Consider the following 144,179-nt stretch of genomic DNA (forward strand, 5'->3'; position numbering starts at 1 on the left):
CCTGTATCCTAGTGTGGTAAGAGATCAGTCAGTGAACTAATTTTAACACATAGACACATTTACTATGCAACAATAACCTACATACACAATTTCAGCGATTAGTAAACATTTCATGCCAGATGACTTCTTTAAAATGTTGGCAAATGATGCTCAAAGTTTCTTGCAAATCATTTACTTAATTAACACAGACGATAACAGCGAGATTACCAAAGACTAATTACGACCATTAGTCTTTCCTTACATTGAAACGCAAGATAAGAAATATAATGAATAAAGATCGAGAGCTAATCGCTTAGTGTCATAAGGTACTGGAATATAGCAAAGATAAGCGATCAATAGGTTCTGCAGATGTCGAAGAAACTTTAAATACACTCCTGGAAATTGAAATAAGAACACCGTGAATTCATTGTCCCAGGAAGGGGAAACTTTATTGACACATTCCTGGGGTCAGATACATCACATGATCACACTGACAGAACCACAGGCACATAGACACAGGCAACAGAGCATGCACAATGTCGGCACTAGTACAGTGTATATCCACCTTTCGCAGCAATGCAGGCTGCTATTCTCCCATGGAGACGATCGTAGAGATGCTGGATGTAGTCCTGTGGAACGGCTTGCCATGCCATTTCCACCTGGCGCCTCAGTTGGACCAGCGTTCGTGCTGGACGTGCAGACCGCGTGAGACGACGCTTCATCCAGTCCCAAACATGCTCAATGGGGGACAGATCAGGTGATCTTGCTGGCCAGGGTAGTTGACTTACACCTTCTAGAGCACGTTGGGTGGCATGGGATACATGCGGACGTGCATTGTCCTGTTGGAACAGCAAGTTCCCTTGCCGGTCTAGGAATGGTAGAACGATGGGTTCGATGACGGTTTGGATGTACCGTGCACTATTCAGTGTCCCCTCGACGATCACCAGTGGTGTACGGCCAGTGTAGGAGATCGCTCCCCACACCATGATGCCGGGTGTTGGCCCTGTGTGCCTCGGTCGTATGCAGTCCTGATTGTGGCGCTCACCTGCACGGCGCCAAACACGCATACGACCATCATTGGCACCAAGGCAGAAGCGACTCTCATCGCTGAAGACGACACGTCTCCATTCGTCCCTCCATTCACGCCTGTCGCGACGCCACTGGAGGCGGGCTGCGCGATGTTGGGGCATGAGCGGAAGACGGCCTAACGGTGTGCGGGACCGTAGCCCAGCTTCATGGAGACGGTTGCGAATGGTCCTCGCCGATACCCCAGGAGCAACAGTGTCCCTAATTTGCTGGGAAGTGGCGGTGCGGTCCCCTACGGCACTGCGTAGGATCCTACGGTCTTGGCGTGCATCCGTGCGTCGCTGCGGTCCGGTCCCAGGTCGACGGGCACGTGCACCTTCCGCCGACCACTGGCGACAACATCGATGTACTGTGGAGACCTCACGCCCCACGTGTTGAGCAATTCGGCGGTACGTCCACCCGGCCTCCCGCATGCCCACTATACGCCCTCGCTCAAAGTCCGTCAACTGCACATACGGTTCACGTCCACACTGTCGCGGCATGCTACCAGTGTTAAAGACTGCGATGGAGCTCCGTATGCCACGGCAAACTGGCTGACACTGACGGTGGCGGTGCACAAATGCTGCGCAGCTAGCGCCATTCGACGGCCAACACCGCGGTTCCTGGTATGTCCGCTGTGCCGTGCGTGTGATCATTGCTTGTACAGCCCTCTCGCAGTGTCCGGAGCAAGTATGGTGGGTCTGACACACCGGTGTCAATGTGTTCTTTTTTCCATTTCCAGGAGTGTATAAATATTGTACAAAGCTAAATGTAAAAAGATAAAGTAGGCACTAGCCCCTTTCAAATATTATACGAATATCACCATGTGAAAAATAAAGTGAGCATAAGCCTCTTCGCCGGCCGCGGTGGTCTCGCGGTTCTAGGCGCTCAGTCCGGAACCGCGCGACTGCTTCGGTCGCAGGTTCGAATCCTGCCTCGGGCATGGATGTGTGTGATGTCCTTAGGTTAGTTAGGTTTAAGTAGTTCTAAGTTCTAGGGGACTGATGACCACAGATGTTAAGTCCCATTGTGCTCAGAGCCATTTGAACCATTTTTAAGCCTCTTCGACGATAAAAAATACAAATGCAGAAAAATAAGTAAACTGATGTCGGTCACCAATCCCTTCAAAAATTAAACGAATTCGAATATAGGAAACATAAGGCGTACGCTCGCCATAAACTTATCGCACATGATTTTAGAACAATTACATGGTGTCTAGACTATCACTCGCAACAAACCACCCGAAGACCGTCTGAAATCTACATCAGTTTCACCTTACTGCGTCTGGTGGACTATACTCAACAAAACGTACAGTCAGTTTGTGGCTGCCACAAGTGCAACATTGAAATTGTCAAGCTAGTTAACAGTCGTCCAAAACATTGGGTCCGTGCCCGACACTAGAACGGTCACTGCTGCCTGCAGCAAAATACCACACAGATACAGCTTGCCAAACATTTAACTGCCAACTACACATAACTTAAGGGGGGTAGGACGTCAAACGGGCCGACTTGGAGCAGGACAGGCATCTCAGAACGTTTTAATTTCCAGTATCTATACTTTTACAAATTTGTCAGCATCACCAGGAAGGATTCAGGAATCACACTCATTGCAGTGTAAGTTCGAAAATACAGCAAAATAATTTTTTTTACGTGCGAAATTTCATCGTTTTTGCACTTACTAATGGCTGCATTTGTTGCTATAGGTACACTTTTCTTCATAAGTTAGGGAGATTCTTCGAAGAATTTTGCGCAGCATACATCCGATACTCACAGGTGTATGAAACTCTAGAATTAATATAATTTATGAAAAAACGAGTGAACTGTTATATTTTAAACTTCATGTTCAGAAAAAACACAAATTTTATAGTTAATTACCTCAATTTTTACCCCAGTTTTTAATAGATTGGGAACATTGTAGAGTTTCATACACCTTTAAGTATGGTTTGTATGCTGTGCAAAATTCATCGCAGAATCTCTATAACTTATGATGAAATGTGTACTTATAACAACAAATGCTGCCATCATTAAGTGAAAAAAATTATGAAATTTCACAGTTAAAAAAAATTACTTCGTTATGTTTTAGAACTTCCACTGCTATGATTGTGAATTCTTACTCCTTCCTGGTCATGCTGACTAAGTTTAATGAATTTATTTGTAAAAGTATAGACTGTGGAAATTAAAATGTCCTGTGGTGCTTCTCCTGCTCCAAGTCGGCCCGTTTGACTCCTACCCCCCTTAAGCAACCAGTTTGAGCTCTAAAACAGAGGAATTATATAAAATTACAAATTTCAAAGAAAAAATTGTGCATAAAGCCTCCATAGTGAATAATGATTTAAAAAACGGTTAATCGCTTGGTACAGTTCATCGCAGGCACGAGTGTATACAGGAACAGTGGCCAGGCAACCAGAATGGGGAGCGCTGGGACACATGGAAGTCCGAAAATAATAGCACATGTCAAACAGCACTTGCTTTCTCGAGCATAGCTTCAAGGACTGCACTATCAATGATTATGCATTCTCAGTTAAAAATGACCGAGCACAGGAGATTATCACTGGGATAACCTTGCCGAGTAATATAATGGTCCTCATTCCAATTTCTCCCATCGCAGTCACTGACCAATTCCTTGGGCCACAACTAACTGCTACATGCTATATCTTGCTGCGTCCTCTCGCGGGCCAGTAGACACTTAGGCTACATTATCGTCTCCCTCTCCCCTCTCCCCCTTCCCCCCCCCCCTCGCCCGGCTCACCCGTTTGTGAACTCTCTCTGGCCATGGCTTCCTCGAGCGAGTGCCGTCATCAACCATAGGTGAACCACCTCCGTTCCACTAAGTGCTATTGTCTTCAAAAGTTATGTCACACATTCCTATTTTGTTTGAAGAGAACCTCGACAAAAGCCTACTCATCCAGAAAAGCTCTCAGTTGTTTTATCATCTTCAGGAATGGGCACTTAACACCTGCCACACATTGTGCTTAGTTTGGTTGAACACCAACTAGTTGCAAAATATCCCAAGAAATTTAATCTTACATGATCTAAACTACCCTATGTCAGCTCAACAGAGATTTTATTTTCTACAGATCATTTAAGCACAAAATCCAGAGCACTGATGTGATCTTCCCATGTGTTAGTTGCAGCTTATAAGTTATTCACATGTAACACTATTTTTGCATAGTCTGCCCCAATTGCTTTGCTTAGATATAGTATCGACTCTGAGTTCCTTTAAGTAATAGGGTAGAATCTTAAAGTTATGATTTTTCCGTCAAATAAATAGGCAGTGTGCATTCCTGATTCATCTATTAAGGGCACTTGACAGTAACTCAGTGGGATCCATCATAGAAAGGTGTCTCAAGCCCCGTAAATTTTGAGAATATCTCCTCAGTATTTAATGGTCGCTCTGTCTCTACTTCACTAATTTGGTTTAGTGTTCTCGTATCTAGTACTAGCCAAATCTCACGATTGGCCTTCTTCACTGCTATCTAACACTGAAAGATATAGGATGTGGAGATTTCTAGAACATTGCATCGAGATCAACCTTCCGCTAATACTTCACTGGATACATCATCGTCGCTAGTTCTCACACTTTCTGCAGCAACTGGTTCCTTCCAAGATCTATTAGTGTCTCTTGGTTTTTGCCACATCCCTTGAGTGCTCCGAAATGGATCGATTCTTTTATATCCCCTCCCGTTACTGCTGTCACCATTGTTACTGTTATTTTTGTGCCCCACATTTCTGTTACGGCAGCACCTGTTTTTTCCAAGCTGATTCTTGTTAGCAGACTGTTGGTTGCGTATGACCCATCCATAACTAGCTTGGTAGGCACTGCCCTCCTTCATCACCAGGGATTCATTTGCTGATCAGACTGTTCTCCTTTAGTATTCCAAATGCCTTGTACATACTGGAAAAAATAAGTTGACCTAGAAATCTTGGTAGTTGCTACTCACTATTCCAAGCTCTTCCAATCATTGTTTCTCTCGCGGCTGTAAGTAAATTGCTGATTACCACTTCAGTCAGATGCGGTTCATAAAGACCATCCTCTAAATAGTTTGCCTGAATGAGATGAAATTCCTAGAACTGTCTCATGTCTTTCTGTACACACCTGAACCCAGAAACAACAACTTTTGTCTTTTATGCATACTCTAAGGCCAATATTTCGACCTAAAATCCCTTTCAAACCTCTCATAGGACTAGGACTCATACGACTGTCTACATTCAATAATTCCCTCTGCAAAGCACTTCCCTGCGAATACAAAATGCATCGTTCTTATGTAGTCCCAAGCCACAGGTAAGGTTCCACGAAAACCCTTCAGAAACATTCGTGGGTTGGTTCTTCTTTCTTGGTGAAAGGTCGGAAAATTCAGATTTTAAATTCGGCCCATCTCAAAGCTAAATTTTTCCCAAAATTGATTTCTACTAGTAGTTTACAAAGGGACTTCATGTGATACGGGATGGTGCGTAAAATGTCTCACGCTGAAAATTGTTTATGTAGCATTTCATACGCGAAACACGTCATTTTTTAAAAGTGTGTTCCATGAGGACGAGCTCCATCTTGCATGAGCCATTGTCTCACCATGGTAAACCTACAGCTTAAAGCTGTGGAAGAAAGTAGTTACGCACCATGTCCATATAGCATGCTCTATTAGTGGTGATCATGAAAAAGGTTGCCCCAATGATTCCATGAAGGAAATGACGCCCTATACACTCACCTGTTCTGCATAATTTTCAGTCTCATAAACAATATCAGCAGCTTCTCGTGCCCAAAATCTGATATTTGGCCTGGTGATGCTACCTCATTGGAGAACAATGTGTTATGAATGACGGCAACATCATTTGCTAGAACCGAAGCTGAAAACTGTAATCACTGTACCTTGTCATTTTCCGTCAGTTTGTGCAATACTGTCATTTTGTATGAGAATAATTTCACGTCAGCATGAAATATTCTCTAAAGAGAAACATGTGGGATGTCCAATTCAGCTGAAACTCACCTCATGGATTTCCTACGACTTCGTGTCAAAGCTACACTTGCAGCCTCCAACATTCTGTCCAGTATGGATATTGTTGGCACGAGGTTGTTTTTGCTGCTAGATACTGCCATCAGCATGTAGCCTGTGTACGGGGCCCACTTCATACGAAAATGAGCACTAAAATGTCGCTGAGTATCTGCGACACTCATCATTTCCCAACAAAACGACACAGTCTTCACTCTCTGTTCTAGTTTCAACCGACCTTTTTACGCCATTTTACCAACTTAAAGTGGTGGCGACACACATGCATGATAGTGACTAGTGCTGCCTCTTGGGAAACTGTGCACGAACTGTGACTACTCGGCACAACATTCCAACGTGACCATTTGCAAATGAAATGTGTCTTAGACAGTGTCACTGTATGATCTATGTGTGCCTCGGTATAGCTGGAATCCACCACCTAGAGCAGTGGTTCCGAATCTGGGGATAATTACCTCTTGAGGGGTAAAACGAAATTTCAATTAGTAGCATTAATGCGGTGGAGGCTATAGATTCCTCATATAGTCCACCCACTACACACATATTTGGTGCTTCGTCCAGTACGGGCGTTCAGTAAGTAACTATGCGGTTCATATCTTGTTATATTAAAGTCATGGAACTCGTAAGATTCTTAAAGTGATCCCCTTGAACGTGGATACACAGTTTCACACGTTTCTGCATGTTCTTGAAGAATTTGTGCAGAACATCGCGAATGATGTTCCGAATGTGACGTGTCAGTGCAGCTTGGAGTTCTTGTATGGCGTGTGGATTGCCTTCATAGGCCTTTCCCTTCAACGTATCCCATAGAAATTAGTCCGGTGGAGCCAAGTCAAGTGAACGCGGAGGCCCAAGTCTTCGAGAGGTGATGCCGTCACCAAAGATGTCCTTTAAAAAGTTCATCGTCTTGTGGGCGGTATGTACAGTTGCTCCATCCTGTTGGAACCAGGCATTCTCACTCACGTCACGTAGGGAGGGCTCCAGGATACAGGTGCGTTACCGTTCTGCATTAACGATGCCCAGAATAAAGATTGGCTCAATGATGCGTTTACGAGTCACGGCGCTCCGGACTCAACCTTTTGATCAAGCTATGGGGACACCTTAGATTCATTCGGATTCTCCGTAGTCCGCACTCGAATATTCTAGCTATTCACGTAACCGGAGAGATGAAACATTTGTCATACATGGAAAACGTTGTCTCAAGAATTCTGTCACCATTTTCCTGCAGGAAGGACAGAAACCAGTAGCAGAAGTTCACACGCGCCGGGTGATCGGTGTGTCTCAGTTCACGCACGACCGACATTTTTTACTGATACATGGACGGAGAACTCCGGAGAATTTTGCGAGCGGAACCCACGGATACGTGGGCTTGCTGAGCTAGTCGTATGATCGACTTCTTTGGACTTGGCAGCATCATGTCTTGCAGCTCAGCCACCTTCTCTTCATATGTGGATGTGGACGACCTGCCTGATTTTGGAGCATTATGAACGCTTCCGGTCCTTCGAAACTTGGTGGTGAGGCCCCGCACAGCATTGCGGTTAGGCATCTTCACTCCAGGGAATCTTGTTGCAAATTCAGCTTCTAGTTATGAGATAAATTGTCACCATTGCGGGACAAATGGTCCGAAAGAAACACTCTTTGTTCAATCGTCAGCATAATGACCTGGATCACAATGATGTTAGACAAGTCATTGGTCTTCAATCAAAGTGGACCTGCGAACAAATACAAATACCTCGTCAAATATGGTTAAGTATGTTAAAGAATGGCAAACGTTGTATTGTTAATTGACAATCTTATCAGTCATTACTAAGCAGACCGCAACAAGGCACTGCATAGTTACTTTATGAACACCCAGTAGGTAACAAATAGTAAATATCTGAGGAAAATGTCTTTTCCAAGTTGCAAATAGTCCCTCTAGTAGTCCAGAAATTGCTTCCTTACTCGCTTCGAAACCGATAAATGAATTAACTTACAGCACGACAGAGCAGTGACTACATAAGGGCTACTAGAGTGCTGCACACAGTATTATTATTATTGGTATTACTAGTAGTAGCTGTGCTGAGGCACAAAGTATTAACAGCCTGAAGTATCCCAATTTCTGCCATTTCAGAAGTAAGGAGTGCAGCCATCAAGTGATTTACAAACAGTAAGTATAGTACACACATTTTAAATGAGGTTGCAGTGTGCAGGTCAAGCAAGTGGCGCAATTGAGAGGAGTAATACGGGGGAAGAACGTTTTGTAGCAGCTGTCTTCCCTCACTTTTGATAGTTATCCGTCTTATCTGAGGAGTTGTGGGTAGCATTTGCGATTCCTTAGTCATTAATTCTAACAGCCCACTCCGTCACCCAGACACACACACACACACACACACACACACACACACACACACACACACACACACACACACTCACGCACACACACATACAAACCAAATGCTAGTTGGTGATAATGTGGACGAGAAAAGGGGGCGGGGAGAGGGGGGAGTACTAGCTAATGTCTGACTGCGCACAGGGATAATGGTCTAAGAAAGGTTGGGAACCGCTGATGCGGAGTACACCGTTTGAGGTATTCAGAATTTTCGTGATGCACTTCAGTGGGCGAATCAGAAAAAAAGGAAAATAAATGATCATGTGGCACTGCTGGCCAGGACGACCATTACACGAAGTTCGGCCGCAGCGTTGCAAGTCTTCCTTCAGGTGACGCCACACTGGACGACTTGAGTGGCAGTGCTGATGATGAGGACAACACAACACCCTGTCCACGAGCAGAGAAAATGTCCAACCGGGAATCAAACCCAAGCCTACTGCATAGTAGGCAAACACGTTACCACTCGGTTACGGCGGTGGATGGGCGAATCGGACATGTGACCACTGAGATGATGATGTGGAGAACACAGCACCCCGTCCACGACCAGAAGAAATCTCCAACTCAACCGGGAATCGAATCCAAACCCGCTGCGTGATAGGCAAACGTGTTACCACTCGGCTAAGCTGGGGTATCGGCGAATCACAAGTGTGACCATTCTCATTTACCTTCTTAGTAGATGTTCAAAATTCTTATGTGATATGGGCTCCAAACATTTGACCGATGTTCTAAAATGGTTGCTATGTTTTGTAAGCAACATAGCAAATGCGTGTTGAGTGGAATACAGTGAATTCTGCCAGCTTTCTACCTATGGAGCCAACAGCTTGCCGCATTGGTGACATCCGTTCCCGTCAGTCACCGAAGTTACGAGCTGTCGGGCTGCACTAGCACTTGGATGTGTGAACATCCTATCTGCCAAGCTCTGTCGGCATATGGGGTGCACTCAGTCCTTGTTAGGGATACTGAGGAGCCACTTGGTCGAGAAGCAGTGGCTCTGGTCTCCTAAACTGACATACGGCCAGGAGACCTGTGTGATGACCGCATGCCCCTCCATATCTGCACCCAGTTAGGTCTGTGGCCTGTGATAGCATGGCGGTAGTGGGGCAACAAAGACGTCGCCCCAAAGTAGGTCACCCTCGGGCCAGCGTCGTCCCAAGGCTGGCATCACCCCAAATCCAAGATGGCGTCCGTCAAGCGAGTACGCGATGTCACGTGACTTATGTCTAGTTCCTAGGATGAGGTTAGTGGAGGTAGCCCTTTCTTTCCCGCCATTTTCTTAGGTTAGTATAGGCAGCCCAATTGACCTATCTTCCCGCCAAAAATTCAAACTTGTCGCGAGTTCGTAGGATAGGGTGAGTTAGTTTAGTGGAGGTACCCCAATTTACCTATTTTCCCGCCATTTTAGGATATTGTTTCTCGCATCATCAGCTGACGTCAATCGCATCATCAGCTGATGTCACGTGACGTCACGTACCTGCGTCACGGCCGCCATCTTGGATTTGGGGTGACGCCTGCCTTGGGGCAACACCGGCCCTGGAATGACCCACTTTGGGGCGACGTCCTTGTTGCTCCACTACTCACAGCAACCAGTCAGTATCGTTGGGCCTCCATGGCCTGTTCAGGCAGAGCATAGTTCAGTCGCGTCCGGCCATCCTGATTTAGGTTTTCCGTGATTTCCCTAAATCGCTCCAGGCAAATGCCGGGATGGTTCCTTTGAAAGGGCACGGCCGACTTCCTTCCCCGTCCTTCCCTAAACCGATGAGTCCGATGACCTCGCAGTTTGGTCTCTTCCCCCAAAACAACCCAACCCCATAGTTTAGTTTTACCTACGGACATTTGTCGACGGCCCGCAGGACGGTGGCGCTGGCCGGCGGCGGGCCCGCGCGCGGCGACGGCAGCGAGTGCAGCGAGTGCGGCGGCGCGCTGCGCGAGGCGCTGCTGGTGTACCGGCGCGCACACGGCTACTGTGCGCTGCTGGTGTGCGCGCTCGGCACGGCGGCCAACGCGCTCAACGTGGCGGTGCTGACGCGGCGCGAGCTGGCCGCCGCGCCCATCAACCGCCTGCTGACGGCGCTCGCCGTCGCCGACATGCTGCTGATGCTCGAGTACGTGCCCGTCGCCGCCTACCTGTACGTCGTGCTGCCCGAGCAGCGAGACTACCCGTACGGCTGGGCCGCCATGCTGCTGGTGCACGCCCACCTCTCGCTCATGCTGCACTCCGTCAACGTCTGCCTCACGCTCACCCTCGCTGTCTGGAGGTACATCTCCATCAGGTGAGCCCACCACTATCCGCCACATCTCTCGCTTCTTAGAGATCTGCCCAGAGATAGTGTGCTTAAAAGAAGTGTCCATTGTCACTGTGTTAAAACATAACGATACTATTAGTTTTCAACATACGCTGCTAAGCCAAAGCATCATGACCACTGCCCTCCACGACTTGGAAGGTGCCCAGTGGTCACGTGATTCCACAGTACTGCGAGAACATTAATATCTGAGCTACCTGTATCTCAGAGTGCATAATTGCATTGATAGGTCTTTCTGGGCAGATACGATGCGATGCTTAGCACAGTGATCTGGCAGCTCTGGGGGTAACAGCGGATCACCTCGAGCTGCGAATCGATTCTAACTGGGTGTGGATAAGAGGTATGGGTGCGTCATTCCATGTTGTTTTGAATCTGTGACAAGAGTCCGTGAATCTAATTGTTTGCTTTCAAATCTCGGTACTCCATGATCAGATGCTTCCAGTGGGTCAGGGACTGGTAGAACACGCTGGCTAGAGAATACCCTCTGTCTAAGTTCAAAATGGAATGGGACTTATATGGTTCTACTATCTTGGGTTGTATTGTTGAAAGTTAACGTCATGGAGATCTCGAAGGCAGGACGCAGACCACTAGCCTTAAAACGTCATAGGTTTAATTCACGCTGTCAAAATTGCCACCTATGGGAACAAGGAGTGATCGTATTCAGTGACAACTGGCAGTCCACACCATCACTCGAGGTGTTCAACCTGTATGACAATGACAAGCATGATGCGGCAACGTTCATTGCCCTCGGATCCTCCAGTCAAGGATTCGTCCATTCTGATGCTGTACGCAGGCCCAGGTCTCGTCTCTGTTGCAGCCTTCTGGGAATCCATAAAAACTGTTACCTTTCTGACAGTCCTTTGTTCTCCAGACATCTGTAGCCTAGATTTAAAATTATAACATTCACATCACAAGTTTCAGCCTTTGATTGGAATCTTCAGATGTAATAAATTCTCCAACAACTTCGTGCGGATACATAACAATTCCAATTAAGCATTTTGAACACCGTTCGTCTTACAATGTCTGACAATGAGGTACGCATCATACGATCACACAATACAAGAGAAGTAGGCAATGAATTACTGTAGGCAGTAATGTGAGCATTGCCATTTTTGAGCGATCTTGGGTATAATAAATTATTCTCTAAACTTTATCTTCGCTAAGGACAGAGGCTAAAGAAATGAATTAAAATTTGTAACACAGCTGAGACTTGAACCAGTATCTCCTGCTTCCTAGGCAGATGCGCTAACTGCTACTATACTGACGATTTAAGAAGGGAAAATGGGCTGAAGACATGAATTGAAGTTCCTGTTAGTGAGGGCACTGACAAAGCTAGTCAGTGCAGCTGTGTTATCCCCACATCTGCTTAGTACACAAGTCTCGTTTGCGTCCCGCCAGCGGAGCTTGGCACAGGCAGTTGTTTACCTGTTGACAGTTGGTAGTCGTTCTAAATATGGCGCACTACTATAGAAATGCAACGATGGAAATCACTTTTCAACCACATAACGCCAAACCACGTGTGTATGTGGTTGAACTATTCCTACGAGACGATTTATGTTTGGATTCCCTGGGCACTGTGGGCATGCACTTCTCAATTACGGCCACCTTCATTTACGTCGAGGAAATAAATTCCGAGGTGTGCACAACTGTGGTGAAAAAATTCGCGATTCGCTTAAGTTCGAACACCCTGATGATCACATTGGGGCGATACAGAGGACCGTGTGTTGTGGCGTAACACGCTAGCTACGCCACACTGAGAAGGGAGCCGAAAGAAAGGCACGCGTACACACACGCCGACTGGCGTCAAGTCTGGAACAGGATACGTTATGACTGCTATAAAGAAAATACGTAGCCTTGGAATATACTTAACTTTTAATCACTCCTTGTGATACATCTCTCTTGACTATACAAATGAGACTCGTAAGATACATGCACTGTTACAATTGGCGCCTTGCTACGTCGTAGCCATGGACTTAGCAGAAGGCTATTCTAACTGTCTCTCGGCAAATGAGAGGAAAGCTTCGTCCGTATTGTCGCTAGCAATGTCGTCCGTACAACTGGGGCGAGTGCTCGTCCGTATCTCGAGACCTGCCTTGTGGTGGCGCTCGGTCTGCGATCACACAGTGGCGACACCCGGGTCCGACATGTACTAAATGGACCGCGGCCGATTTAAGCTACCACCTAGCAAGTGTGGTGTCTGGCGGTGACACCACATTCCTCTCCCGCAAATCGGCGAACGGTCGTGAGATAAGGCTTCCGCCCGCCGTGGGGAGGACCCCATGTTGATGTATGCGATGAGGTGGGGAGCCTAACAACAGGCGAGGCTGTGCCACCCGCACCCGGCCATTCGGTCCGAGGGGAGCTAGGAAACGCCTGAAAACCTAGTCCAGGGTGCACGTCAACATGCGGTGTATGCGCCCGTAAAGAGACAGGAGGGGCCGAAGGGTCGACCTCCATTGCGTCAGGGAATCCGACGCGCGATGACGTCATGTGGTCCGGAGCGGGAAAGAGTTCCATGGCGGAGGACGGCTGGTCACGGGAAGCGATCGGCGGCGCGTGACCCAGGGAGGCGCATGGCGGCTGCAGCGAAGCGTCCACTGCGGGCGGCGCCGGCGGGAGAACAGGCGGCGGCGGCGGCGGCGGCGGCTGCGGCGGCGCGTCGCCATGGGGCAAAATGGAAGGCAGCGTCGGTAACACCTGGGGATGAGGCGAGCCAGTAGATGGGTCCCCAGGGCGCTGACCGGACGGCACCGTCGCTGAAAGCAGACGGGGAGCGGCAGAACCCGTGCGACGACAGAGGCGCAGCTGATTGAGATGCCGACGCACCTCACCAGAGGCCCCCAAAACCAAATACATCGCGCGGCCGAGGCAGCGAAGAATGCGCCCTGCGAGCCAACGCCGTGAACCGCGATAGTTGCGATTGAATACAACGTCGCCTGGAGCAAAAGCAGGAGTCTGCCGCTGCACAGGAACCTGATGCGGCGGATGCAGCAAAGACATCAAGGTTCGATGAGGACGACCGTGGAGCAACTCTCGGGGCTGAGAGCGATACGAGGACAAAAAGAGCAACAACGTGTCCTCCCGAGAATGCGACTCTTTCGACATCTGTGACTTGAAAGTCCGGACCAATCGTTCAGCGGCACCGTTTGACTGAGGCGAAAACGGCGCGGATGTCAGATGTTGAATACCATTGGCCTGGCAGAATGACTGAAATTCTGCGGACATGAATTGTGGGCCATTGTCGGAAACAATAGTCTGCGGAAGACCTTCAATGCAAAAGATAGCAGACAACGCTTGGATGGTGGCGGAGGACGTCGTGGAAGACATCCAGACAACAAAAGGAAAATTACTGAAGGCATCGACCAGAACCAACCATTGAGCATTCCAGAATGGACCAGCAAAATCAATGTGCAAGCGTTGCCAAGGGGAAGTGACTTTGGCCGTGCAAAGACTTTCCGCGGCAGCACGGATTGTTGTTCGGCACACGTCATGCAAGAAGAACACATATTCGTAATCGCAGCATCGATTCCGAACCAAGTACAGTGCTTACGAGCAAGTTGTTTCGTTCGCACTATACCCCAATGTCCTTGGTGAAGAAGCCGTAGAACAGAGGACTGTAACGAACGTGGGACCACTACTCTGGACTGATCATTATCAGAACGCAACAAAAAAACACCACATCGAACAAAAGGTGTGTCCTTGTGAGCAAAAAATCGGCGAACCAACGGATCCTCGATCCGAGACTTTGACAAAGGCCATTGCGTAGCAACAAAACGCAAAACAGTAGCAAGGACAGGGTCAGCAGCTGTGGCTGTAGCTACACGACGAAAATTAATCGGAAACGATTCGACCACTTCATCGGTTTCCGAATCAATGAACAGGCAAGCAAGTTCGGAAGAATCGAATGCTTTATCCTCAGCAACAGGTAAACGGGACAACGCATCGGCGTTTCCATGCTTAGCAGTGGACCGATACAAGATATCGTAGCGGTACTGCGAGAGGAAAATAGACCAGCGAATGAATTTCTGTGCTGTACGCGGAGGTACAGGCTTGTTCGGATGAAAAAGTGACGTCAAAGGTTTGTGGTCTGTGATGATGGTAAAGTGACGACCATACAAGAAATCATGGAACTTAGTAACACCAAACACGAGAGCCAAAGCTTCTTTCTCTATCTGGGACTAATTTCTTTGCGCAGACGAGAGCAATTTTGACGCAAAGGAAATAGGGCGATCATGCGAGCCAACTTTGTGCGCAAGCACAGCACCGATCCCGAAATCCGATGCATCTACCATCAACAAAAGGGGTTTCTGGGGATCGAATGGCGTAAGGCAAGTATTAGAAAGCAACGCCGATTTCAACTGGCGAAAGGCGCGTTCGCATTCCGTCGTCCAGACGAACGGAACACCTGTACGGCGTAAGCGATGAAGCGGAGCTGAAAGGAAAGAGGCATTGCGCACATCCACTCACACCTTGTGATTCTAGATCGTTTAATGTTCTTGCGACCTCATCACGCAATGCGTGGGGAACATTGCGCGCTCTGAAAAATTTCGGTTGCGCGTTGACTTTCAGTTCCAAATGTGCTTCATAGTTTTTAGCACAACCTAAGCCCGGTGCAAAAATGTCTGCAAATTCGTCACATAGCCGAGGAACACTGTCTGCAGGCACAGTCTGATTCACTGATAGGACCTGATTTACAATAGACATGTTAAACAATTGAAATAAATCTAAACCAAACAAGTTCACTGCAGAAGAAGAACGAAGAATGTAAAATGACACAAGTTTTGTTTGTCCCTTGTATGTGGCAAGAAGGCTGCACTGTCCTAACACAGGTATATTCTGTCCTGAATAACTATGTAACTTAACATTTGCGGCACGCAACGGAGGTGTGCCCAGTTGTTTGTACGTGTCGTGATTGAGCAATGAAACTGCAGCTCCGGTATCGAGCTGGAATGGTATGACCTTGCCATTAAAGTCCAAATCTACAAAAAGTTTATTGTTCTGCTGACGACAAGAGCGACTGTTTTGTGCAATTTGAACTGATACAGGCACAGCATCACTTGCTAATTGACGTGATTTCTGGCGACGTCGACGCACAGTTTTTGTGGGATGAACACAGTCACTGTTAGAGAAAGTGGCACTGGACGAAGCGGAATTAACGACATGAATATCCATGGGCGAAGGTCCATGAGCCTGAGTGTCCTTGGTTCGATTCCGGCGCGAAGCAAAGGGCCTGGAATGGTTGTGATTGTCTGATCTGAGCTTTTTCTGGCAAACACTTTGAACATGTCCTTTCCTATTACAGAAAAAGCAAATAGCTTGGCGTGACGGGCAATGTTCACGCGAATGTCTAGTAGCACACCGCGGGCATGATTTCATTGCATTTGCATGCTGGCGCGGCACACCCGGTTTAGAGCGCGGCGGCAGCTGCGTCGAAGTGCGCGAGGGCAGGTTACCGGGCCGCGCGGTGCGTCCAGTGGGCCCGTTAATGTTACACACGGCTGGCGAAGTTTCAAAAGATTCCTGAGCACAGTCAAGTGTGTCTTGTCTATCCAATATGTCTATCACTTGTTGAAGGGAGGGATTAACTAGTTTCAAAATTTGCTCCCGTATGCGAACATCAGAAACGTTCTGTGCAATTGCATCACGTACCATGGTATCTGAATAAGAAAGGCCACAGTCACAATCAAAGGCACAGTCCCTTGTAAGGCCTTGCAAAGTTGCAACCCACTCCATATTAGTTTGACCGGCTGTACGTTTTGTACGAAAAAACGTATACCTTTTTGCAACCACATTAACTGTTTCTTTAAAATAGGCATCTAAAGCAGACAAAATTTCCTCGTAGGACAGAGTTGCTACGTCGCGTCGGGGAAACAATTTCACTATCACACGGTAGGTGGACACACCGACACAAGAAAGCAAAAATGGCTGCCGCTCATTACCTTGAACTCTGTAGGCGGCTAGATGAAAGCCAAACTGTCGGGACCATTCTGGCCACGATTCTTGCGCTGGATCGTAGTGCCTAAAAGGCGGTGCAACTGCGAGTTGTGGCTGCGGTAGCGGTGAAGCGGCGGCTGCCGAATCGGTTTGAATGGCACGTTGACCCTGGACGAGCTGTCCAAGGGCATCCAATAACGCCTGCGTCTGCTGATTCTGCAAGCGATAAAATTCGGACAGTACATCTGGCGAAGCCATGACGCAAGTAAATGTAAGCAATCAGAAAGAACACTTCTCTCGTCGCCAATCTGTTGTGGCGTAACACGCTAGCTACGCCACACTGAGAAGGGAGCCGAAAGAAAGGCACGTGTACACACACGCCGACTGGCATCAAGTCTGGAACAGGAAACGTTATGACTGCTATAAAGAAAATACGTAGCTTTGGAATATACTTAACTTTTAATCACTCCTTGTGATACATCTCTCTTGACTATACAAATGAGACTCGTAAGATACATGCACTGTTACAATTGGCGCCTTGCTTCGTCGTAGCCATGGACTTAGCAGAAGGCTATTCTAACTGTCTCTCGGCAAATGAGAGGAAAGCTTCGTCCGTATTGTCGCTAGCAATGTCGTCCGTACAACTGGGGCGAGTGCTCGTCCGTATCTCGAGACCTGCCTTGTGGTGGCGCTCGGTCTGCGATCACACAGTGGCGACACGCGGGTCCGACATGTACTAAATGGACCGCGGCCGATTTAAGCTACCACCTAGCAAGTGTGGTGTCTGGCGGTGACACCACACCGTGCACGCCTCTACTTGCGCACACTTAGCGTCTGTTAACTCCCCTTTAATGTGCAAGGTGACGTCGTAAATGCAGCTTTCTGTCCGTACTAAAACGTGATCGGATATGTGGTCGACAAATGTCGTCGATATATGAGACTTATGAGGTGTACAATGGTGTCCGCCAAATAAAAATCGAACTGACAAAACATGTTCCATCGTAACGCAGCCTCAGCAGTTGCTGTGCGATAGTGATGTACATTGGCCAGCTATGCATGTGTTGTGGCTGCAGCCAGGAAAGTCATGACATGTCAATGTCGGCTGTCACAGGCACTGACTGGAGAATTGGTGCCACCTTTGGGGTCGATAGTCCTCCTCCTCAACCACTTCAAAGTAGTGATGACATCTCCAACGGATGAAGAAACCACCCAATAGAACAGGGATGTCACAGGGTTGTGCATGGCATAGTCGATGCGCCCGCCATGGCGGCGGGCCGACAAGACATCTTCTACACTCAAGACGAGGTCTATTCTTCTCCTCCAGACCTGCTGACTATGATATCAAAGAAAGCTGACCCTCCATGAGGTGCCCGTAGGAAAGAGATATGGAATCCGACATTTGGAACTTCTGCACAACAGCAGCTAACTACTTATGGTCCAAGGGCAAAAGACGTTGAATGTGACTTGGCGACAAAATTGAGGAAGCAAGATAAGGACGATACAGAATGTGCACTTACTGCCCCAGCGACCAAGTGAATGGCAGTGAGTCAGTGGCGCTTAGGCGAAGGTATCCCTTTCTATCGTCGTCCATGACGACACCACCAGAGGTAGAGACAAGGCAACAAACTTTTTGATTGGCAAAAATCAACCTCAACACTGTCAGAACGTGTCATAAATTCTTCATGTTGCAAGAAATGCCTGATGCTGTGGACATCGACATGTCTCTCCTGCAACAGGTCCACGTAGCCCGTTTTCCTGACCTCTTCAATTACACAACTCATGTCTCCCATGCTTCGCCCAACGGTAGCGGAGTCGCCGTCCTAATTAGACAGGTCTTGGTAGCCAAGGACGTTCGATATCTCCCCAGTTCACACGCATGGCCGCCACAGTGAACTTACTCAGTAATGTCTATCTTCCTTCCGTTACAGGCTGACGGCCGAAACTCTCCAGATTTTTTGCAGAGGATATTGTGCTGCTCTGCCACTGTCAGCTAGACGATCTGGTGATTGACATGCACTACATTTGCACACAAGCGCCTTCGGAATGGCTCCTGCAATATTCCCCAAGAGCTGAGTTTGACATTCTCATTCGTAATCTTCAACTGATGGAAACATGGCGCCACATCCACAGGGATAGACATGGCTATGCTAAATTCACCATATCATTCGTCCAGCAGACACCACCGGATTTATGTTACTCGCTCACTACAGATTGTGATACCTGATGGGGAACTATGGCCAACAGCTTTTTTTCGGATCTGTTGCCCTACGTCTGCATCATAGCCCCCGTCCCCGTCAGAGTACAGTGCAGTAGGAGCCCAAGGGAGCTCACCACCATCCACTTGTCCTCTGTAGTCTGTCATGTAGCTGTGGAAAATGTATGGAATAAGTGCGTCCACTGTTATGGACTTTACCCCGCAGCCCTAAGATGAGGGACTCACTGCATAAAACCAACCCACGGGCGATGATGTATGGTAGAGAAGCATCTGCGTGGCGCAGACACATAATCGACTTTTATTTTGTGCTGTTTAAGACTTTTCCGACGTAGTAACTGCTTCATTCGTTCACGGATGTCCTTTCGGAAAATGCTGAGGAAGCTGCACAGTATTTCGACGGGGCAGCTTCTCGTCATATTCAGGCGTTTACTGACGTATTTCTGCAATTACTAGCCAATACACACTACTTGGTATCACTTATTACATTCCTCACATAAATAATATTATCCAACTTTTTGGTGTTTATTCTTGTAATAATCTTCAACATTTTTTATTTCCATAACGTGACTACAGGGCTCGGTGTCACATTCTACACTGGTGTTACCCATTTAAAGAACATAAATCTTAACAAGAAAAATTAACTCTTATGGGTCAGACTACTACTTTACTTTATTCTCAGCAATGTACACTGCTGGCCATTACAATTGCTACACCAAGAAGAAATGCAGATGATAAACGGGTATTCATTGGACAAATATATTATACTAGAACTGACATGTGATTACATTCACCGCAATTTGGGTGCATAGATCATGAGAAATCAGTTCCCAGAACAACCACCTCTGGCCGTAATGACGGCCTTGATACACCTGGGCATTGAGTCAACACGATACCACAGTTCATCAAGAGTAGTGATTGGCATATTGTCATGTGCCAGTTTCTCGGCCACCACTGACCAGACGTTTCCAATTGGTGAGAGATCTCGAGAATGTGCTGGCCAGGGCAGTAGTCGAACATTTTCTGTATCCAGAAAGGTCCATACACCACCTGCAACTTGCGGTCGTGCATTATCCTGCTGAAATGATGGGTTTCGCAGGGATCATGAAGGGTAGAGCCACGGTCGTAACACATCTGGAATGTAACGTCCACTGTTCAGAGTGGCGTCAATGCGAATAAGAGGTGACCAAGACGTGTAACCAATGGCACCCCATACCATCACGCTGGGCGATACACTACTATCGCGATGACGAATACAAGCTTCCAATGCGCGTTCACCATGATGTCGCCAAACACGGATGCGACCATCATGATGCTGTAAACAGAACCTGGCTTCATCCGAAAAAATGACGTTTTGCCATTCGTGCACCCAGGTTCGTCGTTGAGTACACCATCGCAGGCGCTCCTGTCTGTGGTGCAGCGTCAAGGATAACCGCAACCATGGCCTCCGAGCTGATAGTCCATACTTCTGCAAACGTCGTCGAACTGTTCGTGCAGATGGTTGTTGCCTTGCAAAGGACCACTTCTGTTGACTCAGGGATCGAGACGTGGCTGCACTATTCATTACAGCAATGTGGATAAGATTCCTGTCATCTCGATTGCTAGTGATACGAGCCCTTTGGGATCCAGCGCACCGTTCCATATTACCCTCCTGAACCCACCTATTCCATATTCTGCTAACAGTCACTGGATCTCGACCAACACGAGCAGCAGTGTCGCGATACGATAAACCGCAATCGTGATAGGCTACAATCTTATGGTACGCATTTCTCCTCCTTACACGAGGCATCACAACAACGTTTCACCAGGCAACGCCGGTCAAGTGCTGTTTGTGTATGAGAAATCGATTGGAAACTTTCCTCATGTCAGCACGTTGTAGGTGTCGCCACCGGTGCCAACCTTGTGTGAATGTTCTGAAAAGCTAATCATCTGCATATCACAGCATCTTCGCGTCTGTAGCACGTCACCTTGGTGGTGTAGCAATTTTAATGGCCAGTAGTGTATACGCTGACTCGCTTGAAAAGCGCAGATGCCAAGGGTTGAGGCTCAATCGTAGACGACTCATACAGCACGGCGACATCCAGTGCTACCTTCCTGGCCTGTTAGTCCGTCAGGAACACTGGGTGTCGCATTGTTCTGTGATTCGTTTACAATAACATTGTAGGCTCAACCTTTGGCGCCAGCCCTTTTGTAGCGAGTCAGAGCCATTGTAACACTTCATGACGACGAGTAACTGTCTCGTCTAAATATTGTGTACCTTCCACAACATTATCAGACGCAACGCCCGTGAACCAGTGAAGCGACTTTTGTTTTACCATCCTCTGAGAATGTTCACAATGACTTCCGTCGCTGGACAGACAGGCTTCAGTAAAACATGCCTAATGAAAGATGGTTTCTCTCGCACGCCTCCGTTTGGAAGAAGCCACAGCACATGAACATGAGCATGTGCAAGACCGATTGCTCACAGAACAGCTTTTAATGTATCACATAATCACGTCTCAACAAACAATGGGATACAGCCAAAGGTTGTCATGAGCATTATGCTCGACTGTATTCAGTGCAGCAACTGGATCCGGCGCTGATTACCGAAGTCTCGAGGTTGATCAAGCCCTCATAACACAATCATTGGAGGCGGTCTTGACAGGGGAGATTTCAGAGGACGAAGTGTCTGATGCCGTCAACAGACGTTTGGCCATCAAGAACCCATTGCCATATGGCCTACATTTGAAGTTTTATCGAGCCTTCAAGCAGCTGTTGATGCTGTGTTAGATTGAGATATGCCAAGAACTGATGTCTCCAAAAGTACTACTTCCTGTTAGCTTCCTGAAGGACTGATAGTGCCTATTCATAAACCGAATGGTGGGTCCTGTATCCATCGTTACCAGTTCTTGAAGATGCTGAAGAGTGAAATGAAAATTTTCACTATATTAATAACACAAAGGTTCAGCTCATACAAGGTGTGCTGGTTTTCATAGACTTAAGTCAAGCATTTGACTAAGTTGACCTCTCATTCTTGACAGAAGTTCTCTGGAGCATCAGATACCCAGAACGCTTTATAGAAGTGATGATGTGCCTACTAATTGATGCATTACCGAGTATCCTCATTAACAATCCAGTCATTAAATAGCGGCCATCCATATTCACCGCTCAGTGTGCCAAGGCTGCCCTTTGATATATTATGTGTTGGCCTTGGAGCGCTTGTTACTGGCCTATGCCCTCGACTCACTAGGATACTGCTCGACACTGCCACCTTCATATGTACCACATGTGCAGGAGACTTTATGCTGGTACTCCATGGTGGTGATGATTTGAGAACCTCCACAGAATGGATCAAGACGTACGAGTCCGTCTCGGTTAGCCGCATTAACCTCGAAAAGTCAGCAGTCGTACAAATGGGGAAGGGATCATTATCTGACAGTGTCACCTTCTTACGCGTCTGCAACCAGATGAGATGCGATATACATCTTACACCATACACCATATGACGACGCATAATTATAGGCGCCTTCTGCACCAAATTAGAGAAGGGTTAGCAGATCACGACACTTCGAACATCCTCCAGGTACGCTAGGCCAATATCTGCCTAGTGTCGCACGTCCTGACGGTTCATAGCCTCTTTTATTTACAAACCCAAGGGCCTGTTGCATTATGGCGATTCTTGGCTGCTTCGTTAGCACAGTTATCTTCTTCAAAGTTCGACGTGAATCGGACATGGGAGGACTAAGTCTAGTAAACGCTTATGACAGAGCGATGGCCCTCTCCCTTAGGCCAAATTTACGGTTAAGGCATTGCTGCCCCACAGCCTCAAGGACTTGCTGCTTTAGTGACAGCCTCTCTCAAGTTCCCGGTGTCACTGCAAACAATCATGGCACTATTTTTCTACCTTGGGCGTTTTCGCTTGGAACTCAGATATACACTTCCTTCCTGCTTCCACCTTTGTCGAGGGCAAGCAGATCTATCTCGTCCTACAATGGAAACAACAACAGTATGTGGTTAAATCAAAATACCCCAACACGCAACGGTGTGTCGTATGCCGGACAGTCTACGCAGCTAAATTCGACTCCAGTCCACTTGATATATGACAGTCAATGGTGGGATCCCCCAACTGCTTGCAGTGTAGTGACATTGGACGAACTCCAGCTTAACTGTGGAGATGTCCGAATAGCCGTGCGTGTTGGCGCACCGCTTCCCAGATGGGGTGGTGCACCAGAAGTGGACTGAATCCACCCGTTGGAGGGGCAAGAAGGCTGGTGCGCAAGCCAACCTGGAAACGGTTTTTAGGCGGTTTCCTACATCCCACTAGATGCCTAATGGACAGGTATCCAAGAGCCACCTGAGTTACACGATTTGAAAAATAATTAGAAAAATTTCGGTCACTTCCATACATTCCGTCCGAGGTAATGGTGTGGCGACAGGAAGGGCAACCAGCGACCCGTTAAACTAACCTTGCCAAAAGCGTTAATAACCATGTCGACTGCGCACCAGTGTGGGACGAAGACAAAAGAAAATGAAGAAGAACATAAACAGTTAGGAGGCCACATATTTCCCTTTAGCAGTACAGCAATGTTTAAAAGCTCCTGCTTGTTCTTGCTGCGAATCAGCTTAATTCTTGGTTCATCGTATGTAGACTTACGGTCCTGCATGGCCCAGTGGAAAACCTGTCTGTCCTCTTGTGCGCTAATCATGTGGAACAACTGGGATACTGTATGACATTGAAATTAGTTTTCCTGAGGTTATCCACTTCTTATATTCCTGATAGTCGTTAGACCCCCACCGTCGTGGACATCAGCATTGCGAAATGATACGTCTCTTTCAAGATAAGCGAAGATTCTGTCACAGTCGAATTTCGGCACTTGCTGGTGGTCTTCTCGCCCTCTAACATGAGACCTAACTCTTTCTTCTCACTAATAAACAACAAATTCCAACTCGATTTCTCAATGAGATATCCGCTGTGTCATTTATACAGGGTGTTACAAAAAGGTACGGCCAAACTTTCAGGGAACATTCCTCACACACAAATAAAGAAAAGATGTTATGTGGACATGTCTCCGGAAACGCTTGATTTCCATGTTAGAGCTCATTTTAGTTTCGTCAGTATGTACTGTACTTCCTCGATTCACCGCCATGATTTCATACGGGATACTCTACCTGTGCTGCTAGAACATGTGCCTTTACAAGTACGACACAACATGTGGTTCATGCACGATGGAGCTCCTGCAGTGTTCGTACGCTTCTCAACAACAGATTCGGTGACCTATGGATTGGTAGAGACGGACCAATTCCTTGAAAGCTCTCCTGACCTCAACCCTCTTGACTTTCATTTATGGGGGCCTTTGAAAGCTCTCGTCTACGCAACCCCGGTACCAAATGTAGAGACTCTTCGTGCTCGTATTGTGAACGGCTGTGATACAATACGCCATTCTCCAGGGCTGCATCAGCGTATCAGGGATTCCATGCGACGGTGGATGCATGTATCCTCGCTAACGGAGGACATTTTGAACATTTCCTGTAACAAAGTGTTTGAAGTCACACTGATACATTCTGTTGCTGTGTGTTTCCATTCCATGATTTATGCGATTTGAAGAGAAGTAATAAAATGAGCTCTAACATGGAAAGTAAGCGTTTCCGGACACATGTCCACATAACATATTTTCTTTCTTTGTATGTGAGGAATGTTTCCTGAAAGTTTGGCCGTACCTTTTTGTAACACCCTGTATATAGAGCGTTGCAGCTGCCACTACCGATGTCGTGTTACATCCGACCTTCAGTAACCACAGGCCAGATCTCCATATTCTATCGCTCGCTACGCGAAAACTATTAGTCGTACAGAAAAAATAAACATGACCTTTCTGTAGAAATTTAATGTTGTTAAATTTTGTGCTTGGATAAGTTTTCGCTAAAGGCGGTAGTTTTAAAGTTATTCAAGAAAAACGTAAAAAAGTGACCTCCAGACGCAGCCATACTCACACACTCATTGCACGGTGCTGCTTCCTATTACTATACAAAAATTTGCACCTGCGCGAACTACTTCCACATTCGACCTTTTTTGGTCTTCGTTGGCCGGCGTAATTATGACATTGCCTTAGTCGATCACTTACAAATTGTATAAGTGACATTTGTGGAAATTCTACCTAACAACATCGTGGAATTTAATAGCACAAAATAAAAAATTTCTTCGTTGTGTTTGTCACGACTACGAAGCTATTGTGATTGTAAGGGTTACGCTACGAAAAAGGACGCACTGTAGATCCTGACTGGTGACGGTTGAATGTGGGGGTGGAGATTCGTTTGGAGATCAATGTTCGTTTTGCTTAAATACCTCGAAAACCGTGGTCGATACAGCTCGCTTACGTAGTCGAGTTCACAGCCGGCACGGTAGCTCAGCGCGTTCAGACAGAGGGATAGCTGTAGTCTGTAATAAAAAAAAGAAACAGAGTGACGGTATCGACAATGAACGGGTGCCACGCGTGATTCGCCCCGAACAGATGCAACGAGCAAAATGAGATCAACAACAACAATATGAAAGTTTACTGACGGAAGCTTGTTCAGGAGGTTAGCCGGTTCGAATGCTAGTGATTAAAAAAAAAAAAAAATTCGGTACTAGTATTGGGCCTGTAAGTGGAGAAGAGATGGTGGTGTAAAGTTCCTGATCGCCGGCTTTTGCGCCACTGCCGTGGTTTAAAAACCAAACCTCTCCCTAGTGTCTGAAGGAGTGAGGGGATGTGACATTGTTGATGGTGACTTCTCTGTCGGATGGGGGCACTAATATTGGCTGCATCGTTGCTATTCGCGACAACTAGGCTATGAGCCAGCAATGGGTTTCACCCTCTCCATTCTCTCATCATCATCATAATCATAATCATCATCATCATCATCATACAACACAGAGAGAGTACAAGGGCATTTCCTTAGTGTGGGCTAAATACATTCCTGGCAAACTTGAATGATTTATGACCCTTTCCCCCTCCCCGTCAAATGTCGTTATGCTAATTGGTTTATGACCCCCTAGGGGGTTGATTTATGAGTCCCCTGGGGAGAATATGTTCTTCTGAAAAATCCACACCCCCTTCCCTGACCCCCACTTCTCTGTGAAATCCCCCATCCCCCTGCCCCTCGCCAATCCAAGCTCACTTATGCCTGCAAATAATTTGAAAAATTAATTAAGTTGATCAATTAATTAACCCTCTCCCCCATGGGAAATTCCCAAGCCTTCCTCTCCTCCCACTTCCCACTCCCCATCGAAAAGAAATTTGCAGGAAAATCGCTGTCTGTGCTGAGCTGTTGGTGTGGAAGGTGCAACTATTACCCTGTCCAGCAACTACATGCCCTAGTTACTCAATTACACCACTGCAGATTCGAAGTATTGTCTTGTTGGAAAATTTTTGCGTGTGTGCTCGCCTTGATGTGCCGAGATCTACTGAGCTAGCGCACAATGCCACCACCACAGGACGTCCTACCCATCACCCCCTCCTCCCTACCAGTCGGGAGAAAATTAGTGGGAACGGAAGAGCAGCAGCGCTTACTCTCGTGTGTGGGAGGCACATTGTTGTTGATCTGTTGCTGGAAAGAACACACAAATCGTTCGGCTTCTCCATTCAATTGAGGATAAAACGGAGCACTGGTAAGGTGAGTGATACCATTGGCTGACAAAACTGTTCAAATTCCAGAGCCGTAAACTGTGGCCAATGTCTGCAACCGAAACTTCTGGCAAACCCTCCAAGCAAAAAATAGATGACAAAGCCCGATTGGTACTAGGCGATATAGCCGAGTTCACGGCCACTTCAAAGGGATATTTGATAAAAGAATCTGCAACAATAAACGAACGAGTGTTCCAAAAGGGACCAGCAAAGTGAATATGCACTCGCCGCCTCGGCGATTGAGACTTTGGCCAATCTGAAATCATTTCCGGATGGGTCAACAGATTCTCAGCACAAGCTCGACACTGTGACGTCATTTGTTCAATGTGTGCGTCTATGGCCGATCAAATACTGTGACCACGCACTAACTGTTTATGCGTACATTTCCCTAATGTCCTTGGTGGAGCAATCACAAAACATCTTTTTGGAACACTTTAGGAATAAGCACACGCGATTCTCCAGAGTCGGTTTGCAACAAAATCACGCCGTGCTGGATGGAGAGCCCATGCCGACGATCTAAACATCGGTGCTCGAAAGAATTCACTGAAGGAGGTAAGCAGTGCAGATGTAGTACAATAAAAGGTTCAAGGTTTGCTTCTGCGACCAGTGAAATTTTCCTGTAGTGCAGTGGAAAAGACTGTAGAAGTTCAGTGTCCTACACATAGATCTGTCAACATGACGCCGCAGTAGCATCTAATTCAGAATCAGGACCAACAGGAAGGCGAAAAAGGGCGTCAGCATTTGCATGCTTCGACATGTGCCAGTATAGAATTTCGTACTCATACTGTCACAATAACAAAGCCTACCGTTGCAGGTTCTGAGCTGTACCTGGCGGAACACATTTGGACGGACGAAACAAAGACTTCAAATTGTTCAAATGGCTCTAAGCAGTATGGGACTTCAGCATCTGAGGTCATCAGTCCCCTACACTTAGAATTACTTAAACCTAACTAACCTAAGGACATCATGCCAATCCATGCCCGAAGCACGACACGAATCTGCGACCGTAGCAACAGGGCGTTTCCAAACTGAAGCGCCTATAACTGCTCGGCCACAGCGGCTGGCAAACCAAGACTGAAGTGATATATGGTACGTCACTAGGTAAAACTTCCGACCAAGCAGATAATGGTGAAACTTGGTAGCGCCATAGATAATAACGAGCGCCTCTTCTAGATTTGCGAATAGTAACATTGTGTCTTGGTCAATAATTTGGAAGTGAAAGCAATCGGCCTGTCCGGCGAACCAAATCTGTGCGACAGGACAGCTCCAATTCTGTAAGAAGAGACGTCCACCTCGAAAACCACAGGCTTAGCGGGATCGAAATGAACAAGACATTTGTCACTCAACAAGACATTTTTAAGTTTCTAGAATGCATTCCGGCACTCTTTGGACCAAAATGCACATTCTTCTGGCGCAAATGATATTGCAGAGCTGCCCTGAATATAAACAGGATATAATATGTCAATTTCCCGAGAATGGAGATATAATTTGTCAATTTCCCGAGAATGGACTATGTTACGTTCCGCGGGCAGAGAGGTCCCCGATGACCAGAAAATGTGACTGAAGAGGATGAATATCTTCACTATTAAGAATATGTACCGAATTTCTGTCTGAAACAAGGCACATTTGTCCAGGCGACACTACGAACCTGCAGCTCAAAGCCCTTGAAAAATCATACGAAGGTTACTAATATGTTTCTTCGGTATAGTTTCCGACTCCACAAAAGCGTCCAAATAATTTGACCAGACGGGAACTTTCGCAGTAAGCTGTTGTATGCAGCGTTCGAATATGGCACGTGTGGCTACGCTGCCGAAGGGTAAGTGCAAAAATGTGAACAGCCTTAAATGTGTGTTGACCAGAAACAATTTTTGACACTCCTCATCTAGCAGAATTACAGATACACATCTCTTAAGTCAGTTGTTGAAAAATAGCGGCCTGCACAAAGCCTGTCATTAATTCCTCACGGTGAGGCTACGGATATGTATCGATTATGGTTTGTGAGTTCACACTGTGGATTTAAAGTCATCGCAAAGATGAAATTGTCCAGAAGTCTTTGGTAAAGTGACTAAGAGAGAAGCCCACTGACTAGCCCGGATAGGAGTAATAACTCCACTGTCTTGCCTTTCTTTAAGTTCCCTTGCAACATCATCTCTAAATGCATGAGAGACGGAACACACCCGAAAAATCTTACGTTGCGCATTGTACATCATTGTAACGCACGCTACAACGTTATGTGCTCTGCCAAGTCCGTCAGACAATAAATCAGGAAACTCTACATTCAGTTGACTAATGCTGTCTGTTGGGTTGAAAGCATAAACAAAAAGTACGCTGTCCTGAATACGAAGATCAAACAAATCAAGAGACCTTAACCCAAAAATATTTTCACGGTCTCTCTAGCGCAAAATTGTAAAAGTTACTGTTCTGGTGTGAGACTGGAATGTGGCAGTCAAACTAACATGTAACAAGCACTAGCATGATCTGACTGTTACACTCAGTAAAATGCGTGCTCAACTTTGTCAATTGTGGCGAGTCCAACTCTATATACGGAAGGGCCAGTGTGTAACTTAAATGGCACACACGGTCCAGCAACTACTAAGTTAACAAACAGTTTGCCTGACTGTCGTTCTACAACACTTCGGCGGGGTAAAGACATATTGTGAATTTGGTAATTACTAGTACCAGTAGCCAGTTTAGAAACAACTACACTGAAGAGTCAAAGAAACTGGTACACCTGCCTAATATAGTGTAGGGCACCTCGAGCAAGCAGAAGTGCCGCAATACGTTGTGGCATGGACTCGACTGATGTCTAAAGCAGTCCTGGAAGGAATTGACACCATGAATCCTGCAGTGCTGTCCATAGATCCGTAAGAGTACGCGGGGGTGGAGATCTCTTCTGAACAGCACGTTGCAAGGCGTCCCAAATATGCACAATAATGTTCATGTCTTGGGAGTTTGGTGGCCAGTGGAAGTGTTTAATCTCAAACGGGTGTTCCTGGAGCCACTCTGTAGCATTTATGTACGTTTAGGGTAGGGTAGTGTCCTGCTGCAATTGTCGAAGTGCCTCGGAATGCACAATGGACATTAATGGATGCAGGTGATGAGACAGGGTGCGTACCTACGTGTCACCTATCAGAGTCGTATCTAGACGTATCAGGGGTCCCATATCACTCCAACAGCACACACCCCACACCATTACAGAGCATCCACCATCTTAAACAGTCCCCTGCTCGCATTCATGGCATATGGGTTCATGCAGTTGTCTCCATAGCCGTACACGTACATCCGCTCAATACAATTTGAAACGAGACTCGCCTGACCAACCAACATGTCTCCAGTCATCAACAACGTCGGTGTTGAGGGGCCCAGGCGAGGCGTACTGCTTTGCGTCGTGCAATTATCAAGGATACACAAATGGGCTTTGGATCGCAAAGCCTGTATCGATAATGTTTCGTTGAATTGTTTTCACGCTGACACAACATTGAAATCTGCAGCAATTTTCAGAGAATGGCACTTCTGTCACGTCAAACGATTCTCTTCAGTCGTCGTTGGACCCGTTCTTGCAGGATCTTTTTCCGGCTGCAGCGATGTCGGAGATACGATGTTTTACCCAATTCCTAATATTCACGGTACACTCGTAAACGGCCGTACGGGAAACTCCCCACTTCATTGGTACCTCGGAGATCCTGTGTCCCATCGCTCGTGCGCCGACTGTAATACACGTTCAGAGTAACATAAATCTTGATAACCTGCCGTTGCAGCAGCAATAACCGATCTAACAACTGCGCCAGACACTTATTAGTGCATATAGGCATTGCTGGCTGCGGCACCGATTCTACCTGTTTACATATCTCTTTATTTGAATACACATGCCTACACCAGTGTCGTTGACGCTTCAGTGTACATTCACTGATTAAGAAGTTGCTGTGTGCTTACGAATGTGAGCATGGGTAAATTTCTTTTTATGTTCCAAACACGCGGTGTGTACGTAACCTGGTTTCCCACATGCAAAGAAAGTGAAGTTCCGCGAATGGCACTTTTATCTTTTATATGTGGAAAAGCAGCAGCGACATGATTTCACAGCAGACACATGCGTGCACACTAATTGTTTACTCTGACAAGGCGCGGTGGCCTGTTTGCGCACAGTCGTCAGTCGCAAGGCCGTAGCTGTTTCTCTCTTTGTGTTACACTGCAAATGAGAGCTACCTCGAAGCTTTCCACGCCTCTATCACGTGAGTCCTGATGTTGAATAATTTGCAACACTTGTTTCAGAGTTGGATCAGAATGTTTAAGAACTTGTTCACGAAACCTATTATGTGGCACTTTGTACGTAATGGCACCATGAATAACTGCGTCACTTTAGGACAGTCTACAGGTACAATGTAAACAACCTTGTCGTTTCAAATCCTGAAGTTCAGTGAACCACTGACGTTATATCTGTTCTTTCCGTTACAATAATCCAAAGAACTTGTAACGAGCAACCTCTAACTGATCCTCGTAATACGTAGAGAGGACGGGAACTGAATTCTCAAAAACTAGCAAGGAATAACTTCCGAGCAAAGGGGTAAACTCCTGTGATGGCCGTTGACAGGAAGTAACAAAGTTTGACCGCACCTTGCCCTTGATGTGTAGCACAGTGAGCGTCGAACTGAGCGTAGTACTCGTTCCATTCGTATTGTTGGTCATCGAAAGCGTGGAACTATGGAGTGCACGAAGGCAGTGCCATGGTTGTAGCTTGCTGTAGAGGCGGTGTTTCTGCTGCACCGGCTTGTGTGTTAATAAGGGACTGCCGTCGTCAACATTTCGTGGTTCTGAAACTCAATAAACTTCATTATATCAAAGCCAGCAGCATCCGGAGGATTAGGCGCCGCTGGTGTAGCAAGCGGGTTCATTTGAATGAGGAGAGCACCGCAGCAATGTTATAGATACAGTTATACGCAAACAGTAGAAATGCGCTTCCGAAACAAAAGAGAGACATAGTGACGCACTGTCACGGAGCGGCGTAGAGCAAAGGTAGCGTTGGTTCTGGAATTATCGTTGCCAATTGTTGTGTCCGCTACTGTGGGAGTCAGCACCGAAACAAACAAGGAAGGAGAGAAACTGCTATAGATGGTATCAGGAAGCTGAAAAGGGTTTGTATATTAAACTTACAGATTAATTTTTTTTGGGTCATCAGTCTTCTGGCTGGTTTGATGCGGTCAGCCACGAATATCTCTCCTGCGCCAACCTCTTTACCTCAGAGCCGCACTTGCAACATTCGTCTTCAACTATTTGCTGAATGTATTCCTATCTCTGCCTTTCTCTACAGTTTTTGGTCTCTACAGCTCCCTCTATTACCAATGAAGTCATTCCCTGATCTCTTAACAGGTCCTATCATCCTGCCTCTTCCCATGTCAGTGTTTTCCACATATTCCTTTCCTCTCCGATCCGAACCCTATCAGTCCATCTAATTTTCAACATTATTGTGTAGCACCACATCTCAAATGCTTTGATTCTCTTCTGTTCCGATGTTCCCGCAGTCCACGATTCGCTACCATGCAATGCTCTGCTCCAAATGTACATTCTCAGAAATATCTTCCTCAAATAATAACAGCAAACTTCTCTTGGCCAGGAATGCCATTTTTGCCAGTGTTAGTCTGTTTTTGATGTCCTCCTTGCTCTGTCGGTCATTGGTTATTTTGCTGCCTAGTAACAGAATTCCGCAACTTCATTTAAATCGTGACTATCAATACTGATGTCAAGTTTCTCGCTGTCCTCATTACTGTTACTTCTCATTACTTTCGTCTTTCTTCGATTTACTCTCAGCCCATATTCTGAACTCATTTGACTGTTTATTCCATTCAGCAGCTAATGTAATTCTTCTTCACTTTCACTCAGAATAACAATGCCATCAGTGAATCGTATCATTGATATCATTTCACCTTGAATTTTAATTCCACTCCAGAACCTTTCTTTTATTTCCATCACTGCTTCTTTGATGTACAAATTGAACAATAGGGGTGAAAGACTACATCCATGTCTTAGATCTGTTTTAATCCGAGCACTTTGTTCTTGGTCGTCCACTCCTATTAGTCTCTCTTGACTCTTGTATATTTTGTATACTGCTTTGCGCCCTACAACCATAATCTAATATATAGCATATTTCTCGTGTCTCCCCATAGCTTACCTCTATTTTTCTCAGAATTTCGAACATCTTGCACCATTTTATATTGTCAAACGCTTCTTCCAGGTCCACAAATCCTGATTGTTCTTTAGCTTTTCTTCCATTATGAACCGCAATGTCAGACATGCCTCTCTGGTGCCTTTACCTTTCCTAAAACCAAACTGATCGTCATCTTACACTACCTTAATTTTCTTTTCCATTCTTCTGTATCTTATTCTTGCCAGCAACTTGTCTAGCAGGAAAGAGGGGATTAGGTTGTGGAAAGGGGCCAAATAAGGGTTACTGTCAGTTGCATTCAACATACAAACTTTATTCATCAACACACAACATTACAACAAGGATGCAAAACATTTAAAACTTTAATCGACCTCCTTTGATTAGATCGGCTGGAGGCCACACTCAAAATCCAAGACACGAGCTCCAAGCAAGAAATTGAAATACAGGGTTCTTCAGGAGGCTTCACCAAAGAATATTTTCTAAATCTTCAATCTAAACAGGGTGAAGGCCTTAGCAATTTAATTTTAGTGAAACTTGGCTGGAGGCCGCATATTTAGGAATAAGAAGAATTTCAATCAAAGGCAGGAGACCTTATCTTAAAACATCTCATATGAAATTCGGCTGAAGGCCCCACATAAATTAATAACAATCTCATGCCCTAAGGGCAAGACAAGTACATTAATTTAAGCGATATTGATACTCGGCTGAAGGCCACACAACAACCAAATAACTAAATCCTAAAGGAACTTACTATGTAACACACAAGGAACAGCGCTCAAAAGTTTCCAAGGGTCGGCATGGGATTGTAACACAAACGCCCGTTAAGCTGATTGTCCGATAATTCTCGCACCTGTTTTTTGCTGTCTTCGGAATTGTGTGGTTGATATTTTTCCGAAAGTCAAATGGTATGTCGCCAGACTCATACATTCTACACACCATCGTGAATAGCCGTTTTGTTGCCAGTTCCCCACCCCCCACCCCCCACCCCCTCCCCATGACCTTGGAAGTTCTGATGGAATGTTATCTATCCTTTCTGTCTTATTTGATCCTACGTGCCCCAAACCGTTCTTAAATTGTGATTCTAATACTGGATCCTCATCTATTCTAAATCGATTCATGTTTCTTCTTCTGCCACATGAGACAAATCTTCCCCTCCTACAGCCCTTCAATGTACTCTTTACACCTATCAGGTCTCTCCTCTGCATTTAACAGTGGAACTCCTGTTGCTCTCTCAGTGTTATCAGACTTGCTTTTAATTTCACCGAAAGTTGTTTTGACTTTCCTACATGCTGACTCAGTCCTTCCGACAATCATTTCTTGTTCGATCTCTTCATATTTTTCACGCAGCCATTTCGTCTTAGCTTCCCTGCACTTCCTAATCATTTCATTTCTCAGAGACTTGTATTTCTGTAATCCTGAATTTCCCTGAACTTTTTTGTACTTCCTTCTTTCATCGATCAACTGAAGTATTTCTTCTGCTACCCATGGTTTCTTAGCAGCTACCTTCTTTGTACCAATGTTTTTCTTTCCATCTGCTTTGATTGCTCTATCTAGAGATGTCCATTCCTCTTCAACTGTACTGCTTACTGAAATATTCCTTATTATAGTATCTACATCGTTAGAGAACTTCAACCGTATCTCGTCATTCCTTAGTACATCTGTATCCAGCTTCCTTGCATACTGATTCTTCCTGACTAATCTCTTAAACTTCAGCCTATTCTTCATCACTATTACATTGTGATCTAAGTATACATCTGCTCCTGGGTACGCCTTAAAATCCTGTATCTGATTTCATAATCTCTGTCTGACCATGATGTAATCTAAGTGAAATATTCCTGTATGACCCCGCATTTTCCAAGTATATCTCCTCCTCTTGTGATTTTTGAGCAGAGTATTCCCTATTACTTGCTGAAATTGATTACAGAATTCAATTATTCTTTCTTCTCTCTAATACCTTGCCCCAAGCCTATATTTTCCTGGAACTTTTTCTTCTACTCCTTCTCGTACAAGTGCATTCCAGTTTCCAATTACTATTAGAGTTTCGTTTCCCTTTAGGTACTGTATCACTCATTCAATATCCTCATATACTTTTCTGTCTCTTCATCTTCAGCTTGGGACGTCGTCATACATACCTGAAGTATCGTTATCGGTATTGCTTTGCTGTCGATTCTAATAAGAACTGCCCTAGCACTGGACTGTTCACAATAACACACTTTCTGCCCTATCTTCCTATTCATAACGAATCTTACTCCTGTTATACCATTTTCTGCTTCTGTTGATATTACCCTATACTCATCTGATCAGAAATCCTTGTCTTCTTTCCATATCTCCTCACTGACTTATACTATACCTAGATTGAGCCTATGCACTTCCCTTTTCAGATTTTCAAGCTTCCCTACCAAGTTCAAGCTTCTGACATTCCACGCCCCGACTCGTAGAACGTTATCCTTCCGTTGATTATCCAATCTTTTTCTCATGGTAACCTCCCCCTTGGCAGTCCCCTCCCGGAGATCCGAACGGGGGACTATTCCGGAATCTTTTGCCAACGGAGAAATCTCCATGACACTTTTTCAATTCCAGGTCACACGTCCTGTGAATAACTTAATGTGTCTTTAATGCAGTGGTTTCCATTGCCTTCTGCATCCTCATGCCGTTGATCATTGGTGATTCTTCCACCTTTAGGGTCAGTTTCCCATTCCAAGTACAAGACTGTGTCCTGAACCTCTGTCCGCTCCTCCGCCCTCTTTGAGAAAGGCGTTGGCAGAATAGGGGTGACTTCTTATGCCTTCTTATGCCGGAAATCTTCGGCCGCAAATGCTGATTATTAATAAAAAATGTAAAGGGTGGGTGGTTTCGAACCCGTGACCGATGACGTTTTGATTAATAACCGAATATGGTAGCCCGAGTCCACGGGTGCTGATCGGCAGAAGCCTTTCTTTCTACTAAGGAAATAAGTAGCACGTAAATTCCTTTGGCTCCTACATGTATTGGCTATTACTGCTCGCAGAACGCAAGCTGAGTAACGTCTTCCTATTACTGAGAAATAATGCTCTCGAAGACTGCGGTTAACTAGGCCCCCCTGCGATGGGCGGCTGGTTAAGTCAGTGTTGACAGGGGGCGGTGAACCCTGTCTTGCTGGAAGTGTGGCGCTGACCGTGATTTGCTTTGGCTCTCTGCTCAGCGCCTTCTTGATGCCGTTTCGAGGTTCTGGGATGGTCGGTGTCCAGTAGGTGCTTTGGAACTCCGGACCTGGGATGTTACAAGTAGTGTAATGGAGCACGTTGTAAATAAACAAGCCGGCCGGTGTGGCCGAGCGGTGCTAGGCGCTACAGTCTGGAACCGCGCGACCGCTGCGGTCGCAGGTTCGAATCCTGCCTCGGGCATGGATGTGTGTGATGTCCTTAGGTTAGTTAGGTTTAAGTAGTTCTAAGTTATAGGGACTGATGACCTCAGATGTTAAGTCCCATAGTACTCAGAGCCATTTGAGCCATTTTGTAAATAAACAAACAACTGTGGCCACCAGAGTAAACGTATCCCAGTACAAAATTCAACTACATCAAATTTCCTACAGATAGGTCCTGCTCATTTTTTTCTGTAGGACGAATATTTTTCGCGTAGAGAGCAAGAGAATATGAACATCACGCACGTGGTTTATGAGAACCAGATATCTACAGTGGCAGCTGAAACACACTGCATATAATGTAGATGGCTCTAATCCCACCTGCTCTTTTGTAGTCGCTCTGAAATCCTGACCATTTGCATATCCAAACCTTTACTACACTTAAAGTCTGTTTGAAGCTTTCGGAATGCTGCCTGTATGGCGTTGCCATTTCAGTAGCTTTCAGTGTACCTACACTAGAAAGGCTAAACGAAAGTAGGTGTAGTCCAATGTGCTGTCCCACGCTATGTGACAGTAAACCACACGGACCTCATTTACTTGATCAAGCCTCAGGTCGTGGCATTGACATTTGCGGTGCATCTGCGCCCTGAACGCCACACTGAGCTTCTGGGTGCCGAATGCAGGGAATGTAATCATGGCGTGCACGGAAGGTGTAACGTATCTCTCCGGAATGGGCGAACGCCCCGCCATTCCCGGTTGCAGCTGCTCTGTTTGGTGCCTGTTGCGCTAATGGATACGGCCACCTGGAGGCCGTGGTGCAGCTGGCAAATAGCGAGCCGCACATACGGACAGCAGCACACGTGTCTGCACAGTGCAGTGTTTTGGGGTACCCACTGTACGTTCTTAGCTGCAAATGCTCGCTACGCGTAGCCTTCATTTGTATGCGCTCTGAAGTTGACTACCTCCGTTTGTGGCTAATCTGGGTCACTCTTCCGGTCAACATGGCCAGTACCGATTACATTAAGGAAGACAGGGGTCATAATGGGGAGATGCGATAAGTACCACTTAATAAATATATTTGTACAATTAATTATGAAACAAATGTATGCAAATGGTTTTTCGTTTGTCACATTTGCAAAATAAACCTTTTTGCTATTAGGTAGTAAAAGCAGTGGCTCGTTTTTTTCAGGTTACTGTCTCTTGCTGTAGGGGCCGTAATTTAGATTTTTTTTTAACTAGCAAGGTAAAACAGAGGCCACTACTACCACCACATCAAGTGGATTTAGTGCTGACGTACTCATACTGAGCCGTGAACACTTCCCAATTTATCGAAGGGGGACAATTGAAAATTATTAATACTATTATCAGTACCAAGCATGCAATGGTCGTGCCAAGCGCGCAATATTGAATCTTTATCCTATCATTAAAGACGCGAGACCTGCACGACCTTATTGCAACTGTTATCATGAGAAAAGTTCTGCATTATTCTACTGTTACGCTAAGGGTGTTTTCACGTAATGAAAGGGAGAATGTAAAGATGAAAGGACTCATTTATTTAACAGTTGAATATTGAACAATTATACAATGAAATGGGCACAAGTTTTCAAGCTAGGGAGACCTAAATTCTGAGCCAAATTTTGCACGGGAGAACTGAAAGAGCTACTGCCGGACGAAGTGGAAAAGTGACCATGAAATTATACACTTTAGTGTCGCACTGCAAGCTACTGTGACTAACACATCGCGCACATTATGTCCAACTGTACACGAAAAACCCACAGTCATATAACCCGAGGAAATGGCGTAAACCGTAATTTAAGGAACGCACATAAGTAAAATGACCTATAAGGTTCCCTCAGGGCCGCAGGGCGCGAATCTACAGTGCACGTCGGCGCTCATGCTTATCGAAACTTCATCTTCTGGAACCAGCACCTCCAGCATCAGGCACGGTCACACTAGAACTGCCCACAGCCCCCTTGTCCACTATCCCTCCGCGGAGGGCGGTTGGCGCCCACCGGCGAAAAACGGGCGCGCACCTGAACCGGCCAATCAGAGGGCCAGAATGTCACAGGGAGGCGACCTCGCGACGTTAAAATCGAGCAGAAACAGTAGTTCCAAGGTCGGTAAGGCAGGTCGGGGAACGGAGGACAGGAGAAACCTTGGCCACTACTGAACTTTCAAACGACACCACGGGTTACCCTGGCGATCAGAAAAAGAATGGGAAACGGGAAGTCATCGTGGCTGCTAGGAAGACTGCTGCTCTCGCCCATAAATGAAGAAAATTCCTGGCGCCAAGCTCCTCTCACAGATTAGTGTCAGACAAACTGCAAACATCGTCAAATAAATTAGGCTACCCATAGAAATTATTAACAGGGTCTGAATTATTATATTACCGAATACCAGAATGCTGGGATTAGAAATATGAAATACGAGCACTGAATGGTGAATGAAGTTCACGTCTTTCAGTCGGGCTGCTATCTTTGAATTAATTGATAGAGTTTCATCAGAGGAACTTGAGACATTACGGAGAATTACATTTAAGAGCCAAAAAAACCGGTACACCTGCCTAATACCGTTTAGGGGCCCGACGAGTACACAGAAATGCCGCAACACGACGTGGCATGGACATTGTCTGAAGTAGTACTGAAATGCCCTGCATAACCCGCAGGACAGGACAGATTGAATAAATTGTGGAAAGGGGCCAAAATAACGGTCTGTCAGTTACACTTGAACATGTAACTTTAATTATTTGATCAAACATTAAAAGAGACCGAAAAAAATTTTTTAAACACATAGCTTTAATCTTTGGCACTTAATTACCGGCTGAAAGCCACTTTAATTTAAAAACGGCTGGAGGCAAATAACTTAAAACGCATGCATAATCCGAATTTTAAAAGGCAAGCCTTATCTTAAAAAAGTTCTTTACTTAGGCTGAAGTGAACAAGTTAAATTCAAAACGGCTGAAGGCCGAACACTCAAGACTCCAAAACATTATTTATTTTTTAAATACCAAAGTCCTTCCGTGAAACAGTTCTTTAATTTAGGCTGGAGGCCTTAAGAGCAAACAACTGAAAGTCAAACCGGCCGAAGGTCAAAGACTTAAAAATTCAATAGGTTGAAGAAACAATACAAATCGACTGAAGGCCGAAGACTTCAAAATTAATTTTTTTAACGCCAAAGAGCTTACGTGAAACACTACCTTAAACTAGGCTGAAGGCCTTAAGAGTAAAGCAACTCTAATTTAAAACACAAAACCGGCTAGAACCCATACAACAAATTTAAAAAAATAAGGCAGTACACACGAGGGCGCCCACATGTTCGAGGGTCGGCCTGTAATTCAAACAATAACCGTCCCTTAGGTGAGACAGGCAGTCGGGCCAACCATTCACGTTCCCACAATCCAACCGACCGACAGTCTGAAGACCCACCGACAATATAACTTCCACTTCACCCGACCAGGGCACAACAGGGAGTTCAACGGAACAACATGGAAGATATTGGCGCCCACAACTAATCATACACGGAGCTGTCAAACTACACACCGTGCTCGGCAGCAACAACACGGTAAGGAAACTACACTGCCTGAAATTTACATCAACGCCCAGGCCAGGTAACCGGAACAAGACAGAAGATTCCGCTGGTGCACTTCAATTCAAATAACAAAATACAGTGAAACTCCACCGGAGGGTGGCTCGGACCACTTGAAAACCACGTTGTTGCTCGCAGGAATATCCCAACAGCCGACAACGAACTCCGAACGGTACACTGTGAACAGCGTTGACTTGCTGGTAGGTTAAATCAGAACTCAACTTACATGTCCAGGGTCGGTGAGCAACACAATTCGTAGCAATGGGAACAGCGCCACACTCTCCGAAACCGCGTAGAGACCGCCAACAGGCCGCGGCCAAATTACGCCCCGCCGAGAATTCCTCAATGCTCCACGCCAACCGACCGACTTCTCAGAGCCAGTACGCTGACAACATTTAAAATAACTTGTCAATCAAAATCACAAAAACTACACACAGTTTCACGAACACTTGCACGAAGAACTAGACAACGGTAACGTCAGTGACTGTACAATAACTGCGACGAATCACGTGTCGGCACACACAGCCAACACATAAACGATCGCCGACGAAATACACGTCGTCCGGCAAGACGGCCGACCGACGACCAACCAAAGTCTCCCCACTCCAATCATGTGTATCGGCAACCGTCGGGCGAGTTATGTCGGCTCGGACCTCATTGCTGCAGCACCCCGACTGAACTTGTGCCGCGTGCCATCTTAAACACCGCCAGATCCGAACTAACTAACAACACACACGACTTTGAAGTAATAGCAGTCCAGCAAAAATGTGGCAGGGCCTATATCGATAAGCGCTGATGCTATCGCTCACAGGCAGGCAAGTCAGCAACTCAGTAACACTAGTAATTCAAATTTAACGTAACGAGGTGGCAGTACGGTAAAACAAGAAGTAAAATAAGAAATGGCACGAACACGAGCCACGCACGGCTCAATTACTGGAGGGAATGAAACCATGAATACTGCAGGGCTGTCCGTAAATCCGTAAGAGTACGAGGGGGAGCAGCAGAAATGTTTAAGCTCAGAAGATGTCCTGGAGCCACTGTGTAGTAATTCAGGATGCCTGGGGAGTCCCATTTCCTGCTGGAATTGCCCAAGTCCCTCGGAATGCACGACGAACGTGAACGGATGCAGGTGATCATAAAGGTTGATTACATATGTGTCACTTGTCGGAGTCGTATCTAGACGTATCAGGGGTCCCATACCACTCCAATTGGACACGCTCCACTCCATCGCAGAGCTTCCACCAGCTTCAATAGTCCCCCACTGACATGTAGAGCATATGGATTCGTGCGGTTGTCTCTGTATCCGCACAGATCCATCTGCTCAATACAATTTGAAACAAGACTCGTCCAACAAGGCAACATGTTTCCAGTCATCAACAGTCCATTGTCGGTGTTGACGGGCCCAGGCGGGGCGTAAATCTTTGTGTCGCGTTCGAGCAAAATGGCTCTGAGCACTATGGGACTCAACTGCTGAGGTCATTAGTCCCCTAGAACTTAGAACTACACTCCTGGAAATTGAAATAAGAACACCGTGAATTCATTGTCCCAGGAAGGGGAAACTTTATTGACACATTCCTGGGGTCAGATACATCACATGATCACACTGACAGAACCACAGGCACATAGACACAGGCAACAGAGCATGCACAATGTCGGCACTAGTACAGTGTATATCCACCTTTCGCAGCAATGCAGGCTGCTATTCTCCCATGGAGACGATCGTAGAGATGCTGGATGTAGTCCTGTGGAACAGCTTGCCATGCCATTTCCACCTGGCGCCTCAGTTGGACCAGCGTTCGTGCTGGACGTACAGACCGCGTGAGACGACGCTTCATCCAGTCCCAAACATGCTCAATGGGGGACAGATCCGGAGATCTTGGTGGCCAGGGTAGTTGACTTACACCTTCTAGAGCACGTTGGGTGGCACGGGATACATGCGGACGTGCATTGTCCTGTTGGAACAGCAAGTTCCCTTGCCGGTCTAGGAATGGTAGAACGATGGGTTCGATGACGGTTTGGATGTACCGTGCACTATTCAGTGTCCCCTCGACGATCACCAGTGGAGTACGGCCAGTGTAGGAGATCGCTCCCCACACCATGATGCCGGGTGTTGGCCCTGTGTGCCTCGGTCGAATGCAGTCCTGATTGTGGCGCTCACCTGCACGGCGCCAAACACGCATACGACCATCATTGGCACCAAGGCAGAAGCGACTCTCATCGGTGAAGACGACACGTCTCCATTCGTCCCTCCATTCACGCCTGTCGCGACACCACTGGAGGCGGGCTGCACGATGTTGGGGCGTGAGCGGAAGACGGCCTAACGGTGTGCGGGACCGTAGCCCAGCTTCATGGAGGCAGTTGCGAATGGTCCTCGCCGATACCCCAGGAGCAACTGTGTCCCTAATTTGCTGGGAAGTGGCGGTGCGGTCCCCTACGGCACTGCGTAGGATCCTACGGTCTTGGCGTGCATCCGTGCGTCGCTGCGGTCCGGTCCCAGGTCGACGGGCACGTGCACCTTCCGCCGACCACTGGCGACAACATCGATGTACTGTGGAGACCTCACGCCCCACGTGTTGAGCAATTCGGCAGTACGTCCACCCGGCCTCCCGCATGCCCACTATACGCCCTCGGTCAAAGTCCGTCAACTGCACATACGGTTCACGTCCACGCTGTCGCGGCATGCTACCAGTGTTAAAGACTGCGATGGAGCTCCGTATGCCACGGCAAACTGGCTGACACTGACGGCGGCGGTGCACAAATGCTGCGCAGCTAGCGCCATTCGACGGCCTACACCGCGGTTCCTGGTGTGTCCGCTGTGCCGTGCGTGTGATCATTGCTTGTACAGCCCTCTCGCAGTGTCCGGAGCAAGTATGGTGGGTCTGACACACCGGTGTCAATGTGTTCTTATTTCCATTTCCAGGAGTGTAGTTAAACCTAACTAACCTAAGGACATCACAAACATCCATGCCCGAGGCAGGATTCGAACCTGCGACCGTAGCGGTCTTGCGGTTCCAGACTGCAGCGCCTTTAACCGCACGGCCACTCGCGTTCGAGCAGTTACCAAGTGTACAGAAATGGGCCTTTGGATGCCAAAGCCTGTATCGATGATGTTTCGTTGAATGATTCGCACGCTGTCACTTGTTGATGGCCCATCATTGAAATCTGCAGCAATATGCCGAAAGGTTGAAGTATTCTCTTCAGTCATCGTTGGTTTCGTTCTTGCAGGACCTTTTTCATGTCGCAGCGATGTCGGAGATTTGTAGTTTTACGAGATTCCTGATATTCACGGTACAGTCGTGAAATTGTCGTACGGGAAAATCTGCACTTCATCGCCACCTCGGAGATGCTGTGTCCCACCGCTCGTGCGCCTACTATAACACCAAGTTCAAATTCACTTAAATCTCGATAACCTGCCGTTGTAGCAGCAGTGACCAGTCTAACAACAGCGTCACACACTTTTCGTCTTATATAGGCGCTGCCAACCGCAGAACCTTATTCTGCCTGTTTACGTATCTCTCTATTTAAATATGCATGCCTAAACTAGTTTCTCTGACGCTTCAGTGTATATTAAATCTGTCACTGATAATGTTTTTCTTTTATTTAATGCAGTATTTTTCGTGTACAGCTGTTACTTCCCCAGATTCCTGTTCCAGTCCGCGAACTGTGCTCAGGGGGAACATCATATGAGATCATATCTCTCTCATGTTACATCCATAGTTTACGCAGTGAGATTTATTTATGAGGAAGTAAATTGTTAATTAAATACAGTTGGAGCGTACGCTCTCGGAATGATAACAGAAAACCACTACGTGATGATAATGCCTTTCTTACCGCATCTGCCACTCGAATGGGATGGGCTTCTCTTCGCCGTGATGCTTTCGCGCATACTAGTCGACTAACATTATTAATCACAGGAATTTCAATACCTCTCCATAGATTTTCTTCTTTTCCAGTTTTGCTACTGCCTTTAATTCACATCCGTATAATTCTGTGCTGCAGACAAACATTCTTCGAAATTTCTTTCGAAAATAAGGACCTAAATTTGATAATAATAGAGTTCTATTGACGAGGAGTCTTGCGTATTTCCTAGTGTTATAGTCTCTTGTCAACACCTTAATATATTATTTTCTAAGATGGCAGAATTCCTTAACTTCTTCTACTACGCGGTTCCCTATTTTTATGTTAATTTAGACAAAAATTGCATTTTCGCTGTTCCTACATACTTCTTTCTTTATTCGGTTTACTCTCAACATGCCGGCCGCGGTGGTCTCGCGGTTCTAGGCACGCAGTCCGGAACCACGCGACTGCTACGGTCGCAGGTTCGAATCGTGCCTCGGGTATGGATGTGTGTGATGTCCTTAGGTTAGTTAGGTTTAAGTAGTTCTAAGTTCTAGGGGACTGATGAGCACAGCTGTTAAGTCCCATAGTGCTCAGAGCCATTTGAACCATTTTTTTACTATCAACAGATATACGTTTCCAATAGACAATTCGTCCGATACAAAAGCTCCAGTAAATCTTCCTCACATTAAGTAGAGATAACAACGTTATACGAAATCCGCTTTACTCATATCATTTTGCCTGAGTTTTAACTCCCCCTCCTCTATCACTTACTTCATAATCTCTGCAACGTATAAGTTGAACATAAGAGAGAAAATACTGCATCCGTGGCTTACGACTTTATTGTATCCCCTTTGTTCCTGTACACGTTGTGTATCTGGAGCGAATATTTCTTTCCCTCATGACACAACTTCTCGCTTTCGGACACTTTCTTTATACGCCGACAGAGGTATCAAAGGATCTTCATTTTTATAATTAGTTATTGATATTATCATGCTGAACGGGGGAAGTGCCTCTCTGGTGCCCTCGCATTTTCTTACGACCAAATGGATCGTCATCTAGTAGATCCTCGACGTTATTTAGTAGTCTTTCATATATTATTGAGACCAACAACTCGGATGCCTGAGATGTGATGCTGATAGTACGATAATTTTCGGGCTTACCTGTCTTCTATTTTCGGGTCTGTGTGGATGATGAACTACAAACATCAATAAAAGTTTTGCATCATCTCGGTTCCAAGAGTTCCAGAACCTTATAGAAAATTGGAATATAGATCAACATAAACATCGTTTCCACCGTTTTTATTGCTCATGAAAACCACACATCGCACATTGCACCACCATATAGCGCGCCCTTCAGAGGTGGTGGTCCAGATTGCTGTATACACCAGTACCTCTAATACCCAGTAGCACGTCCTCATGCACTGGTGCATGCCTGTATTCGACGAGGCATATTATTTACAAGTTCATCAAGGCACTTTTGGTCCAGATTGTCCCACTCCTCAACGACGATTAGGCGTAGATCCCTCAGAGTGGTTAGTGGATCACATCGTCCATAAACAGCCCTTTTCAATCCATCCCAGGCGTGTTAGATATGGTCCATGTCTGGAGAAGATGCAGGCTACTCTAGTGGAGCGATGTCGTTATCCTGAAGGAAGTCATTCACAAGATGTGCACGATGGGGACGCGAATTGTCGTCCATCAAGACGGGTGCCTCGCCAATATGCTGCCGATATGGTTGCACTATCGGTCGGAGGATGGCATTCACGCATAGTACAGCCGTTACAGCTCCTTCCATGACCACTAGCGGCGTACGTCGGCCCCACATAATACCACCCCAAAACTGCAGGGAACCTCCACCTTGCTGCTGCAATCGCTGGACAGTGTGTCTAAGGCGATCAGCCTGACCGGGTTGCCTCCAAACACGTCTCCGACGATTGTCTGGTTGAAGGCATATGCGACACTCGTCAGTGAAGAGAAAGCGATGCCCATCCTGAGCGGTCCATTCGGCATGTTGTTGGGCCCACCTGTACCGCGCTGCGTGGTGTCGTGGCTGCAAAGACGGACCTCGCCATGGATGTCGGGAGCGAAGTTGCGCACTGTTTGAGTCGTAACACGACGTCCTGTGGCTCACGAAATGCATTATTCAACATGGTGGCATAGCTGTCAGGTTTTCTCCGAGGCATAATTCGTAGTTAGCAATCATCCACCGCAATAGTACCCCTCGGGCGGCCTGAGCGACGCATGTCATGGAATGTTCCTGTCTCTCCGTATCTCCTCCATTTCCGAAATACATTGCTTTGGTTCACTCCGAGACGTATGGACACTATCCTTGTTGAAAGCCCTCCTGGCACAAAGTAGCAATGCGCACGCGATCGAACCATTGTACTGACCATCTAGGCATGGTGAACTACAGAATACACGAGCCTTGTACCTCCTTTCTGGTGGAAAGACTGGAACTGATCGGCTGTCGGACCCCCTCGTTCTATTATGTGCTGGTCATACATGGTTGTTTACATATATGGGTGGAATTTCAGTTATTATATGAAACAGTGGTGAGGCACGCATTTTTTTCGTCCCGCGGTCTGTTCCTTACGGCCTTATCTCAGATTCCTTTAAAAACAAAGTTCTCTCTCGCTCTCTCTCTCTCTCTCTCACACACACACACACACACGCACACACACACTCGCAAAGCCCTGGCTACATCACCATGTGTTAACGGCCTGGCTGCTCTGTTTGACATAGGCCTCGGTCGCCGTGTTTCCCACGCCCTGCGCATTGTCAGACGCTCTATGCACGCGTTGATAAGCTGCCGGCGCTAAGTACAGTGTTAACCAGCTCCCTGCACGGTGATTTAGGCGCGCGGTGTTGCACAAACTGTTTGCGCGTGTTGATCCGGTAGCGGCGGATACCCGCTATCAGCTCGCGAGCCGACTTGCACTATCGCTTAAGTACCGCCCACAGTAGGCGATAACGAGCCCCGTAACAATGTGTACCAAACAAGCCACCCCACCTCCCCCCCCCCTCCTCTCACGCGTTTTCCTGTGCTCACCGCGACGTAATTAACACCGCCAACGGCTCTCTGTTCCTCTGTTACGCCCGGGTCATTTAACTCTTTCAAGGGGAAATCTTGATTGTCGGCCAACTGCACGACGATGGAGATACTCCTGCGACAGGTTACTGAAAGATATGTGAGGATCGGTCAAACGACGAAGAATTTGATTTTCGGGACGATAAATACACCGGAGGGTCATTTCCGACGTTGCGTTTAATAATAGAAACAGGAGGAGAAGTTGAGGCACGTAGCGGAGATCAGGGGAATAACGACGTGCCAGGCAATACCGCCACCGATGATTTCTCTGTCGAGATGCTTTACAGTCAAACCTGCAGCTGTGACGGTAAGTCACATAAATGGACATTTGGAGAAAGGGAAAGGAAGTTTTTGTTGTGCGGCTTGTGAATTATAAATTATTTCAAAACTGTGTATGTGTGCGCTATGTATAAGAAAGATTAAAAAAGTTAAAATATACCACCAAAAATCACGAACATCAATGTGATATAAAAGTAAAAGAAAATTCTTTTTATCTGTGTAATGAAAATGAACATGACCAGAGACGATTGCTTTATTGAAAGCTCTCCTGTTTTGTTTCGTCTAGCGGTAGGCTGCCATTGTAGTGCTGTCTGATAATTAACGTAAGTTGTATCTGTATTTTGGAAAAATACAATATAAATTGTTATTGGAAAGTGTGTATTATTCACTTATTTGTCACCTCTCATGATTGCAACCATTAATTATAATTAACAAAGTTTTTACAGAACTTCGTAGTGCAGGGAGCTCATCTCCCCTAGCAGGATTTAGTCGGCCATTACGCTGACAATTCATGTTATTAAACGTAAATGCGAGTGACTTCTCAATTTTGATCTTTCATTAATTTCAAAGTTAAAGACATTAGTGATAGATTTCCATTACCAAAATTCACAGCACTGAAGGAGTTCAGTATGTTTCATTTTGGCCGCCTAACGGCAGATGAGATTCTCTCCAGTTTTGCCTTGCAAACAATTAACCAGAAATATTGAAAATCATTACATTCCGCAATATCTCAGTTAGTCTTTGTGTAGTTTGGTACATAAATAACCAGTAGTCCCTGAGTCCCATATTAATAATTACGGTTTGCGTAAGTATACGCAGATTTTCTTTTCTAAGTAGCAGCGCTGACGCGAACTATTTGTTAGAAGGCGGTGAGTCGAGCGTTGTGTTTAAAAAATATTATATCACACGTACTTCGGGGCAGCCGATGTTCATACGAGTGTTATCTCGGTATAAGTTAACAAAAAGTCTCATGCTAGCCCACAATATTTAAAGCCAGCCCATCCCAAATTATAAAATATTATTATAAAAATAAAAATATGTAATTATCCCGTGTTAAAGTGCCTCCACACTCACACACATATGTATACACTTATACCGTGATACAGCGTAGTATCCCAAGCCCGGGTTCCCGGGTTCGATTCCCGGCGGGGTCAGGGATTTTCTCTGCCTCGTGATGACTGGGTGTTGTGTGATGTCCTTAGGTTAGTTAGGTTTAAGTAGTTCTAAGCTCTAGGGGACTGATGACCATAGATGTTGAGTCCCATAGTGCTCAGAGCCATTTGAACCATTTTTTGTACAGGTTAGTAGATGATAACAAAAATAGACGGCAGAAGAGCCGCATTCTTGTAAATGGCAGTCTTATAGTGGCACTAAAAATTGATTTTTATTGAATTTCTATGTTTTTCGTTTATAATTACATGGAATAACGTTTCAGTACATTTTTAACAATAATAAATATAGGTAGAAGTATATTTTCTAGTGTGTCTTTTAAAACAGGCTTTGTAGCTTTCCGAGCATTAAGAAAGCTATGAAAGTCTGGTCATTGCCATAATGCTTGACTGGCGCAATTTGGACAGACGAACACAGGGCAGTGTCGCAAGGTTGTCCATATTTCCCCATGCAACTGCCACGATATATAATGTCCACGTGTTGCCGTTGTCAAATGTATACTAATCCACTGTGTTTTCGCTACTTTCTTGAAACTTCAGCCGGCCAGAGCGGCCCAGTGGTTCTAGGCTCTTCAGTCTGGAACCGCACGACCGCTACGGTCGCAGGTTCGAATCCTGTCTCGGGCATGAATGTGTGTGATGTCTTTAGGTTAGTTAGGTTTAAGTAGTTCTAAGTTCTAGGGGACTGATGACCTCAGATGTTAAGTCCCATAGTGCACAGAGCCATTTGAACCATTTTTGAAACTTCACGTTAAATTTTTGTAACGAATAAAGGAAGAAAGTACGATCACACAACATCATGTTCTATGTGAATTATGACTCTGTAAGTACTGCATGTCATACCATGGCTTGTTTCAAACAAACGCTGCGATTTTTGTTGAATAATATCTGTTTTATGATAGCAGTGGATTCCCTGGTCATAATGGTCTGTTACATGATGTTGTTCGCTCAATTATTTACGATTCTGTAGTTTTTAGAGTCGTTAACCTGCAAACACGAGACTGTTCATATGCAGAGTTCAAAAGATAAATGACTGTTCCGAGTGGTACAACATACAGTTCTCTGAATTTTAAAATCATTTCTATTTCGGTTATGTCTCTTCGAGCTGACGCACTTTCCTTACTCGTGACGCTTCTGAGAAGGACATGGTAATGACAGTGATAAGGGAACTTGGCTCTGACATTCTACAGTCTCCTCATTTTCGCAGGAAATTCGCGCCGCACCTCCTGCGGTCTTTCTTCAGCTGCCGCTGGTTGCGCCACAGGAGCTATATCTGGGCCCCGCGCTACTGTTTGTTTTCTCGTTGTTCGCCTGCTGAATACCACACTAGGTCGTTAGCACACGAAATTATTGCAAGGTGAAATTCTTAGCAGCAGCAGCGCTACCTCTAATCTCTCGTTAACGTCGTCGCCAGGCGACATTTATGCTGGCGGCTGTGTCGCCCGTGGCGTTATTTCTCCCCTGTGTATCCCCCGGCGGTATTCAGATCGCCTCTGCTTGTTAACATCCTCGCTCGAAATAGCACGGCCAGCTTCTTCTGTAGCACCGTGTCACCGCGCGTAAAAAGCCAAGGACGGAATACCCATGGAACGGAAACTCAGGTGCAACTTAATCCAGAGCCTGTCAACCTCGCTACGAGGTTCCCGCCAACTCCAGCGCGGAGGCCCCACAGTTTGACCTGCCCCGCCGCCCGCCACTCTGGTCCCGTGTTTACCACGCCGTAGTCGGATTTCTGTCTGGACGGCAAAATACGGCCAAACTGAGGTGTTCGGGCGGCGACGTTGTTGAATGCCAGCGGCAACAGTGGCGACGTATTTTAAGGGGCGGTACGTTTGACACTGGCAAAATCGCTGTCAGCAGTCCTATAGCAGTCTCTCACACAGTGTGCTCTGGTAGCAGCATAGGGTATTCATGTCTATGGAGCGAGCATAGATTACTTCGCGTGTTCTCAGTATAAAATTAGGTAAGTCACGTGGCTTCTGGACGATACTATGCGGGTATAAGGCTTCCATTCAGTCCCCTGTTGACCAGACTGATGCGGCAGTTGAAGATAACAAACGAAATCCGAAGTTTTAAATTTCACATTCAAAAAATCTTTCACACAGGAGAACCGTACACACATACCATCAGCTGGCCATAGGACAGACTCTCGTACGGACGACATAGTAATAACCATACCTGGCGTAGAAAGACAACTGATGGATTTGAATGCATCACCTGGTCCGGATGGAATCCCAGTTCGAGTTTGCAAAGAGTATTCTACGACACCAGATGTTAAGTCACGTAGTGCTTAGAGCCACTTGAATCTTACCTAGCTTGCATTTATCTTGAATCTCTCACTCAGGGCTAAGTCCCAAACGACTGTAAAAAAGCGCAGCAGAGTCCAGTATATAAGAAAGGTAAATGCTGCAGAATCCTTAACATATAATAAACTTCCTTGAGACTTGTGCTTATGTGCACAAATCAGCATGGGTTTGGAAAGCGTCGCTCGAGCGAAACTCAGGTTCTCCTTTTCTTACATAATATACTGAGAACTGTGGATGAAGGGCAACAGGCAGATTCCATATTTCTAGATTTCCGGAAAGCATTTGACACGGTGCCCCATTGCAGGCTGTTAACGAAGGTACGAGCATAGGGAATAAGTTCACAGATATGTGAGTGGCTCGAAGACTTCTTAAGTAATAGAACCCAGTATGCTTTTCCCGACGGTGAATGTTCATCAGAGACAAAGGTATTGTCAAGAGTGCCCCAGGGAAGTATGATACGACCGCTATTGTTCCCAAAGTACATAAATGATTTGGCGGAGAGAGCGGACAGCAGTTTGCAGTTGTTTGCTGATAATACCGTGGTATACCGTAAGGTGTCGACGTTGAGTGACTGTAGGAAGCTAGGAGACGACTTAGACAAAATTTCCAGTTGGTGTCAAGAATGGCAGCTTGTCCTAAATATGGAAAAATGTAAGTTAATACGGATCAGTAGGAAGATCAAACCTGTAATTTTCGAATACAGTATTACTAAAGTCCTGCTTGACTCAGTCAAGTCGATTAAATATCTGGGCATAACGTTGCAAAGCCGTATGATGTGGAACGCACATATGGGAACTGTGGTAGGGAAGGCGAATGGTCGACTTCTGTGTATTGGGAGAAGTTTAGGAAAGTGTGGTTCATGTGTAAAGGAGACCGCATATAGGACCCTGGTTCCATCTGTTCTTGACTGCTGCTCGAATGTTTGGGATCCGTCCCACGTCGGATTAAAAGAAGACATCGAAGTAATACAGAGACGGGCTGCTAGCTTTCTTACTGGTAGATTCGAACAACACGTAAGGGTTACGAAGATGCTTCGAGAACTCACATGGGAATCATTGGAGGCAAGGTGACGTTCTTTTCGAAAAAAAAAAACGCTATTGAGAAATTTTAAAGTATCGAAATTTGAAACTGATTGCCGGACGGTTCTACTGCCGCCGACATACCTTGTCCGTAAGGGCCACGAAGATAAGATACGAGAAATTAGGGCTCATACGGAGGCACATGGACAGACGGTTTCATACATGCTGTGGGTTGTGCATTCTAGTTTCCTGACAGATGAACAAAGACGCAAAAACTGAAAATATTTGTGGATAAACTGGTGGTCTGATTAGCTTATTTCTTTTAACAAATATTTGACAACATGGAAATGTGCAATAGAAAACGTAAAAATATATTTTTGGATTACACATCTTCCCGCAACTGAAAAAAAACGCAAATAAAGAGTTACCTGAGCAACGAGAGTGTGGCGGAAAAACATATGACGCTTGCTGCTGGCTTCTTTAATTTGAAATCATTCAGCTAACTTCGTGTCAAAATGCTAAGATGCCTATAAAACACACATAAGTTTCGAGGTAGTTCTGAAGGTGATCTGTGTATATCAGCGAAGTAATAACACTCAGAAGAAGGGCTAAAACTAGCCGTCCCAAAATCACTTGATTGGAGCTGCAGGACATTTTGCTGTGAGGATTCTCGTTCTGCGCATCCGGATGCTCACTCCATACAGATGTATTACTCTGTGAGTAGCTACTTTTGTTATATCACAAGCAGTGTTACCAACTCTGAAGCACAATTTCCCTCTATAGCGTATTTGAAATCTGCCTAAAGCGGGCCAAAATTCCTTACATAATTTACCAAACTAAATGGCTGTTCTTGCAGTATTTGTATCTTTTTTCTGGCGGTGGTTGTGGGGCGGGGCGACCACATGGGGAGAGTGTTCGGTGCCATTTAAATAACTGTTAACACTTTAGGCAGCGCGCTATAAATCGCAATTTTTTCACAAACTGTCACGATCTGCCACTGTTTTAGAATCATTACACAGAATCGGCAGTGGGATGATGTTTTTGCAGTGATTTTACATTGTTTACGAGCATCTTCGACCGTGTTTGTGTTACATTTTAGATATAACCCATATAGAATAAGTAAGGTTCCACGTGCAAATTTTGAAGTTCCCAGTATTGAATCAAGGTAATGCAATTTAACGGTTTTGGTTCCGGCCGTATGGAATAATAGCTGTGATAATACCCAAGGATATAAAACACACACACACACACACACACATGCAAACTGTAACTCACTGGCTCTTTCTAAGAGCGTGAATATATTCGAGCGGCTAGAATTGAGACTATGATAGCAACTACACCACTAATGTATAAATTTCAGCAAAGAATTAGAATGTAGTATACTGCGGTGAACATGTCAACAGCATTGCTTGGTGGTATTCTTTCTGAAAGATGTGCGGTGTTTCGAGTATCATTTCCCAGCATTCCAAAAGCACACACAATATTCCGATCATGTATTATTCATGCAACAAGGATTTTAATGATATTTTAAACTACTTACAAAGCATTTTCTCTTCACATTGCTCACAAAAGAAGCTGGTAGTCTCCAACAGTCTCCTAGGTCTCCCAGAAATTGTAAGTCCTCTTTCTTTAATTCTGTTTGTTTGTAGTCGTTCATGGATAAATTGAACTTCTTCACCTTTTTGGAGGATGGTTCAAAACGAGTATAGCATATCGTTTCCCCCTTGGTTAGCAAAGCTTTTACTATAAAACTCTAAACTGAACCTGTACCTGAGTTCATTTGTTATGCAAGAAAATACTGAAAATGCACATTGAAATGTTGTATTTGATATGGGCAAGGTTAGTAGCCCATCTACAAAATTGCCAATATTGCACTCAAAATGGGCTTAACCAGCAAAATCTCTCTCTTGCAGAGCCTCTGCAGCCCGCATCTCGTGGTCGTGCGGTAGCGTTCTCGCTTCCCACGCCCGGGTTCCCGGGTTCGATTCCCGGCGGGGCAGGGATTTTCTCTGCCTCGTGATGGCTGGGTGTTGTGTGCTGTCCTTAGGTTAGTTAGGTTTAAGTAGTTCTAAGTTCTAGGGGACTTATGACCACAGCAGTTGAGTCCCATAGTGCTCAGAGCCATTTTTTAGAGCCTCTGCCCAGAAAGCGATAGTGTCTGAAATGCTTTTCCACGCTTTATTTGGTGAGGCATTCCGTTCTAAGATGATGTCATCTCTTTCATCAATTATCTTCGTGCTTCGATACCTGAAGACAAGGGGATGAATATTTTGTCTCTGCTGGGAAGCTGGAGTGGAAGGGGGAAGTATACTTACCTTTTCCAAAACTGCTATATTTTCTGGCAATAGCTTTTAAAATTCCTTACAAAATTCTATTGGATCATTTTTGTATCTCTCGCTGTCATGTTCTGGCCTAAGAACTTGTATCAGAGTTTGAAGTTCCTAATCCAAGTACGAGACCTAAGTACGCATTAGCGGATTTTCAGAATTTGAGAGTTCGTCACCCATTACTTTTTGTAACTGAATGGAACAACAGCCTTTCTCGGTAGAGATCTGAAACACAGGAATACTTCTTTCAAGACTGTCTCCACCTCGGTAATCTCACTTTGGAAAGCAAATCAGTTCTCCATGTAAATTTTAATTTATTCCTAAACATCAGTAGGATTTTATATGCTCGTCAGTCCAGTTTGTTGGAAAACTGTTCAGCCATGTGGCATTTGTCGTCACTTTTAGCGAGAGAACTTAACACTTGAATACTACATACTACCTGCTGCTAGCCAACGTTTGCCATAGAGTCCTTTAATTTTTCTTAGGACTGCAGTTATTACTCATAGTTTTATACAGCTGTTTATATTGACCTAGTCTCTTAGGACTGTAAGAAATTCAAATGTGTGTTTTCTAATAAGGAATTCCGATGGGCGTGGGAAACCTGATGCAGCTTTTTCCGCACAGAGATCAAAAGAATGACAAACGTAACTAACAACAATCAAGTAAGGAACTGTTTCTTTCAGTAACGCAGAAACAGGGCTATGGACTCCTACCATTACCAATGCACTATCCATCCAATATCCTATCAAATTTTCAACTTTAACCTATTTAGGACGTGTAAGTGATGTGAGCATCGAAAGCAGTTAATTTCAGAACCAATAAAATGTAGTAATAATACATTTATTCAAAACAGGCAGGTAAAAAAATGGAAATGATCGTATGGCCTTGTTGGCCGGTGCCTTGGTACAATGAAAAGCTGCTTTAGAGTCCTTACATTTGTGTTCTCATCAATAATTGAAGAGTACGGAGAATTTACGATCTCTATGATTAAATCCTCCTTCACAGTAGCACTGATTACACTCTGAATGCTCATGGTACATTTTGTGTACTGAATGTTTGGACCCTACGGTAGCAGCATTTATCCTAGGTGATTTACACTATCAGTTATGTTGGAGAATATAAACAGCAACTTTTAATTTTTCCCTTTTTACAAAGTTGTTGAATTCTGACGTGTTCATTTTTTTTTTGGCATGATTTTCTCGTTTTCTTCCATTTTACGTTTTTCTTCATGCTTTTTAATTTTTTCATGATCTAGCAGAACCTTTTCACTATCTTTAAGAGTACAATGTCAATACTTGCAAAAGGCGCTACGTTCTTGACGAGACTAGTCGGAGGCTAACCAGACTTAAAAGGAATGGGCACGAGGCGTCAGTAACTAATTAATAGTAATCCATGTACAACATGTGTAAGTAGGCTGTTTAGGTTTTTATATGGGCAACGCCACGTAGCGCTTTATATGAAAATCACTGACTGCTGTGTGCAGTCTGTGGCTGGTTTGCATTGTTGGAGTGTATGCTATTGTAGTGTTGGGCAGTTGGCTGTTAACAGCGCGTAGCGTTGAGCAGTTGGAGGTGAGCCGCCAGCAGTGGTGGATGTGGAGAGAGAGATGGCGAAGTTTTGAGAGCGGATGATCTGGACGTGTGTCCATCAGAGAGAGTAAATTTGTAACACTGGAGCTCATGAAGTTGTTGGTTGTTTGGGCAAGGACCAGACAGCAAGGTCATCAGTCTCATCGGATTAAGGAAGGACGGGGAAGGAAGTCGGTCATGCCTTCTCACAGGAACCATCCCGGCATTTGCCTGGAGCGATTTAGGGAAATCACGGAAAACCTAAATCAGGAGTGCCTTCAGTAGTTAGAATCCTTTATTTAGCTGGCAGTATTGGCACTCGCTGTATTGCAGTAGCTCGAGTAACGAAGATTTTTCTGAGGTAAGTGATTCATGAAAGGTATAGGTTATTGTTAGTCAGGACCATTCTTTTGTAGGGATTATTGAAAGTCAGATTACGTTACGCTAAAAATATTGTGGTCAGTTTAGTGATGATCAGAATAAGTAAAGAGAGAAATGTCTGAGTACGTTCTGTTTTGCTCAGCTGTTTGAAAATCAAATAACGTAAGAGGTTTGTCTGCACAGTAATTAATTAAGTTTCCTAAGGGGACCTTTCATATGGCGACCCTGGTCACTAATTGTTTCCCTGTCTGTACCATTATTTGTAGCCCGCTCCATTTCCCTATGCACAATTACCAAATTACTAGTTTGAACATTAGTTAAATCATTATACGGAGGCGCTAACACACTGCTTTCGTCTTCACTGTCATTTCTCAGTTTACTTTGGAGCCGAGTATTACGTTTTTCACACGCCATTATTGTCACAATATTTCACATGATAACGCAGAAAATCACAATTAGAAGAGCAAAACAAGAAAACGCATTAACATAGCATTGAAAATAATATCTCGTTAATTGCAAGCGCTGCTGCGAAATACTTGGTGCAAATCTATATGCATGCCACAACTGTTTTATTGTGCAACAAAGAAAAACTACAACTACAAAGGAAATTGTCTGTATAATCACGCGCTAACAATAAACAATAGTCACACTAATTACACAAACTACAAGAAAAAAATCAGAAGATTCCAGTGAGGTATCCTCAGCTAAGTGTCGACATATGAAAGGTCTTCTTAGAAAACTTAATGAATTACTGTGCTGATGCCCCCAGGGGTTCAGCATTCATTTGCTGAGTGCAGGCTTGGCGACCCCGGGGTCCTGAGCTGGGGACTGGTCAGCGCCGCCAGTCTCCTGTCACCGTAACCCCCCGACATGCTTCGGCGACCACTGTATGGCGCGGCAGTGGAATGTTGTGTGCTGCGGGGAATGGTAACCTTGGCTTGACCTCCTGGATTACGAGGAAGGTCAACCTCTATAAAAAAACCCTCAATCTTACGGTGTGCTGCGCGCCTATAAGATGCATGGCTGTTGGGATGGAACAGTCGCAAGCGGGTAACCTCTGGGGCACCTGCCGCACCCCAGTTGTATAAAGCTTACTCAGGCACGCGGGGCTCTGTCTGAGCGGACCTTTAGTTCCCTAGCTGCTCGTGGGACCGCAATGGACCCTTCGACCTCTACATTTCCCCCTACCAGTGGATTGAGTGGGCCACTGGTAGGAAAACACACCCCATCGAAATAGCGACTTCGTGCTGCGAGTCCTCCAACGCCTGGTGTTACAAGAGATTTATCAGACTGTCGTAACAGAGCACATGCTGATAACCAGAATGTGTTTTGATCGTCAAACGGAAGGAGGGTAGCTTTGAGAGGGTTTCTCCCTTTTACATCAACAAGGGTCTTGAGGGAACTGCAGGAACACTGTAATCTTTGAAGCGACCGCGCAATGAGACTCTGTTATTTGAGACTTCTAGTTCCCATCAAGTCACTTCTCTTCGGAAAGCAACCTGTCTCGGAGAGTACGCTATCGAGACCGAACTCCACTCCACTTTGAACTATAGTAAGGGTGTTGTGACATGTAGGGACTTGGTGGATATCCCCAAAGACGAGTTGAATTCTGAGTGGGCTGACGAAGGTATTGTTGACGTGCAGCATATTATGAAACGAGTCGATCTGGACCTAGCCATATCCGACTCGTTTTTTCTCACGTTCAATTGGTCGAGACTCCCAGAGCATGTTAAAGCGGGTTTCTAACATTTGCCAGTACGACCACATTTCCCCAACCCAATGCTCTGTTTTAAATGTCAGCGCTTTGGGAATACTAAGTTGGGGTGCAATGGGATAGCCACTTGTGGTAAATGTGGTCAACCTGCCCATGAAGGAGCCGATTGTTCATCGCCTGTGAAGTGCGTGAATTGCTCTGAGAGTCACCCTGTCTGGAGCCAGGTCTGCCCCATCTATCTTGAGGAATGGAAGATACAGGAGATCAAAACATCTAGGTGCATCCTCTGTGGTGAGGCCTAGAAGCTCTTTTGGCCATGCAGCCTCCTGTGTTTACAACATCTTTCGCTTCCGCTCTGCAAAACAAGTACAGTTTGCCACTGTTGCCACACAAACGGAGGTTGCTGGTGTCAGCACTAATACCTGCGTTTGCCAGTGCACTTGTGCTGCTGCGGTTGTTTTGCAACCTGCCACTCTCCCCACAACATCGCACAAGTCCATGGTTGCCGACATTGGGGTACTTCCTGCCCCTCGCCATATGGCGCCTTCTGCCCAGGCGAGTAAAGCTCCAACTGTTGATAAGGTTCTGTATTCTAAGTCCCCCAAGACAAAGACGCCGAAGGTGAAGGTTTTGCCACCTGAGGAGGCTAGTCAGGGTCGGTCTGATGACGAGGCCATAGTACAGTCTGACATCTCCCTTGGGTCGCCATCAGAGCTGATTGACAATAATGTCGACCGGGCGCGATCTTCTCCCCCCCAGGAATAAATCTCCGGCCAGTACGGGCTCTCCTCCAAAGCACAGAGGCAGGTTGAAAGTTCAGCCACCCTGATCACTGGCTCCCATATTACAGTGGAACCAGAATGGGTTCAGGACGCATGTGGCCGAATTACAACTCCTTGTACGAGAGTGCCCCTTGTGCTTATGTCTCCAAGAGACACAGTTTCGGGCCACTGACGCTCCTTCTTTACGGGGCTATACCGTGTATCAGGATGCAATATACTCTGAGGCTGTCACAAACCTTATTAGCTAACTCCCCTGCCCATTTCTCCTTCTGGGGGACTTCAATGCTCATAATGTCTTATGGGGCTCTATGACTACTTGCCTCAGGGGTCGTGTTCTGGAAAGCCTCATGACGTCCAATGAACTGTGCGTCCTCAACTGTGGTGCTCCCACTCATTTCTGTACTGCTTCTGGGTCGTCGTCAGCTATTGACCCTTCCTTTTGCTCTCCAGCACTCACGGATTCTGCTCTGTGGGAGGTTGCTGCTGACCTCCATTCTAGTGACCACTTCCCCCTTTGGATTCGCCTCCTGGATGAGGCTGTGGCATTACTAGTGCCGCCCAGGTGGCACCTCTGCAGAGCTGACTGGACACTTTTCAGCCATTTGGCTGTTTTGGAACACCATGCCAGCGTCCACGAATGGGTCGACCATGTTACAGCCGTGATCTCCCATGTTGCTGAATTGTCGATCCCACGGTCGTCAGGTCACCCCAAGAGGCGTCCTGTCCCTTTGTGGACCACTGAGTGCCGCTGAGCCATCTGAGCCCACCGTGCAGCTATGCGCCGCTTCAAAAGTCCCTCAGCTGACAATCTTGCTGCCTTTCGGGTGGCAAGGGCCAAGGCGCGGCGAGTGATTAAAGAGAGAAAACGACGGTCATGGCAATCGTTCTTCAACTCCATCTCCCACTCCACTAGTTCTACGAAAGTATGGGAAGCCATCAGGAGGATTTCCATGAAACGCAGCCAACTACCCGTCACAGCATTGCTGCATCAGGGATGTCTCCTCACAGCGGCGAGAGACATTGCCCAGACACTGGCCGTGCATTTTGCGGAATCTACTGCCACCATTAACTGTGATCCAGATTTCTGCCGCTACCGCACTGCCATCGAGAGGGGTCACTTGGACTTCCGGTCCCCAAATTCTGAACCCTACAACTGCCCCTTCACAATGTGGGAACTGGATTCGGCGCTGACTGTGGCTCATGATACTGCACCCGGTCATGATCAAATCCGGTACAGCATGCTGCAGCACTTGTTGCTGATCTCCAAGGAAGTTCTCCTGAATTGTTTTAATATGATATGGTCATCCGTCAAGTTCCCTGACTCGTGGAGGGAGGCGATTTTGATTCCCCTCCTCAAACTGGGAAAGGACCGAATGCATCCCAGTAGTTATCGGAGTATTGCTTTGACGAGCTGCGTCGGGAAGACGTGGGAACGCATGGTCAACCGTCGCCTGGTTTGGCTGCTCGAGATCAGGCAGCTCCTTAGCCACTCTCAGTGTGGCTTTCGGAGATGTCGTTTAACTATAGACAACTTGACCCAGCTTGAGGCGGTCATCCGGCAGGCCTTCCTACGTAACCAGCATTGTCTAGGTGTATTCTCTGACATTAATAAGGCGTATGACACTACTTGGTGCCGCCTTATCCTCCATCATCTCCTTCAGTGGGGCTTTCGTGGCCATCTCCCCATCTTCATTCGGTCCTTTCTTCCCCGCCGCCTCTTTCGATATCGGGTTGGTAATGTGCTATCAGATTTGATCGTGCAGGAGAATGGTGTTCCTCAGGGAAGCGTTTTAAGTGCCATCCTCTTTGCCGCCGCCATTAACAGTATCATGTCCACTATCCAGAGTCCTGCCCAGTGCTCCTTGTTTATGGACGATTTTGCTGTTTTCTGTTCTTCCTCCGGTCTTGTCACTGCTAGTCGGCAACTGCAGCTTACGATAAAGCGATTAGGGGCATGGACTGCGAAGACGAGTTTTGCCTTTACTGCAGACAAATGTGTGTGTATTCATTTTAATCGTTCTCGACGTCCTTTTACCTCCTCTGAATTGCGTCTGAGGAACACCATTCTTCCTTTTAGAGACACTGTGAGGATCCTGGGCCTCACTTTTGATTCCAAGTTGTCGTGGTTGCCGCACCTTAAAGACCTCAAGGTGCGGGCCCTGAAGGCACTGAATATTTTGAAGTGTCTAAGCCATCGGTCCTGGGGAGCAGATCGGACGCGTCTGCTGCAGTTTTATAGGGCTTTCATCCGGTCGTGTCTTGACTATGGATGCACCGTGTATGGGTCAGCGAGGCCTTCGTACCTGAAGATTCTTGACGCAGTACACCATGAGGTTATCAGGCTGGCCACTGGTGCCTTCCGTACAAGTCCCATCCCCAGCCTATGTGCTGAGGCAGGGGAACCGCCGCTTGCCATCCGGCGAAAAATCCTCATGGTGCAACGGGTGTGTCAATTCCTTGCCTGTCCTACCTCCGCTGCATACCCTACCGTTGCCTGACCGCCTATGGAACGTCTCTTTTCCAGTCGTCCCAGGGCAACGAGACCATTTGGGACTCTTGCCAAGCATTTTATTGAGTCCCTTGGTGTGGAGCGTGTGGCACCCAAACTCCAGGGTTTTACCCGCCTGCCTCCCTGGTTGCTCCAGAGGCCCAGCGTCCTTTTAGACTTGTCAGAGTACCGGAGGAGCTGCACTCCTGCGTTTGTTTTTACCTCCTTATTTTACGATATTTTAAACCAGCATTCCGACCATGTACCAGTATTTACGGATGGCTCTAAACAGGGGGACTCTGTTGGTTGTGCTGTTGTTTTCCCTGATCGAGTAGTCAAGTTACGGCTTCCCGTGGCGTTTACCATCTTTGATGACGAATTGTTTGCGATCTTGTGGCCATTGGAGCAGATGAGATGTGTTCCCAGTCTTATGTTTCTCATCTGTTCTGACTCCCTGAATGCCCTTCAGACCATGCAACACTTGTACCCAGCGGTTACGGTCGTCCAGAACATCCATGATGCCCTACTCCACCTGCAATGGCAAGGGAAGGAGGCTTCTTTCGGCTGGGTGCCGGGGCAAGTGGGTATTAGGGGAAACGAACTGGCGGATGTGGCTGCCAAAAATATATGCGTCAATGGGAAGAGGAGTGGCTGGCAGTCGGTGAAAATAAGCTGCATCTGGTCAAAACCACCACGCGGCCATAGTGTACGTCCTACCAGTCATGCAGGCGGGATGAGGTTCTCCTCACTCGCCTCCGCGCTCTGGTGGGAGGACCCCCCAATCTGCAGTGCTTATGGCCTCCAGATTACTGTCCGCCACATTTTAATTGACTGTCCTTCATTCTCTGACCAGAGGGCGGTGGTTTCCTTGCCACCGGATTTACCATCTATTTTGCAAGACGACGCAACGACTGTGGTTAAGGTCTTACGGTTTTGTGTCCTGTCCAATTTGTTGCCTCGGATTTTAGGGAGAGGATTTTAATGTGCTGCTGGGTGACTGGCTCACCCAGGTTTTAGGTAAGAGGTCCGCCAGTCACGATTACCTGCTTGTTTCACTTCGATTTCTGTTCCCTTTTCCTTGTGTTTCCTTTCCTTTTTTAGTGCGTTCCTTCTCCTCTTGTTTTGCCTCTGTATGTGAGGGTTTGGATCTGCGTCAGGTCTGTGTCTTTTAGCCGTTCTCCTTCTTCGCTGTCCGTCTTCGTCGCTTCACCGCATGTGTTCCTGTTTCTATGCGTTTGGGCGCAGATGACCACGCTGTTTAGCGCCCGAAAACCTCAAACCACACACACACACTACTGTGCTGATAAACCTCTTACATTATTTGATTCTCAAACAGCTGAGCAAAACTGAACGTACTTAGACATTTCTCTCTTTACATATTCTGATCATCACTAAACTGACACACAATATTTTTAGCGCAACGTAATCTGACTTTCAATAATCCCTACAAAAGAATGGCCCAGACTAACAATAACCTATACCTTTCATGAATCACGTACCTCACAAAAATCTTCGTTACTCGAGCTACTGCAATACAGCGAGCGCCAATACTGCCACCTAAATAAAGGATTCTAACTACTGAAGGCACTAACTACTGATAGGCATAGTTAGCAAATGAGAGACTTTGATAGAGAACAAACAATGTATTTACCTTATAGTGTTCATAAGTCATTATATATATATATATATATATCAGTTCATGACATCCAGTCTTAAAAATTTACTCTCTCTGATGGACACACATCCAGATCATCCGCTCTCAAACCTCGCCATCTCTCTCCCCACATCCATACTGCTCGCGGCTCGCCTCCAACTGCGCAACGCTACGCGCTGTTAACAGGCAACTGCCCAACACTACAATAGCATATACTCCAACAATGCAAAACAACCACAGCCTTCACACAGCACGTTTCAGTGATTTTCATATAGAGCGCTACGTGGCGTTACCAACATGAAAACCTAAACAGCCTACTTACACACGCGTTAAACACATTGAAAGCAGTAATTAGCATTTATTTTGAATGACATTTCCTTTTAAACCTTCACATGTCAAGCGACGTGTTCATACATTCGTTCCAAAATCCCACAGCGGGAAAATGTTAATTTTTAATGTTGTAGGCTTTAATGTATACTAAAAGGTAATTATTGATTACCACGTGACATTTTAAGATCCAAACCGTAGCATGTGGGCTACAAACAAGCTATGCAAACATCGTCACTGTTCGGCTATGCACGTAAAGTCAAACAAATTGGAGATAAACCTACCTTTCAGCAAGTTATCGGATTCCCAAGTCTTTATGTATCTCTGAAAACACTTTTTGCTTTTGGATGCCATATTCACTTAATATATACACACTTACACATGAAACGTTTTCAGACCTCAATTCACAAGCTTCACTGCACTGTTCTTTATTAACGAAGGGCTGACAACAAAAAATCAAGAAAAAAATATTTCAATGGTAGCTAGGATTAAATAACTATTAACTGATATTCAAAACGTATACTCGAGAAGCCCCTAAAAATTCCTTCCAAAGCATACTGCTCCCTGCGGTTCACCCTCAAGTACTTATCCCTCCAAGCTGGCAACGCTGGAGACGAGATGTCCACTGTCAGAGGGGTAAGGGCTAGGGCAAGAAGAAAATGCCTTTTACGCAAACGCAACCCACGAGTAGCCAAATCTTAGCAACGAACATCCGTCATTTCATTGTTAGTGTGGTAAGAGGACCAATGTTGGTAGTTCAGGTTGTAGTGTTGGTGTCACAAATCACGCCTATTAGTAGAAAGAGAAAATGTTGTGCTGTACTGCTGTAAAGTACAGCATGCCACAAGTTTCTGTTTTTGATCCACTGTTCTAGTGCAGTATATTAATGATATGGATTATCTTAAACCTTATGTCCCAAAAATTCTTAAAATCTGAAACCATAAATAAATACCTAAAGATTGTCATGTGACCAGTTTATAACGGGAAATTCCGTCCTACCAAATGTACTAACTCCAGAGGCATAGTGTACATAAATACAGGGTGTATAAAAACGTTTGTCAGAAACTTCAGGGACTTATTCTAGATATCAAAGCATTATAAACTGTTCATCGGGACTCGATTCCGAAAATCCTTCGTTAGGGAGGTTCCAAAGCAGTTATAAACCCTTGCATAAAATCGATGCAATTACGAAACACATTGACTCTTACAAAAATTACTGTAATTGGCCACTTGCTGCTTCCATGCATCTTCTGAGTCTCTATTCCATGCTTACTGCTCATATTACAGTGCGATGTGACAAACTCCTGGTATGTTCCGTATGTGACCAAATCCATTTTCTTTGTACTCTGTCATAACTTCGACATTAGGTACCGTTATCGAATAAATCAACGATTTTAAATGTCCTCAAAACAAGATATCCATTATAATTAAATCTAGCCATCGGACTGGGCTTTCAGTAGATCCCCTGGACCATTTCACCTGTTCAGAAGCTGATTGTCGAAGTTGGAGTCGTACAAGCATTCTGGCGTATTGTTATATTACTGACAGGGTAACGTGCATTGTAACGTTGACTTGCTGCGACCGCAATCCCAGATTCTAGTAATACATGGAGTGGATATCTGTCAGTTAAGGTTCAGACTCTGAATACAGCGTTACGAAGAAAGTTACTCTAAGACAGAACGAACGACCCTGAGGAAAACAAAACAAATGATGTGACCAACTGTAAACAACGATGTGAGTAAAAATGAAAAGGAAGAAGATACGCACAACATAAGACACATTTTTTTTAAATTACTAATTAGACGCAACTTTGTAAAAACAGGTGTTGTTGGCGATATATTATTAAAACGGCAGAAATAAGGGAAGTTCCACTTACCAGTAAGGCAACACTGTAAGCGCATGCTGTTTTCGAAACGGATCACTTTTGAAATGATATTGTACTGTGCCAAGAAGATCAAATTATATTTTAGTCTTCGGGCCGATCATAGATATCAAGCTTGTTTCGACGGATCACATTTAGCAACTTACGCAAAAATTTTGTGCTTCTCTCTTCACTGCAAGTGAGATTCCATGCTGAAATCGGTGTTCTGTTATGTCGACTTTTTCCCAGTCTATAAACCTATATTTTGTTTTGTAAATCATTATATACTGTGTTATTCAGTCGAAGATCTAAAATTTATATTTAAGCATGGAAGAGCATTAAAATTAAAGAACAAGAATGTAATTTTTATTGTGACTCGTGTTTCAAATTCGAGACATCCTATGGTTAACGTACATTTTAGGTCAAAAGTGTCTTCAAACTATTAGGTGTGTGAATCTGGTTTTTATCACAGAAAATGCATATTAGGTTGGCACTCAGATGACATAGTTACAGATGTCTAAAAATATTTATACCATGTAAAATATTGTAATGTATTGAAAAAAGTGCGAGTCTCAATGTTACATGACTCACGTTCCTTGGTACGTATTGTTGGAAAAATTTTCCTGCCTGCAGAGAGATGAAAATATTACATTATTTAGCAAATAAGATAAACTTAACATTAACAGTTCACTTTTTAATCACTATGAAAAATTATAAGTATTTTCTTTTTAATTCTGTCCTGTGTGTACAGAATTTCATCACATTTTCCAGGCCATTTCCAATTGTGACGTGCACACTTCATTGCACAGATTATGTAAGAATTTCCAAAAACTGCACACACTATTCCAGCATAGAAATGAACCATCATATGCTACTTCGTACCAGTCTTCAATTTTCACATTTTCTTTAGTTTCTTCAGTATGATGATCTGTAGAAGGGAAATTCTTTAGATACAGGAGATATGTTTGTAGTAATCCTTTCTTGTAGGAAAGCAGTGAATACTTTTTATGTTGTGTTCTGATGATCCTGAAGAAACTGTTTGAGATAGATTAAGTTTCACACTGAGTCCTTTAATTTCATCACTAGAAATTTGAAAAACCTGCATAGTTGCAGTACTTCCAGCTGCCTGAGCACGTTCTGATCGAGCACAGTCATATCAACGGAAGCAGCCGAGAGCGGACGGCAGGGGTTCTACTGCAGTACAATTCATCACAGACTACACCTCGTGCTACAATGCCCATACCCAGGGTCAAAGAGAGGCGCCCCTCCACTCCCCTCTTAGGGGAAGCGAAAAATTTAATGTAATTAGGCGTTTTGCTTTAAAGAAATAGATTTAAAAGTAGGCATTATGCAGGTTTTCAACAGGGTTGGAACTGGATCTTTTTTATGGCTTCTCACAGGTCACCATTCGTCTTCAGAAATATTGAAAATACTGCCTCCCCCCCTCCTCCCGGTCCCACCTTCAAACTGTCGTATGGCCACTCTCTGTTTCCTGCATATAGTCGCAACAGAGTCCAGTAAGGATGTTAAATAGTTCCTTATGTATTTTACAAAACTAGGTGATGTAGATGATATAGTTCTACATTTCTGGAGACAGGAAACACCGATGACGTTCTAAAATAATGTTGTCATCAGTTGGACTTAATAAATAGGGCATTTATCGAGATAAGATTCGCGTAAGCGATATCACTCAACCATCGAATTATTTGCTCTATGATGAACAGGACGAACTTTTCTCGTGTACCGAAACAACAATGGAATTTTAAAACAGGAGAATGTCACTGCGTCTGACATAAAGGACAAAATCAAACTTACGTACAGCCGACAAAGTTTTGCACTGTAAATGGTAAAAAAGTCATGTGCTATACATGTGTGTTCGAATCCTGTCTGATTAGTGCAGTTTAGTTCCGCGTATCCAGAGTTTTTACAGATTTAAAGGTGAAATTTCACTGTTTCGCCACACTTTAACTCATGTAATTTTCAGGTTATTACATTCCGAGAGTCTCAAAAATGTAATTCACATGTCGCCATAATTTACCACTTAGGAACTGTGAAATACTATTGAGAAGGATATGTGTTTGATGTGAAATGCAAAATAATTTGTTAAATTACTAGGCACAGAACATTGTATAGTATTACGTTTACAGCGAGCTACAGTCCCCTTTACTTTTTACCAAGGAAATTATATGCAGTTGTATTTTACAGTACAGTATCTGGCAACCTCTTTATGTTTAAAAAGAATGAATTACACTGTTTCCAAGGTTCTTCTCATATGTGAGATCTCACATTTCTGTTTCTGGCCGACGTCGATCCCGAAAAATTTTCCTTCTACAGACTGTGGTCTTACTAGCTGAACTAGCGCCGCACTCTTCAGTAACCGACTGAACTTTAAACCTACGAGGGTGTATTCGAATATCCCAGTTGATAACAGCAGTGTGAGCCACACAAAAGGTTTCGGGGTGCACACCGGCTAACAATCCCTCAGGAGCCGTCATTACAGTGCTCACAAGAGTACAGAAAGAATTATTCATTCCGGTAATGATTATTCTGTTTGCAAGCGGTGCAAGTACTAAATTTCTGTAGCCGCTCGAGTTTTGCGCGGACAGAAACCGCTCAATACCGCCGGAGCAATTTCTATAATGAACTGAGCATTAATTACTCTGACGACACAGATAATTACCCGTTACTCTATCAATAACTTGTAATTAAGTAACAAAGCCTCATCCATCATCGAGGGATTGTTCTACAAGAAAACAGTACCGAATAACATTACGTACTTCAGGCGTGGGATGGTCTGCAGTACGTAGTGCGTGGATTCATTTTAACCCTAATCCTCATGTCATAGAATGTCATACTAGAGAAGTATTATATTCGTCAGGCTCAGTGTGTTAATCGAGTTCTTCACATTTGCCCACCGGTGAATTGTTTGCATTGTTAAGTGCGCACTTTGACTGTACTGTTGTGGAAGTGTAGCTGTTAAGATACTGTAGCTGCATCCTAGTTCTGATAGCGGAGTTTACTAAGTAGGTGCTGTGCAACACTGCCAATACAGCGCGCGCAAAATGTCTTGGTCGCTACAGGTAGTCGGCTGGGGAAGTGTTGGTTGGTTGGTTGGTTGGTTTGGGGAAGGAGACCAGACAGCGAGGTCATCGGTCTCGTCGGATAGGGAAGGACGGGGAAGGAAGTCGGTCGTGCCCTTTGAAAGGAACCATCCCGGCATTTGCCTGGAGCGATTTAGGGAAATCACGGAAAACCTAAATCAGGATGGCCGGACGCGGGATTGAACCGTCGTCCTTCCGAATGCCAGTCCAGTGTCTAACCACTGCGCCACCTCGCTCGGTGGGGGAAGAGTGGGGAGAGCGATAGTGGTGGGGATCGCTCAGGGCGCTGTAGGGGAAATTCCGTTCAAAACTGAAGCCTACACTCACATTTTTGGTAAATATTAAGTGGGATTCCTCACGCCCACACTTGCATAGTAACCATTCAAAAAGATCTGTCACCTCTTCTTTGGTTAGTATCTAAAACCAATTCCGCCGAAAATGCAGCGATTTATTTTCGCCTGGTTCGTTAATCATTTGTAGCTTACAGTGAAGTGTTGCGAGTGGGGAATTTTTAGTAAAACCTAAACATTTCTCTTGCTGCCATGTTCAAATTCGCTTCCTTTGCCAAAACTCAGTGGAGCTTACGCAGTCTGGCCTCGCTAACATGCTATGCAGACGCAACTGCAAGGGAAATTCTGAAAAAGTGGTTTATTATGTTTAATAAATGAGGAACTGAGGGAAAGTAAGGTTAGCATCTTACGAAAAAGGACATCTTCGGTACAAAATAAACGTGTAATGATTTCACTCATGTTGCTCCAAACCCTATAGCGTATCTCGTTTCACCAGCAATCGATTACTCTTAAAAATTACATTCTTTCATCGGAAACGTCTGCAGTTAGTGGAATAACACGGTAGATAATGAAGTTTTGCGTAAAACCATACGGTAAAATACTCTCCTCCACGTGTTTTATTATTTGCCAAAATCTAATTTCGATATCTCAAACCGTTTATGAAATATGAGGAATGTAGATGTTGCAGATATTTCGCTCTTGCTTTATCGCTGGCGCGGTGCAATCGCAAATGAGAGCGCTACGTCAGATCAGTTTTCTCGAGATTGGTGACAGATATAGACCTCTAACCACGTTTAAAGAAAAATTCATTATATTAGCTAAATTTCATACGCAGCAATATATTATGTGATATTCACCAGACGCAAACTCATACCTACCCCTATTTTCCATTGCAAACTTTTTCGATTTTCGCGCAGTGTGTTGCTTCCACGAAACTACCACTGTTACTGTGACCATTAACCAAATAATGATCACATGATAATTAACCTGACATACAAACTTATAAGTAAAGCACAACGTAAATTTTTCGCCGAATGGTTTCTGTAAAATCGTTTGAGAAAGACTGCAGGGCGTGGCGTCGATTCTGTCATCACTGACCGTTCGAAAGGTGACAAACACTTATCGTCCTCCCCTTCTGAACAAACGAGAGAACTCGACCAGCTCTTTGGACGAAAAATGGTCACTGCGCATCGGCCTATACCATGGTCCAAGTCGGTCTCGCAACTAAATGTCGTCTATTATGAGTCAGGAAAGTAAGACAGACCTGGAGCAATGACTGAGAATATGTGCACAGAAGCAGTAGCTGTGGCAATTCAGTACTGAATTCTTTCGCATGTCTTCCGTTAACCCATAATACTGAGTTCACCTTGCCGAATTATAATGCCTTATCGTTTTGTTCCTCACTTTCAACATTAACTAAAGACATTATTTTATGGCTTATAAAGAGTTCTTAAACACAGTTTAAAATTTAATTTAAACAATAATAAAAATAATTTACAGACATCTAAATTTTTAATTAAATCAATTGTGTCGTTAGTTGTCATTTGGAAATCGTCGGAAGCGCCACGATAGGTGCTACTGGGACATTCTGTAACAAACGGATTGCCTGGCTTCTCCGCAATCGGAATTTGGAGATGGAACCTTAACTCCTAGACAGAGACCGCGCTTACGCCATGATTGGTACATATTCTGTTAAACGTTGTGCATGACCCGCGTGAATGGTGGAAGGCAGGGTGTTTCTTTCCAACGCAGGGCATGTTCAGTTTCCATGAGTCTGTTACGTTGAACTGAGACTTTTTTTCATCGTTATTTCCATGGACGGTTTTTAATCGAAGCCGGTTTGTTTCTGGAATAATCGCATCTTGATGGACAGGGACTTGCGGGTTGTATGCGTTAAAACTCACAGAGTAGCGTTGATTTCCTCCGAAGTCCAAGGGGGGATTGTGGCGCAATATGGACAGCCATTCCACGGGGGTTGATCTTAGTATACCACAAATAATTCTGTTTGTGCTGTTTAGTCCTGCGTGTTACTGCACTACTCAGACATACAGGCCCACCATATTCCACGGCAGAGTATACTAGCCCAATTGCTGAAGTGTGCAGATTTTCAGCAGCGAAGTCCCACGTTGTTCCGTAGAGTTTACGGAGGATGTTGTTCCTAATTGGTATCACCGCAGATTTGTTTTCCAGACACTCCTCGTACGACAGTGTCCTGTCCAATACGAACCCTAGATAATTTGGGTGTTGGTGGTGTTCAAGTACTCTCACCAAAATAGACCTGGAGCTATCTATTGGCCGCGCTATTGTACAAATGAAAGGAAGCTGTTTTTGTCTTGGTGGGGTTATGTTTCAGTCTCCATATCCGAATGTATGTTCCCAATATTGCCAGATCATATGTAAAGATGACTTCCGTCTTTTTCAGAGTTTCGATGTTCCACTGCCTGCACCCAGTCATCGATGTATCCAAACTTGGGAGATCTAGTGTCAGGCATATCGAAGAATTACAGATTAAACAGGAGTTGGTCGAGGACAGATCCCTAAAGTAGTCCATATTTAGTGTCTTTAAAGAGCTGACCCTGTTGCCCAGTACGACCAGCAAGTGTGCCATTAATAAGTTACATTGCTTTTCTATATGGGATTATCTGAATGAGTTTATAGAGACTAACTTGTCTCCACAGTGTATTATTAGCTGCTGAAAGAATACGTAAATGCAGTTGATGTTTTTAATTTCTTTCGAAAGCCTGTTTCTATGTAGGTCGTGAGTGACATTATGTGGTCTGTATAGTTTCTTTGTGGTCGAAAACCAGCTTGTTCATTCGGAATTTTCTAAAGTATTATAACCTAGATTTTTTTGAGACGACTCTTTAAAGACTCTTTAAAGAAGTGTGTATATTGAACTAAGAAACGCTACTGAGCGGTAGCTTTTCGGTCAGTTTATTGTTTTCATAGCTTAAGGATAGCGGTGATGTTAGGTGTTTTCAGTATGTTCGGGATTCTCCCTATCATCATGATATCAATGAAGAACTCTGCCGAAAGCCCATCAGGCTTTGGTGATTTTTCCGTTTTAACTTCTTAGAGAACCATTGTTATTTCCTCGAAACGAAATGATTAGGCAAATACCGTACGGTCGAAGCTAGATGTCTTGAAATCGGTGAATTCATGTTTGAAATGGGCTAGGCGTGTTTTGTCCCCTGGGATTCTTGAACTAGTCACAACGTGCTTCGCAACCCTGTCTGGGTGCAATGCGACTTCACCCCATGAACCCTTACGGTCGGCCGGTGTGGCCGAGCGGTTCTAGGCACTACAGTCTCGTACCGCGCGACCCTGGGCATGGATGTGTGTGACGTCCTTAGGTTAGTTAGGTTTAAGTAGTTCTAAGTTATAGGGGATAGATGACCTCAGAAGTTAAGTCCCATAGTGCTCAGAGCCATTTGAATTTGAAATCCTTCCGTGTCGTTTCTTTAAAAGTAACTAGCCTTCTCTGCTACCTTTTGAAGTATTGTCCGTTTATCACGTCGAGACATGTCCTGTGTGCGTAGCAGATCATCAGCTACTTCTCCGTACCCTCTTTGTTGGAACACCTTGAATACTTCTTCACACTGAGCATTCCATCCTGGTATCTATTCCTCGCCGAATTCTCTAGGCATGGTCTTCTCTCCTGTTCTGCTGTTACTGCTCTTGTGAACCTTTGGTAGCTTTCGATAGTGGGTGGAATCCAGCCTATGCATTTGTCAAAATTCCATTTTAGATGGGGACAGAACCTGATCAGAGGGACGCTAATTCCCATTTTAATTAGAACTGATCGATGTTGGCCGTGTGGGAAGTTGAAATATTCTGTTGGTGCCTTTCAACGTCAGCTTGCCTCTACACTACAACTCGCCTCTACATTACAACAAATTTTAACTGACAATTCCAGGGCCTCCAGACGAGGAAACATATGATTAAAACGATTCACAACAGTTGCAGTGATTGCAATTGTCGTCGGCAGAGCGATGTGTCAACGGCGAACCAGACAGAAGGAGCGATGAAGTTGGTTGTCTGGTTGGTTGTTCCTATGGCAATTGTTGTGTAAACAATCAACCCTCAGTGACGGTGTTACACTGACCTTGGTATTGTTGAACGGTCCTAAGGAAGTGCAGAAAGACTTTGCATGAACTTAACAGTTGGCGTAATGAACGGCTGTGGGGACGTGCAAGCTAGTGCCCGTGACAAAAGTGAAAGAACCCAATTGTATCTGAGTATAACGTCAGTGAAACCTGGCAACACTATTCATATTTAGGGGTAAATCAAAATAAACGATACGTAATGAGACGAACATGCAAAAGGCTAATTTAAGAATTAGATATACTGAAAGCATTCTTGGAATCTGAGTTACGTTGATAAAGGAATTAACGTGCGTTACTCCAGTGCTGGTCCAGTGTTCGGTGTCCCTGACAAGTAGTCGCGGTTGTAGAAATACAAGGACTTCAGGGACGTGTTGCCGTGATGGTAATTGATGGTAACATGTAGCAGAGGTGTTCAGGGTACTTGAATAGGAACATTATGAAGGGGCCAACTTTTGTTATCATGTCATTCGTTGTATTTAAGGAACCTGTATTTGAGGAAGCATGTGTGATACTCTGCCACCAAAATCATATATTTCGCATAAAGTGTGTATTGTCCTTAGCGTATGTTAGTTAGATTTAGTAGTGTGTTAGCCTAGGAACCGATGACCTCAGCTGTTTGGCCCATAAAACTTACCGCAATTAATCCTCATTGTGTGCCATCCTCTTCCAATTTACCTGTCTGTTCTTTCACCTTTCCTCCTCCATCCTTTTCTGCCCCTCTCCTTTTCCTGTCCTCTCCTTTTCCACTCTCCTTTTCCTCTCCTCTCTATTTCTGCTCTCCTATTTTTCCATTCCCCATCTCCCCCCCCCCCCCCCCAACACACGCACCATCTCTTCTTTCCCCCCACCTATACCCTGGTATCCCTTCCCCTTCCTGACCCCATTCGAGATTGCTATTCGTATGAGTCACATGCCAGTTGGAGCAGCTGCCGTTGGCGGCCAAATGTAGGTGAGGTGTGCTTTCTTGTGTGAATGTGTGTATGTTATCTTCGCTGAGGAACGCTTTGGCCTGTAGCTGTATGTGTGCCACTCTTTTTGAAGTGCCTGTCAGCAACCCAGTGGATCATCTTTACGGTGAGTAGAAATTTATCCAATTCCTTATATATTTATTATTATTCCAACCTGGAGTATCCATTGTCTCATTAGGAACAATACTGTTACCTTTACCTAAGTGGGATGACATTTATGCACAGTGAAGACAGTGTTGGTTGTTAACCAAAAAGTTGCAATTATCTCACAAACTGTTAGTACGCATTCTCTGAAAATTATTTCGAATAGTTTGTTCAGGAGCCGAAGCGAATAGTAAAAGGTTGTGAAAACACACTTGAACTCTTAGCAACAAATAATCCTAAGTTAATAACGAACATCAAAACGGATACAGGTATTAGTGAATACAGGGTTGTCGTAGCGCGACTGAATATTGTAACCCACAAACCCTCCATAAATAAACGAAAAATATATCTATTCAAAAAAGCAGATAAAAATTCACTTGACGCCTTCTTGAGAGACCATGTCCACTCCTTCCATGTTCACATTATAACTGTAGACCAGATGTGGCCTGAATTCAAAGTAATAGTATCGGCAGCCAATGAGGGATTTACAACATATAAATTAACAAACGAAGGGACGGATCCTCCTTGGTACACAAAACGAGTTAGAAGACTGCTGCAGAAAAGAAGAAACAAACATGCAAAATTTAAACAACCGTAAAATCCCCAAGATTGGCGATCCTTTATAGAAGCTCGAAATTTAGCGCTGACTTCAGTGCTAGAAGCTTATACTAGTTTCCACGGCGAAACTGTCTCAAAACCTGGCAGAAAATCCAAAGAGATTCTGGATGTATGTCAAGTACGCTAGCTGCAAGACATAATCAATGCCTTCTCCGCGCGATGGCAATGGAGATCCCACCGAATACAGTGCTGCTAAAGCCGAGTTACTAAACACAGCCTTCCGAAATGCCATAACAAAATAAGATGAAGTAAATATTCCCGAATTCGAATCAAGAACAGCTGCCAATATGAGTAACGTAGAAATAAATACACTTGGAGTAGTGAAGAACTTAAATCAGTTAATAAAAGCAAGTCTTCTGGTCAAGGCTGTTTACCAATTAGGTTCCTTTCAGAGTATGCAGATGCTATAGCTCCATACTTAACAATCATATACAACCGTTCGCTCGATGGAATATCCGTATCCAAAGACTGGAAAGCTGCACAGGTCACACCAATATTCAAGAAAGGTATTAGGAATAATCCACTAACTTACAGGCCCATATCATTAACGTCGATTTGCAGCAGGATTTTGGAACATAAATTGTGTTCGAAGATTATGAATTACGTCGAAAAAAGAAAAAACAGTCTATTGACACACAGTCAACATGAATTTAGAAAAAATCGTTCTTGTAACACAATTAGCTCTTTACTCGCACGAAGCGTTGAGCGCTATTGAAAGGGATTTAAGAATGATTCCCTATTACTGGATTTCCTGAAGGCTTTTGACACTGTATCGCACAAGTGGCTTGTAGTGAAATTGCGTGCTTGAGGAATATCGTCTCAGTTATGTGACTGTATTCGTGATTTCCTGCCAAAGATGTAACAGTTCGTAGTAATTGACGGAAAACTATCGAGTAAAACAGAACTGATTTACCGAAAATAGATTTACAGGCCATTCGCTGTTCCTTATCTACGAGGGTTGCAACCTTAATAGTGGTAACTACTCATTTACAGCTCGTACAAAATAGATACGTGTTTCAAAGTCTTACTGACCTTCAAAGTAGTCACCAGCATTGTGTATGACCCGTTGCCAGCGATGTGGAAGTTGTAGGATAGTCTTAGCAGTGTAAGTTGCGTTGACAGTTCGAGCGGCGCGGTGTATTGCCCGACGAATTTGTAGCAGTTCTGAAGCGAAGGCGTGAAGTGTTTCCTTCAGTTTAGGAATCGAGTTGAACTCATGAGGGCTTAAGTCAGGGGAGTGCAGTTGCTGGTATAGCACTTAGCAGCCCCATCAGTCAAACAAATCAGTAACAGCTTGCACTGTATGTGCTTGAGTATTGTCATGCAAAATGATGGTCAGGTCTTGCAGAAAGTGTCATCACTTCTGTCTCTAAGTTGGCATCGGGCTGTGTTCCAAAAATGAACAGCATAGAAACAGAAGTGATGACACTTTCTGCAGGACCTGACCATCATTTTTCAGGAAAATACTCAGGCACATTCAGTAGAGCTGTTACTGATTTGGTGGACTCATGGGGCTGCTAAGTGCTATACCACCTACTGCACTCCCCTGACTTAAGTCCTCGTGAGTTCAACGCGATTTCTAAACTGAAGGAAACAGTTACGGCATTCACTTCCGAACTGCTACAATTTCGTCGGGCAATAGACCGCGCCGCTCGAACTGTCAACACTGCTAAGAGGATCCTACGACTTCTACATCGCTGGCAACGGGTTATACACAATGCTGGTGACTACTCTGAAGATCAGTAAAACTTTGAAGCCAGTATATATTTTTTACGAGCTGTAAATTAATAGTTGCCACTACTAAAGTTCCAACCCTGGTATATAAACGATTTGGGAGACAATCTGAACAGCCCCATTAGATTGTTTGCAGATGACGCTGTCGTTTATCGACTGATAGTCATCAGAAGATCAAAACAAATTTCAAAACGATTTAGAAAAGATATCTGTATCGTGCGAAAACTGGCAATTGACCCTAAATATGTGTGAGGTCGTCCACTTGAGTGCTAAAGGAATCCGTTAAACTTCGGTTACACGATAAATCAGCTAAATCTGAAGCCCGTAAATTCTACTAAATATCTAGAGATTACAATTACGAACAAATTAAATTGGAAGGGACACATGTTGTGGGGAAGGCTAACCAAAAACAGCGTTTTATTGGCAGGACACTTAGAAAATGTAACATCTACTAATTAGACACCACGCTTGTCCGTCCTCTTTTAGAATACTGCCGTGCAGTGTGGGAACCTTACCAGATAAATTTGACGGAATACATCGAAAAAGTTGGAAGAAGGGCAGCACGTTTTGTATTATAGCGAACTAGAGGAGAGAGTTTCACTGATATAATATAGGATGTGGGGTGGATATTATTAAAATATAGGTGCTTTTCGTTGCGACGGAATCTTCTCACGAAATTCCAGTCACCAACTTTCCCATTTGAATGCGAAAATATTTTGTTGACAGTGACCTACATGGGGAGAGGCGATCAGCATGATAAAATAAGGAAAGTCAGTGGTCGTACGGAAAAATATAGGTGTTCGTTCTTTCCGCGCCCTGTACGGAATTGGAATATTAGAGAGTTGTGAAGGTGGTTCGATGAACCATTTGCCAGGCAATTAATGTTATTTGCAGAGCATCCATGTAGATGTAGATGTAGACATATGACATACCCTGTAACAGTTCATTGGTAATGTGGAATTTAGTAACTGCTTGATGTTTTATTGAAGTGGGGTGTCAGTGAGAGAATTATAAGTCTAATCCATGCGAAGCGGAGGGGAGCAGTCAGCACAGACCAAAAGGAGGAAAGAGGTAAAATGAGGCTGCACAAGGCGATCACAGATGTTCAAGTTGAGGACTGAATAGGCGTGGAGGGTATTAAAGCCCATTGTTGAAGTTCAGCTTAGTACTGCTGGTTAGGTCGCACGTGTTATACGCATGTATCCCTTGCTCTGGCGCTGCAATCTGCCATATGACGAAGTCTGACATCAGCTTTGCCCCTAAGATACATGAAGCGTGCCTGCAAACTGTGCTACTGCTATGTGGCCACGCGCTGTTCTACACGGTGTCAGGGCGGGATTCGTCCCACAGTAGCAGAGTCAACGCCCCTCCCTCTGTACCATGTGCTGAGGTTCGACATCCACTGTGTGCCGCAGGTACCCGGAGCAGGCCCGCAAGCTGTGCACGCTGCAGCGCTGCCACGTGGCCATCGCACTGTGCTACACGGTGCCGGTGCTGGCGTGCAGCCCACCCATAGCGGTCTTCGAGATCCGGGAGACCAGGGTGCGCCAGCACTCGGGCAACCTCACGCTTTACCACGTGGGGCTCAGCGACGCCGCCGAGAAGGACGACAAGCTGCTCTACCACGCCAGCTTCTGGCTCTACTCGGTGAGCACACCTCTAGCTACCTAACAGACGAGAAATTTTCAGTGAACTTTTGCATTATCAGCGTCAAGTGGTGGGTTTCTCTCGGTCATCAACAAGTGAAAAATAATCTGAAAGGAAATTGTTTGCTTTTCGCACTATATGGATTCAGCCTGTGAGCTCTTTCTTTACGTGTTGTAGGGCCGGCCGCAGTGGCCGAGCGGTTCTAGGCGCTCCAGTCTGGAATTGCGCGACCGCTGCGTTCGCAGGTTCGAAACCTGCCGCGGACATGGATGTGTGTGGTGTCCTTAGATTAGTTAGGTTCAAGTAGTTCTAAGTTCGAGGGGACTGATGACCTCAGTGCCAAAGTGCTCAGAACCATTTCAACCATTTTTTTACGTGTTGTAGCTGTGTTGATTCTAGATATATGTCTTGCAGCGCTCTTATTTGATGAATCACAGGGCCAGGTGCCATCAGTTGTAATGTATACGACATATTTTACGTTGCATGAGTTGCTATGTGAGCGTTGCCATGTACTACTGAAGAATGCTGAAAAACCTGCTTTTATGTAACAAACCAGAACATAATCAGAGGCTGTAACACCATTCGCGCATCGCATGACAATAGATCACTGTGTAGTCGTTTGCAAAGTGTTAGCTATTTCAATAATTAAATTAGCTTTCCGCGATAAGAACAATTTAAAACGAAGCTACACTTCGCAACAATCAGAAATTCCCACTAATCTGAACCAGGAATTTACAAAAATAATAACTGCAATAGCTTCTACGCCGGGCAGACGGGACGTAATTTCTTCACACGACTCCGTGAACACGTAAGAGTCAGTGAAAACAACCAATCAAGTTTCTATCTACTTCTAAAAACCGAAAACACCCCAGCACAAAACATCGAAACAGATTTAGATAAAACGCCGAAAGGATTAGACGTGAATATTATATATCAACTTGAGATATATATACACAAAAAACTATCCGAAGGAAATTCTTAATGAACACACCGGTTTCAAATAAAGAAATTATTTAAATAACTTAACTGACTTAATCGATATAGGTTGGAAGCGGAACTGTGGGTATTATATACATGCCAGAGATACCTAAAGACATCAACATCTCTGACCAAAGTCTGTTCTCACATAAATGTAAAGCATCTGTGGTGTCAACTGTCATAAATTACGCTAAATATTTGCAACTTACACTAAAATGTCACGCCCTGCTGTATGAAACCTAACACCATAAAATCAACGTGACACCGAAATTTCTCGAATTTCATACGAAATGTAGCAAGAACAGTCACACCAGATATTATTTATATGTCAGAAAAATGTTGACAGCAGTGCAAAACCAAAGATAGGATACACAGATTGCGATACCTAAAGATAGAATCACCTCTGACCATAATCTGTTAGTATGTAAATACAAAAGTCAAAAATAACAGGAAATATTATATCAAAATATTTCGCCACACTGTATATACCAGTGCAAAATCTACGTAAAATCGATATTTCAGAATTTCACATGAAATTTAAATGGTTCAAATGGCTCTGAGCACTATGGGACTTAACAACTGTGGTCATCAGCCCCCTAGAACTTAGAACTACTCAAACCTAACTAACCTAAGGACATCACACACATCGAAGCCCGACGTAGGATTCGAACCTGCGACCGTAGCGGTCACGTGGTTCTAAACTGAAGCGCCTAGAACCGCACGGCCACTGCGGCCGGCATGTGAAATCTAGCTAAAACAGTCACCGGATAAGTCACACCTAGGGTGACCATATTTTATTCAGTCAAAACTGGGACTTTCATACATTTTCTTAGCCAAAAAGTGGGACAATTTTTATTTCTCGTTAAATATGAATGCTAACATTTCTTCTTCCTCTGCAAATATAGCCTTCACTGATATTTGTGTGTTTGTGTGTTTGTGTGTGTGTACAAAACCAAACAAAGAATGGAAAGACTGGAAAGAAGTACATTTCAAGTTTTCAGAAATTTACTTATTTGGAAATGTAACATTTATAACACAGAATGTAGAAAGACATACAGTAACAATCACTACAAAAAAGTTGTTAGTGAACACAAGGAATTTACGGTTTTGTGGATTCCACACTGCAATCATATTTCTTCGAAGATGAAATTTCATTCAGCAACTCAGGTTTGCCTAATAGGTATGAATGGAAGTCAGTGCAACTGTATTTACTGAAGTTTAAACAGGTCAGTATAATACACTTAACGCTCCTCACCATAAATTTATGTCTCTCATCTGAGCACTGTGACGATAGTAAGCTGAAAACTCAACATTTGCATTGTGGGCAGGGAGTGAAAAGAAGTACTGCGCTATATTAAGCGATTCTCTGAACTGTTCATTACACTGGCAAGATCTGAAAAACCTACACCATTTTTCATGTGGCATCAACTGAGTCCATTGTTCACTGTCTGTTTCCTCTTGTTGCTTTACAAACGACTGTATATGAACTATTTCACCAAATAAGAGGCTGTCATTTACTAGAATGCCCTTTTCAATTAGCCACATTAAAGTATTTTCAACTATTGACCATTCTGGTGGTTCTGTGAGCATCATCCATGAGAATACAGAAAACTCAGCTATTCCCTGTAACCATGTGGATAAACAGCCTACTGAAGCATCATAAAACGTTGATACCGCTATGTCAAATTTCGTAACAGACTGGTCATCACAATCATTCAGCAGTTTTTTTTTTTTTACACTTAGTGGTACAAAACGTTCATGTTTCCTTGAATTTAGACTTGTCAAAGCATTATTTAAGACTGCTAATACTTCACATACGGAATTATCCTGTTTCTCAATGCTCAGAATGGATTGTTGGAAAACACTCATTTGTGAATGTACAAAAAGTGAATAACGTTAATTTATAGGATCACAGAAAAAACTCTTTAAGGCTGCAGGACATTTTGAGTTAGACTGTGACAAAAAGTAAGATTTCAAAGGTTCAAACATTTTCAAGATCCTTTGTATGGCTGACAACAATGAAAGCCACCTTGTTTTGGAAAAGGAAAGTAAATTTTTGCGACACCAACAAATTCATAGAATACAGGGAGTTCTGCAAGACGAATAGAAAAAATATGAAAATGGTTATACAACTTCATGACAATGCAGTCCATGTCAACAGGTAAAACATCACAAGCACTTTGAAGTGTGTTATGAACAACATGTGCTGGACAACCAATGCCAACAATGTTAGAGTTTTTTTAATTTTTCTTTCAGATGTGTGAAAACATTATTACCCTCTTTCTCCATTAACCCCGCAAAATTACAGTTAGTATCATCTGCACCAAATGCAACACACTTTGAGACGATACTGAATGACTGTATAACATGAGAAAGATGATTGGAAATTGTTTCGGACTTTTCCTTCTGCAATTCATCAAGTTCAAGCAATTTCGTCTGCAGTCCACCCTCACTTACAGAAAAATACTGAACTATCAGAGGAAAAATTTTCTAATGGACATGGTTGCTAGCATCAGTAGATAATGAAAAGTATTTTGCACCGTTTACAGCAGCTGTTACCTGTTTCTGGGAATGCGGAGCTATAACATTGTTGATAATTGCTTCACACTTTGTTCTTCCACACGAAACATTTTCTGCAATCTTAGAATCAGGAAATTTTTTTTTGTTTGGTTGAACACTGCAGTCATTAGAACGATAGCTTTGATGGTGTTTAACAACATGGGATGACAAGGTTCCTTCTGCTGCAGCTACGTTTTTCTCTTCCTGTGTATTTGAAGTTACAAAATATCTCGTCATTTTTTGCGAGGAGCCTGCCGATCGAAGATTCTTCCTGTGTTTCTCTGATTCCATACGATGCTTGAGATCTGCAGCACCACCATGAGACGCGGATACAGCACAGTTACATACGTTACATTTTGCTGAACAGTCATTGTCTGTAGCAGTGAAACAAGGAAATTTCCTCTGTAGCTCTTTCGAAAACATTGATTTTCGTTTCGGCATCGCCATGACGTGCTAGCACTTCACGAAACTGAGTGCTGACAACAATGGCAAGCAAAAGCAAAGAAAATAAGAGTACGCAACTGTAGTGTCGGTAGCTGGGCCGACACCGTGAAGTTGATGGCTGAAAATGAAAGCAAGACTAACGCTGTAGCCGATAGTGCACGCACGGCATAAAGCATACGGGCGTGAAGTCTGGAACATAAAAACTTATGAATGAATAAGAAGAAAAGTATGTAGATGCTTTTTACTTAACTTTTATTGATTCCTCGGAATACATCTCTCTGGAATACTCGTAAGCTATAGGCACTGAGGCAAATGGCTCCTTGCTAGTTCGTAGCCATTAACTTAGCTGATGGCTATTCTGTCTCTCGGCTAATGAGAGAGAAAGGCTTCATACATCTGGGCGGTAGCTAGGTTCTCGTACAACTGGGCGGTAGCTTGGTTCTCGTACAACTGGGCGATAGCTAGGTTCGCGTACAACTGGGCGGTAGCTTGGTTCTCGTACAACTGGGCGATAGCTAGGTTCGCGTACAACTGGGGCGGTAGCTTGGTTCTCGTACAACTGGGGTCGAGTCCACTCTCGTATCACGAGACCTGCCTTGGTGGTGGCGCTAGGTCTGCGATCACAGTGGCGACACGCGGGTCCGACATGTACTACATGGACCGCGGCCGATTTAAACTACCACCTAGCAAGTGTGGTGTCTGGCGGTGACACCACATTCCTCCCCCGCAAATCGGCGAACGGTCGTGTAATAAGGCTTCCGCCCGCCGAGGGGAGGACCACATGTTGACGTATGCGATGAGGTGGGGAGCCTAACAACAGGCGAGGCCGTGCCACCCGCACCCGGCCATCCGGTCCGAGGGGAGCTAGGAAACGCCTGCAAAACTAGTCCAGGGTGCACGTCAACATGCGGTGTATGCGCCCGTAATAAGACATGAGGGACCGAAGGGTCGATGTCCATGGCGTCGGGGTAGCCGACGCGCGATGACGTCATGTGGTCCGGAGCGGGCGGGCGTTCCATGGCGGAGGACAGCTGGTCACGGAAAGCGATCGGCGGCGCGTGACCCTGGGAGGCGCTTGGCGGCTGCAACGAAGCGTCTAATGCGGTCGGCGGCGGCGGCGGCTGCTGCTGCTGCTGCTGCTGCGGCGGCGGCGGCGCGTCGCCATGGGGCAAAATGGAAGGCATCGTCGGTAACACCTGGGGATGAGGCGAGCCAGTAGATGGGTCCCCAGGGCGCTGACCGGACGGCACCGTCGCTGAAAGCAGACGGGGAGCGGCAGAACCCGAGCGACGACAGAGGCGCAGCTGATTGAGATGCCGACGCACCGCACCAGAGGCCCCCAAAACCAAATACATCGCGCGGCCGAGGCAGCAAAGAATGCGCCCTGCGAGCCAACGCCGTGAACCTCGATAGTTGCGATAAAATACAACGTCGCCTGGAGCAAAAGCATGAGTCTGCCGCTGCGCAGGAACCTGATGCGGCGGATGCAGCAAAGACATCAAGGTGCGATGAGGACGACCGTGGAGCAACTCAGCCGGCGAGCGACCATCTCGGGGCTGAGAGCGATACGAAGACAAAAAGAGCAACAATGCGTCCTCCCGAGAATGCGACTCTTTCAATTTCAACATCTGTGACTTGAAAGTCCGGACCAATCGTTCAGCGGCACCGTTGGACTGAGGCGAAAACGGCGCGGATGTCAGATGTTGAATACCATTGGCCTGGCAGAAAGACTGGAATTCTGCGGACATGAATTGTGGGCCATTGTCGGAAACAATAGTCTGCGGAAGACCTTCAATGCAAAAGATAGCAGACAACGCTTGGATGGTGGCGGAGGACGTCGTGGAAGACATCCGGACAACAAAAGGAAAATTACTGAAGGCGTCGACCAGAACCAACCATCGAGCATTCCAGAATGGACCAGCAAAATCAATGTGCAAGCGTTGCCAAGGGGAAGTGGCTTTTGGCCATGCAAAGACTTTCCGCGGCGGTGCGGATTGTTGTTCGGCACACGCCGGGCACGAAGAACACATATTCGTAATCGCAGCATCGATTCCGAACCAAGTACAGTGCTGACGAGCAAGTTGTTTCGTTCGCACTATACCCCAATGTCCTTGATGAAGAAGCCGTAAAACAGAGGACTGTAACGAACGTGGGACCACGACTCTGGACTGATCATTATCAGAACGCAACAACAAAACACCACGTCGAACAAAAAGTCTCTCCTTGTGAGCAAAAAATCGGCGAACCAACGGATCCTCGATCCGAGACTTTGACAAAGGCCATTGCGTAGCAACAAAACGTAAATCAGTAGCAAGGACAGGGTCAGCAGCTGTGGCTGTAGCGACACGACGAAAATCAATCGGAAACGATTCGACCACTTCATCGGTTTCCGAATCAATGAACATGCAAGCAAGTTCGGAAGAATCGAATGCTTTATCCCCAGCAACAGGCAAACGGGACAACGCATCGGCGTTTCCGTGCTTAGCAGTGGACCGATACAAGATATCGTAGCGGTACTGCGAGAGGAAAATAGACCAGCGAATGAATTTCTGCGCTGTACGTGGAGGTACAGGCTTGTTCGGATGAAAAAGCGACGTCAAAGGTTTGTGGTCTGTGATGATGGTAAAGTGCCGACCATACAAGAAATCATGGAACTGAGTAACACCAAACACGAGAGCCAAAGCTTCTTTCTCTATCTGTGAATAATGTCTTTGCGCAGACGAGAGCAATTTGGACGCAAAGGCAATAGGGCGATCATGGGAGCCAACTTTGTGCGCAAGCACAGCACCGATCCCGAAATCCGATGCATCTACCATCAACAAAAGGGGTTTCTGGGGATCGAATGGCGTAAGGCAAGTATTAGAAAGCAACGCCGATTTCAACTGGCGAAAGGCGCGTTCACATTCCGTCGTCCAGACGAACGGAACACCTTTACGGCGTAAGCGATGAAGCGGAGCTGAAATGGAAGAGGCATTGCGCACATATTTATGATAATAGTTAATTTTACCCAACACACTCTGTAGCTGTTTCACATTTTGAGGGGAAGGCAATTCCTGTATGACACGGAGGTGCTCTGGACTCGGATGTATGCCTTGGGCATTAATGACATGTCCCAGGTATGGTAAGTCACGAGCAAAAAACACACATTTGTCCTTCCTCAAGCGAAGACCATTTTGCCGCAAGACCTGAAATAATGTGCGTAAATTCGCAAGATGATCTTCTTCTGTCTGTCCGGAGATCACTATATCGTCCAGATAGTTTGCTGCAGTAGGGACCGACGCACAAATAGTTTGTAAATATTGCTGAAACAAGGCAGGGGCGGATGCACACCCGAAAGGCAGTCTTTTGAAGCGGTACAATCCAAGATGCGTGTTAACCACCAATACGCGCTGGGATTCGTCGTCCACCGGTATTTGCAAGTACGCATCGGCTAGGTCCAACTTTGAAAAATATTTTCCCGGGCACAGTTTAGCAAAAAGATCTTCCGGGCGGGGCAAAGGAAAAGTAGCAGTCACTAGCTGTGGATTCACTGTGGCCTTGAAGTCCACGCAAAGTCTCAATTTTCCGGAAGGTTTTGGCAAAATTACTAAGGGTGAGGCCCAGAGAGAAGCTTGCACACGTTCAATTACACCCTGTGATTCGAGATCGTGTAACGTTCTTGCGACCTCATCACGCAATGCGTGGGGAACATTGCGCGCCCTGAAAAATTTCGGTTGCGCGTTTACCTTCAGTTCTAAATGTGCTTCATAGTTTTTAGCGCAACCTAAGCCCGGTGCAAAAATGTCTGCAAATTCGTCACACAGCCGAGAAACACTGTCTGTAGGCACAGTCTGATTCACTGAGAGGACCTGATTTACAATAGACATGTTAAACAACGTAAATAAATCTAGACCAAATAAGTTCACTGCAGAAGAAGAACGAAGAACGTAAAATGACACAAGTTTTGTTTGTCCCTTGAATGTTGCAAGAAGGCTGCACTGTCCTAACACAGGAATTTTCTGTCCGGAATATGTAGTTAGCTTAACATTTGCGGCACGCAACGGAGGTGCGCCCAGTTGTTTGTATGTGTCGTGATTGAGCAATGAAACTGCAGCTCCGGTATCGAGCTGGAATGGTATCACTTTGCCTTCAAAGTCTAAGTCCACAAAAAGTTTATTGTCCTGTTGACGACAAGAGCGACTGTTTTGTGCAATTGGAACAGACACTGGTACAGAATCACTTGCTAATTGACGTGATTTCCGGCGACGTCGACGCACAGTTTTCGTGGGACGATCACAGTCACTGTTAGAGAAAGTGTCACTGGACGAAGTGGAATTAACGACATGAATGTCCATAGGCGAAGGTCCACGAGCCTGAGTGTCCTTGGTTCGATTCCGGCGCGAAGCAAAGGGCCTGGAATGATCGTGATTGTCTGATCTGAGCTTTTTCTGGCAAACACTTTGAACATGTCCTTTCTTATTGCAGAAAAAGCAAATAGCTTGGCGTGACGGGCAATGTTCACACGAATGTCTAGTAGCACACCGCGGGCATGATTTCACTACATGTGTGTGCTGGCGCGGCACACCTGGCTTAGCGCGCGGCGTCAGCTGTGCGGACGGCCGCGAGGGCAGTTGACGGGCCGCGTTGCGCGAGCGCGCCCGGCGGGCCGGTTAATGTTACACACAGCTGGCGAAGTTTCAAAAGATTCCTGAGCACAGTCAAGTGTGTCCTGTCTATCCAATATGTCTATTACTTGTTGAAGGGAGGGATTGACTAGTTTCAAAATTTGCTCCCGTATGCGAACATCAGAAACGTTCTGTGCAATTGCATCACGCACCATTGTATCTGAATAAGAAAGACCACAGTCACATTCAAAGGCACAGTCCCTAGTAAGTCCTTGCAATGTTGCTACCCACTCCCTATTAGTTTGACCGGCCGTACGTTTTGTACGAAAGAACGTATACCGTTTTGCAACCACATTAACTGTTTCTTTGAAATAGGCATCTAATGCAGACAAAATTTCCTCGTAGGACAGAGTTGCTACGTCGCGTCGGGGAAACAATTTCACTATCACACGGTATGTGGACACACCGACACAAGAAAGCAAAAACGGCTGCCGCTCATTACCTTGAATTCTGTAGGCAGCAAGGTGGAAGGTGAACTGGCGAGACCACTCTTGCCACGTCTCATCGGCTGCCACGTATGGTCGAAAGGGAGGTGCAACAGCGTTTAGTGGCAGCGGTAGCGAAGAAGCGGCGGCGGCCGCATCGGTTTGAATGGTACGTTGACCCTGGACGAGCTGTCCAAGTGCATCCAGTAACGCCTGCGTCTGCTGAGTCTGCAAGCGATAAAATTCGGACAGTACATCTGGAGAATGTGGCGAAGCCATGACACAATTAAATGTAAGCAATCAGAAAAAGTTCACTTTTCCCTCGTCGCCAATAAATGTAGTGTCGGTAGCTGGGCCGACACCGTGAAGTTGATGGCTGAAAATGAAAGCAAGACTAACGCTGTAGCCAATAGTGCACGCACGGCATAAAGCATACGGGCGTGAAGTCTGGAACATAAAAACTTATGAATGAATAAGAAGAAAAGTATGTAGATGCTTTTTACTTAACTTTTATTGATTCCTCGGAATACATCTCTCTGGAATACTCGTAAGCTATAGGCACTGAGGCAAATGGCTCCTTGCTAGTTCGTAGCCATTAACTTAGCTGATGGCTATTCTGTCTCTCGGCTAATGAGAGAGAAAGGCTTCATACATCTGGGCGGTAGCTAGGTTCTCGTACAACTGGGCGGTAGCTTGGTTCTCGTACAACTGGGCGATAGCTAGGTTCGCGTACAACTGGGCGGTAGCTTGGTTCTCGTACAACTGGGCGATAGCTAGGTTCGCGTACAACTGGGGCGGTAGCTTGGTTCTCGTACAACTGGGGTCGAGTCCACTCTCGTATCACGAGACCTGCCTTGGTGGTGGCGCTAGGTCTGCGATCACAGTGGCGACACGCGGGTCCGACATGTACTACATGGACCGCGGCCGATTTAAACTACCACCTAGCAAGTGTGGTGTCTGGCGGTGACACCACAGCAACAACTATAGTGCTTAAGCTGTATAATATCAGGGAGTACCAATGTACGGAATGTCAGTTTCAATTGATAGTTTATAAAATCGACACTCAGAAAATATTTTAACCACTTTGTAAATGTCTGAAAATAATCCTTCAAAATCGGGACAAATTGCTTGTTTTAAAAAATAAGTCGGGACAAATTTTTTAGCCTCACAAAACGGGACAATCCCGATTAATCAGGACGTATGGTCACCCTAGTCACACCAGATGTTATATATAAGCCAGCACAACGTAGACGCAAGTGTCCTTCTTACTTAACTTAGAAATATAATAGTTAATTACAACATAGTTGTTTGAGTTAATTCGTGATAATGAAAATTACGACTGCAGTTTCTGTTATACCTCAATAGCTCTCGAAATTCTTCATTTACAAAAATTAAGTCCAAAATTCCTGTAGAACTATAACACATTGTAATTGTCATACTTTGTATGCACGCGTACTTGAAAATGGAAATCTTTTGCCGTAATAACAAATGTTTTAAGCAGTGATACTGGAACCTTACTTACTATTCCGCAAATCACTTGGTTGTCAACCGGCCTCCAGCCTCTACAAGGCAACATGTGGCTACACATTTTCTGTTATTATTTACTGTACGGATGCGTGAGGTACTCTTCCCATCGCTACAGTCTGACACGTGACTCAGAAAGCAAACAGAGTAGTGGCTTGTCAGAGACGTTCAAGAGAAACGTGTGAAGTGAGAGGTGAATGTCTATGTCATTCTGCTGAGGGACAACCACGCAAGCAGAACTGACGTTATTGGTGTAACGAAACTGGCTCGAAAGAGATTAAACTTGAAGCTCTGTTACCAGAGCCTATCTGGAGAAAGTATTTTGACAGTAAATGAACCTAAATGAAGTAACATTTAATCTCTTGCGAGATGGACAACCTTGTTTAGGTATCAATGTTACTATAAAATTCATGTTTACAGTTACTAAAAAATCTCAAAAAATAACGCGAAATAAAATGAACACTTTTGTAAAATAAGCAGTCAAATCCTAATATCATCCATCAAAATAAGTAAGTTCACTCAAGGCTCCGAGAAAGCTACAACATGACAAGTTCAAGAACGTCGTCGTACTGCTGTTAGATCTAAAATTCTCATTTTACGTAGACCTTGCACAGATGAGAAACAACTCGCTCATTCCGAGAGGTCGGAGCCAGAACATAACGGTGGAGGACCGAGATTTCACAAAATGCTACATACTGTAAAAGCACGTGCAATAAAAAATACAGTGTACGGATCTGAATAACTTTTCCTGTCTCATCTGGCACGAAACCGTATGAGCAGGCAAATAAGTAATTTAAAACGCGTCATTTTTCCCTTTACGTCCCATCAGAGAATTCATTCTAGCCAAGCAACAATCCGACTTACCTCGGTGAGCATTGTCAGTTAACCTATAGCATTTCACGAGGCTCACGTTATTTGAAACAGTCTAATATATACATTGTCCGGTGTTCATGGTAATATCAAGAGTACACAGTATTTTAAATTTCGGGATTCGGCAGTACTTGGATTAGCTTGCATCTCGGCGTGATATTGCACTGTTCCGCTGCTTCGAATACCTTTGCATTCACGTAAACTCCTTCACACTCCGCCGCGCGGAGTGGCCTCGCGGTTCGAGGCGCCATGCCGCGCATTGTACGGCCCCTCCCGCCATAGGTTCGAGTCCTGCTTCGGGCATGAGTGTGTGCTGTTCTCAGAATTAATTAGTTTACGTTAATGTAAGTAGTGTGGAAGTCTAGTGACCGATGATCTCTGCAGTTTGGTCCCTTAGGGATTCATACCCATTTGAACATTTTCTCACACACTCTGTTTGACTCTGCGATTAACGATTTTCTATCCGCTCCCTCCCCCTCGTGTATCATTTAATACAGATATCACATATATACAGAAAATTAAAGTATTGAACATTTAAAAATAAACTTGTTCATAATAAATACGTAGCGTGAACATAATAAAAATGAGGGACAGCAGTATATTTTGCTATAAAGTGAATCTGAGCATCCGCATAGCTAAATATATTTTTCATACTTATGTCAAAAGAGTAAAGAAAAGGTAAAAAATTTATGCTACCTAGGACTAGCAATTTCTTAATCTGAAGTTGTAAAATTATTTGAGCTTCGAATCCTAATTCACACTTTCCCATAGTGACCTGAGAGGGGGGGGGCTTTAGTTCCATAAATAACACACAATGTCACTACGTAATGTCTCCCTGCCGTACACATCTCGGTGAATAAAAAAGTCTGTGATGGAAGTAGCAATAAACATGGATGCTTTTCTTTTATTCCTTTTTGTGGTAGAACTAAACGAACAGGATGGTCAGTAAGAATTGTAGACATCCCATGTAGACGTATGCTGAACACTGGTGCAAACAAGAAAATTTCAATTCACTAAGGCCGAAGGTCTTTGAAGGTCAACGAAGATCACAAAGGTGGTATGAACGTCCATTTATAGAAGGTGTTCGAAGTAATGACCATTGGTATCAATGCAGTGCTGCAATCTTCTTATCATAGATTGAGTGGTATTCCGTATCACTTCGTCATTTATCGAAGCACATGCTCTGACAATTCTCTCTCGCATATCTTCAGGCGTAGTTGGAACGTCTTTATAAACAACGTACTTTACGAATTCGCACAGGAAAGAATACAGAGGCGTCAAGTCTGGCGAACAAGCTGGCCACGACACATCTCCTCCGCGTCCAATCCAAGGATCTGGGAATTTTCTCTGGAACTCATTTCCAGCCACCAGCGAAAAATGTGCCGAACACCCATCGTGTTGGTACCACATTCTGTTCCTTGTTCCTAAAGACATTCCTTCCGATAAATGACCTAATATTTCTGGCAGGAATGTGGTGTACTTCCTACCATGAAGACTTCCTTCGATGAGATAGGAGCCTATAATTCTGTCCTCCAGAATCCAACACAGTACATTCACCGACCACGGTTTTGGTGTGCAACTTCCCGCAGTCAACATGGATTTCCAGTTGCCCAATAATGCATGTTATGCAAATTAACATTTCCATGGTTCTTGAATGTACCCTCAATATTAATTTAAATCAAATAAATGCATGTATCATCCCTCTGAATCTGAAGTTGAGACCATCGGCAGAATTCAATTCTTGGTGGAGACTGATGTGGTAAGGATGGTATTTATGGCGGTGCAGAACAGTAACAACATTACTCTGGTTCATACCATATTCCCTTGCGGTTTTACACGAACTAACACAAGGATCTCGAGCCACAGTGGCAAGAGTACCAATTTCCGTTTCCTCGTTAGTAACTTCCCTTTGCCGGATATGTTTCAGATGCGTTAAAGATCCAGTAGTTCTCAATGTATCATACACATGTTTAAATGTACTCTGTGCAGGGAGAGTCCGTTGAGGATATCTTTCAGTGTATAAGTCTCCAGATCTCAATGAATTTCGTGGGCATTCTCCGTAAATGAGAAGCATATCGACTTGTTCTTCGAAGGAATACATTATTGACATTAGCTTGATCCGACGATACTAGTCTTATCGTTCCTATTAGTGTTCTATTGCGAAACCATCTAATTGTGTTCACATGTCAATGCCACGTTAGATGGATACGCCGTATTCGGCGATTATTTACTATCAGCACGATATATGTGAGAGAATTGTCAGAACATATGCTTCAATAAGTGATACGGAGTACCACTCAATCCATGGTAAGAAGATCCCAGCTCTGCATTGATACCAGTGGTCATCACTTTGAACACATTGTAAATGGACGGTCATGCCACCATTGTGATCTTCGTTCTCCTTCAAAGACTTTACTGTTGCATATCATTGGATTCGTCTCGATAGCTGCTATCAGAAAATAAGTACCAAACTGTAGCATCCCATTTAAAAAAACAAAGTTGATCTTCATTTCTCTGACATGGCCCCACCTACCAACAAAAGCCTACGTCGTATTATGGCTCCCATTGTCCCAACCAACATTTGTCCGACAAATTTTTCAGCTGCTATGATACATTTGGGGTTATTCCAAATGGCAATAGTTAGTGACTCACCCTGTACAGAAATCTCTGCTGTGAGCAACTGATCAGGATAAATTCCAGCAATATGGTTTGTCAGTCTTTTCTCCCACGAATATCTTGTGTGATATTTGTTTTGCAGATGAGCCAATTAGGGACAATGTTTTGTAAAATCAGAACCAGTGTTTGATAATGACATCACAGTCGATGCAAATCATGTTGCAGTTGATACTGTGTGTGCTACTGTTGGTGCTGAATACACACCTACTGTGCAAAGCACTGAACCACAAGAATCAGCACACAACACTGTCACACTGACCAGCCAGAACATTATGGCCACCTAACTAATGGCCGGTATGTACACCTGTGACAGGGATAACAGTGGTGATACGGCACGGCATGGAAGCAATGAATTCCTGATGGATTTCTGGAGTGAGTTGGCATCACATCTGCACACACAAGTTACCGAACTCCCATAAATTCTGGGGCAGTGGACAATAAGGTCTGATGCCACATTCACTCACATGCCAGATGTGTTCGATCTGGTTCATATGTGGTGAATTGGGAGGCCAGCACATCAATTGGAACTCGTCACTGTGTTCCTCGAACCACTCGATCACATTCCTCGCCTTATGATATGATGTATTATCTTCTTGAAAAATGCCACTGCTGTCAGGGAACATGATCGACATAAAGTGGTTAACATGGCCTAAAACCAGTTTACGATACTTCTTAGCCTTTGTAGTGTCTTGCACGGGCTCCACTGGACTCATGGATGCCCATGTGTGTGTTCCCCAGAGCATAATGGAGTCACTGCCAGTTTGTCTCCAGCCCACATACATGTGTCAAGGAGCCGTTCCCATGCAAGGCGACGGACTGGCGCGCTCCAGTTACCATGATGAACAGTGTATCAGGATTCATCAGAGCAGACAATACTCTGCCACTGCACCCAAGTTCACTGTCAATGTTCATATGCCAATTTCAGTTGTAGTCGCTGATGTTGTGTTTTAATGTTGGCACTTGCATGGTACGTCAGCTGTGGAGGCTCATCGTTAGGAGTGTTTGGTGCGATGTGTGTTCAGACACAGTTTCACTCTGCCCAGCATTAAAATCGGATCTCAGTTCCACCACAGCTCACCGCCTGTCCTGTTTTACTAATCTGCCCAGACAACAAAATCTGACATCTGTCGTGAGGGGTGGCTGTCCCAACCCCACCACGTCTGGAAGTTGTTTCACCTTGGTTTCGCCTCATGTTGAAGACTTTCATCACAGCACTTCTTGAACATCTGACAAGTCCTGAGCATCTGGGCCTTCAAAATCTGCCTTCAGTCAAACTCAAATAGATCGTGCACTGTCCCCATTCTCCACAGGGACAGCATGCTCTCTGATATTACATGCACACTGTGTGAGTGTATCTGACTAGCAGTCATTCCCCCACCAGATGGCATTGCTGTGAACTTGAACTGCTTACATCTATAGTAGGTTGCTGGTCATAATCCTCTGGCCGATCACTGTGTACGGACCCAATAGTATGTACTGTTGGAGTCACTGCACTACAGTTCAGTGGTTGACATAACAACTGTCACAGGTCGCTATGCGGCTGATACTGTCCATGCTGCTGTCGATGCCGATTCCTGTAGCAGCGTCAGCGAAAGATCTTCCCCTGCCGTTACCAACTTGCCACTGCAAAGCTTATTCTTATTCTGCAGGTGAAAACAATAATGGTCTACAGAGCTGGGCAAAACAGTGAACAAAGTTTGCAAAACAGTGTTATGTGATTCGTTGACGTAATTCGCGAAGTAACTGCACCACTTCGAATGCACTCCATGTGATCAGAAGATTCCGGACACCTGGCTCAAAATGACTTACAAGTTCAGGGGGCCCTCCATCGGTAATGCTGGAAATCAATAAGGTGTTGGCCCACCCTTAGCCGGATGTCAGCTTCAACTCTCACAGGCATACGTTCAATCAAATGCTGGAAAGTTTCTAGGGGAATGTGAGCCCATTTTTCGTGGAGTGCTGCACTGAGGAGGAGTATCGATTGTGGTCGGTGAGGCCTGGCAGGAAGTCGGCGTTCTAAAACATCTCAAAGGTGTTCTATAGGATTCAGGCCAGAACTCTGTGCAGGCCAGTCCATTAGAGGTATGTTACTGTCGTGTACCCACTTCGCACAGACCGTACATTATGAACAGGTGCTCGATCGTGTTGAAAGATGCAGTCGCCATTCCTGAATTGCTCTTCAACAGTTGGAAGCAAGAAGGTGCTTAAAACCTCAATGTAGGCCACTGCTGTGACAGTGCCACACAAAACAACAGGGGTTTGCAAATCCCCTCCGTGACAAACACGACCACCACATCCGAATTTTAGTCATCGCACTACACATGCTGGCAGATGACGTTCACCGGGCATTCGCCATACCCACACCCTGCCATCGGATCTGCACATTGTGTACCGTGATTCGTCGCTCCACACAAAGTTTTTCCACTGTTCAGTCGTCCAATGTTCACGCTTCTTACACCAAACTAGGCTTCATTTGGCGTCATGTGTGGCTTATGAGCAGCCGCTCGACCATGAAATCCAAGTTTTCTCACTCGAGCCACCCAACGGTGCGTGGCGGAGGGCACATTACGTGCCACTGTCATTATCTCCCTTTCCTGTTCCAGTCGCGTATGGTTCGCGGGAAGAACGAGTGCCGGAAAGCCTCCGTGAGCACTCGAATCTATCTAATTTTACATTCGTGATCTCCTCGGAAGTAGGGGGGAGCAATATATTCGATAGCTCATCAAGAAACGCACCCTCTCGAAACCTGGACAGCAAGCTACAGCGCGATGCAGAGCGCCTCTCTTGCAAAGTCTGCTACTTGAGTTTGATAAACATCTCCGTAGCGTTATCACGCTTACCAAATAACCGTGTGACGAAACGCGCCGCACTTCTTTGGATCTTTTCTATCTCCTCCGTCCACCCGATCTGGTACGGATCCCAACAGTGATGAGGAATACTAAAGTATAGGTCGAACGAATGTTTTGTAAGCCACCTCCTTTCTTGATGGACTACATTTTCTAAGGACTCTCCCAATGAATCTCAACCTGGCACCCGCTTTACCAACAATTGATTTTATATGATCATTCCACTTCAAATCGTTCCGTACGCATACTGCCAGATATTTTACAGAAGTAACTAACTGCTACCAGTGTTTGTTCCGCTATCACATAATCATACAATACAGGATCCTTCTTTCTATGTATTCGCAATACATTACATTTGTCTATGTTAAAAGTCAGTTGCCACTCCCTGCGCCAAGTGCCTATCCGCTGCAGATCTTCCTGCATTTTGCTGCAATTTTCTAATCATGCATCTTCTCTCTGTATACTACAGCATCATCCGCGGAAAGCCGCATGGAACTTCCGACACCATCTACTAAGTCAGTTGTATATATTGTGAAAAGCAATGGTCCATAACACTCCGCCGTGGCACGCCAGAGGTTACTTTATCGTCTGTAGACGTCTCTCCATTGAGAACAACATGCTGTGTTCTGTTTGATAAAAGCTCTTCAATCCAGCCACACAGCTGATCTGATATTCCGTAGGCTCTTACTTTGTTTATCAGACGACAGTGCAGAACTAAATCGAATGCCTTCCGGAAGTCAAGTAAAATGGCATCTACCTCGGAGCAAATATCTAATATTTTCTGGGTCTCATGAACAAATAAGGTGAGTTGGGTCTCACACGATCGCTGTTTCCGGAATCCATGTTGATTCCTACAGAGTAGATTCTGGGTTTCCAGAAACGACATGATACACGAGCAAACTCCCGCCTAAGTGTCATAGTACTTGCAGTGGATTCTGATGCAGTTTGGAATTCCTGTGTGATGGTCTGGATAGATGTCTAACTATTGCCCATTACAGCCCTCTTTAACTGTCGGCAGACTCTGTCAGTCTGGCCGAGCGATTCTAGGCGCCACAGTCTGAAACCGAGCGACCGCTACGGTGGGAGATTCGAATCCTGCTTCGGGCATGTAGGTGTGTGATGTTCTTAGGTTGGTTACGTTTAAGTAGTTCTAATTTCTAGGGGACTAGGTTCCATAGCGCTCAGGGTTATTTGATTAGAACTCTGTCAGTCAACAGACAAGGTCGGCTTGTACACTTTTGTGCTGTATGTGTCCCTTTACGGTACCAGTTTACCGTCATATCGGAATCAATGGGCCTAGGGATGTGGAAACCTCGCGTAGAGACGTTTGACAGAAGTGACACCAAATCACCTGACCGTGAGTTTCGCACAGCGGCCCATTGTTCTGTCTCACGATGTGTAATGACTATTGAGGTCACTGATATGGAGTACGTGACAGTAGGTGGCGCAGAATTGTTGTGTACATAGTTCCACGTAGTCAGCGTGTAGACAACTTTCCCACTAGAGCACGCCTCGGTAAGCAGAACAGCGCAGGGGCAGCGCTTGTCCGTCTCCACACTATGAGATGGCGCTGCCACAGAGACGGACCAAATTCTGCTTCCGCCGATCCGCGTATTGATATGTAACGCAGCCAGTGAGATTGCTGCTTACATAGAACCTTTTTTCCTCACGGATCACACTTGCTCAGTGATACATGATAGGGCGAGGTATTATAACGAGTGTACAGACCTCCGATTAGTTAGTCTGCATTTGTCTGCACCAATCTGTACCAGTCTGCATTAGTCTGTACCAGTCTGTACGAGTTCTACATTTGTCTGTACCAGTCTATAGTCAAGTTTCAGTCTGCGACTAATAAGATTATCATATTCCTGGACATCGCCATGAAGATAACTATATAGACACTTCTGTCAAGGATCAGAGATATATGTGAGAATAAGATTAACGTACAAATACCAAAGGGACTTCAGATTGTCAATTGTTAATAGCATCCAGAACCAAGTTAAGTAATTTTTATGCTTGTTGTTATTTTAATAAATGTGTGTGAACGTTAATCAAGTTCTGTTTAAAGTTGGTCACTGTCAATCTGCTACTCTAGGCGTGCAAGTGGCATTTCTATAGTCTGATCTAACGGCAGAAGACAAACACGCCACGATAAGACCTCGAGAGATATTGCTGACACTCGCCTCCTTCGCTAGAGCGACAAGTCAAATAATCTGATGCTGTGTGTACTGAAGGTCTTACATTACGCACATCGCAAGAATGGACGTAATAGGAAAAACGTATGTTGTTAGCGATGTCCGGATACTTTTTATCACACAGTGTAACTGTCGGGGATCTTCTTTCGCCGACTTAAATACAGAACGCCGGACACGTGTCGGTAGACCACCTCGGTGGTGGGGCTCAGCAGCTGACGCCGGCGCCATTCTCTGCCGCAGGTGGTGCTGCGGCTGATCCCGTGCGCGGCGCTGTCTCTGCTGATCGCGTGGCTGGTGCGCACGCTGCTGCGCAACGGCCGGCAGCACGCGGCGCTGACGGGCCGGTCGCGGCGCGCGCACCGCACCACGCGCATGCTGGTGGCCGTGCTGCTGCTGTTCCTGGCCACCGAGGTGCCCAGCGGCGTGCTCGGGCTGCTGAGCGTGCTGCTGCGGCCCTGCTTCTTCCTCGGCTGCTACAAGCTGTTCAGCGAGGTGATGGACATGCTGGCGCTCACCAACGGCGCCGTCAACTTCGTGCTGTACTGCGCCATGAGCCGGCAGTTCCGCACCTCCTTCTCGCAGCTGTTCTGCCCCGCGCTGCTGCTCAGCAAGCGCAAGCCGCCGCCCGCCTCGCTGACGCAGTCGACGTGCGTATGATGGCGCGGGGCGGCCGGGCTCGCGCTCGCCGCCGCCGACTCCTCGGACAGCCAGTACGCTCCCACCAGCAGGGCCACCTGCGCCGAGCACGCCCTCTGAGGCGAGCCGCGGCTCGCTCGTCCAAGCACCCGCGCGCCGCATCGCGTGGGGACAGTCCGCAGTCGGGGATGTTTGTGTGGTTGACAGTTCAGCGATTTCCACAAGAACGTCAAAAGACTGATCTTTTCTATCATAAAAACAATGTGACTGTAATTATTAACAGTTTTCAAACACAAGTACAAATGCTTTCGATGTAAGAGTGACACTACTGCTTTTGACACTTATCAGTGAACATTTTATGTTAAGAAACATCCTGGCAGATTGAAACTGTGTCCCGCACCGAGACTCGAACTCGTGACCTTTGCCTTTCGCGGGCAAGTGCTCTACCGACTGAGCTACCCGAACACGACTCATGCCCCGTCCCCACAGCTTCACTTCTGCCAGTACCTCGTCTCCTACCTTCCAAACTTTAAAGAAGCTCTCCTGCGAACCTTGCAGAACTAGCACTCGTGAAAGAAAGGATATTGCGGAGACATGGCTTAGCCACAGCCTGGGGGATGTTTCTTCTTTCAGGAGTGCTAGTTCTGCAAGGTTCGCAGGAGAGCTTCTGTATAGTTTGGAAGCTAGGAGACGAGGTACTGGCAGAAGTAAAGCTGTGGGGACGGGGCGTGAGTCGTGCTCGGGTAGTTCCATCGGTAGAGCACTTGCCCGCGAAAGGCAAAGGTCCCCAGTTCGTGTCTCGGTCCGGCACACAGTTTTAATCTGCCAGGAAGTTTCATATCAGCGCACACTCCACTGTAGAGTGAAAATTTCATTCTAGAATTTTATGTTAATTTTGGTAAACATTTTTGGTGTACAGTGATCAATAGATTATTGTATTTTAAATAAAGTTCAGTCTTGATCACAACACTTATGTCTCAATAACATTGGTGACCCGTTTCGGTTATTTTTACATAACCATCTTCAGACCTGTGAATTAATTTTAAAAAAGTACTAGAAACCAATCGTTAAATAAAATGAAAGTGTGTAATGACGAAAAAATTTTTAACAAGATAAATTAAAATTAATTATACCCATGGCTTCCTTGGAGGATGGTAAGCGGAGCTCTCCTCAGCTGCTACGAAGTCAACTGATGGTTATGAGTGCTGAGCACGACCTTAAATATGCAGTGGCTCCGCCTACTTCCTGTCACACTACTTCACAACTGCCAATCAGCGTTCATAATTTGACGCTATCGTCGAAGTACCAAAATACGAAATACCCTAGTAACATAAATTTGGTTCATTTAAAATGTCTGATTAACAGATAGTTACTATGTGTAAAACTTATTTATATTTTAGATAAAAACGGTAAACTACCATGTGTAATAGCTGTGCCCTCTATGGGCAATCTTAATACTATTATAGTGTCAGTTACATCAAAGATGTGAAAGTCCTTGGAGTTGTGGTATATATCGATTATACCGCGTCGGCTACATCACAATTGCATCTATGTTGGATGTTGCAGAATCGTCTTACTTTAACTGTAGTTTTCATAGCAACATTCTTTATAGCAGTAGGGTAGCAGCCAAGAGTACGTTCCGCATTATCTATGTCTGAATAACTGATGAGACAACTGATTAAATATTTAGAACTCAACGATCTAATAGTTTTTATAATAATCAGTTTCAATTTAACAAAAATTTTATATGTTGCATAGCATATTTTTCGTACATAGCTTTTTCCATGGGTATAACTAACCTTATATTATAAAACAAAAGAGTAGGTGCATCTTCACAATAAAATTTCATCAAAAAGGTCGTAAAAATATTTTTTCTCGAAAATCTAATTGTTCATTGAGCAGCATTGATGATTTGGTTTTCAAATGAGCATATATCTGGATTTCTTCTAAGATATTCATAAGTAAGCCTTTATTTGCATAATGAAGAACTTGTATATTCTGCTCTACTGTCCCCTCGGCATGATTATTGAATGCTTATGTTACTACCGTACTTCGTATTTTTATACTTTGACGACAGTGTCATATTATGATCGCTGATTGGCAGTTGTGAAGCAGTGTGACAGGAAGTAGGCGGAGCCTCTGCATATTTAAGCTAATGTTCAGCACTCATAACCATCAGTTGACTTCTTAGCAGCTGAGGAGAGCTCCGCCTACAATCCTCCAAGGAAGCCATGGGTATAATTAATTTTATTTTATCTTGTTAAAAATTTTGGCGTCATTAGACACTTTCATTTAATTTAAAGATTGGTTTCTAGTATTTTCTAAAATTAATTCACAAGTCTGAAGATGGTTATGTAAAAATAACCGAAACCGATCACCTATGTTATTGAGACATAAGTGTTGTGATCAAGACTGAACTTTAGTTAAAATATAATTTTATGTTAAATCTCCAAATGTCGACAACCAGTCACATTTGAGGAACTAAGCCGTGGCATTAGATTATACTGTTTCGAAGTGAGTGACAGGACACAGGTTTCCCTTAAGACCAGGCCTAAAATATTTTGTCAGAAACTGACATTAAAGGACTCCAGCATACTGTGAAGCCACACTAAACTTATATGTGCTACCCAATTCACTTTTTCCCCTCTTGAACTCGTATTAGACTCTGTATGCTGTTATACTACTGCTACTTATTGGTATTGTCAATATGGCTTCTAACGTTCCATCATAGTTCAAACAATCATCATCATCTTTGTTAACACATATATTTCGTTTTTGGGAATTTAACTATCGGGCATTCTGTGTAAGTAATTTATGCTTCTTATTCACTGTTCGGTTTTACTTTTGCAATTGTCCGCAGCTCGTGCTCGTGCGGTAACGTTTTCGCTTCCCGCGCCCGGATTCCCGGGTTCGATTCCCGGCGGGGTCAGGGGTTTTCTCTGCCTCCTGATGACTGGGTGTTGTGTGATGTCCTTAGGTTAGTTAGGTTCAAGTAGTTCTAAGTTCTAGGGGACTGATGACCATAGATATTAATTCCCATAGTGCTCAGAGCCATTTAAACCATTTTTTTATAATTTATATTTTGGTTTCCCCAATCACTTTCACCATCTTTACATTCTGCATCTTAATTTCTGTGTGCAGATTCTCATCATTGTTCTTATGACTCTTATTCTGTACCACACGAGTTATAACTTTTTCCTGATTTCTTTCCAGTGTCACTTTCCTGGTGCAAATGGTTCTGAGCACTATGGGACTTAACTTCTGAGGTCATCAGTCCCCTAGGACATAGAACTACTTAAACGTAACTAACCTAAGGACATGACACACCTCCATGCCCGAGGTAGGATTCGAACCTGCGACCCTAGCGATCGCGCGGTTCCAGACTTCCAGACTGTAGCGCCTAGAACCGCTCAGCCACCTCGGCCGGCGTCACATTCTTCCCCCGGTTGAAATTTCTGTAGAATAAATTAAACTTAGCGGCTACAGAATTTTGAACTATTTTACAGCAATGCAATATCAGATAGAGCTTCTACATACTCTTAAAATTTTGACTGATTCTCGTAGTTATGTTGTCATTAACTGCATGGTACTTTATAAGATGATCTATGTGTGTTGTCTATGCAGCATTAGAGCGGTCCGAGTAAATTTAACTGTACCCATTCCTTACCTGTCAAAACATGGTAGTTTGATGTCCCACAATGTTATGGCGTACAGTACACTTATGAAAGACAATGAATAGAATGTATCGTCAGAATTTCTCCCATCTTCTTATAGATGTATTCTGGCGTTTCCCAACCTAACTCCCCTAACAGTGTAACAGTCTGTAAGAATAAATTCTGTTTTCACAGGAAGCTCAATATATACAGTGAATATTGTAACACTATCAATGTTGAACTCCATTAGTAAGTTAAGCATAGGCTTAGCAAAATTTTTCTGACTCAGGAAAGCAGAAATTTTTGTACAACCAAGTGGCTTGCATTGCGCCCATTGTTTCTTTCTTTCTTCAGCGTATATATAACAACATCTTGAACATCAAACATAGATAACGACGTGCTTTGTACTACTGGTTTCACCCAACCTTATGCCTTTGCTTTCTATATCTCACCTTCAACTACTTCAGTAAATATTTTATAGTTAGAACAAGGACTGGTCAGTAGCCTAGAGTAAAATTAAAATAAAAACGTGAACAATATTTGACAGGTTGGTGCTGCATCTACATTTTGACAAGTTGATCAGATTTGTAGCTAGCCATTGTATGTAACCTCTGACGCTTCCAGCTTAGAGCCCAAGTTTGAAAGCGTGAGCAGTGTTACCGTTCTACAGTGACTCAAGTTGTACATAGCAATTTAGTTACTTGTACTGGTCATGTGTCAACATATTTATAAGTACGAAATGTAAGTTTTAACATTATTTTACATGTAAATAAACAAGAGGTACAACATAATGTATATATTTTCGTGTACCATAAGCATAAATATTTATTTTGTATATTATTAACTGAGAGTTTTCCAAACGGGCCATAGGTTAGGATTGTAAATGACGACAATAGACAGGGTGTAGACAGCTTTACTAAAATGTATCCATGTTGAACCCATATTGTCATCATCATCCTTTCAAGTTTCAATGCAAATTGCTGTCTTTAAGGTGAATTAAGAAGTATCTGATACTGTTGTGCACGTGTAAGTCAGAACCAAACTCAGTTTTTTTATGTAACACATAGATCTGTAGAAGTATAAGCAAGTTTTTGTAAATGTAGTTTCTATGAAATGTTGTCAAACACATAAAAAATTTACACAAATTCCTTTTTCGCAAAGATTCAAAATATTTGATGCAAGGATTAATGTAAATGTGAAATATAATAATTAGTAACTGTCATGTCCAGATTCTATAACTGAAACCCTGACGAACGTGAAATTTTGTCATGTAAACTAAAATCCCTTGCTTTTCTTGGAATTACCAATTTTTAACTTACGGTGAATAACTTGTAAATATTGTTCTCCCCATCCCCCAAAAATACAATAAAATTATTTATCTATTTTAAATGCCATAAACATGTGTCTATTAATTTATTTCTGCCAAAATGCAGCCAAGTTGAAACCAGACTGTCTTTCCTTTAAAGAAAAAACATATTGAATTGTTCATGTTGTATGAGGCTGAGTCGTAACAGTGTAAAATCAGAAATTCACGAGACGTTTCAGGTTTTGTATCTATTTTAATACAAGTCACATGTATTGTTTGCATGTGTGAGCAGAGAGAGGGAGCTAGTCACTTATTTTTCGCACTTTCTCTGGCTTTCCTGTTTGGCCAAAGATACTACCTAAACTGTGTGCAGTAAGACGAATGAGCACAATCTATGACTCGGTCAAGTGGGGTGTCTTCTTCCGAGTTAAGCCGCGTTTCCACGGGGCGTGACATGCTAGCGTGAGACATGCTGTCGTGGAACACTACTCGTGTGAACTAGGAGACAGAAGTTTGAGTGTGACGTCACGGGCAGGCGCGAGGGCTCACGCTTCATATCAAACGTGTTTGATTTTCAGACGTGAGTTTGGCTCGTCTGTGGCTGTTTCAGATTACAACATCTAGTGCTACGAACAACAAGATGGCAACTAGTGCCATTAAAGGTCGTGTGATCAAGTTGCAAGACAGTGAAACTTTAGAATTTCTGGAACTTTACGCTACTGAGCAGGTCTTGTATGATGTAAGCAGAGAAGAATACAGAGACCGAGATGCAAGAATGGCTGCTGCCAAAAGAATTAGTGATGCGCTCCAAATTCCAGGATTCGGACTGAAAGAATTAATTGCGAAATTTAAAAACTTTGGGAGTTCGTATTGTCAGGAACTGAAGAAAATAATCGAAAGCGAACGGTCTGGAGCTGGCACGGACGAGGTTTACAAATCAAAAATCTTCTGGTTTGACAAGATGAATTCTTTCATTCGCCCTTTCATTCAGCAACGACCCACACTATCAAATCTGGTAAGTGAAATAAAAATTGGTTTCCATATTTGAAGTTTTATACATTTCAAAATTGTTCCTTACATTTACATTATTACAACAATTTTTATAATTATACAAAATAGTAGGTATATCATAGGAACTGTACCAGCTTCTTTTAATAAAACAGTATCTAGCACTGTGACAATACATTCATATGATAAAATATATCTAGCAATGCATTTACTTTGTGACACTTACTAATTGAAGACAACCATGTACAAAATAACTGAGCACAATACTAACACTGATGTGCTCTAAGGTTCTGTATTTGGAACGTCGCCGAGTAGTACATTTTGCCAGGGCACAGCACCATTATTAAAGTAATCACAGTACTTATCTCGAATTTGTTGTGTCTGTCGATGTGGATGTATGTTAGCAGTTTGCGGAAGGTTCTGTAGGCCAGTAATTTCCTCTTGACGCCACGATCCGGGGAAAATACGATGGTTATCATCCTCGAAGTCAATTAAGCCTAGTGAGATGTAGGCGGGATTCGTTTTCCGCAGCCAGTTGTGCAACGAGCAGCATTCTAGTACTACTTTGTCGACCGGCTGTATTTTTAAATATATTGGTTTTTCAAATACTCTAAATGTACTCACAAGTATGCCGAAAGTATTTTCTACAACTCTTCGAGCCATTGAAACTCGATAGTTGTAGATTATTTCCTGTCGAGACGTGTTACGCCGGCTGTAAGATTTCATCTGATAAGTCTAGCGGAAACGCATCATCCCCTACAACAACAAAATCACTCGGCATTGCAAGGGAATTTGTCTCCAAATCGTTGCACAATGACCTGTTTTGAAATATACCACATCAGAATTTCTTCCTTTAGCTTCTACATCAACAAACAGGAAACAATAATCGGAATCAGGTAAAGCTAGCAATACAATACTGAAGCTACTTTTGTAATTGTAATAATCAAATCCAGTAGCGGGAGGGGCACGAATGACAATGTGTTTTCCGTCCAGAGCTCCTGCACAGCCTGGAAAGTTCCATCGTTCTCTAAACCCATACTCTATATTTTTCCCTTCACCTGAAGTTGCCGGCCCTGAAACAAAATTTATGTTATGATTGCAGCTGTCACCAATAAACACAAATGAACAATCACAACTGGAGAAGCCACAATTCCTATCTGTAGATTTAACTGCTGTTGACGATCTCAACGAGACCATGCCAAGCACATCACAGATTCCAGCAGAAACTGAGACACCCAGGGCAGTACCAAAACGAAAAGTGCCTTCAACTCCATCGCAGCCTTCATCATCAAAAATTGGCGAAAAAGTTATGCACGACTCCCAAATCGGTTTTTTTCATGTGCGATTGAGAAATTACAAGCTATTTCAAATCGTGCTGCTGTAATGAACCAAGGGGACTCCTACGACTATTTCGGAAAGTATGTTGCGTCAATGCTACGCAGTATTAGGCCTCCAATTGCCATGAGGCTTCAAGAGTCAATTACGTCACAAATAACAAATGCGATGTGCCCATCACCAACTCCCTCCAACCAATCAACACTACCAAGTGAGAGAGAATCATATATGAGTGCTGATTTCTCAGATAACTATTTATTTACAAATTTATAGGTCGATCTAATTTTATTACTCAAACGATTGCTTTCTTTATATGCTGGTAACATTTTTAATGATCAATATAATTATGCTGATCATCCATTACCGTATTATTGTTTCCTTCTATTCCTTAAATACATAGACCTAGAATACTCGTACATTACTAAGTTGAAAATTCAAATAAAATAATAAACGAAAAACTTGTATACTATATGTTATTGTAATTACCTCTATGTATTCCGTAAGTGCCTTGTGGACCGCTTTGCAGATTTCAGGTATAAATTTACTAATTGCGTTCTTTGGAACACGAAATAAGTATTCCAGACTTCTAAATGAGTCCCCTGTGGCTAAATAGCGTAAAGTTACTTTAAGTTTAATTATTACTTTTTCTGCTTATCCCATATTAGTATCTGATTTTGAAATCAGAGGTGAAACGCGTTCCAAAAGGTAGTCAAACTGCACCTGATACATTCGTAATACGTTTTTGAAATCTTCATTGTAATGGTTTCTTAGTTCCATGTTAACCAAATTATGTGCCCTCGATGTTCTTTGACGTATCCAGTTCCTGACCCACTACCGTGTTTTCTTCCGTTTTTCTTGAGGTTCCACCAACCGATTCATTCTCTGTGCCAAAACGATAGCAAAAACCGAACTCACCAAAGCACAACTCTCGATAAGGACCTCGTTCATGGCCGGCTTCGCGCGATCAACTGAATCGCGCTTTCGTTGACACTCCACTCCGTGTAAACTGTCCACGCCCCACGACTGATGGTTTCACTCCTGTCATGGCACGAAATCAAGTACGAAAGTGTGGCACACACTCATGCTCACGACCCCTGGGAACCTAGCTCGAGTCCTTCATCTAATAGTCATACTTACTTCTATTTGAATCGTTTATTACCTTCATACTTTGCCTCGAAATGTTTTATTATGGTGGGTTTCAGTACACTTAATGCTTCGTTAATTAACATGGCAAGGATCTGGTTGGAGTGACCTTGTCATGTTCCTTTGTTACCTCTGTTGAGTCCTGAAACAGTGCGGCATTTACTAGGTAAGAATGCTGTCTCATGCAGTGTTGGAAGTTATGGTTAAGAGTAGGCGTCAGAGCGTTTTTATTTTGCTAATTGTTGGAAATCGAGGCGTTCCAGTCGAATGTCTGTACAACATAATAGTGTGTAAATACACAAACCAAATGAGAACAATACATTTGATTAGAGGTTTCTCTTTGATTTTATGTTTTCTCCTGTGGCGAACAATGTGTGAGATATGATGAACACGCCACCTTCAGGCAATAGTATTTTGCGTTTACATTTTCCTGTGTGCGAATAATGCACTCTTATTTTCCTCCTCTAGTTGTGTTGTCTTGTATCCAATATTCCGTTCCACACTTGCTCATTACGCGTCGGCTATACCCGAAGATTTAATTCTATTATTTTTCTGTTTTTTTTTTTGTTTGTTAAAACAGATATCCCTTCTGAACGTTATGCTGTTACGTTGAAGGAGTTATTATGTGTTGATTTGCAGTAAAAGATGCGAAAGTTTTTCTATTGCTCGGTTACTGGTTAATGACATAGCATCGTTCTCTTTCAGCCTTGTGTTCCCACTTGCAGTGCACTGTGAAAAAGATCAGACGTAGGTGACAGTTGTCCGAAAACTCTACTGGGCTTGTAAACGGCCTAAACTTTTTTATGTGGCCTGACTGATGAAGCAGATCGTCAGAAAAATGTCTACAAAATATGTCTCTTCCGACAGCAGCTTTTGGCGCGAAAACATTTTCGATCACCATCTGACCACATTTCTAAAACGTATTGAAGACTAAAAAGTGTTGCACAAGGAAAACAAATGGGTATTAAACGAATAATGCAGTAAAATTTAAGATCTAAGACAGTTCTATAAATTTCATAATCTGATTTGGTGAATGCCTAATGAGCAACATGATACAACCGATTGCCTAACAACTATCCACACCAAACCGAAAATACAATTATAAATAACAATCACTGCAACATAACCTGATAAGCAATCTCAAAACCCGCCTTCTAAACTGTGAAACATACAAAGAAAAGGAAAGGTACCTACCGTTTGGCGTTTTGAAAAAGTTTCTGCTGATTCCAGTTTTGCTTCAGACAGAGTAATGTTCATTGCTGGATACAGAAATCAGTGACAGGTTCATGTTAGAATTAACTTCAGATTGGCGATTGAATATAAAAGCAAGTATGCAATAGTATTTTGGACATAGCTTTCATAAGTGATTCGGTAATGTAGATAAATCTTAGAGACTTTAATTAAATTTTTGGTTATTAAAGATTTCAAAAGCAATAGCACATGATACATTAGGCTTTCACTTCTGGTAAGTGAACATGCAGCATACTGGCCCAACATTTATGAAAGCATTAAAGAAAGAAATTTTCCATGTACATCAGAGAGCTCTGAAACGTTTAAACTAAAAGTGAACAACTGATATTGTTGCACTTACATCGACAGTTGTCTACCTGTCTTAGCAGTGGAAGATAAGTCCGAGTACAAGTGAAGGTAAGAACTGAAAATACTGCACATAAATATTGTGACAATCTGTAAAATGTATGCTGCAGGCTCTCCATGATTCATGCAGCTCGCAACTTGAGACTGACCCTCAGAAAATAACCTTAAAGCCAGTCACCACACCAGTCGTCCACAGTAACTGTTTGGAATCGAAGAGTATGATCAGAACCTGAACAGCAAACGGAAAGCTTGACAAAATAAGAATGCATAACCACAATGCTCCTCATTCAATAGGTCTGACATACAAACTACCTGGTCTTTAATCGGAATGTATTGACTACCTTCGAAGTATATCCTAGCAGACATGCCTTAACGAGACTTGACAACGACTGTAGCACCATAAGTAATCGACCATCTGGTATAGAACATCCCTGTAACACTCTTGCAGATCCTAAGTGGTGGAAGAACGATTCATCTGGAAGTTAACCTTTTAACGAACTACATTCATTACGTTTCTCCTGGAGTTAGACCAGTTTTGGAGCGTTCCTCGCCGTGTGGCCAGCATAAGACATTCCCAATTCATTGACTAACCTTCCCTGTATACAAATAACACAATAGCTAGCGATCGTCTATTGTATCCAGTAATGGATTGGTTGTCTAATATCCAAATAATCAATTATGAATTCATATGAATTGCCCAGTGTTATTTCGAACAGCTATTTGATTTATTAAAAACAATATGCTATACAGAGTAAAATGACATGGCCTCTTCCCCACAGATAATTTTTTGCGTAAACACTGAACACACTCCTATAAATGATCAAAAATTGTGTAAGTTGTATAGATTTTTATATGGATTAATTTTTATTCAAAACAGATATGGAGAAAGTTATTGAAATACATCCATTGATCCCATGGTCACACAAAAAGAAGAAACTTGTGTATAATACAAGTTACAGTCCTGAGATTGTGAAAGGGTACATAAATACAATAGCAATTATAGTTTCTCGTCTTGTAGAGAACACAAATACTGTTCCTAGAAACTGATCCAACGGATAGCAGAAATTTCTGTATTTTTCTTCCTCAATGTGTTACTTACACACACGATCATCTAATCTGTTAACTGTTGGGTAGTAGTTTGTTATCGAATGAGAGGAAATTATTACGTTCATCACATGATTTACAGACATTCTGCACAGTCAGTGACACATGGAAGGGGCTTCGGAGGGTGTTCCTTGAAGAACTGGATCTGTGGCTGTGGTATTGTGATGTTGTCAGATGGCAGTATTGCAGGCAGAACAGAACTTTATTGTCCTTGATGAGGATCCTCGGTGGCAGACATGACAAACAGTCATGGCTATGGTTATATGGTTGCAGTGGTGGATGTCGTTCTGGCTTATGGTGCGACATTAAAGTAATGAGAACGTTGTGAAAAAAATATTGCTTACCGTTTTGGTCAAGTTTCGTGTTGTCTCCTTCAAAGTGGTTCGCTTCTGATTACACACACTTTCTCCAGCGCTTCTGCCATTGATGGTGACATTTTTTAATTTTCTGTAATACCCTCCAAGCCCCCGTCACAGCCTTTAGGACATGTTGTTTGAAAATGGTGTCCCTTGACCGCCGTTTTGACCATTGGAAATAGAAAAAGTCGAAGGAGCGATATCTGGTGAATAAAGTGGCTATGGTAGTAATGATATTAGTTTTGAGGTTAAAAATTGCTGTACTGACAGAGCAGTATGGGATGGCGCATTATCGTGATGCAGAATCCAGTTATCAGCTATGTTGGCATGGACACGTAGAACTCTTTTATTGAATCTTTCTACAATTCCTTTGTAGTAATATTGGTTAACTGTTTGTTTTTATGAACAATTTCCTTGGAATCAAAGAAGCACACATGCATGAATTTCACTTTTGACTTGGACATGTGAGCTTTTTTTGGTCTGGGTGATCCCTTTTGAGCACAATTGCGAATTCTGGCGTTTCGCCTCTAGATCGTACTGAAAAAAACAGAAAACAACTTTCATCACCAGTGATAACATGGCTGGATTGATTTCCGTTTGCTCTAACAGATCGGCTGCCATATTTATCCTTTTCTCGCTGTTGTGGTGTGAGATTTTTGGGGACCGTTTTTGCACAAATCTTTCTCATACCAAGTTCTTCAGTCATTATTAGACGAACCATTTATCAATTGATGTTCAGTTCTTCTGCAATCATTTTCACTGATAGTCTTCGATCAGATTCTACGAGTTCACGCACTCTGTCCAAGTTGATATCCATCTGTGAAATTGATGGCCATCCATTGTGGTCTTCATCTGCAACATTCATTCTGCCTTCACTAAACTTTTATGCCAATGAAAAACTTGAGCTCTTGATATAACCTCCTCTCCAGAAGCCTTCTGTAGCTTACTGTAAGTTGTCGTCGAGTTTTCACCCAATTTAACGGAAAAAGAAATGGCATTCCTTTGCGCAATATTATGGAGTCCCAGTTCCATGATGAGAGACACAAACACTTGTTAACTTATTACAAGCACAACTCACGACTGAGCAGTTGCATCGATGTGCTGCTTGGACTAGAAGCAGGTTGTAGACCAAGGTCAAAGATATTGTGCCTATGCAAGCCTGCAGGGTGACCTTATTTTGCAAAGAAAATAAAATTCATTACTTTATTGTTGCACCTCGTATGTGTGTGTGTGTGTGTGTGTGTGTGTGTGTTTTGATGATAAATGTCTTACATAAGCGAAACAAACACTTCAGCAGAATTCAGTTTATGTGTATTGGTTACATTAACATACATACAACATACTTAACATCTTATGTGATCTCCTGATTTCACAGTACAATTTCGTCCTCATTGTTTTTAATTCAACCGATTGACCAGTTCTGAACAAGATACTTCCTTCATGACTGACCACCCTTCAGAAGACCAAACTTTGGGTCACATACAAACTTTATATCACAAACCTATTTCTCTGATTACATCACTACTCTACACTGTTGTTGATGCATATTCTGCACCCAGTAAATCGATTTCTGCTGAATGCACACACAGAATGTTGTATCACTTGATACAGGCTTTAAGCTTTTCAGTTCTATAAATCTTAAGCTGATGAGAAAAAATTGCAAGATATACATAGATAGAAATTCATATGTAAGTAAATCAGCTTCATCTAGTGAAGAAGTCTGATGAACAATTAAGTATCACACAGTGGTACATGTTCTGCATTGGGAAAAGCTCCATCACTCAACATATGTCTGAAAATCATGTTATTATGTTCCCACACCCCATACTCTTACACTTAAAATGAGTGCTTCTCCTTCACTATATCTGAGAAAGAATGTAATGTTAGTACAATATGAAATATCATTTGCCCTGTACCAAATCGTGTGCCTGATATTTTGTTCAGCTTACACTCAGTGTACAGAATTCACATAAAACAAATTTCACAAATAAGGTTATTAACATAATCGCACATCCTAAGCACCCTTGTAGGACATACTCATCCTCATTACCTATAAACAAGGACAATACAGTAAAAGATGAAATACCCACAGCTGCAGGAACTATATCTAACATAACACAAACAATGTGAGAAGATACAACATGTTTCTGCCCACAATTTCAGCACATAACTAAAGTAACACATAAAAAGATGTTGAAAGCTCTGACCAGCTGTAATTAAAAATAGGAAAACAAAACAAAATATTCTTGGGAACAGACGAAACAAAAAGGAATGAACAGATACATGGCCAAAGACAGTATGCAGAAATAGCAGTATACGAGTCACCAGGGCAGGTCTACCATAAAGGCAGAAACACTATCAATGCACCATCATATTAACTCTAGTACATGGAAACATTCATTATACAGCTGAAAACCAGAAATTGGTGAACTGAAAATTTCATTCATTACATAGCTTATATCAGATCACACTTGCATCACTTTGAGGAGAAACAGATAGAAAACACTCAAAACATGTAAGATACATCACGTCAGTTACTTCACAACTTGCTTCCACTTTACCAGTGTAGAAAATAGAAAGTGTCATCTGTAAATTATGCAAGTCAATATGTCATATCTTTTATTACCAATCTCTACACCTTTTTAATACCTTCGAAAAGGATACGTTCGCCATCAAACTTACAGGCAGTAAGAAAGAATGAAACAGTATTATTACACTCACATCCATGTCCAAGTTCTATACTAACAGTTGCCTCTAAGTAAAACTCTTGTGTTACTACTACACTTGTGGTTAAACTTCTTTTGTCCCTCAGCTCCTTTGCACATATACAAGTGACAAACGCAATGTGGGCTCTCACACCCTGTAAAATAAGTACCCATTAGTCTCCTCCCAAACTTAGAGTGATACATAGGCATTATATAAGCGATCACTATACTGCAGCCCAGATCAAACATTGGTGCAGCCCGCAGTTCTCGAACTTATTTTATAGTAATATGCATCTAGCAGCAATCAGCAGAATCCGAGAAGGTCAACTAAAGATAAAAATTTCTCAAGAGTGTACTTGCTCTTCTTAGTAAGAAACAAAATTACTTACAAAGACAGCAATATTTTAAGATGTGCTCAATTTTAATTGATGTTGGCGAAATCGCCCACAAACTGAATAACGGTGGCCACTAACCGCAGAGGCAGACGGAGTAAATAGCGCAGCCAATGTGGGGTAAGAGGATATGAGAGACTCATTGCCTTCTAGTTTGTCCTCGAGTGCTGGCAACACATGGGCACTCACAAGTCATACAGATTAACTGCTATGGTCTAAGTTTTGACATGTAACATGGATTGATGAATATGCATCACAGATAAGATCATCATCAAATGTGGTACTTGCTTGTAGCACGAAACATAAAATTAAATTTAAGCTGTTGTAATACAACGCAACGAGTAGAAGAAAAGTGATATTAAAAACATTTAGTAAAATTTGTGATCGTGCTTCATATTGCTTAATGCATTTAAATATAGCCTTAAGCACAATTAACCTTGGTACTTAGGCGACACAACACCACTTCGCCAGGCAAATACAGTGTCATAAATTAGGAGTGGTTGAGGGTGGCAGCATTCTGAAACAGAGAAAAGTCGACATGAAATTTTCCCAATAACTCTCAGTACTTGGAGGCCGTCGACCAAATTATTGCACTTTCACTGCCGCTAAACTATTGTGGGCACATAACACACAAATCTATGTAGTTACCAATTAATGATAAGATCAGCACATATGTAGTCCAAGGTGCCGCCTCACAATGTTAGTATTAGCTCCTGTGCAAAGAGGTTTGAATGCTAGTGCCATAAATCAGAGGTTTGAATGCTAGTGCCATAAATCCTATTGTCGCATGAGTGGAGAAAGGTGGATGCTTCATCGTTGATCGGCCAACAGTGCTCACTTTAATTCACTTCAAACAACAAATTAGCTGCAATTCTCCTGATAGCACCAAAATACATCTACATAACCAATATGGACATGGTCTTATTTTTTCACACACTGGCAGTTATGCAACGTAACGGTCAGTACTATTGGACATGGTGTTATTCATTCACACACTGGCAACCACTAAACCTAATCTCAAGATCAAAGTCAAGTACACTGATTGCAAAAGAAGTACACTCACACACGCATGGGATAGATCAAGGGTTGGAAACAGCAAGGAAAAAGGAGGGAAATTATGTATTGTGACATATGAATTGACCTTGTATTCACCACGTACATTATACACAGTCAGTATATGACCCTGATGGAATCTTAATTTCACATCATGTTCATATTTGTCCTCACTGTTTACCCACACTGGCTCAGTCGTAGAGCAAACAAAACGCCTTTCACATGATTTACTCAAGTTATATAGATCCTGAGACCACCACTTGCATAATCATTTGTGTACATAAAAGGACAGACGCATAGCTTCATCCAGACAACTAAATTAGGGTACCATCAGAATACAGTATTTAAGAAAATGTAAAAATCCACAACTTGTCAGATCAGGCTTACAAATATCTTATACAAAGACTGGTCTGTGTTGTAAAATACTTTATTTATTCACAGGAAACCATCATCAAATGAAATATCAAGTACGGCTAAACATATCTGGTACATGTACTGAATCCCGCTGTATAGATAATTTCCACTTACAATCTTATCTTAATGTTCCAGACTCATAAGGAATAAAAAATTATCATCATATCACAAAATATTCGGATAAATGCAGTGCTGCTAAATCAAAATATTCATCAAAAGCACTCGAGAAACGATGGTACCTATACAAGCTTTTCTAACTCGGTATACCAGTAATATCTCTGTGTGCCACTACACACTTACCAGGGCCTAACTCAGTTGGGGTGGGGTAGGCCTCCAAACAATTTCTCACTAATGACTCTTTCGTTGCGTCTTCCCTCCATCCAGTTGGTACGCAGCGCATCTTATGATTGTGGTTACGCTGAGTGTTCAAAAGTATCCAGACACCTGTTAGCGAACATTAATACGGGATGGGTCCACTCTTCGCCTTTTAGACGGCTTCAATTCCGCTACGGAAAAAATCTAATAAGTCGACAGAGAGTCTATGGAGGAATTGCAACATATTCTGCCTCAAGAGCCGAAGACCAGAGAAAGTAGTGATGTTGGACGCTGGAAACTGCAGCTAGATCGAAGTTCTAACTCATCCAAAGGTGTTCCATTCGATTGTGGTTGGGTCTCTGGGAGGGCCAGTCCTTCTCAGTAATGTTATTGCCGACAAGCCATAGCCACACAGATGTTCCTTCGTGACAGAGTGGCTTATCATGCTGACGCAAACAACAATCGCCTCCTAAGTGTTGCTATACTGTGGGGATGGCACATTGCTCTAAAATGTGTTCATACTCTTCCGTATTTAGCGTTTTCTTAAGTCCAAGATGGAGATCAGTGCCTAAAGTAGAAAAACACTCCCATACCGTACGTAATATGACCCCCTGGGTTGGCATTGCACACGATGGTAGGTAATTATCTCTAGACAGTCGTCAGATCCAAATCCTTCCATCGAACTATAACCAGGTATACGTAGAGTAATTCATCAGTCCAGGTCACACGTTTCCAGTAATCCACCCTCCAGCTGCGTCACTCTTTATACCATCTCAGGTGCTGCTTGACTAAAGAAATGTGTTTCTTATGTGAAATTTCTCGACCGTTGCACCCTGCTGTTCTTAACCCCATAAGCACAGCCACTGTGCTAGTTGGACTACTGGTGGCAGTTTGGAATTCACGAGTAGATTTCTCCCACTGGTTTCGTACGATTTTGTAGAATCACCGTCCGGACTGTTGAGCGGTCACTGTTTTCGAGTACGTGAGGTATGCCGGGCGTTGGTTTTGCTGTGATTGTTCGTTTTCGTTTGCGTTTCACAGTGATTTCACAATCAATGGGCTTGGGTGGCTTTAGGACGGAAATGTCCCTGATAGATCTCTTTCTCAGACGATATTCAAAGACCAGGAGACACTGACTCTCCTGAGCGACCCATACTTCTATTACGACTTCCCTACTGACAACACAATATTCCACACCACGTTTTAAATGGTGGGTAGCGCATCTTGTGACATTTAGTGGTTAATTGTGGATTTATTAGGGGTATCCGGATATCTTTTATCTGACAGTGTATAAAGAGTGATTTTTTTCCACCACGTACAAACTCTGTGGATTGATCAATGAGAGGATACAGAACAAAAAAGATCTAATGGTGTCCGCAAATGCATGCTTTCCATGACAGAGATCAATTTTTCAGTCATACATTGTTACAGAGACTTAGATCTAACACGCGCTTCACCACACAGCTACAGTTACAGCATGCATAGTTTCCTCCTACAGGGTAGTACGGACCTCATACGCCATGCCATAGCGCCATCTTCTGCCATAGTAATTACTAACGTTGTGTCTGATTCACTTTTCTTGCTGGGTCACCTTGAATTGGATGTGATACAGCATTGTACACAATGGTTCCTTCCGTATTCGGATCGAGAGCTTGCCGAGATGGTGTTTACTTACGGAAAGGAAAATGGCAATGGGCGGCGAGTAGCATGTTTGTATCAGGAGACCTGTCCCCGCCAACAACAACCACAGCATTCAATGTTTGCAACAGTGTTTCGCCGTTTTTCTAGGACACGGTCGCTTCAGCAAATGGGAAAACATGAACGACATTCCCGAAATGTTTAGACACCAGACTTGGTGGAAAATGTGATTAACACTGTGGCAGGCGACCACCGTGTCAGTACCAGGCAGTTGGCCCGCCAGTACAGGGTAAGCCAGATGACCGTGTGGAACGTTCTTATCACTTACAGTATGTGCAAGGCTCAATACAGACAGACTTTCCACGCTGGGACCAGTTTTGTCACTGGCCTCTTCACCAGGAAACCACGATTCCGAGATTCGTGTCATCCATCCTATTCACAGATGAGGCCAACTTTATGCAGAGTGGTATCTTCACATTTGGGATTGTACACAGAACCCCCATGGTATGGTGACAACGAATCATCAGCAACGGTCCAGTCGGAACGTGTAGGCCAGGGTAATTGGCGACCATATTTTGTGACCAGTCTTTCTTCAAGCCGCCAAACAGGCCGGAAATATCGGCGTTTCCTGCGGGTGACTTCGCATCCCCTGTTGGAAAGCATTCCATTGAAGATTCGAAGCCTTATGTGGCTGCAGCATGATGGTAATCCAGCCCACTTCACGATTAACGTCTGCAGGCATCTCAATTGTGTCTTCCCTGGTCGATATATCGGACAAGGGGGTCCAGTTTCCTCTCATCGATCAATCCACCAGAGTTTGTACATGGGGGGAAAATCACCCTACATTACAGAGATATCAATAGAAAGAATGGTATCGAATTGTTGGCTTGGAGGCCGGGGATGCTCTGCTTAGCCCTCTAATTGTGAAGGTTTTGTATTTTCTTGTACAGTGGTGCTTATCCTCTGTGGTACGCGTCGGTTGGGCCTCAAGTCTTGTTTGTCGATTTTAGGTCACACAATGAGGAGTGCAAGTACTTTTATTTATCAGTTGACAATGAAATTGGAGGGAGAGTGGGAAATCCAATATCTTCACATATTTAAGGCTTTCGAATAGCTGCCAAAGTAAGAGGTCAGAATTTTGCTTTCGACACGTGAATGCCTGTCAGCAGTGTCGTATAACCTGACTGCACAAGATACTGCAAATTGGGAGTTTCTATAGAATATTGGCGTAACAAAAAATTGCGCCCCCTTGCTAGGGAAATAACGGACTTGTAAACGTCAGCCATCAGAAGATTCGAAGCATGTACCCCTCCAAGTCAAGCGCCATCACACAAGTGTGTATCAGCAAGGTCTGTTGTGGAGGCGGGTTTTTGAATACAGAGACTTCCAGCGCGTGCTGTTAGCATTACTCTTACACTACTGGCCATTAAAATTGCTACGCCGTGAAGAAATGCAGATGATAAACGGGTATTCATTGGACAAATACATTATACTAGAATTGACATGTGGATACATTTTCACGCAATTTGGGTGCATAGATCCTGACAAATCAGAACCCAGACCAACCACCTCTGGCAGTAATAACGACCTTGATACGCCTGGATATTGAACCAAACAGAGCTTGGATGACGTGTACATGTACAGCTGCCCATTCAGCTTCAACACGATACCACAGTTCATCAAGAGTTGTGAATGGCGTATTGTGACGAGCCAGTTGCTCGGCCAGCATTGACCAGACGTTTTCAATTAGTGAGAAATCTGGAGAGTGTGTGGCCAGAGCAGCAGTCGAACATTTTCTGTATCCAGAAAGGCCTGTACCTGCAACATGCGGTCGAGCATTATCCTGCTGAAATGTAAGGTTTCGCAGGGATCGAATGAAGGGTTGAGCCACGGGCCGTAAAACATCTTAAATATAACGTTCACTGTTCAAAGCGCCGTCAACGCGAACAAGAGGTGACCGAGACGTGTAACCAATGTCACCTCATACCATCACGCCGGGTGATACTCCAGTATGGCGATGACGAATACACGCTTCCAATGCGCGTTCACCGCCATGCCAAACAAGGATGCGACCATCATGATGCTGTAAACAGAACCTGGATTAATCCGAAAAAATGACGTCTTGCCATTCGTGCACCCAGGTTCGTCGTTAAGTACACCATCGCAGGCGCTCCTGTCTGGGATGCAGCATCTAGGGTAACCGCAGCCACGATCACTGAGATGATAGCTCATGCTGCTGCAAACGTCGTCGAACAGTTCGTGAAGATGGTTTTTGTCTTGCAAACGTCCCCATCTGTTGACTAAGGGATCGAGACGTGGCTGGACGATCCGTTACAGCCATGCGGATAAGATGCCTGTCATCTCGACTGGTAGTGGTACGAGGCCGTTGGGATCCAGCACGGCGTTCCGTATTACCCTCCTGAACCCACCGATTCCATATTCTGCTAACAGTAATTGGATCTGGACTAACTTGAGTAGCAAAGTGCCGATACGATTAATTGCAGTCGCGATTGGCTACAATCCGACCTTTATCAAAGTCGGAAACGTGATGGTACATGTTTCTCCTCCTTACCCGAGGTGTCACAACAACGTTCCACCAAGCAACGCCGGTCAACGGCTGTTTGTGTATGAGAAATCGATCGGAAAATTTCCTCATGTCAGCACGTTGTAGGTGTCGCCACAGGTGCCAACCTTGTGTGAATGCTCTGAAAAGCTAATCATTTGCATATCACATCTTCATCCTGTCGGTTAAATTGCGCGTCTGTAGCACGTCATCTTCGTGGTGTAGCAATTTTAATGGCCAGTAGTGTATTTCAATACACCTCACGTAGAAGGAGACAACATTATGGCTTAATAGTGATAGTGAGTATGTGCAGGCCACTTTGCGCGCCTCACGAAGAGCTACATCCTTGCGAGCTGTGTAACCATTTCCTCAAGTCTCGGGGCATTAATGCCGCATCAGAAGTAACAAAAGCGTGAACCAAATAAACGTAGGTGCTGCAGAAAGGATGCAAAGACATCATTTTTCCCGACAGGCGCATCACGCACGCGCGCGTGGATTTTGATGGCTTCGAGAACGGACTCATAATTTAGACTGCGGGAACTATTTTGAGGCGGGCGGCTGCCGGTGTGTCCAAACAGCGTTTATAACTCGTTTACAGCCGCGTCACGTCAGACGAGCTCCCGGAGCGGCAGGGTGTGGCAAGCGAGGTATTTACGGCCCGGCGACAAATGTCTGCGTATCCCGCGCCGTGCGAAAACCGCCACTCAGGCGCTCCGTGCTCTGCACTGCGTTCCGCGTGGGAACAGCGCTGCATTATGACGTCATTGTACGTTCACCTCGCCTTCATTTACCCTGCGGCGACAAAAATCGTGGGATGGCGATAAGCACGTATACAGATGGCGGTAGAATCGCGTTCACGAGATATAAAAGGGTAGCGCATTGGCGGAGCTTTTATTTATGCTCAGGTGATTCATGCGAAAATGTTGCTGCCGGGAATTAACAGACGTTGAACGCGGAATGGTAGTTGGAGTTAGAAGCATGGCATATTCTGTTCCCGAAACCCTTAGCGAATTAATTTGGATCAGATGCACAGTGTCAAGAGTGTTCCAGAAATACCAAACTCCGGGCATTATCTCTCACCACGCACAACGCACGGGCCGACGACCTTCAATTAACGACTGAGTGCAGCTGCATTTGCGTAGAATTGTCAGAGCTATGAGACAAGCAGCAGTGCATGAATAAACCGCAAAATTCGATGTGGGGCGTACGACGAATGTCTCCATTAGAGCAGTGCAGCGAAATCTGGCGTTAATGGGCTACGCCAGCAGACGACCGACGCGAGTGCTTTTGCTTATAGCAACGTCTCTCTTGGAGTCATATCGGTTGGACCCTTTGCTACTGGAAAAATGTGGTCTTGTCGGGTGAGTCTTGATTTCAGTTGGTAAGAGTTGGTGGTAGGGTTCGAGTGTGGCGAAGATCCCACGAAGCGATGGACCAAAGATGTCAACAAGGCACTGTGCAAGCTGATGGTGGTTCCATAATGGTGTGGGCTGTGTTTACATGGAATGGACTGGGTCGTCTGGTCCAACTGAACCGATCATTGACAGGAAATAGTTATGTTCGGCTACTTGGACACCACGTGCAGCCATTCATGGACTTCGTTTTCCCAAATAATGATGGAATTTTTACGGATACCAACGCTCCACATCATCGGGCCACAATTGTTTACGTGTTGTTTGATGAACATTCTGGACATTTCGAGCGAATGATTCGGCCACGCGGATCGCCCAACATGAATCCCATCGGTCATCTATGACACATAGTCGAGAGGTCAGCTCGTTCTCAAAATCCTGCACCGGCAACCCTTTCGCAATTATGGACGGCTACAGAGGCAGCATGCTTAATACTTGTGCAGGGGACTTTCAACGACTTGTAGAGTCCGCGATGTGTCGAGTTGCTACACTAAGCCAAGCGAAATGTCCGACACGATATTAGGGGGTATTCCATGATTATTGTCACATCTGTGTACAAATACATGTTTGACTATTATCTGCCTATGTAGCCATATATGTAGGAACTACATTGTATGAACTAAAGTATCCAGACACTTATTGGAGAACAATTTTACGACCTGCGCCCATCCTTCGCGTCTGTGAGAGCTTGAACTCTGCTGCGGGAAATTTAATTTAAATGTCTGCAGGTCTGTGGAGGACTGGCAGCCTGTGTTTCTTCGAGAGCCGAAAGCGGAGAAGGTCGGTGTGACGAAAGCTGGGGTCTGGACCGAAGGCGACGTTTTAACTGATTGCATAGGTTTTCCATCTTTTGGCAAACGAAATTCACTAACAATAGCTTTACAAACTATTGTGCATATTGCTATTACAACAAAAAATTAACATTTGGAAGAATAATACAAATTTTGCCTTATGAGGTATTTGGAGTTCCCTTCATCAACTAAATGAAAGCTTGACACTTTGGAATACCTCGTTCTAAACCGACCATTGTTGCAACCTCGTTATTTTTCCTTCTTCTCCATTTCTTGCCCTCCTTCTTCCCCTTTCTCTTCTTCTTAGTATGGTGGTGTGGTTGTTCTGTTTAGTCAATGGCTAGATAGTTCTGCAAAGATTTTACGACGTCTCATTGTTTGACGTTCTAATTTTATGTATGAGCAACAGTCGTTGAAAACGGCTGACGGAAGGCGAATTAAGTGAATAGCCGCGTGTCCAGTCAACGTCTACGTCATACTCTGCAAGCCCTGCAGCGGTGTATGGCGGAGGGTACTTCTGGTATCATGAACTAATCTCCCATTCCCTCTTCCATTTTCTCGTCGTGGTCATTTCGCGAGATGTATGCGGGAGGATGTACTATATTGTCCGACTCGTCTCAGGAACTTCTCTCTCTAAATTTCAACAGTAAACCACGTGATACACAACGACTCTCTTGTAACGTCTGCCGCTGGAGCTTGTTGAGCATCTCTGTAGTGCTCTCGCGCCTACTAAACGATCCCGTGACGAAACGCGCCGCTCTTCGTTCGATTTGTATCTTGGATAGTCTGTATCTCTTCTAGGATCTCAAGTCGATGAACAGCTGTCAAGAATCTGTCAAAGAAGCGCCTTGCATACCACTTCCTTGTGGATGAGCTACATTTCCTTAAGATTCTTCCTGTGAATCTCAGTTTCGCGCCTTCTTTTCAACTATTTGTTTTATGTGGTCATTTCACTTAAGGTAACGCTGAGTAGTTACTCCAAGATATTTTACACTAGATACTATTTCCAGTAATTTGTTATCAATAATGTAGTTGTCCAGTTGTGAATTTCTTTTTCTCTGTATCCGCAAAATGTTACATTTAAGTTCAGGGTCAGCCATCAGAGCCTACACCATTAGTCAATCCACTGCAGGTAATCCTGCAAATAGCTACTGTCTTAAGGCGTTATTACTTCTTTACAGACAGCCGTATCATCTGCGAACAATCATAAAAGCCTGTCTACTTGACCATTTATATACATAGTAAACAGCAACGGTCATATAACACCTCCTTAAGGTGCTCCGGAAATTACATTAGCATCTGTCGATCTTGTTCCGTTAAGAGCGACCTGTTGAGTCCTATCTACAATAAAGTGTTGCAGCTATTCGCAAGTCTGGTCCAATGCTCAGTAAGCTCGAGTTTTTTAGCTAAACGATAGTGCCAGACGGTATCAAATGCCGAACAAGGCATCAACCAGCGCGCCATTGTCTACAGCGATATAAATTTCACGGAGGAACAGAGCTAGTTGATTTTCGCTGTTTGCGGAACCCATGTTGATTTTTATACAGGAAATTTTCGTTCTCCAAAAACGTCACAATTCTTGAGCGTAAAACATGTTACAGAATTCTACAACAGACTAATGTCAACTACATAGCCCTATGACTATGTGTTTGTGTCCTGCTTCCATTCTTGAAAACCGTAATGACCTGCGCTCTTTTCCAGTCGCTTGTACCCTTTTTTACTCCAGGAACTACGATAAACTGCTGCTAGAAGAGGAGCAAGTTCTTTCGCATAGTCTTTGTAGAATCTTGTAGGTTTCTCATGCCGTCGTGGTCACTTTCTACTACTAAACGATTGCAATTGTTTTTTTGTTCCGTGATCGGTTATCGAATGTCTTGCGTTTCGGCGTTCGTACAGTGATTGAAAGGATGGACCGTGTTACAATCTTCCGCGGTGAAACAATTTCGGAAGACTGAATACAGTATTTTGGTCTTCTCTCTGTCATGTTCCGTTTCGGTGCCGATATAGTAATTAATGAAAGAATAGAGAATTTCGAACCCCATACTGCCGGCCGTGGTGGCCAAGCGGTTAATGGCGCTACATTCTGGAACCGGGCGACCGCTACGGTCGCAGGTTCGAATCCTGCCTCGGGCATGGATGTGTGTGATGTCCTTAGGTTAGTTAGGTTTAAGTAGTTCTAAGATCTAGGGGACTGATGACCTTAGAAGTTAAGTCCCATAGTGCTCAGAGCCATTTGAACCATTTGATTTTTTGAACCCCATACTGATTTTACGTAAGACCAAAATATCTGAGGGCTTTTACTCATAACGGATGAAAAAATCCGAATTGCTTCGATATTTTTGGATTGCGTATCCCACAGCTTTTGCGCCCTTACCATTTGCATTATGTCAACATTATTTGGATTTGTGCGATCTATGACTGCAAGTCTCCCTCGGACATAAGACCAGATCTCAGATGCGGATTCGCGGCTTATCCTCGGAGTTAACGCATCAACGAGACCAAAAGTTTCACTTGGGAAATTTGTGCTCAGGTGAATGTCATATTATTTTTCGTTGGTTGCTATATTTCCGTTGACCATTATGTAGAATATGGCTTTAGCAGTGCATGATAGAACTTTGTTACGTAAATAATCCCAGATAGTATTTCAGTGTACCTCAAAGTGGATTTCCTCTAGATGATGTTTCTTGCTGTTCTACGCTGAAAAATCACAGACATTTTTCACTGTTAAGATAAGCGGTTCTTTTGTATGTAGCTGAACTTGAATAAATGTGATTTAATACGTGCTAAGGCTCCCTGAGTGTAGCTTCCACTCTGCAGCGGAGTGTGCGCTGTTATGAAACTTCATGGCAGATTAAAACTGTGTGCTTGGGTGAGCTTGGAACATGGGATCTTTGCTTTTCGCGGAGAAGTGCTCTTTTCATTCTAAAAGCACCACCCAGGTTATGGCTGAGCCATATCTCCGCAATACGCTTGCATGGTGGCTTAATTAAATAAAATGCAAATAATTTTAGTAGCTGTATGTCCGGTTACGAGGTCTCGTAACCGGTTGGCCCTGAGTAGTATTAGTACGCGATCTGACTGCATAGAATAACAGTAAAGAATGAAAGGAAATTTCCGTTAACCCAATTGATTAATTAAGTTCCCAGCAACTATAAAAGCTACGAAACAACAAAGCACAAATGTAACTATTCTGTGTGTGGAAGTGTGACTCAACGTACACTTATCTGGCTCGGTTCTTCATCAATACGACAAGATCTTTTAAACACCATTTACCGTGAAGTAAATAAATAAAACCAGATATACTATAATTGCACATAGAAACCAGAATTACAGTCTAAAACATGAACACAAGCCAGATGCTTTTTTGACTGAACCTGTGACCAAAAGGCGTTGTTATTTAGAATATTTGAAATATAAATTTTTTTTTACCTTCATATATATTGACGAAAAATACACTGTGATCATTACAACATCCCCAATCGAACAGCATCTGCTATCTCGCCCAACAGAACTACTGAACACGATATGCCCTCAACTAGTACTGCTATCGACATCCTCTCAACAAGCACTGCCAATGGCAAACTCTGAACTACTACTGCCCCAGTGGAGGCGGCGGAAAAATACTCTTTGGCGCAATCTCTGGCGCTGTGACTCAGTGTAGCCACCTTTCATATGCCCCTCCTCCACAGGCTAGAATTTGATGGTATTTTTACCAGCATTGGTGGTGAAAATACCACCAAATTCGTCCACAAAATACAGATAAAAATAAAAGATAATATTAATAAGCAAATATCACGTAACTAAATACATTTAGGCTTTGCACTGACCCTTCAATAACCTAATATATAAAATACAGTAAGGAATATAAATGCTTGCATACATGTCATTTTATATAATAGTTTACACAAGTCTCATTCAATCAATGGCACCAGCAATGACGAATAGGTATAGGTAAGAGTCTCATAACATTTCATCAACAGTAAATACACAAAAAATCAGTTTATACAAATATTCACATAAAATCTTTTCAATAGTTCAATAAACAAGTAACACTCTTCAGAGTAGTTGACAGTTCCAACAGTAGCACCCAGCAATGGTCAACAGGTGCAAATAGCAGTCTCATAGCATTTCATCAGCAGTATTTAAACAGCTCCAACAGTGTCACCCAGAAATGGCGAGTCGGCGCAGACACCGACAAGTGACATTATCTCAGTAGGAGCAGTTCCATCAGTGGCACCCAGCAATGTTAAACAGGTGCAGACACCAACAAGTGACATCATTTCAGTAAAAGCAGTTCCATCGGTGGCACCCGCCAATGTTGAACAGGTGCATACAGCAACAAGTGACATCAGTTCAGTAGAAGCAGTTCCATCAGTGGCACACAGCAATGTTGAACAGGTGCAGACACCAGCAAGTGACATTATTTCAGTAGAAGCAGTTCCATCAGTGGCACCCAGCAATGTTGAACAGGTGCAGACACCAACAAGTGACATTATTTCGGTAGAAGCAGTTCCATAAATGGCACCCAGCATTGTTGAACAGGTGCAGACAGCAACAAGTGACATCATCAGTAGTAGCCATTCCATCAGTGGCTCCCAGCAATGTTGAACAGGTGCAGGTAACAGTCCATAATACTCACTATCAATAATTAAACAGTTCATCAGAGTTCATTAGCAGAAATTAAACATTTCTAAGTGGCACCCATCATGTTGAACAAGTGCAGGTAACAGTCCATAATATTCACTATCACTAATCAGACAGTTCATCAGAGTTTATCAGCAGAAATTAAACATTTCCAAGTGGCACCCATCATGTTGAACAAATGCGGGTAACAGCCCATAATATTCACTATCACTAATCAAGCAGTTCATCAGAGTTTATCAGCAGAAATTATACATTTCCAAACGGCACCCATCATGTCGAACAAGTGCACGTAACAGTCCATAATATTCACTATCACTAATCAGACAGCTCTTCAGAGTTTATCAGCAGAAATTAAACGTTTCCAAGTGTCCCCCATCAATGATGATAGGTGCAAGCACGAACAACAGTTTGAATTCACACACAATTGCTTTTACAAAATTATTATCAATGCTCTTACACTAAACATACAAATTATAATAAACACACAAATGATATCAGGTAATTGTCTTATTAACTATTACAAATACACAACTATCAGTAAACCTATAATATTTATGGGTGTCAGTGCAGGCCACAACAAACAAGTAAAATAATACTTAGGAGGTAAGTCGGTACCAATTATTTGGGATTAGGAAAGGAAAACACACGAAACACACTCACTCATCTTTCTAATTGAATAGTGTTAACTGTGTAAATGCAATTCTGACAAAAATTTGATGTTCAACATGTGTATCAAGTAGTAGTGGCAGCAGTGTATAACAGTCAATAATAGTTAGTCAACGTCATAGTCATCATGTCAAGACCAATGTTTGCCAAGCCAAATCAAATGTACGGTGGCTGAACAACTGTCAGTGTGCCAAGATATGCAAATACTTCCTCTCTCCAAAAATACAGTATATACTGCTTATTGGTTTAACAGTGCGTGTGTAGACAATCTTCCTTCCACTTGAGTGTTCTAGTCTGCCATCTTCATCCTCCTTGTTCCATATAAACCAACAAAAAATAATATGCTCCTCACGCCTAAAGGTGTAAAACACACATATTTTGATGTCAATTCCACTGCTACCAAAATGTATGCAAAACCATTAGTAGAACGAACCACTGGACCGAACAAATCGACTGCAGCCATCTCCTTTAATTTCGCTGGAATGATAGGAAACAACAGTGCTCTGTGAGAAATAGTTGGCGGCTTAGCATTTTGACATAATTTGCATTTGGCAAGAACAGATCGAATACGTTTTTCCATATTACTGAAGTAGCAACTTTCTCGTAATTTATGAAAGCATTTCCTGGGACCAAAGTGTGCATAACTGAAATGTGTATACCGAATCAATTTACTAACCCACTGATCAGGAATGCTAACTAGCCAAACAGAGTTGTCGTCCGATTTTCGTTTAAAAAGAATGTCATTGCGAACTAAATAATACTGTCTAATCGCTACGCTTTCCTTTCTCCTCCACTTCTCCTTAATGTCCTTCCAGATTGGATCCTTGTTTTGCTCCTTAGCGATGTCCTGGAGCGAAGACGAAGTAAAATTTTCAAACGCAACACCTTGAATATACATCAAACAAGAATTGATTTCTTTGCAGTCCTCCGCACTTTGTTTCAAACCCATAGGTGCACGTGATAAAGCATCAGCAGTAATATTTGGAGAACCCTGTATGTAAACAATACTAAAATCAAATTCCTGTAGATACAGCGCCCATCGTGACAATTTTCCATGTGTTAATTTTGCTGACATAAGAAATTCCAGAGCTCGATGGTCGGTGTAAACCTTAGTATGTCTGCAATACAAAAATATGCGAAATTTTTTGTGGAAGCCCAAACAACAGCCAAGGCTTCAAGTTCCGTAATCGAATAATTCTTTTCTGATTTAGAAAGAACACGACTTCCAAATGCAATAGTTTTCTGTACTACAACGCCGTTTTCTTCTATCTCTTGAAATAAGTGTGCACAAAGGGCTTTGTATGATGAGTCCGTCACCAGACCAAAATATTTAGATAAATCCGGATGTGAAAGAAGTGGAGCAGCAACTAAAGCATCATGAAGTTGTTCAAATTCTGATTGAGCTTCCTCATCCCAACACGAATTAGAATTCTTTCCAGATAGTTCACATAAACGAGGTGTGGCCAAATTGTCCAATCTAACAAAGCGTCTAAGAAAATTACAGAAACCAAGGAAACTACGAACATCACGTTTTGTAGTAGGAACAGCATAATTACGAATAGCGTCTAGTTTCTCTGGATCCGGAAGAATACCTTCTGTAGAAATAATGACCAAGAAATTTCATCCGAGAACGACCAAATTCAGATTTTTCCAAGTTCACTGTAATGCCAATTCTTGCAAAAATACGTAATATTGAATCCAAAATTATCTTATGCTCACTCCAAGAAAGTTTAGCAATAAGAATATCGTCAACATATAAAGTAATATTGTCACGAAGATAAACAGGTAAAATTTCGTTTAAACCACGAATGAATGCTGCTGAAGGTACGGTAAGTCCAAACGGTAATTTCCGAAATTGATAACAGTTACCAAAGGCTAAAAAAGCTGTGTATTTTCTACAATCAGGCTGGAGTTCTAGTTGCAAAAAACTTGCGCCCATATCAATCGTGGATAAAACTTTAATTCCATGGAAATGTTGAAGAAGTTCATCTAAATTTTGTGGACGGTCAGTTTCAGGAATGATGATATTATTTATCTGTCTGGAATCCAGAACCAAACGAATTGACCCATCATTTTTAAGAACGACGTGTAATGGGCTAGTATAAGGACTGACTGCTGGCTCAATAATGCCTTGATCTAACATGCACTGAAATTCACTCTTAACCTTGTCTCTATAAGACAAAGGAATAGCGTACGTTTTCCCCCGAAATGGTGTGTGTTCTTCTACTTTAAATAAATATTGTAAGCCTTGTATAGTTCCTGTGTGGTGACTAAATACTGTAGCATGTGAAGCCAAACTTTGGTGCAGTTCTTCTCTTGCAACGTCATCTGGCACTTCAGCTTTGTTAACCTTTTCATTAATTAATTCTTCGCTATTAATTATATCATCCAACCCGTCCATGTACCTATTGTCGTTGTCATGAATGAACACATTGTCGTCATAATGCTCAGCGAAAGCATCAGAAGTAAGAAACCTTAAACATTTTGTGTCTGGTTCAGATTTCGTTAAACACTCGAAAAATTTCAAACAACTCGGCATTCCGGCAACAGTTAAGTTCACACTGCCTTCCTTAAAGTTTAAAATTGCCTTATGTGAGTTAATAAACTCCATACCTAATATAATTTGTGTACTGAGTAATGGACCAATAATAAAATTAGCAGAAAATTCATATCCTTGACGAATGAAATTTAAGTTGGTCTGTTGTTTGACTCCCACACTTTTTCCAGAAATAGCTCCTCGAATTGTAGTTTTAGAAACAGGTAACACAGGACAAGCAATAGTTCTTACACATATACGAAAAACTTATTCACTAATAACATTCAATGGGCTCCCAGAATCTAAAACCGCTGTGAACTCAATCTTACCCAAACATACTTCAATAACAGGACGTAAAAATACGTCTACATTATTTTCCTTTTCGTCTAGTAAAATGTCTGTCATGTCTTCCAGGCGTACGTAGTGTAAAGTCGTAGTGTCATTACTTTCTGAACCGTCCATGTTGTGCCAGAAGCCGAAGCTACAAGTCATTGTCGATTGTTTGCGTCACATCTTTGATTATTCGCGCTATTTCGCGGATCAATTTCTACGATTTGCACTTGTCTCTCTGAATTTCTGTCACGTGGAGGATGCCAGTTAGGCCCCTCCTGTCTGCAGAAATTCTTGGTTGTGCCTGTTATTAAAATTTCTATTTTGCTGGTTATCTGCATGACTACTTCTTGTGTAATTTCGACTGACACTTCTGAAATTATTGTTATATCTACTACCCTGGTTATTTCTCTAGTAAGAATTCCTATTATTGTATGAATAATTTCTGTCTTGATGATACTGATTACTGTTTCCGTATGATTGATCATTCCGGTAGGAATTTCCGTTATTATAACTGTCTGTGTAATTTCTGTTAGAACGTCTGTTATTGTCATAAGGCTGGTATCTATTGTTCTGTGTGTTTCGTTTGTCATTTTCAAAATTACCGCTATAACGTCCGTTCCGATCACTATCCCTTTTCTCTGAAAATCTATTGTGATTACTGTTACTGAAAAAATTACAAGAAGTCCCAGCGTCGTTGTCACACTCAAGTTCTTGTAGCAAAGTCTTAAAAGTCTCAATGTCGTCTTTACATCTTCCGGCTAAAGCAGTTTGTCTTATCGATTGTGGCAACTTGGTTAAACAAATGCGAATTAATTCAGTTGGGCTATAAGGGTTGGAAAGGAATTGATTCTTTCGAATCATGTCTTCAAAGTATTCTGCCGGCGTGCGGAACTCAGACTGTTTAAAATTACGCTGCATAATGAGACTATGTTTGACTCTGTCTTGCGTGTTTTCGGACCAATATGCCGATAGAAATGCATGATAAAAATCATTTAAATTATTACAATCTCTAATAAGTGCGAGCATCCGCGTCGCCGGTTCGTTTTCTAAATATCCACACATAAATTCCAGTTGGTGACTTAGTGGCCAATTTGGTGGAAGTACGTACATAAACTGATCTAACCATGAACATGGATGTATGTCATTCTTAGAATTGCGAAAGATTTTAAATTTCCGAACAGTTAAAAAGTGTTTATAGTCAAAGTTTTCGCCTCGTGGCGACAAAGACCTACCGCGGCCGTCCCAGTCCGAATGTCGATTATGGTCAAGTTCGCGCGCCTGGCGCTCTCTTGTTGCATCTCGTAAAGGAAATAAATTATTTTCTTCAAAACTCGCTGCTATCTGTGATTCTAAATTTCTTCTACTGTCTTTTCCTACGATTTCGCTTTCAATTTGTTTGACTTGCTTTCGTAACGCCTCAAATTCCCTTTTAAGGCGTTCATTAAATTTTCCCTGATTTTCAACATGTTTATTTATATTCCGGTACTCTTCTGTTTCTGCAAAAGGCAATGGAGCTGTATCATCTGAATCTCTGTCCCCATTTAAACTAAGACTTGTCAATTTATCTGAAAACTCCTCAACTCTTTCCGATAAGTCACCTATTTGTTCTTTCTGTTTATTTACGTCTTCCGTAAGTGTCACTACTCGGGTTTCAGTATTGACACATTTAGTAGTTAACTGTTCATACTGTTGTGTTACGTTATTTATTCTGTCATTTGGTACGGATTCCTCGATTCTTTCAAATATTTCTTCCTTATCGTGTGCACGTTGTAAATTTAACTCTGAAAATTTTGGTACTATCACGCGATCTCTTTCTTCCTGTTCTCTATCCTGTTCCTTTTGTCTAATTTGTATTGAAATTAATCTATTATTGTGAGTATTCGAAATCGGTTGTACTTCTTTTCTAATTTATTTCTTGAATTCATCTTTCATGTTTTTGAAACATGTCCCTATTCGTGAGTTCAACCGTGTTTCCATGGTTTCCATCTCTGTTTTAATTGTTCCTATTTGTGGGTCTAGCCGTGTTCCCAAATTTAATATTGCACTCGTCAACTGATCCATATTAACTGGTTCGAAATTCTTTTCGCCCTTAACATTTCCCGTAAAACTAACTTCCTTCGTCATAGCAGTAAAGCTATCTGTGTTCGATACAATTCCAGAATCTTCTGTCGTTAATCTCGTATTCTGAAAATTTTTTGATTGTGAAAAATTTTGAACTGGTTCCGAACTATTTTCCCGGCTTATTAAACTGTATTCCACTTCATTATCCATCATACTGTTCTCCTGTGTTGGCGGGTTCGCGATGTTAACAATTTCGTCATTCTGACTATCCATCATTTTTTACTTCTTCATCGATCGCGTAATCATTTACAAAACATACAAAACTCGTCGCTATACGAAAATTACACACAATATAACACTTTATCACCAACAATACCATCCACACGAAATGCTTACCGACAAACACGCCTAACGAACAATTAAAACCTTCACAATTGCACAAAATCGTCATACCCGTATATGACCCATCAAAAATTAAATTCCACAAAATTACCGTCAGAAGAATGACAAGACAACTACAGATGTACAATTACCAAATCTACACATGCAATATAGACGACAATTACTAAACTACAAATTACTACAACAATACTACCGTCTGCAATTTTTACTATCTGAAGAATTTCAAGGGACGATCCGAAGCAGCGGTCGCCACGTGCATGGGGGCTTAATTAAATAAAATGCAAATAATTTTAGTAGCTGTATGTCCGGTTACGAAGACTCGTAACCGGTTGGCCCTGAGTAGTATTAGTACACAATCGGACTGCATAGAATAACAATAAAGAATGAAAGGAAATTTCTGTTAACACAATAGATTAATTAAGTCCCCAGCAACTATAAAAGCTACGAAACAACAAAGCACAAATGTAACTGTTCTGTGTGTGGAAGTGTGACTCAACGTACACGTATCTGGCTCGGTTCTTCCTCAATACGACAAGATATTTTAAACACCACTTACAATGAAGTAATTTTTAAAAAAACCAGAAATATTATAATTGCACATAGAAACCAGAATTACAGTCTAAAACATGAACACAAGCCAGATGCTTTGTTGACTGAACCTGCCACTAATAGGCATTGTTATTAGGGAAATTTGAAATTAAAAAAATTTTGTTACCTTCATATATATTGACGACAAATACACTGTGATCATTACAACATCCCCAATCGAACAGCATCTGCTATCTCGCCCAACAGAACCACACGACATGCCCTCAACTAGTACTGCTATCGACATCCTCTCAACAAGCACTGCCCACGGCAACTTCTGAACTACTACTGCCCCAGTGGAGGCGGCGGAATAATACTCTTTGGCGCAATCTCTGGCGCTGTGACTCAATGTACCCACCTTCCACGCTTTCATCCAAGAGTACTAGTCATGCAAGTTTGCAGGAGAGCATCTGTTATGTTTGGAAGGTAGGAGACGAATTACTGCAGGAATTAAAGCTGTGACGACGGGTTGTGAGTCTTGCTTGGGGAGCTCAGTGGGAACAGACTTGTCTTCGAAAGGCAAGGGCCAGAGTTCGAGTCTCAGTCCGGCACACAGTTGTAATCTGCCAGGAAGTTTCATGTGTTAAGGTTGTTGCTGTCGTTATTATGCTGACCGACGGCTCCATGATTACTGGTTCCCCTCTGATAATTAGAGTATTTATGATACAGAGTGCGGCGTTAAAATCCGGAGAAATGAAACATTTTTTTCAAAGTAAATTTATTAAAACAAAATACAAATGAAAATGAAAATCCTTTTACATGTAAGTAGTAGTATCTTTCAAGAGCAACAGTACTCGAGGTAATCACCTTCAGCCGCAATGGCAGCCTCCAATCTTCTCCTTAAGCGAGCGAACAGTCTTTAAGGCAGCGCTGACCATATCCGCGAATGCTGCTTCGATAGCGGTGCTTAGAGATGCGACATCAGGGTGTTTCGTCTTATTGCGAACCCTTTCGACTACGCTCCAAACAGTAGTCGAAGGGGTTCAAATCCGGGCTATTCGGGGGCCACAATTCGTTTGACCAGAACATGTCAACGTTATCGACGAGCCAGTTTTGGACTAAATGGCTCGCGTAAGGTTCTCCTCTGCTATCCGAAGCATTGTTCGATCGCTGACAATACTGACGCGAGTTTCCTCAGTGATTGCCCGTGTCCTCTGAAATCAATGACTGAATCTTATCGATGACTGCCACAGTTCGTGACACGCATTTCCACGAATGAAGTTTCCTAGCTTGGTTGGGGGAACCTTCTTCAGATTTCTCCAAAGCGTTATACTTGGCTACATATTCTTAAATAGTTGACGTCGGCTACCCCAAGACTCGAACTTCTTCAGTGGGTGAACACCCAGCGCGAAGATTTTCAATAATTCCTGTTCTTCAGTTGTACTCGGCACTTAGCCGCAACATCTCGGCCATTTTGAGGTTCGGACTGCTAGATGCCTAATATTTTCAACAATGCCAATCGCGAACTCCGGCGGGGCTACGATATGGCGGGAAATTCAGATTGAGATTTGTCCTGCTCTAAGCACCGCACCGTGTACTACGGTTTGCTTTCCTAGTATCTTTGTGTATGTGGTAATCAAGAGGGATTTTCATTTTTGCCTTACTTCCGTGAGATTCAGACGACACGTCGTGGCTGGCAGAGTCGGTGTGTCGTAAAATACACTCCTGGAAATTGAAATACGAACACCGTGAATTCATTGTCCCAGGAAGGGGAAACTTTATTGACACATTCCTGGGGTCAGATACATCACATGATCACACTGACAGAACCACAGGCACATAGACACAGGCAACAGAGCATGCACAATGTCGGCACTAGTACAGTGTATATCCACCTTTCGCAGCAATGCAGGCTGCTATTCTCCCATGGAGACGATCGTAGAGATGCTGGATCTAGTCCTGTGGAACGGCTTGCCATGCCATTTCCACCTGGCGCATCAGTTGGACCAGCGTTCGTGCTGGACGTGGAGACCGCGTGAGACGACGCTTCATCCAGTCCCAAACTTGCTCAATGGGGGACAGATCCGGAGATCTTGCTGGCCAGGGTAGTTGACTTACACCTTCTAGAGCACGTTGGGTGGCACGGGATACATGCGGACGTGCATTGTCCTGTTGGAACAGCAAGTTCCCTTGCCGGTCTAGGAATGGTAGAACGATGGGTTCGATGACGGTTTGGATGTACCGTGCACTATTCAGTGTCCCCTCGACGATCACCAGTGGTGTACGGCCAGTGTAGGAGATCGCTCCCCACACCATGATGCCGGGTGTTGGCCCTGTGTGCCTCGGTCGTATGCAGTCCTGATTGTGGCGCTCACCTGCACGGCGCCAAACACGCATACGACCATCATTGGCATCAAGGCAGAAGCGACTCTCATCGCTGAAGACGACACGTCTCCATTCGTCCCTCCATTCACGCCTGTCGCGACACCACTGGAGGCGGGCTGCACGATGTTGGGGCGTGAGCGGAAGACGGCCTAACGGTGTGCGGGACCGTAGCCCAGCTTCATGGAGACGGTTGCGAATGGTCCTCGCCGATACCCCAGGAGCAACAGTGTCCCTAATTTGCTGGGAAGTGGCGGTGCGGTCCCCTACGGCACTGCGTAGGATCCTACGGTCTTGGCGTGCATCCGTGCGTCGCTGCGGTCCGGTCCCAGGTCGACGGGCACGTGCACCTTCCGCCGACCACTGGCGACAACATCGATGTACTGTGGAGACCTCACGCCCCACGTGTTGAGCAATTCGGCGGTACGTCCACCCGGCCTCCCGCATGCCCACTATACGCCCTCGCTCAAAGTCCGTCACCTGCACATACGGTTCACGTCCACGCTGTCGCGGCATGCTACCAGTGTTAAAGACTGCGATGGAGCTCCGTATGCCACGGCAAACTGGCTGACACTGACGGTGGCGGTGCACAAATGCTGCGCAGCTAGCGCCATTCGACGGCCAACACCGCGGTTCCTGGAGTGTCCGCTGTACCGTGCGTGTGATCATTGCTTGTACAGCCCTCTCGCAGTGTCCGGAGCAAGTATGGTGGGTCTGACACACCGGTGTCAATGTGTTCTTTTTTCCATTTCCAGGAGTGTATTTTAGAAATATTTACTCTCATAATAAAGAAGCACAGCACGCGTGAGATATTATCTGCTACGGCAACAGTAGGGATTCTGGACAGGCCAGTCCGTTTTAGTAACGTTGGAGTGTGAACAAACCACTGCCTCAGAGACGCTGGTTTATGATGGAGTGATACAAACAATGGCAGTTTTCGAAATGTTTCTCTACAATACTCAGTACACAGTACTGTAAGATGTGTTCATATCCTTCTGCCTTAACCTTGTTCTTAAGAATAACTGTGAGGCGACACTCTTAGCACAAAAAACAGTGCTGTACCGCAACACCATCTCAACCGCAACGGTACTTCATTGTTGGTGCAACAAATGATGGCAAGAAATTACACTCATGCAGTCGCCTATCCCAAACCCTTCCATCAGATTGCCGCAGGGCATAGCGTAATTTATAGCTCCGAACCACTCACTGTCATTCATCCAGCGACTAGAGCCGTCGTTCGCTCTTTACATCATCTCAAGTGTCGCTTAGAACTGATTAAAGAAATGTGTGGCCCACTAACCACTGCTCTACCAGTGAACCTACGCACAGTCATTACGTCAACTGCACTGCTAGCAGAACTTCGAAAGTGACGAGTGATTCCTTCCAGTGATTTCATGCTATTTTTTACAACCACCCTCCTCAATACTCTACGGTTCTTACATCTTAGTACCTGTGATCTAATTGCTTCTAGTTTAGGTGTGGTGTTCCTTCGCATTTTCGATTCACAGTCGCATGACCAACGGTGAACTGGGCAGCTTTAGAAGGTTTGAAATGTTCCTAATGGATATGTAACTCACGTGATATTCAGTGACTAGTACACGTTCAAAGTCACTGAGTGCTTCTGAGCGACCCACTGTGTTGTTACTGCTTCTCTACTGACAACAGAGTATTCCTAGTTGGCAATCCGGATTACTTAGCGGGATACATTTGATCGTATAGTGTATTAGGCCTCAATTACATACACGATAAGGGATAAAACACGAACACATTGCAAGAAAAATAACAGAACTCTGAAACAACAGATGCTTCAAGAAAGCAGAAACTTACCAATGGATTAAGACAATCATGTTAGGGTGAAGTCAGCCAAACACAATACGAGCTGGTATGGGGCCAGAGAGATGCCCATTTGGGAATATTCTGGAAAGAATTTTCATTTCTGGCATTTGTAGCAGAACGAATGGATATCTTCCGAAAACCTTAGCCATAATCAGGAAATTGGAGCTACAAGTTGGACCACGGAAGATTAGATTTTCATTTAACTACTACAAGGTTTTAGCAGAACGAATGGATATCTCCCAAAAACCTTAGCCATAATCAGGAAATTGGAGCTACAAGATGGACCATGGAAGATTAGATTTTCATTTAACTACTACAAGGTTTTGCGTATATTTACAACAGTATAACTTACATATAACCCTTCCGCACACGTTGCAATTACTATAAAGCCAAATGTAAGTTTATCACTTAAAAAGTAGATCGCTCTTGTCATTGGCGGCGTACAACTGAAATTGTTTCTTGCAAGTTTATCATTCCTTGTCAGTAATATAATATCGGTATTGTGTAAAGAGGATATAAAACAAATTGTTGTTGGATGATTTATTATTTGTGATTACTAATTACATATCTTTAGTTTAGTACTGCTATGCGGCTAGTCCTATGAAGTTTGATTTTAAATTAACTATAGTTGCGTATTTTAGTCACCTTGCACTTAACCCACGTATGCTGTATTAACATCACGTTTCCCGCCTCCCACCCCTTCCCCCCCCCCGCTCCCCCCCCCCCCCCCCCCCGCTCTTTTCCGCGGGAAAAATGTTCGGAAGTGACGCTGTGGTGTCCATATTGAAATCGAGCAAAGTGGCACAATATATGAGATTACTATTTTGGACGACAAGCGTTTCAGTGCCTTTCCCGCCATTCGGATTCACAATTTCAGTCATCTTCCTAATTCACCTGTGTAAAATTCCAAGATAAACCTTTGAAGAAAAACTGAAAAGGAAGGCTCGTATCACATCCTTCCCCAAAACAGTTTTGTGCTTCTTTCAGAGTGACCTCAATTTCTACCGTAAGCAAAAAACAGAATTACTTATTTCAACATGATTAGTGGTTATACACGGCATTTGAGATTCCTGGATCCCAGCCTGGATCCGTAGCTGGTGACTAATAATGGCAATTCGGATAAAGTGAAAGAACAACAATAGTTTCCGTTAATATTTCGTAGATAGGCGAAATTTTATAGTTCAGGTTTTTAGTTTACATACTTTAATTATTTAATAAACAACCGAATACGTAGCAAAACAGTGCGATACAGCAGGAGAAAAATAACATCAGAAGTATTTAAGCGATTTCCATGCAAGAACTGTGTGAGATCCCGACTATAGCTGCTGTCGTCTGTACTGAACTTCAGTCATCTAGAATTTGATTCGGAGTTGTTCTGCCCCTCGTCAGAGAAGCATACTGCGTAAGTAAGTGAAATTATCTTTGATTCTATGAGGCCTTTTTTTATTTCTGTTTTTGTTGTTGTTGTGGTTGTTGTGGTCGTCAGTCCGATGATTGGTTTAGTTTAGCTCCCTGGCAAGCCCGTTCACCTATGCCGAACTACTGCTCGCCAAATAGTTTGAAGCCGCTTAGTGACATATGAGCCTTTGTCTCCCTCTACAACTTTTATTTTTCACATTGTCCTTCGTTACCAAATTGACGATATGACGATTCCTTTATGTCTCACAATATATTCTATCGGCTGATATCTTCATTTGGTCAATCTTTGCCACAGATTTCTTTTCACCCTAGTTTAAATTAGTACCTCCTCAGTTGCATTCGATCCACCCATCTAATACCCTGCATCATTGCCTAGCACAAATCTGCAATGCTTTTATTCTATTCTTGTCTGAAGTGTTTATCGCTGACTTTTCATTCCAGACAAATACCTTCAGCAAAGACTACCTAACATAGAAGTTTATATTCGAATAGGGACTATTTCACTTTCGCACTGCTAGCACTAAATATCTGCTCCCGGGCCAACTGACTGACGTAGTGGTAATATTGTTCACTGGTCACTGCGTTCAGTTGCGATTAAAATCAAGATAACAACTTTAGGTAACGTAATATAAACCCCAAATTCTACCAGAGGCGTTCAGAAAGTAATGCAACACATTTTTTTCCCCCTGAAAACAGCTTGGCTTTTCAGGATTCTAATGATATATTATTTCCCGCTCCTTTGGATAGAAAATCCTGTTTTTCAAAATAGTCTCCGTTCAGTGCCACAGCCTTACGCCACGTTACAGGGAGATCCAGTATGCCTGAATGGTACCACGCTGCTGGTCGGTGTCGACCCAGCGTCTTGCTGCATCAATAACCTCCCCATCATCCACATACTGTTTCCCGTGGAGTGCATAACTCCTTGAGCCAAACAGTCGGAATTCGGAAGGTGTGAGATCCAGGCTGTAGGGTGGATGAAGAAGAACAGGTTTTATGAGCTCCTCTCGGGTGGGGAGATCTGTGTGGGGTCTTGTGTTGTCTTGGAGAACGGGAAGTTCGCTTGCTCTTGGTGGCGACGAACGCACTGAAATCGTTTCTTGTGTTTTTTCTGAGGGTATCACAATACACCGCAGAATTGATCGTTGCAGCAGGGGATGAAACAGAGTAACCCCTTCAGAGTCCCAGAATACCAGAATATAAAACCAAACACGTTTCAGCCATCTAATTTCCAAGCTGTTATTTTATTTGGTCACCAGTTTCCACGATTTCCTACGCCATCTGCTGGCCCTCTGACCGACGTGTAGGAAGATTCCAACCTCGCTTTCGGTCAAAATAAAGGTAAGCATTCAAACACTGGTATCTGTAGATTTCTGCTTGAGACAGCGATCACCTACAACCATCATCTGCGGACGGCTGAAAGGAGTTTGTTTTGACGTTCTGTGCTGAACTGCCGAGTCCTGCAACCATTTCTGAAAAGATGGACATACACAGTCCCAGCAGACAGTCGTCGTGATTTTACCGGTTTAGGGTGCGGCTTTGAATTTCTTCGGAGGAGGCACAGCTGCGTGCGCCCAACCGGCAAGCAGGAGCTTGAACAGTTCTGCGAGACCTGGTTGCGATGATGACGCCTCGCCCAGTGTCTCACCACGCTTTAGTTCGCTGGCAGGCGAATATCTGTGCTGGTCTGGTTTTCACCAAACAAACTGAGTAGCAGCTCTCTGCTTGGAACTCACTTCCGTTAATTTTTAAGGCTGCATATTATGCCGCCATCCTCCAGAATTCGTGCAACTATAGGGACTGAAGCCATATTATTTAACGATGTTCCAAAACAAATTCCACATTCTTTCATCCGAAATTTTCCGAGGAAAAAATGTTTTCCATTACTTATTGATAGAAGACACAATGTTTTAAACCATGCACGGCAGGGAAGTTCTCAGGTGGCACGACTGAACCGACGAACATCATCGTGGTTCAGCTAATTTGCAGGATATATACAGAGGGGTCCAAAAAATGTATCCACTGTTTTAAAGTCCATAACTGCAAACTAATTGCAAGAGTTGTCTCATCTTTGGTAGTGTAATAGTTTGTAGTTCCGGCAATCGCCACACAAGCATTGAATTGCGTTGTTTTGTTTTGTCAGATGACATTCGCCAGATAGCGTTTTGTTCTTAGTTGCATCTAGTTACTCGAGTAAACATGGCTGGCGCAAGGCTTACATTCGATGAAAGGAAGTCACTTTTGAAGTGGTATTTTAAGTACGAAAATATTAATGAGGTTCAACGGCAATGGCGAAATGAGTATCAAACAGAGCCACCGACACGTTTAACGATTCGTCGCATCCGAGACAAATTTGAAGCCGAAGGCTGTGTTAAATATGTACACAAACAACGACCTGGACGACCTGTAACAGTAACATGTCCAGCTAACTCCCGTTGTGTGTTACAACAATTCACTCGCTCACCACAGAAGTCTGTGGGACAGTGTGCCCTTGAAAGTGGTTGTTCAAGTGTTCGGCGAAATTTGAAGACAGCAAAGTGGAAGTGCTACATCCCACGACCGCTACACGCAATGAACGAGGACGGCCCAGATTGTACAATGGAGTATTGCGAGTGGTTTACTAACATGGTGCGCCACGATGAAGAGTTTGCTGAGATAATTGTGTGGTCTCATGAGGAACAGTTCAGACTCAATGGTACAGTAAATCACCACAATTGCATCTACTGGGCCGCCGAAAATCCTAAAGTCCAAGTAACAAAGCCGTGAATTTGCCAGGAGTAAATGTGTGCGGTGGGTTGTCTTAACGGGACTTGATTGCGTCATTCTTCTTTGACGGCACAGTTACTGGTGTGGTTTATCTTCAGAAGCTTCAGACATCCATTTTACCTGTCATCCGCGACGTGTATGGAGACGGAGGAGTTTACTTTCAACAAGATGGTGCCCCAGCCCACGACCAAAATCGTGTTAGGGCATATCTCGACGAAAATCTACCAGGAAGACGGATAGGGCATAGAGGTGCTGTGGAGTACCCACCACGTTCCCCAGACCTAACTCCTCTGGACTCTTACGTGTGGGGAACGCTAAAGGACGTCGTTTGTCGACAAAAGCCACGCAGATTGGATGAACTTCGAGCATCCATCTTATTTTCATGTGCAAATATCCAACTGAACACGTTGCAGTCAGTAGTTCGTGCTGCAGTTCGGCGGCATCGTTTGTGTGTGGATGTTAATGGTGACCATTTCGAACACCTACAGTGATATCTTTAAGTTGGACTTTATGCTACACTTTCACCAAAAATGAGACAACTCTGTCAATTAGTTTGCAAGTTATGGACAACAGTGGATACATTTTTTTGGACCCCTCTGTATTTAAATGCTGTTGATCGCAAATAAGTCTATGTGTTACTGAAAGCCGGCCGCGGTGGCCGTGCTGTTCTAGGCACTTCAGTCCGGAGCCGCGCTGCTGCTGCGGTCGCAGGTTCGAATCTTGCCTCGGGCATGGGTGTGTGTGATGTCCTTAGGTTAGTTAGGTTTAAGTAGTTCTAGGGGACTGATGACCACAGCAGCTGAGACCCATAGTGCTCAGTGCCATTTGGACCATATTTTGTTACTGAAAAATGTATCAAAATCCCTACAGCAGTTCTGAGATTAGCCCTCACATAGTGAAGGAACAACGCGGAGACTGGCTTTAATTTATGACATTCACAGATATTTAGTGATGTTAACGAATTTCTCTGGTCCAGGAATGCTTATCTTGCTACTGACGGTCTGCAGTTCATGTTCTGCTTGCCGTAATAATAAAACAGCTCTCCTAGAGTCTCATTTCGTAATCTGATTTCTTCAGCATCACCTGATTTATTTCGACTACATTCCACTACTATTGTTTTACTTTTGTTGACGTTCACCTTCTAACCTCTTTCCAGGCCACTATGCTTTGCGTTCGACTGTTGTTCCAAACGTCTCGTTCGTTTCACAGTTGTTCCATGTATGGGTTGAATAAAAGCCTTCAAACTCGACTACTCCTGCCCTTTCATGTCATTCGACTATTTTAACTGCAGTCATACTCCTGTTCTAGTTGTGATTAACATTTCCCCCTCTCTGTCTTATATCTTTTTCTTTCTGACTTTACAGAGAGTGTCGTTCAGTCGGTACTGTGAAACGCTTTTCCCCTGTACCACGAAATAACACTATACGCCGTCTGTGAGTCATCCACTATCGCCCTGTGATTGCACAATGCAGGATGGCAAGATGCTGGCGTGGCGGAGCCGGCAGTTTGCCCGAAAGCCCGCGGGGTCTCGCCAAGTAGCTGAAGCGTGGCAGCTGCTGCTGTCAGCGGGCAGCCTTGAGAAGCTGTGCTGGGCGGCTTACCGTGCGATTGGCCTGTTTAACTTCTCAGGATCCGACGTCTCGAACGCTGCTGCTGACAGGTTCGGAGTCCATTGGTGTAACTTTGTACCGGCGTTACTTCACGCGCTCGCTGCCTGTTTTCTTTCTTACGCCACAGTTGGAAGTAAAAGGATGACATTTCAACTATTACAAGGTCTACTGATAGGTAAAACTGACACAGTTTACAGTACAGGTTAGTAGAGGCAGAAAGTTGTACCAATTATCTGTCCGCAATCAAGTCTTAGGTGACATAATTGCTCATTTTTGTTACAAGTCGTCACTGGAAATTGGAAATTAGTGGTAAGGAGTATGGAACCGAACTGCTGAGGTCATCGGTGCCTAGGCTTACGCACTACTTAAAATAACTTACGCTAAGGACAACACACACACCCATTCCCGAGGGAGGATTCGAACCTCCGATGAGGGGAGCCGCGTGAACCGTTACAAGACGCCTGAGACCACGCGGCTACTCCGTGCAGCGCCGACACTGGATTCAGTATGTACTGTCTCACACCGGACTTCGGAGAGTGGAGTTAATCTTTTTTCTTCAGGCTTATACACACTGAAGGTCAGTGTCCGGAAATCGGTTTCCTACAGCACTGACATTCAGTTCTCAGAAATCCTGGAAGAAAATTGCCTTTGAAGAGTAGAATTCTGAGCTCGGTTAAGAACAACACATTTATAATATGAATGTGCGATGTCTGTTCTTTCTGACATGTCCGAAAGAACAGGTACCACACATGCATATAATCTGATAGGTCTAGCATGGCAACGAATCCTCCTTCTTCAGTGCTGATGTACAAATACGCCCGACCTCCTGTGGGAATCTCGGAAGAGCGAATATGAACGAAATGGATAGGGGCAAAGGATAGATGGGGCTCGATGGGGTTTGGATCGGACATGATGTGAGCAAAGACAGTCTGTGCAGCGGCGGTAACACTGTGTTGCGGATGGTGCAGTGGTTACCGCACCTGCTTATTAACCAGGAGATCTCGGTTTCGCATCCCGTTGAAGCACATATTTTCACTCGTTGCGCCGATTCTGTGTAATGTCCCAATGCAGCTGACAGCAGCGATCCTTCCCTTTACTTTCTTCCCCTCTCCACCTTCAATTTACATATAACAGCACATTTGTTTGTTGATTAAAGTCTCCGTCAGTAGGTGAGATCTTAACGTAATAAAATTTTAATCTTAATGTCGCTTCTTTGAATCTCCCAAGAAATCAATTTTTTACTTTTAATGGAAGTTCACATCAATTAACAAATGCAAATGTTATGTAAGAAATGTTGAATCATAATTTTTAATTAAAAAACCTTTATAATTTTAATTGCTGTTTGAATACAAATTAGGTATTAAGAGTAAATTAAAATTTGATAGAAAAGTATGAAACATCGAACAGAAAATATAATACATTTTTGTAACTAGGGATTGAACAGTATTAGTAATATACGTAATTTTCTCATTTAATAAAAATGCATTTCACATATCTGTATTACATTTTAAATCGTTTCATAAGACCAGTAATTAAAGATGAAAAGATGTTATTTTCATTAAAAAATAATAAATGAAAATTTTAAAGCAATACACTACCTGACGAAAAAACCGAAGCACCTAGCAGACATATTGGGATGTCAGCGTAACTTCGTACATGTACACTCCATGGATGGGTAGGTAAACGATTAGTCTATAACGTAACTTAAATTTATGGGCAGTATTTTCATAATTTTTCACAATTTTGCGAGAGAAGGTACTCAATGAATCGTTTGTATCAGGGAAAGCAGTGATGCCAAGAAAGTAACATCATGCAACATATTGAAAGGAACATACGCTGTGCGCAAGCTGTCATTAGTTTTAAATAGATTATTAATTATCATTTTGTAAAAGCATCTGGCTGATGGGCTCTCAGATTTAACAGTTTTCAATCCGCTGAATAAAATAAATGCAGTTATGAAGGGGATCCGCTTATGGCTTTCCTTTCGGCAGACGAGGTAACCTTGCGCCACCAAACCGAGTGCAAAGCGAGAGAAAAAACTGTTGCTGACAGACAGGTATACGGTGCGGACGCAAGACTGTTTCCATATTTTCAGCAATGCTGGATATTCCCAGATAATGATAATAATCTGATGTGGCAGTATCAGGTGATGGGGAAACGCCTCTGTATCATTTGCTGAATGCATGAGCTTCCAAACTAATGCCAGTGGCAACAATGAGTGCGGGTACTAAGGGCATAATGGCAGCGACGAGCAAAATGGTTTGTTGCAGCAGTGGGTACCCGTCCTCAGAAGTGAAGACATCATTCAACTGCCACATTATCTCAACAGCAGCAAATCACCATTTAAACGTTCGAGGTAAGGAGGATCTTACATTTATTCACATTATGGTAAGTGTAGACGGCTCAGTCAGTATTGTTAAACACGTGATCCAATTTTGAACAATAGAGTAACGTAACACAAACTAATAGTTGTAGAGTGTTATTTACCTGAACAATTCCTTGTTTTCACTATTCAAATGACTTCACCTAAAACACTACTGGCCATTAAAATTGCTACACCACGAAGATGACGTGCTACAGACGCGAAATTGAACCGACAGGAAGAAGATGCTGTGATATGCAAATGATTAGCTTTTCAGAGCATTCACACAAGGTTAGCACCTGTGGCGACACCTACAACGTGCTGACACGAGGAAAGTTTCCAACCGATTTCTCATACACAAGCAGCAGTTGACCGGCGTGGCGTGGTGAAACGTCGATGTGATGCCCCGTGTAAGGAGGGGAAATGCGTACCATCACGTTTCCAACTTTGATAAAGGGCGGATTCTAGCCTATCGCGAGTGCAGTTTACAGTATAGCGACATTTCTTCTCGCGATGGTCGAGAGCCAATGACTGTTAGCAGCATATGGAATCAGTGGGTTCAGGAGGGTAATACGGAACGCCGTGCTGGATCCCAACGACCTCCTATCACTAGCAGTCAAGATGACAGGCATCTTATCCACATGGCTGCAACGGCTCGTGCAGCCACGTACCGATCCCTGAGTCAACAGATGGGGACGTTTGCAAGACAACAACCATCTACACGAACAGTTCGACGACGTTTGCAGCAACATGGACTATCAGCTCGGCGTCCATGGCTGCAGTTACCCTTGACGCTGCATCACAGACAGGAGCGCCTGCGATGGTGTACTCAACGACGAACGTGGGTTCACGAATGGCAAAACGTCATTTTTTCCGGATGAATCCAAGTTCTGCTTACAGCATCATGACGGTCGCACCCGTGTTTGGCGACATCGCGGTGAGCGCACATTGGAAGCGTGTATTCGTCATCGCCATACTGGCGTATCACCCGGCGTGATGGTATGGGGTGCCATTGGTTACACGTCTCGGTCACCTCTTGTTCGCACTGACGGC

General features: G+C 44.0%; 1 protein-coding gene across 1 annotated transcript; it reads left to right on the forward strand.

Annotated features, from left to right (window-relative positions):
* The first annotated feature begins 9,585 nt into the window (after nucleotides 1-9,585).
* LOC124798764 (G-protein coupled receptor dmsr-1-like) lies at nucleotides 9,586-96,821 on the forward strand. Its single transcript, XM_047262293.1, has 4 exons — nucleotides 9,586-9,603; nucleotides 10,338-10,678; nucleotides 76,752-76,983; nucleotides 96,405-96,821. The coding sequence occupies exons 1-4, from the start codon at nucleotides 9,586-9,588 to the stop codon at nucleotides 96,819-96,821; spliced, it is 1,008 nt and encodes a 335-aa protein (XP_047118249.1).
* The last annotated feature ends 47,358 nt before the right edge of the window (nucleotides 96,822-144,179 follow it).

This window comes from Schistocerca piceifrons, chromosome 5 (genome assembly GCF_021461385.2).
Source record: "Schistocerca piceifrons isolate TAMUIC-IGC-003096 chromosome 5, iqSchPice1.1, whole genome shotgun sequence".
Lineage (NCBI taxonomy): Eukaryota > Metazoa > Arthropoda > Insecta > Orthoptera > Acrididae > Schistocerca > Schistocerca piceifrons.

Bases quoted from the DNA above. Each gene is read 5' to 3' on its own strand.
- LOC124798764 (XM_047262293.1), top strand. The intron at 10,679-76,751 runs GTGAGCCCACCA...TGTGTGCCGCAG, and splicing joins TGGAGGTACATCTCCATCAG to GTACCCGGAGCAGGCCCGCA. The intron at 76,984-96,404 runs GTGAGCACACCT...TCTCTGCCGCAG, and splicing joins CCAGCTTCTGGCTCTACTCG to GTGGTGCTGCGGCTGATCCC.